The 123,069-nt window shown below is 37.9% G+C and overlaps 4 protein-coding genes and 1 long non-coding RNA gene across 7 annotated transcripts; 3 read left to right on the top strand and 2 right to left on the bottom strand.

Moving 5' to 3' along the window:
* Window positions 1-1,787: 1,787 nt before the first annotated feature.
* Window positions 1,788-84,523, bottom strand: exoc6b (exocyst complex component 6B). The gene is given in 23 exon segments (XM_055060804.1): window positions 1,788-3,313; window positions 5,237-5,349; window positions 29,843-29,916; window positions 32,922-33,063; window positions 43,210-43,398; window positions 43,980-44,114; window positions 44,786-44,804; window positions 44,806-44,895; window positions 50,413-50,522; window positions 50,606-50,711; window positions 51,325-51,422; window positions 53,069-53,140; window positions 54,122-54,242; window positions 55,917-55,963; window positions 58,099-58,182; window positions 63,691-63,759; window positions 66,042-66,215; window positions 74,594-74,798; window positions 75,837-75,882; window positions 76,313-76,403; window positions 76,489-76,536; window positions 76,603-76,768; window positions 84,339-84,523. Coding segments are annotated over 23 exon segments (2,415 nt in total). The 5' UTR covers window positions 84,428-84,523; the 3' UTR covers window positions 1,788-3,186.
* Window positions 84,524-85,092: 569 nt separating this feature from the next.
* Window positions 85,093-93,544, top strand: LOC129379938 (triokinase/FMN cyclase-like). 3 transcript variants are annotated; one of them, XM_055060894.1, is made up of 17 exons: window positions 85,093-85,152; window positions 85,653-85,842; window positions 86,667-86,771; window positions 86,864-87,051; window positions 87,503-87,581; window positions 87,737-87,826; window positions 88,602-88,636; window positions 88,727-88,811; window positions 89,079-89,168; window positions 89,930-90,046; window positions 90,306-90,425; window positions 90,652-90,789; window positions 90,856-90,962; window positions 91,373-91,479; window positions 91,552-91,585; window positions 91,692-91,784; window positions 92,430-93,544. In XM_055060894.1, exons 1-17 carry the CDS (start codon window positions 85,147-85,149, stop codon window positions 92,586-92,588), a joined length of 1,743 nt encoding a protein of 580 aa, XP_054916869.1. In that variant the 5' UTR covers window positions 85,093-85,146; the 3' UTR covers window positions 92,589-93,544. The 3 variants fall into 3 exon arrangements, 2 of the variants coding, with proteins under 2 accessions (XP_054916869.1, XP_054916870.1); XR_008608258.1 differs by lacking the exons at window positions 91,692-91,784; window positions 92,430-93,544 and having other exon boundaries at window positions 90,856-90,967; XM_055060895.1 differs by lacking the exons at window positions 85,093-85,152; window positions 86,667-86,771 and having other exon boundaries at window positions 85,792-85,842; window positions 86,811-87,051.
* LOC129379940 (uncharacterized) lies at window positions 92,498-109,919 on the bottom strand. The gene is made up of 3 exons (XR_008608259.1): window positions 109,677-109,919; window positions 97,040-97,071; window positions 92,498-92,570 (listed from the first exon to the last, which is right to left on the bottom strand). It is a non-coding gene; the product is annotated as an uncharacterized LOC129379940 (long non-coding RNA).
* LOC129379939 (circularly permutated Ras protein 1-like) lies at window positions 99,529-106,720 on the top strand. The gene is made up of 16 exons (XM_055060897.1): window positions 99,529-99,652; window positions 99,737-99,823; window positions 99,889-99,974; window positions 100,081-100,278; window positions 101,356-101,400; window positions 101,493-101,582; window positions 101,865-102,016; window positions 102,129-102,210; window positions 102,920-103,041; window positions 103,141-103,225; window positions 104,879-104,985; window positions 105,202-105,314; window positions 105,395-105,506; window positions 105,613-105,753; window positions 106,260-106,353; window positions 106,610-106,720. Exons 1-16 carry the CDS (start codon window positions 99,586-99,588, stop codon window positions 106,715-106,717), a joined length of 1,689 nt encoding a protein of 562 aa, XP_054916872.1. The 5' UTR covers window positions 99,529-99,585; the 3' UTR covers window positions 106,718-106,720.
* A 1,887-nt stretch (window positions 109,920-111,806) lies between the features above and the next one.
* LOC129379922 (E3 ubiquitin-protein ligase TRIM39-like) lies at window positions 111,807-122,268 on the top strand. The gene is given in 18 exon segments (XM_055060870.1): window positions 111,807-111,865; window positions 113,617-113,770; window positions 114,063-114,135; window positions 114,138-114,302; window positions 115,340-115,581; window positions 116,197-116,203; window positions 116,206-116,248; window positions 116,250-116,298; window positions 116,967-117,062; window positions 117,616-117,849; window positions 117,921-118,068; window positions 118,433-118,480; window positions 118,607-118,633; window positions 119,183-119,247; window positions 119,339-119,449; window positions 120,370-120,488; window positions 121,169-121,265; window positions 121,380-122,268. Coding segments are annotated over 17 exon segments (1,815 nt in total). The 5' UTR covers window positions 111,807-111,865; window positions 113,617-113,629; the 3' UTR covers window positions 121,530-122,268.
* The last annotated feature ends 801 nt before the right edge of the window (window positions 122,269-123,069 follow it).

The following is a 123,069-nucleotide window of genomic DNA, read 5'->3' as shown; positions in this document are numbered from 1 at the left end:
AAAATGACATGCTTGGAATCCTTTTTGTAATTTATTATCACTTTTTCAGGTAGAAAAATAAAATTTTTTCCAAGTAAATGTTATTTTACGTAATATTTTTGGTTGCGTAGTTAAGCCAATAAAACTTTCACAATTAGCTTTCCGTACTTTACTTGATTTTTTTTCCTGTAATTTAGTCGCTGAGCCAGAAACTAGAATCAATTAAAAAAATATCTTCAAATAAACAAAACCTGAAGAAAATATTCAACAGTTTGCACTTTTATTCCATTTTTAATCTGTAGGCATATCTCATTTATTAGTATTTTCATTAATTAGTGGTTTACTACATCAGAGTGTACAGTGTTTTTAATGTCACAAAAACAAACAGAAAGTAACATCTGCAGACAGAAGACTGGAAAAACAAATAGAAAAAGGACCAAATATTTTTTTTAACGCAAAAAATATCCAAAAACCCTCCAAGATGCGTAATGCTGTTAATCAGAAACAAGTGAAACATTGTTGCTTTACATGTGGGAAAATGTTTTTTTTTTTCAATGTAAACCATCAGTAAACAGTCCAAACACGCATTATTGCTGCTTGGTTGACTTAACAGCAACATACAGCAAAGGCACATTCAACACCCCGTTCCCTTTTGGAAAAGTAAAAAACAAACAAACAAAAACAGACTAAATATAATTAAACTTCTCGTAGAAATCCACAAAATGAGCCGCCACTTAGCAAAATCAGACAGAAAACAGAACAAAATGTTCTTCACGAAACAGAAAAACGTACATCTAGGTCTGAATCCCTTTCGAAAGCACACGCTGTTCGTTAATTCATTAAAGACGCTGCTGCATTTCCCAATAATATTGCACCCAAGTTCAACAACAACAAAAAAGGAAAAAAAGATTCTCATTAGTTTGAGAAACAATCTATCATGAAACTAAGATGTGCTTTAATTAGTGAACTGTGTGTATTCACACTTTGGCGTTATGGAAGACAGGACTGAGTGTGCTTGGCATTAGTTTAATGGTTCGACACAATGTAAAGCAGTTGCCAGGTTGGAGCATTAATAAGACCCAGTTATTTATAATTATTTATAAACAAACACCCTTTCTGTTCTGATCAAGTTTCACTGAAAGAATTGGGGGGGAAAAAGTTGCCAAGTTTGGACAACATCCCCCATTTTCTTTAGTTTTACATTTCTCAATTCTGGCACCAGTTCAAGTATTTGCAGGTTGTATGTTAGACGGTTTTCTGTGAAGTGGGGATGTTTGAGAGCCTTTTGTATAAATATCATCAGTCAAAGCAACCAAACTACAAAATTCACCAAATTTAGCAGCAATAAACAGAAACATATGTGTTTACAGAGAAATTATTCCTTCATAGAGAGCAAAAACATTTCTATTTTGTTATTTTGCTGTTGTTCTGTAAAAAGTGTAAGTTATCTAAAAGGTAGTTTTGAACATTTTGTCAGCATGAGATCACTTTTTTCAGAAGAATTTTTTTGGCTCTAATTGTGTTCCAAAGTTTTGCACATGGTTTCCCAACTTGTGTAAATTTAAGCTTCCTTCCTGTTGTCGTCCTAAAAAACCCCCAACTTTTGTAATTTACATTTCTTAAAACTGAATCTGAAGAGTAGTTTTGAACTTTTTTTTTATATCATTTTGGTTACAAATATTTTTAGAACTACTTTTTTTAAAATTTTTTATCTCCATAGAACTGGTTTCCCATATCCATAAACCAACTCCAGTATTTATACTGAAAACCTAACAAGGTAATGAGTTAATATTGAATTTTAGCTTTTTTGTACCTTTTGCTGCTATGTCAATGACCCGTTAATGCTAAAATGACAACAGTGTCAAGATTTTTTATTTTAATTTTAAAATGGTTGAATTCTACTTGGGTGTGATACTGACAGCTCATGATTGCTCCACAGAACCCCGCTTTTGAATAAATCTCTAATATCTCCAAAATTAGGTTGTTGTTCAGTCAAGATGAGATGTTGAGTGCTGATAATTGCGCCACACATTTGCTAATATTCCATAAACTAGGAAGTGTTTTCCAAACAAGGATTACTGAGACTGAATCTGGTAAGATAGTGACTGCTCATATTTAGGCCACAGAACCCAAATATTCCTTAAATTTAGATTTCCCCCCCCATTAAACTAATGTTTCTAGGCTTTTTACTGAACCCCACTTCGCAGAACCCAAACTACAGTCGTGTTAAAAAGAAAACACACCCAAAGGTGCACTTAGTTTCACAAAACGTTTCCATTTTGGTTCCATTTGTGTTTTTTTTTTAAAGTGATGTCTGCATTTGAATGTTAGACCATTTGTACATTTTGAACCAACAACCAGTGGGTGTCTTTTTTTTTATTTAATAAGACTGTATCCCTTTAAGAAAATATTGCAGTAACATTCTGTATTTACTGTGTCTTTTTTAGACTTTATCTCAGTGCTTCTCAGCAACCTAATATGACATCACAAACGGCGGAATAATCTCTCAGACGTACATTCAACTTGCTTCATCGTTGTGCTACAAGAAACGAAGACGAGCGAAGTGGAAGACGATAAAAGTCGCTTCTTAGACCGAGCTGTTCGGTCGGAAACATGGAAGCGTCTCAGGCTAAGTTTGGCGTTCATGGATCACTGGGCTCATGTGGAAGTCCTGAAAGGCCAAATGAGAATTGTTTTTTTACAACGTCTGACCAAATTTTTTGTTTTTTTATTGACCTTAAAAGTTGTAAAAGTACAACAAACAATCTAGAATGAAATATTGTCAATTGAAATTTTTTTTTCTCCAATTTGACCAAAAACAATCCATGATGAAAAAAAATCTTTGTTTTACTTTTCTCTTGACTTCTGAAGTTGAGAGAAGTCAAAAATTTGGACAGACTTTGAAAATGTTTTATTTTCTCATTTGGCCTTTCAGGACTTCCGTACATCTGGCACCATATGGAGAAATAAGTCAAACCTGACAGCATGGACGAAGTTCAGGAGCAGCACCTTTAGATTTGGCTCATAAATCTGCTGCTTCTCGACCAAAATAAAGGCTCAGCAGCTTTCTACGAGGATTTGCTAGCAGACGGCAGCTGTGTTAGCAACTATGGAGCAGGAGATCGGATGGAAATGAAAGCCAAAACGTCATGCTAGTTTTGATTTTTGGCCGAAGGAAGGCGCTCCTGACCAATCAGGAGGCTCCGTTTAGGCGTGATGCTGCGCGATGAGGTTGCGTAGCTGTTTGATGACGGTGTCGATGAGCTTCTGTCGGTCTCTGTCTGCCTTCTTGAACTGGGCGAGAACGACATTCTTCCTGCTCGTCTCCTTCATCCTGGAGGCAGAAAACGAGGACAGGAGATGGTTGGGGGGTGAAAGGTCAAAATGGGGTAAGAGGAGTGTCAGAAAATGCATCTGTAACAACTGTTCAACAGTCCTGTGAAAAACTATTTACCATTTGGGTTCCTAAAGACTTTCTGTTGTTCAAATTATGGGAAAATTATCACAGACAAATTAAAATCTTCTCGCAATAGAAGCAGGTTTTATGGTTTCTCCTGCAAGGTTTGCATCTGTCCTGTGATTTACCTCAAAAGCAGAAGCACCCAAATCTGCTTATGAGTAATTTAATAAAATTGACTAAATACAAGCCTTCAAAAAAAGATTGACTTAAACTGTGTTTCTATTGCTGAGAATAGATTAAATCGACCCTGAATTAAATTTGTAAAGTTATTAAATGAAGAAGCAATATAGGCATTTTGGAACTTCAATGATTTACTCTAACCCAATCCAACACAAGCTGAGTTCCAGCATGTTTGGTCAGCTGTTTTGTCCGTTGCATGCGCTGTACTTGACTTACCATCCAGAAACCACTTGCTACATTCTTATTATGTCGTGCAGGAGGCTCCACTTTTGCTTTTCAATGCTGTATGGTTGTATAATTTCAAATTCAATAGCGATTTTGTGCAAAAGAATGTAATGAACATGTTTTGGATTGCCTATACAGCTGTCCTAATCTGTTCAAGAAAGCATAATAGGTCAATTTTAAATTGATACAAAAACTTCTGACGCCCCTGGCAAAGGGAAAATACTTTTTGACAGTACTGTAAACCCTTTAAAAAACACACAGATATGCAATTGCATTCTGGATCTCCAGGAGGATTTGTCATACCTCATCTCTATTTGGGGTTTGCTCATTACATATTCGCGATCTTGAGCACATTTTTGGTGTAAAAACTTTCACAAACCATTAATTCACAAACTCTGATTAAAACTGTTTTCATGCAGGCTGAGTGTGAGAGAAGATGTGATTCAGATCAGTGTTACCACACAAGCTCAGATCTCTGCATCGTCAGCGATGGTTCAGATACGGAGCGATAAGGGCGGCGTTTTTGGAGAGATAAACCTCAATATCATCAACATATCGGCTGATTTTCCATTAACACAGAGAGTCCCTCAGGTGAGATTTCACACTCACGCTATTAAAACTGGTTAGGAGGGGTTCAAAGCCGCATGCCTACACTCAACATGACACACACGACCACACAGACGATACTCACGGCTTAAACAACCTGTCCGAACAGGAGGAGAAGGAACGACAGGAAACAGGAGTTCAGATGAAGATGATAAGCTGGGAATCATTTTCACATTGTGTTGTTTTTTTACATGTATGTGGGACAGAACTCACATTCCACTCTAAAACCACATTTTCTGGTTCTGGTCGGATTTCTGAATCAACAACATTTAATACATGTTTTCTTTGGCCTTTCAGCCTATTGATTACTGGGATCAGACGTCACACTGTGTGTGAAAGACAAACTGCTGTAAAGCAGGGTTGAGTGTGGAGTTAAATTATTTTTAAGGTTTTATGGATTAACATGGTTGTAGATGTCAGGCTAGTTGCCAACTTTGCTAATTGCCGTTTTAAAACAGCATTGCTATGCTAATATTGAAAAGTAGTGCTAATTTAGTTCCAACAAATGTTCACACATTTTTGGCAAAATGGATTTTATATTTTTTTAGCAAACAGAAAAAAAATGCTAGGTTGTTCCAAGCTGACTAGCAGTGCTCAGCAACTAGTTTTGAACTTTTTAGCCATCGTACATCCAGTAAATCCAGAAAATTAAAATTTTTTTTAGCAGTTTTTCTGTAAAAATGTTTTGGAAACTTGATAGCACGGCATATAGCAACAGCTATGCTAATCCTCTGCAGCAAACACAAACAGTCTGTGAAACCCAGAGTGACATGAAACATTACTCACTTCTCCAGCAGGGCCAGCGCAGTGTGTGGGTTGACTCGCAGGTATTTGCAGGTGGATTTCCCGTAGTCGGCCAGGTAAGTGGACCAATCCCACTGGGTGAAAAGATCCAGTAACTGAGCCAAAACATTGAGAAAGAGGAAGAGAGATTTAGAGACAATGACTCACAGATTCAAAGATCAGCTGAAGCCTGAGAACGTTGACACCAACGTCAACAACGCCGGCATGCGAAGGGCGACATGCTAACCAGCTTCAGGAGCAGGGAGCTATCATAACCAGAAATATAACCAGAAATATGGAAAGATTTATGGAGATTATTGAAATTAAGAGTGTTTTTATGAGAAGCTTTTCCACGAAGCAATGACAGAAAACTTCATGAATATTACAGCATCACTTAGAAACAAAAGCTTGGATCCAAACCTAATCCAACTGCTTGTTTAAAACGTCTGAATAAGGAAGAGACGGTTTGGTCTCTGACTGACCTTCCTGTTATGAGTTAACTGTGCTGCGTTTTCTCAGTGCTAAATGAGCAAAGCGCAAACAAAGCAGTCATAATCTTCCTAAGAACTTAGAGGGGACTATACAAACTGAATTAGCATTGGATTTACAAACACTGGAGCTGGATGGTTTCTTTTTCTCCAACATGACAAATACTTGACCTCCATTAAAGGCTCTGTTTTTATGACATCTCAGAGCTAAACGTCACTTAGAAAAACAAAACAAAGAGAAAATAAAGAGGCGATGAGGAGCGGTGTCATCTTCGTGTAACTGACCTACTATTCAAAGTGTTGCATAACCAGCTGCTGCCCTGCTGAACCCTGCGTAAAACACACATGCAGAAACAGGCAGGCTAACCCCTAAGCCACCTCCGTCTGTGTGTGAGCAGGGAGCCCCAGTGAACTCCACGTAACACCAAACACACACAGATCCAGAGAGAGAAACCATATGTGAGAAGGATGAGAGAGGAGGAGGTGGAGCAGAGAGATGGAGAGCAAAACCACATGTGGGGAAGATGGAGGGCACAAATGAAAGAGCAGAGATGGAAACAGACACCGAACAGCGAACGCGACAAATGGGAGGAGAGGCAGGGTGAGGAGAGAAGAGTGGAATGACAGGCTGCCGTGGAAAGGAAGTGCTCACATTTAGCCTTTTTGAATGACACCAATTTCTTTTGAACTATTTTTAGAAGGGGGTCATGTGGAAAAAATTAAAAGCATTCAGTATCCTATCTGCAATAGACAGATTTCTGTGTGATTTCAGTTTGAGGAATCATAGAAATGTTTGGATTAACGGATTCTCAGAGTTAAGATAACAGCTTTTCAAAGTTGAACTAACAGGAACTCAAACTCAAGCTAAAGTTTCAGAGTCCAGCTAACGACTTCTCAGAATTACGCTATAAAGTCAAGCTAACAAGCACTCAAACTCGAGCTGATGTCTTCTACGACAAGAGCTAAAAGCTTTTTATTTGCTAACAGGCACTCAACTTCAAGAAAACTTCAAGCTAACAGTTTCTCAGAGTTGAGCTATAAAGTCAAGCTAACAGGCACTCAAACACAGGCTAACAGCTTCTCAGTGTTGAGAAAATGGCTTCTCACAGTGGAACTAGCAGGCACGCAAACTCAAGATAACAGCCTCTTGGATTCAAGCTAAGGGCTTTATAAATCACATAGTTGAGCTAACAGGCAATCAAATCCAAGCTAGCGGCTTCTAAGAGTTCAGAAAAAAAGGCTGTTGGCAGTCTAACAGAGCTAACAGACACTCAAGTTAATGGCTTCCAAAGGTCAAGCTAACAGGTATTGAGCTAGCAGCTTCTAAAAGAAGTGTCAACTGCTTTTGAGAGTTGAGCTAACACTGTAGTTCAAGCTAATGGCTTTTGAAGCTAACAGAGTGAAGCTAACAGCTACTAGTCAAACATGGTGGTGGTGGTGGGATGATCAGGATCAGAATGGCTTGACATTATGATGGAACCATGAATTCTGCTCCCTAACACAACGTTCTGAAAGAAAATGTTGATTCAGAACATGCTAGCAAATTAGTCTGAAAGCACAAAGCAAAACTAAGACACTAAACATATTGCTGAAATAAATCAACGTTGCAAAGAAAAGTAGGTGAAGTATCTCATGAGTGATGTAAGAGTTATTAGCAGTTGTTGATGTTCCAGGGTGCAATAAGTTTTTCACATTGTTAGCTTTTCTTAGCTAATAAAGTACATCACAATTTGTTTACTCAGGTTATTGTCTGGTATCACTCGAGTTAAGAGTTTTCTTAAACGTAAACTTGAATCATTTCCTCCGTTTTTATGGCCGCTGTAAATCTAAGTGAGGAGGTCAAGGCTGCTACCAGAGTTATTCCCTAAAACAGGAAGTTTCCTGGATATTTGCTCTGTTTGGTTCAATCAGCCATCACAGGGAAGACGAATGCCTCTTTGTACTTCCTCCCCTCTCCTTGTTTTCCTCCCACCTTCATCCAACTCCCACTATCTGCTATCTGTTTTCTTCTCCTTCCCCGGTCCTCCCACTGCCTTGTTCCCCTCTCCTTGTCCTCAAGTTCACCCCGTTGTGGCCGAGGTTTGACCCGCTAATCCTCTCGCATAAACAAGTACAAACAGGCGTTCTGCGTCTGCACTCAGGAACAGGTACATGGCAGAAGACAAAAAGGAAAAAGATCGGTGTTAATCAGATACAGGAAGCTGAGCAGGACTTTTATGGCTGTGTGGATGCAGCTTCACAACAAAGAAAATGATACATTTGTGTTTATTTATTCCTAATTCATATCAATCATCCAACTGCTGCTGAATATAAAGAACAAGCTGTCAGTTTATCTTATTTTAATTATGTTTCAGGAGTATTTTACTGAGAAATGTCTCCTCAACTGGCAACCTTCCCAGCCGAGGTTGTTTGTCCAACCAGATTTTGGAGGACGTTGGCTGGTTCCCAACAGTCCAACTTTTCTCTCTTAACTCCAGTGCTTGGTTTTTACTGTTTCCAATGTCACTGTAAACCTTTTTAAATGTTTCCATTCTGTTCATCTGATTTTAATCTGTGCAATCCAGTCAAAGTTTATGGCATTAAATTAACACAGAGATAAATATTTATTCTGCTGGATGAACTGGATCGTTTGGTGGATTTGGGACCAAATTTGCAACATTTGTTACATTTTGTGGATTTCTTTCACACCAAACTCTTTTAAAAACCTGTTCCTCTCCTTGCCTGTGGTGGCGCTGCACCAGAATCCCCTGCACTTTAGTCCACTTCCTGCTTTTGGAGCGGTCTCTGGTCTGATTGCCGTTCTCACATACATTTGATTAATAACTTTCAAATACTTAAGTACTTCACAACCATAAAAATCTTGAAGTACTAATACAACTCACCTGATATCAGGTTAGGAGTTTTATATAAAGTATAATGAATGCACAACATTTCAGTAGTTTTGCCACTGGCCCAGTTTACTCCCATATTAATACAAAACTTTCTTTGTGATGAAAACCAAATCATTAAACATTGAGATAAACAGTTTGAGATTTTGCCAGTGTGAGGTCATCCAGAGGTCATCCAGAGGTCATCCAGTGATTCCCAGTTTGTCTCTAAAACTACTAGTAACCATTTGAAGCTTCTTTTTTTCTACCAGTCGGTGTGACACTACTGATGATTTAATTTAGTAATAAATCTTTGTTGCACTTCATAGTTTGGTAAATCAACTCTCTTCAGATTCATTTTATTTTAAACTAACGGTGTAATTTACTATGTAGCAAACTGAATAAGTTATCCTGACAATTACAGATGGTTTTTGGGATTTACACAAGCTGAAGGGAAGACAGATAAAAGGCATCCTGCAGTTGCTTTACAGGAAGCAACCCTGAAATGTCGTGTTAACACTCACCAGGAAAGAAGACCAACACCAAACCGCAGACTGATAAGCTGGCAGCACAGTTATAATATTTACATTTTTATCTTAAAATGTACTGCTGCCTTAACTCTGGGACACCAAATCAGTTCATCTCCTTTTGAAAACATGTGGCGTGTTGGAGCTGTTAGCGTGCTGAGCTCAAGCTAACAGGTTACAAATGCCCCATAAAGCACACATGAGAAACAGGCAACTTAATATGTCTTCAGGAGAAATAAAACACACAGCAAAGAGAGAGAAAATTAATAATTTACAGGCAGTCAAGAGCGTAACATGGTGTTGCATTCGTCACAATTAAACTGCACTAGTTCACAGTAAAATGCTAGCACTTTGCAACCATTTTCAAGGAAAGTTATCCAACTTTTGCAGCACCATACTTTGGAGATAGAAACACAAATTAGTACAATTACAGTTACAATTAAGTGCAGAGCTGGAAAATAAATCAATAACACATATTTCAACACATGATCAATATCAGTAGAATATTCAATATTTAACAGACAATATTCACTGCCCCCGATCCAAAGGGAAGACTTTAGCCGCTCAAACTGTCATGGAAAGTTGGAGAAATTACTAACTCTCTCTCTGGTTACCTAGCAACTCGCTCGTTCTGCGGTTACCTAGCAACGGCCTGCTGAGTGACTGGCACGGCAGCAGTTTCAGGTTTTCAGATTCTACACCAGGAAAAAGGTCGATTAAAATGTAACAAAATGATGTGTTCCGAATAGACTCTGCTCCAAAGCAATCCAGCAGGTCCAAACTGATCATAAAAATGACTGGTAGGATAATCGATAACTAAAATAATCAATAGTTCCAGCCCTGATTTCAACAGAAACAATTTCACCCCGAGATATTTACCAGATTCTACAAACTTAAAGTTGTGGAAACAACAAAATGTGTTTACAATTTCTAAATTCAGACAGCAGAAAAACACAAGCTCAGCATTTGGTCTAGTTTGTAGTCTAAATATCTCGGTAGACGTGAAATAAAACTAAAACTAACTTAGAAGTAGCTTTTCAGCAAAATATCCTTAATGTAAAGTACCACTGTAGGATTATTTCATATAAACCATAGGAAAAATTGTCTAGTAAATAAAATATTCTGCCAATGGAACGAGAAGCAATATTTTTATTTTAATCAAAGTACAATTATCTTATTGCACGTGAAATAAGAAAACTAGTTTACAAGTAAATTATCAGTGAGAAATAGGAACTTGTTTCCAGTTAATAACATTGATTAAAAAAGTACTGGTCATACTCATACTTTCTTTAAAGTCAATATTGAGGAATTATTGACTTAAAACAAATTCCTATCTCTTGTCAAAAGTTAGTTTTATGTATAAAACTGGTACAAATGTCTACTACACTTGAAATAAGACAAAACTAACTTACAAGTAACTTTTCAGTGAGAAATAGCAGCTTGTTTTAGGTCAGCAAATCCTTAATATTGACAAAAAAGATCTATTGTTCCACTGGCAGATTATTTCACTTATAGAAAAAAAATATTGTTAAACGTGAAATAATTGGCTAGTGGAAACAAGTTTTTGTAATCGATATTAAAGAAGTACTGACTTGAAGCAAGCTCCTATAACTTGTTGAAAAGTTATTTTTAAGTCATTTTTGGGGATAAAAAATGGAGACGAGACAACACAGACACGACTCCTGAAAATGAAAAACAAAGAAAAAAAAAAAAAAAAACTGCGTGGGCTTTTCCGAAAATATATTTAAAAAAAAGAGGCGCACGCGATCCAGCAGGTCCTGCTGGCAAACTCGCTCACACACACACACACACCTGACCCTGAATTCACCCGCAGCACACACACTCGGAGAAACCGGCAGGTCCCTTTCTTCACCTCTAGCTGAACTTTTCTCTCCGTCTCGCTCCCCCTCTCTCACCTCGCCGTGACCCCCCCTGCACTATCGCTCCACACACACACACACACACACAACAACACAGATTATTGCTTCCTCTTATTCTTCCAGGAGGGACGAGCACAAAAACAAAGTGATGTGTTACCCTCACTTTTCTTGTTTCTCCCCCTCCATCTCTCTTGTTTCACTCCTATTATTACTCTCCATCACCATATTCTCCTCCTCAGCCTCATCCATCGTCCTCCTCCTACCTTTATTTACCTTCCCCTCTCTCTCCTTCAGCTTTTTCCTTCCTCTCATTTCACTTTTCAGGGATGTTGATGCTAACTCCGGCTGTTTATTTCCCTTGTTTACACTCTGCAAATCCAAACTCTTCCGCCTCTATGAAAACTCTATAAATGGTAGAAACTTCTCCACTTTCCCCCTCCGCCTCTGTCTCCAAGCTGTCAGTCTCCCTGAACGTTTGACATGCAGAGAGGTCAGAGGTCACTAAAAGCAGTGAAAGTGGATGGGACTTTTATCAAACGCAGCAGCCATTTTGGCAGCCGTCCATCTCAGCCGTCTGGCTCCAGACTGCAGCTGTCCTCCATCAATCATCCATCAAGTCCGACGGCTCTCTTCAGCCATAAAACTCCTCGAAAAACGGCGAAAGGAAATTATGACAGCCAGAGTGAGAGGTTATTTTTTTAAATTACGGGAATAAAGTCATAAAGACATAGTGTTACCAGAAGAAAGCTGTAAAACTACCAGAAAAAAGTTATTTTATTGAGCAGAGCTTTAAGATCACAAAGTGTCTCATCAAGTTTGTGTTTCTTTGTTGTTTAAACAATCGTTTCAAAGTCATGAAACTGATGATAATGTGAAGCTGACAGATGAGTCCTTATTTATGAAACGAACACCAAACTATAACTTCACAAGATGCTCAACATGACTCATTTATTTTCATTATTTTTAGTGAAGGAGTGATTCTAAAATTACCGCCTCGTTCTCCAAATATTATGACTCTATTCTGGTAATATGAGTTTATTCTGGGATTATTTTGACCTTATTGTCACATGACTTTTTGTCAAACAATTTTATTCTCCTTATATAACTTGTTTTTATTACTACTACTATTCTTGTAATATTATGAGTTTATTCTCAAATTACGACGTGAACTTTTGTTCTCATAACTCCATTTTCAAAATATGACTGTCATATGACTATATTCTTGTATTTTTATGACTTAAAATACATAAAATATTGCAATATTTCACAGTCGTAATATGATGTAATTCTGGTACGTTTTCTCACGTTACAATTTTTTCTTGCATTGTTGCAACTTTATTTTCATAAATTAATTCACGTATGACTTTATCCTCGTATTTTTAGTTTTTTCTTTCTATTAGAACTTTATTCTCTGAATGCGTTTCTCTCATTATTACGACTTTATTCTCATATTGTTTTGATGTAATGTGGAACAAAATCAGCAATATAAAGATTACGCAATATGCTAAATATTGCACTCAAAAAATATAAATTTACTAATTTATTTGATTTATGGTGTGATATAAAAATATATTTATGATTTTCAATGGCATTAATATTACAACCATTTTCTATTTCCTGTCTTATTTCATTAATTAAGTTTTATTTTTTGCATGTCTTCTTATGTGTTAATTAAATACATTGTTTTTATTTAACTCTATATTGTAAATTCTGGCAGGACAGGCCCTCCATATTTATGGAGCAACTATTTTTAAAGGCAAAATGAAGCTGCTGCTCAACATTTATAGGCAAGGAAATGTATTTATTACTATTTACAGACTGGGTTCCTTCTTATTTAGGGGTGTCAGAGTATCGGGGGGAGGTATCCCAAAAAAAAATCCGTTTAGGATAAGCTGAAGTCATTGGCATAACGCCTCAAGTCGAGCGGAGTTCAAAGTTCACTGAAAGCAGTGAAAGTGGTTCCAACCGTCTCCAGTCATAAACGCCCGTCTGTCATCAGTCGTCTCTTCAACCTTTCCTCAACTTTATCTCTCAAACTTTGGAGGTCAGAGGTCACCATCAGCACACACGCCGACACCTGTCATCTGAGATTAAAAAGCCGGGGAGACGTCCAGGCTGAACGTGGAGATTTTTGGCGCTTGTCCGTCACACGGCTGGTGTGCGTCCTGCCCGTCCTTCATCCAGGAATTCAACTCAAAGCAAAAGAGCTTTTCAGTTTTATCAGGAAGACAAGAGCCGCCATCTTTAAGCTCATCTGTAAGACGTGGAGAAGCAGATCTTTTGGTTCTCTTTGGTCTTTTTCTCTTACTATAAGATAAAGGCCCAACGCTAAACAGACGCTGGATTTCTGTGTCGACTCAACGTTTATTACCATTTTCTAAACTGAATATTGATTTATTGATCCAGAAATTCTCCATTTACATGCTGTTCAGAAGTGGAAAAGGTGAAGAAAAACAGCTTTTTTTATATTTTATAATGTAACTCTTGTTTTCTGCCCAAAATATCCTGATTTGTTTGTTTTTTTAATGTCCCTGATGATGATACAAGATGCTTAAGCATTTTTTAGCTCTATACCAAAATAAAATAAACATCAAAATCTATCTTTAATCTCTCCGTTTTGTACAACTTGTTGATTATTCGGTTTGTATCATACAACATCCGGTCTGCTTGGCGTTCGCATATACATCCGAACCGCAGTTCATTTCACACCTCCCCAAATGAGTCAGACTTTCTAGTCAAACGAATTACGGTTTGATTAAAGCGGGCTAAACAACAATGCTCACTCAGAATATCTTTTCTTTCAAAATTAAGAACAGTATCTCAGATCCTGTGTGTCCATTAATCATAAAATTGTGCAAACTGCAATTATGAAAATAAATTTGCTTAATGAAAACAGCAATTTCAAAAAAGCTCAAGATTTTTCATACAAAGTTTTTGCTCTAGGATCAACATCCGGATGTTACTACTGGTGGAGACAACGAAGAAGACAACAGGAAGTGGTTGGAGGACGATGGTGCTGCTATTTTTTAATGACTTACTGCTCAAACAAACCTTTTCATGTGGGATTTTAAATTCTGCTTCTAATTTAATTTAAACACCAAAATTGTGCTTTTTTTATTTTTTACATTGGTGGAATATTGACAAATCTTTAACAGAAACAACTGATGTTGGGTAAAATAAAATGTTGATGAATAAAAATTTAGTTCAAACTACAATTCCTTGTGATTTCTAAAAACATAGCATCCGACATTTCATCTTTTTTTTTTTTTTTTCAATCACGTCAGCATGAATTTATTTTCGGGTCTCAGCGGTTTGATCATTTTGGAGCCACTATCCTAAATGTTGCCTCGACTGTGAAGCATCCCAGCACGGCTCACCTCATTGACTGACACGCCGCAGGAAGAGACTTCACACTTAACCCCAGAGCTGGGAGGTCAACGGTCACACTGGGAGGTTATCAGGCGACACTGGGGCAGCTACTGGTTCTCTGTCTCTGAGAGGATCCTTCTCCAGTTTAAACAAACATGACCAGCTGTCCTGGTTTCCCCAACCAGGCTGCATTTCAGGAAGATGGCTTTTGAAATTTCCTCTGCTGCAGATGAAAGAGCCTTTCCAAGCCTGCAGCTCGGGCCATATCGCTCCATCGTGAGCTATGACTGGAATGAGGTAAGCTTGGATGTTTATCGCTCTGCAGCAGGGAACTAATTTTACATTCTCACTGCAGGGCCAAGAGCTAAATTAAAACCAAAAGCGTGTATCTTTGTACATCTGCCACCACCGCAGAGCAGCGCGCCGCTGCCAGTGACCACAACACAGCGGCGCTTCAGCACTCAAGTTGAACTCGACGGCTCGTCGTGTACGAGCTGAACGCAGGGAAGACGACCTCTGTTCTCGTTCACAGAGAAGTCAGAGGTCAGCTGCAGATCCTAAACGTTTGTGGCATCATAGAGAGGTTCAACCACTGCAAGTACTCAAGTTTTTGGATTGGAGACCATTTTCTCATTGGCAGAATGAAGAAAGAGAAGCAAAGTCTAAACATGGAAATGGATTTCTACCCTGACAGACGCAAGTTTTATTGTTAAATGTTTTCAGTTTCAGCTCCTTAAAAGCAACTGACAGGCTTCAAACTCTCATCAGATCATCAGCAAAAAGATTTAAAGGGGCAGTACGACATGAAATCTATTTTTTTTAGATTTACATCACATTATAATGGCTTTTCCTGGAGTGTTGACTTGACTCTCATGCATGTTTGCTAAATCCTTTAATCTTCATGGCAACCATTCAGCTGTGCAAAACGCCTGGTTGGACCAAACTCCACCCACAAAACGCAGCTCCTCCTCTGACCTGTCAAGCTCCCGCATCACAGGGCCGCCCCGTCTCATCGTTCCCAATCAGCTCCTTCAGACTAGCCAGCAGCAATTAGCAAACATGTGTTTAAAGTTTCAATATATTCAAGGGTAATTTTGTTTATAGAGATGTCAATCCATTTCTAAACAGTTTTTTATCTACGTTTCATTTATTGTTTCTGTTTCATTTTGGATAATTAAAATATGTTCCAGTTCTTTAGAAAATTAAGTTTATTAGTCTTTATTAAAGAGTGAACCTGCTTTATTGTGTCATTGTCAACATATTACTTGAAAATGGTTTCAAAACAACAAGTTTATTGCAATAATTGTCAGAGTAGTAGTAATAGTTTTGGATTTTCTGTTATGGTTGGGTTTGATTTTGTTGTGACTTTTTGTCTAATTCAGTTAATTTGAATTAGTTTTTGAGTGTCTTTACTAACTTTTATAATTTAAGTATTGAGTTTGAGCTTTTTATAATAACATAGTTACTCTTAGGTATAGTTTTACTCCATTAATTAACATTTTTGTTTATTTCAGCTAATCAGAGCCAGGAGGCGGGTCTTAGCGTTCTCAATCAACCCCCCTTTGCTGTCTGCTGCTGCGCTACTGTAGCATCGCCTGTCATGAATGCCAATGCTAGTGAGCATAACAACCATTGATGCAGATAAATGGCTTTACTGCTAAGCTATGTCGTTTCTCTAGCATTAGCACATTTAGAAGCGAGTACATGAGTGTGATTGACAGCACTAAGACCCTCCTCTTGGCTCTGATAGGTTGTTTTTGGTTACATTTCTTCAGACGGCAATAATAGCTAAGGGAAGAGGTTGAGGAGATGGATCTTTCCACAGATTATGAGTCTCATTACTATGTAAAAAAATTTTTTAATAAAAGTTACATACTGCATCTTTAGGCAAGCTTTTAAAATATTGCTAAAAGAAAAATGTGAATCTGCCATATTTTTCCATCTACTGGTTTGGAACAAATCAAAGCAGAATAAAATTCATGTTTTAATCAACTTTTCATTTCGAGTTTCCCCAAAGTGGAAAATTTAGAAAACTATGAATTGATGAAATTAAGCTGACTCGTTTCCAGTGAAGTGAGTGAAAGTTAAACCGGAGCTGAACTCCTGGACAGGATCTAACCTCCGCTAAAGGAGCCGGGCTGACTTTCAGAGTCTAAATGGAGCTAAAAGCTGCTGTTTTCCAGCCTGTTTGTTTTGGACTATTCCGTCTTTATTTGCTTTATCAGCGCACCGTGCAGCTCTCAGCGGGCCGCCCTCGTTTATCGTCTCGCTCCCTTCTTCCTCCTCCGTAACGTCGAGTTACCCTCCGCCTGACCTCCTTTTCTCCTGCACTTTCTCCAATATTTCCACAATCACTCTTTTTTTGAGGCTTCGCTCGTCCTTCTCTTCTCTAAGTCTCTGTCCGTCTCCGCCTGCGCAGTGTCTAACTGACAAGGGAGACCCCTGGTTGAACCACCGGCGCTCTGGGATTTCCCCCCCATGCACCCCACCGTTTCTTTTCTTTAGCTCGTCACGTCGTAAGCAGGTACCAGAATTCAACCGTCGCTGCCGATAACGAACGGACAGAAGAGGAGATGTTCAATGTTTAGTATTTAATGTGAAGACAATAACATTTGAAGCAAGAATAACAAATCTTGCTGGATCAGAAATTGTCCTGGAAATTATCAGCGCTATTATAGTTAACTAAAACTAACAAAATATCAAAAACTAAAACAGAGAAAACATTTTCTGTCGCAAAAATAAATAAAAACTGTTACTAATGGGAAAAAAACCTAACCTTTCTGAAACAAAAAAAAGAAGAAAGTATGAAAAAACAAACTATTATTATAATAAAAACAAACCCAAACAATATTTCATAATAATCAATAAAACCAGCAAACACACTAAATACTAATTTGAACTAACTCAATTAGACAAAAACAACTACAGTACAAAAAACTGAAAATAAATATTTAACTAATATTAGTTATATTTATTATTACGTATATGATATTTAATATTTAACCACTAAGAACTACCAAACTAGACAAAAAGTCAAATAAATAAAATTGAAACTAACTAAATTTTAACAATTAAGGAAAACTAATCTAAAACTAAATAATAATTAACTATTTAATAAAAAGAATTAAAATATAGTTAATAATGAATAAAAACTAGCAAACACTAAAAATTAAGACTGAATTAGAGAAAAAGTCAAAACGAAATAAAACTAAACTTAAATTAAACAATATTTAACTTGTAATGAAAAAATAGCGAAAACACATCAAAATGAATTAAAACTAACTGAATTAGACAAAAAGTCAAAATTAATAACAAAACTAAACTAAAATTAAATAATGTTGAACTAAATATAACTAATAAAAACAAGCAAACTAAATAGTTTCTTTTGAACCATAATAAATGGAACATTGACTAAAATATTTTTTTATTATTTTAAAGGCGCCGCTTGATAAACTCTTATTGGTTTCACATTTGTTGATTGTTTGATGCCTTTATGTTTTTATGTTGCCTTGCTGCTGAAATTATAAACTTGATTGATTATGTTTTGGTCATTGCAGATTGATTAGTGAATAATCCCTAAACTAATCCACATTAGTGATGAATCGGCGCTTTATGAATAAAGAAGACGGCAAAACCGTAAAGACGGCATGATAAATTCCCACGTGTAAAACATTAGTGACACTTCAAACGCCCGTGTTGCTCCAGGCAAACGCTGAGAAGGATCTAATTTGCTCATCAGCACCCGGGCAGCTCCGACACCCTCATCCCCAACAGGAAGCAGATTAAAAGGTGAGAGGGCTTTGAAGGCTTTGACCATGAGATGACCGCTGACAGGAAGGGGCGTGGACGCAGGGAGACTGACTGACGGCGGGGTCGGCGCTGATAAGGCGGAACAATGACCCGGCCCGGTCAGAACGCGGTCACTCAGGTACTCTGATGATGCGTGGTGTTTGTTTACCCTCCGTGAGCCAAACGCTTTCTTTTTCATCTTGTTTATTTATATCCTATTGTGAAAGCGGCTCGTTGCTGAAACAGCTGACCTAATTCCTGACCGCTGATTGACCAGCGGTCGGAAGCGGAGACCCGGATCGGGTCGCAGCGCCGTGACCACGGCCTGACACGCTGTCACACCGATAAGGCCGGCCACAGACGGGACAGGAAGTTGAGAGCGAGGACAGAAAAACACGCTCAGCTCTCCCACACTGGCCTGCAGCCATAAATCCAGATACTGATGAACATTTCTGAGCTCTGGCTGTTATCTGTTTGCCCCATTGTGTCAGTTTGAGGCCCAAGAAGAAGAAGAAAGGCTTTAGTATTTAAAGAGACGGCAAAGAGGGCAAATATCAGATAAGAGCAGTTTGAAGATCTAGAGGGAGAGTGGTTCACAAAATAACTGCTTTAATGTTTATTTTTCAGTATTTTATAGCAATTCTAGGTGACGGATAATTGCTCTCAAAAATCTTTGCATAAAAATGATAAAACATGAACAAATATTTATAATTCTTTCCATTTTATTGCATTTCGAAAAAAAGTATTGATTAGTTTTGTAGCTGATTAAGCAATTATCCTGATGCTTAATCAGATTTTTAAAAAGTAATTGAACCATTTAAGTCTGTTTTATACATTAGAAATACGTAGAAGACGAAACTGATTCGTTGTTTGATTACTAAATTAGTTGACAATTATTTGAATAATTAATAACGACTTAACCGTTGAATTGTTTGATCTCTAAAAGGAAAGATGGATGAAAGGATGGATAAAAGGAGGGATAAAAAGAAAGGAAAGATGGACAGGTGAACTTTGTGATCAGACGATTCGGCAGTGTGAATATTTTGTGAGTAAAGTTTTCCAGTGTTGCTTCGTTTCCCATCCTTACTCCCCAATAGATCGGCAGGCGAGCATTTAGATGTCCGTCTGCCGCTCACCGTCCCTCCGCCGCCTTTCTTCTGGCTCTTTTCACCTCCTCTCCACTCCTCCATTCATCCCCCCCTCCTGTGACCGGTCACAGGGATGAAGGGAAGTGTCAGCCTCCCGAGGAGACGGCGGGGGAGCGGGACGGACCACCCTGTACGTCCGCTTTTCCCCCCCTTCGGCTCTCCGTATCACTTTCACCTGACTGCACTCTTTCACGCGCCATCCCTCGCTTTTCTTGCTCCGCTACGTCAACGCTTTCACACATTCTGGTCTCGTTCGGGTTCTGGCTGCGGTTTTCTTTCAGTCTCCTACTGTCATCTTCTGTTGGATTCATTCATCCGTCGCCTTTTTCTGTTTCCATCATGTCGGCCTCCCTCTGTTTATCTGGCTTCCTGAACTTTGCTGCTGATGCGCCTCTCGTTCGGTAACGTCTCTGCTCCCAGCGTGAAAACGCCACTCAGATATTCGACAGGAGCAGAGTTTTTCTTCCTGTCCTCTCCATCACCTCTAATCCTTCACTGTAGCTCCACTTTTGGTCGGAAAGGTCTGCATCTTTTAGAAGGACTTCTGCTATTTTAAAATTATTTTAGGAGTTTTTTAATGAGGTCTCAGTGTTGATCTGACAAGCATCAGTAGAAGTATTGATCTTCCTTTTTCCTGAGTTTCCGCGACCTGATTAAAATTCCCAGATTTCTATTTTAATTATAAATACAGATGTTCAGTATGAATTTATGGCAATTATTTCTACAATGATGATAAACTGATAAACTGATGGTTGGATGGATGGATGGATTGATAGATGGGTAAACGGATGAATGGATGGATGAACAGATGGACAGATGGATAAACTGATGGTAGGATAAACTGATGGATGGATAAACTGATGGTTGGATGAACTGATGGTTGGATGAACTGATGGTTGGATGAACTGATGGTTGGATGAACTGATGGTTGGATAAACTGATGGTTGGATAAACTGATGATTAGATAAACTAATGGATGGATAAACTGATAGTTGGATGAACTGATGGATGGATAAACTGATGATTAGATAAACTGATGGATGGAAACTGATGATAGATAACTGATGATGATAAAGTGATGGATGGATAAACTGATGATTAGATAAACTGATGGATGGATAAACTGATGGTGGATAAACTGATGGTTGGATGAACTGATGGTTGGATGAACTGATGGTTGGATAAACTGATGATTAGATAAACTGATGGATGGATAAACTGATGATTAGATAAACTGATGGATGGATAAAGTGATGGATGGATAAACTGATGGATGGATAAATTGATGGATAGAAGGACTTATACAAGAAATGGATAGATGAACAAACCAAGGATGGATAAGTGGCTGAACCTATGGATGCAAAAATGGTTAAAACTCTGGGCGGTGAAGTGATGCAACTGTCATAATAAAAATATTCAGATCTTTGTCCTGTCTGTCTGTCATCTGTTTCTGTAGAACCCAAAGACTTGCCGAGTTGGAGGTCTGTGGTCTGAATGAGTCTGGATTTCACATGCCGACAGCGTCAAACCTTCCTTAAATCAGATCAACAGCTTCATCTGACCAGGCCGCATGTCAGCCTAATTAAAACCTGTTAAAACATGAGGTAGGGTACGACCGCTCCCGCCTGGCCAGCTGAAACCAAATCTGACTTCCAGTCTAGACGAAGTGAAACGGGTTGAAGCAAACAGCGTAAGGTTTTAATGAACATGTCATGCATACGGTGCTCCATCACTCATCAGTCCAGCCTTGAAACCCCTTATTTTGTTTTACTCTGGACTAATTATGACTCTACCTCGCAAGTGTTTCAGGTCGTCTCGGCCAAAAAACAAACGCCGAACAGGAATTCCAGGAAATAAATCTACTCCACTGTTATTTCAGGGCTGAAACGAAAACCTTGGCAGGTATTTAATACTCAGGAGAAGCTGCTCAAGAATGAGACGCAGGCGTAAAACAAAGCTGTTGACAAGATTTTGAGGGATTATTTCCTGCAGGAGAGGATCGAGGTTTTTTTCAACGGCGGCCGAAAGGAAGAGAGGAGCGTTTAGCACTCAAGTCAGGAACAATGAAAGGACAAACAAGCGATGTTGGAACCAGGTGGGGTCTTCCTCTTACAGTAAAGTTTGACCTCCTTCTGCTCAAGTTGTTTGTCTCTCTGAAATGTCAAGGACCTAAAAATGATGACCAGTTTATCCTGGAAAACAAAACAAGCCAAATCTGCTCAAAAACATCTTCATTTTCTTAAGAAGTTAAATGATTTGGAGACCAGCTGACACAGCTGTTTTTTATGCTAAAAGATAAATAAAGCTAAGTATGCGACACAAAAATTATCAGATGCATGATTAAAAAAATAAATAAAAATTCTTTTAAATTCCAAAAAGAATCTAATTGAAGTTTAAAAAAAGTGAGAAAAAAGTACAAAAAATTAAAAATATTAAATGCAAACTAAACTATAAAACACATTACAAAAACTATTCCAAAAGAGAATAACCCAAAATGATCAACAAGATTTAAAAATAAATAAAATGTAACATAAAAATTAAATCATAACTGCAAATTAAATAGACAAATTGGAAAAAAAAGACAAAATCTAATTTTAAAAAATGAAAACAGTGTGGAAAAACATAAAAACAAATATAAATGACAATAAAAATAAAAGCAAAATATTTAATGTTCTGATGTTGGTCATTCTTAAAGGTTTTGTAAAAAGTTGCCTTATTTGTTCTGGATAAGAAAGAACTAATTTCAGTTCAAAATACTTTATTGATCCCAAAGGGAAATTAAAATGATTAAATGAAATTGAAGCTGATAAAAGTAACGTACTATGTTTTAACGCACGTCATTACGTATCAATATGGTAGAAGTTAGCTTCCACCATACACCATATTGGTGTTGCGCTTTAGCATCTCCACTGGGCATCTCTAATTCACATTGTGAGTTAAGTGGATATTTACATGAATATCTTAAAGGAGATTTTTGTGTAAGAGTGAATAAAATGAAGAAAAAGGCTGCAGGATGAAGCCAAAGTCAACAGAACAGAATTTAAACAAAACCTCTGATGAGGAGTCCAGATGAGTCAATCTCCAAGAATTTGTATTTTAAGGAAACTCAGACAGTTGAATGGCTTTTAAGCCTAAATATGTGTAAACATTAAAGAGTAAAGTTATTACTGACATTCTTTGAGGCTGACAGAGACACAAAGAGCCTCTGACTGGAGGGGCCCCTGGAGCTTCTCGTACAAGTCAATCAAACATCTACAGCGTGCCACAAAGGCCGCAACTATATATATGCAAATCAGAGATAAAGAACTGCAAATAGGAGGCAAAAAACCAGAGACAAATCTGAGTGAGAAGAGACACCAAAATTACCTCAAAGATGCAAAAAAAGAGGAGTGCTGAATGCCAGAAGACTGCAAAGAGACACAAACTACGACTTCAAAACTCAAATCAAACCAATGAAGACTCACAACTACAACAACGTCTCCATCATGGGAGAAACAAAATTAAAGAGGCCAAAGAGATTCCACTATTGTCGAATACAAAAAAATTTTTTTTTGCAATTGCAGCATTGCTATTAAGAAAGAAATGCAATTAAAATGATACATAATCCTGTCTCCGGTCATCATCTCTGTCGTCTCCACCAGCAGCACATAACTCAGACGATGCAAAAAAGTGTTTCCATTGCAATTTTATGCAACTCATAAATTTTAATATTTGTGAAAAACCACCTCATCCTATTGCAAAACTTTATTGAAATCCTGTTTTCCCCCCAAACTGGCACGTTTTCATTAGGCAAAGTAATTTTCATAATTACAATTTGTGTAATATGTGGCCAATGGAAACACAGCTGCTTACTCTTTGGTTACCTAGCAACAACGTCACGATAAGTCGTTACCTAGCAACCGGCAGCAGTTTACGGTTTCTACACATTATCGGTGTAAAGGGTTCGTACACCCAGTGAAATCCCAGCACTCTACAAGCATTCCTAAGTTTTCAAACTTTTCAGATAAAATACTAGAACTAACAATTGTAAGGCTGGACAGTAAATCAAAAGCAAAATATAATCGCGACGTGATCAATATCAATAAACAGCGTCTGATACGTCTAGATATTTACTAATTCCACTGAACTCCAGTCAGAACCGCATGGCATTCTGGGGGACGTAGGCAGAGGAAAGTTGCTTAACCTCTCGCTGTTAGCAATGCAGGTTGGTGGAATCAACTAACTCGCATTCTCCTTGGTTACCTAGCAACTCACTCTCCTTGGTTACCTAGCAACAACCTGCTGAGTAGCTGGCGCAGCAGCGGTTTAATGTTTCGCCTCAGACCTGCTTAAAAATAAAAAAACAATAGTGTGAAGAGAAAACTTTGGATAAAACAGGAAACATCATGCCAACAGTTAGACTGTGTTTTATATTCCTAGAACAAAACCTAATTGATGATTATCAACTTTTACTGACAGAAAACGCTTGTATTGTGGCATGTTTTTCAGTCATATTGTCCAGCACCAGGCATAAGTTCAAGTTTTCTTAGAAAAAAATAACACAGCATAAAGTTTTGATGTGATTAGCTGCAGTTTTCCATATATTCCCCTTCCTTCTCATCTTTCATTCCTCTCTTCTCTCCCTCCTTCTGCCCCTGGTTAGTCTGGGTTACGAGGAGGTGAGGTGGAGGTTTCTTGTCCCACTGGGCCTCATCTCATCCCTTAGCCTGTCTATTACCTCTGTACACACACACAGGCAGGCAGAGCGATGTGTGTGAGATGCTGTCGCAGGATAATCGCTACTGGCTATGCTGTTCACACACACACAGACACACACACACACACACACAGAGCCGGGATCAGCAGTTGTCATGCTGTGACATGTTGCCTTTGGAGCTGTGGAGGGAAGCCTTGTGAGGTAATGGCTCGGATGCGCTCTGAAAAACCGAGAGCTCGCATTACACCCTCAGCGAGCGCGGTTGGAAGGAAAAAAATAAATAAAAAACTGACTGTTGACCGCCGAAGCCCAGAAGGTGAATAGAAAGGGCACATAGAAAGGCAACAGTCGTGAAAAGATAATATGAAGATAGGAGAAAACTGATGGAAAGGAAAGTATGCAGAGGAGAGAAGGGAAGAAAGAGAAGAATCGGTAAATGTGAAAAGAAGAGAAAGTCACAAAAACTCTCTAAAATGCTGCGTGTAACAGAAAGTATACCCAGTTCGATACTTTTGTGTTTAGCAGTGTCTCTTTCATGAATAAAGCAATTGAGGAAACAGTCCCACCAATAACTATACATTGGTACATTATTTATTATTTTAGTGTTTGAAAGTTCTCCTGGCTCAGTGCTTCTAACTTTAGTTGTGTTTGTTTTCGGCAATTTATTTAAATATTTCCATCATTTGTTAGATTTACTCATTTTCTTTCCCATAGAAAGTACACCTGGTTCACTGCTTCCAAGTTTAGCTCTTTTTTGAGAGAACTAGTACTGCCATTACTTTTATATAGATATACATTTCTCTCTTACAGAAAGTACACCTAGTCTGTGTTGTTATAATTTATGTGGAAGATGCAAAGAAGTCTTTAGGTTTCAAGTAGTTTACCTTTGGAGTTTAGATGAAGTCCAACCAAGAATTTCTAAAACTGGAAATCATTCCATTTAGTTTAGTCAAAACTGAGTGTGATTCATTTAAAATGCGTAAAACTGAGTGTAAAAAGGTAAAAGAACAACAGAAGAGACAGAATGGAGGTCAGGAGAAAAAGCAGCCTTTCTAAGGAGTCCATTTGATCCACATCAGTTCTTGGAGAAGAAAAGAGATGAACAGATGGAATTGGACCGTCTGTGGTCAACCAGAGAAACAAAAACAGGATCGATCATCAACAACAACGGCTGAAGGTGGAACAATGCCTGCCTGGCAGATTAAGGGCTGGAGGAAAGGATGAGTGAAAGTCTACTGTAGCGAGCGTTTGCTTGGAGCGGCGCCACGCCACGCGAGGGCCAGCCAAAGGTCTGGAATAACCACAGACTTCTGGATGTTCTAAATTTAGGCAGATTGATAAGATCTGTGGAAAAAAAGGTGGCAGCCAGAGGCCTGAAGCAAACACAAACGGCCTCTTATGCTCAGCTAAATATTTAGAGATTTCAGAGAACAGGAGAGCGCTGCCTTGTTCTGGAGTCTGCTTTCAGAGTTAAAGTCCTGGCTTGGACGAAGCAGCCTGAAACATTTTTATTGATTATGAATCAAGACTTTTAAAGGTCAGAACGAGGATTTGACTAGACTTATCCAGAAAGAAAATATGACTGTAAAGTTTTGGAGTGTTAAACCTTTTTAAGACCAAACTGCAGATGGTAAAAATGTTAATTCACACCAAGAGTGCATTCACAGCAGACATGTTTAGTCCACTTTAATCCAAATCTACTTTGGATTAAAGTCCAGTTCATCTTGTGAGGTGTGAACGTGCCTCCAAACTCTAATGTGGACCAGAACAGCAAACTCTGGTCTGGCTGAAAACCTCGGACTCGGTTCAGATGAAGTGAACTCTGGTGTGGTTTGAATGCATATGTGAATGCGAAACAAAAGCAGGAAGTGGACTAAAGCGCAGGGCATTCTGGGTAAATACAACCAAAGCTAATGAAAGCGTCTAGAACTAGCGGGAAAAATGTTTGTAGTCTTTTTAAGAGAAACCCTGCAACCGCTAAAATCTGACGCAACTCCTTTAGATTTAAATGTTGTGAAGTTGCACTGGTCCTCTTTGAAAGCGTGTCGTTTCCTTCAGTAGTTCTTGGTGCAGCGCCCCCTCAGGCGACGGGGGGAACAGGTTTTTCTGATCAGTTTGGATTGTTTGACACAGTGGAGCGTGACAGCGAACTGCAGCAGCTGAAAATATAACAAATGTTTCAACTTTGGTCAAAATTGAACCGAGTCTATTGGACCATCAGGTTTTATTCTGATTCTTCACCGACAAACTCAGGAAACTCAAATTATTATGATGGATGCGGTGATGACTCCAAACTCAAGTTAGGAATATTCAGGGATTTTCTGTTAAGTGTGATGTGTAGCCAATCAAGAAAGCGAGGTGACGCAAACATGGAGACTAACCCAAAATATAAAACATGATGCCAGGATGCACCAGAAACGCCAGTGGATATCAGAAATGTCTTTTTGATTAGTTTTCATCAGTTAAAATAGTCCACAAATTATTCCCACTGATTCTTCTTTGTCAGCCATATTTGTTTACTCTTAACTCATGTTTGATTTTGCAAGATTTCCTCTCTGATATCCGAACATCTGCGGAGTACACTGTAAATCTTACTTTTAAAAAGTAAAAAGTAGGGATTAAACTCAGGTCCATCTCTTTATCAGAGCATCTAGATTTAGGATCATTTTATTTTTGATACATAATTGAGCTGTTCAAACTGCTAAATGCTTGTTTGTATGAGCTGCTCCATTAATCTTGTTGTACTGCTAAAAATGCTGTTCGATGGCATTAAATCTAATCTAACTTCTTATGATAAGAATTCAGATTTATTGTTGTCATAATAAATGATGTTGCAATTGTTAGTTTTGCCTTTTTCTCCACTGTTTCGTCTATGAGAGCATCAATCAATTTTAAATTAGGATTAAATGCAGTTCCTGTGAGCAGTTTAGTGACATAAATCACATTTCTTTACAAATGGGAATGTTTCTGAAGAGCAGTATTTGTGTTTCTGTGCCATGGAGTCGCAGTCATACATTAACCAAAAAAGGAGCAAAGAGTTTTCACTTTTTTTTAACAATGACATCACAAAAAAGTTGTGATAAAGCAACTTTTCAGCCCCTAATCTAAAGTAGTGTGACAAATTTATCTGGCTGATAAATTGTCCCAGAAGTCATTACAATAAATGATGTTATTTTGAGACTATTTTCAGTTAAGATAATGATAATGGTATGATAATACAAGAACACAATCAAAAATGAACGAACTTTAAAGTCTGAAGAACATTTAACACTGGAACTGGAAGACATTTTCAATATCCAAAATAAATAAACAAAACAACAGAAACAAGGAATAAAATAAACAAAACTGTCCTTTAAGAAACAGGAGATTGTTGAGACCAAAGCACCAGACCTTAGCGAAGACTTTAATCATCAGTTTTTGGTAGAAAGAGAGAAAAACGATAAATCATACAAATGGAAATTATTGAGCTTATTTAAATTTCTCGCCATTAACTGAGACGGGCCCAATCTAGAGATTAAATTATTTCTAAATCAACTGAAAACATTTTAAAACCTCCACAATAAGGCTTTAAACTTGTTGTCTCTAAAGTTAACCTGTATGGTGTCTGAGTGCTGTAGGGAAAACCTTTGAGCCTCGGCCCAGTCCCAGGACCCCAGAACCTCCCAAAACACCGGGACCCGGGCGGCCAACAAAACGGGCCCGTCAGCTTGATTTATCGACCATTCACCAACATCGACACATCGTCACAGAGTCTCCTGGCCGCGCAAACTTGGAAAACCTCTTCGGAACAAAGCGGCTCGCATCGCAAAGATGCGCTCCGGCAGATGTGCGTGCGCAACGGTTAGGTGTGAAAGCACAAATTGGGGGGTCGCAGGAATGTGCATCTTTTGATATGACAAGAATAGGCACGGAAAAAAACAATGGAGGAGAATGAAATAAAAGAGCCGAGGAGCTGAATAACTCCGATCAGCAAAAGGAAGATGCTGGAGGAAAGAGCGGCAGGCGGGGGTTTGAAGTAAACATCGATGCCAGATGAATGCAATTTTTCCTTTTCTTCTTCTCCCCATCTTTGCCCCTTCCTTCTCCTCCTCCGAGCGAGAGAACAAGAGGCACTGCATCATCCCGACAGGCGGAGAAAGAGAAGAGAAGGAGAGAGAAAGAGGGATTGTGACGGAGGGATAAAGGGCTATCCGTCTCTGTCTGTCACCTCATTCATCGTCCCCTGCTCCGTCCTGCCGGCCCATCCGTCATCCGCTGTCACAAAAAAACCCCCCAAAAAAACAGACACTCTTCTTTGACTTTCACACACTCGGCAACAACAAACACACACATCAAAGCCACACACACACACACACACACACACACACACACACACTCTGACAGCTCTCGGTTTTTAAAAACGGAGTAAACATTTCGGAAGCTGCGAGTTGGGACTCTCCGCCCCGGTTCACACATTCAGCGGCGACGGCGCAAAAAGCTCTTCATGCACGTATGCACTTCCTTCACAAAATTGAAATTTAACATGAAAATGAGACGCAAACAAAAACCTCCGCCCGGCAGCGGAGGGCTGTCCAGTTCTGGCCTGGCGCTGGCTGGTTTCGGACGAGTTCTTTCCCAGGAACCAAACAAAACCGACGGGACACAAGCAGAGCCGCTTCCTGCATTGGGAAGTTTCTGCAAATCTGGCCTCAAGGCCGTCAAGACCCCAAAGAAATACTGGTAACACAGGAAGTCATCCGATTCACTGGAGTTAAAGTTCATGGCGTTATAAAATGTCTTCACCACATTACAGAGGACAGATTTTCATCTTTTTGTCTTTGTCTAAAACCAGGAAGACGGCAAACATCTCTCCAGCTCTGCAGTCCTTAGACTGGCTCGAATTTAAAGTTTGTTGCTTCTTTTACAGCTGATGATTGTGTGATGTTTATGACGTAAATGACTTTTAACTGCCGTGTTACTGAAATGTTCAAAACGAACTCGACTTCCTTAAATGTTTTATATCACAAAACGAACCCTAATTTTATCAAAAAATTAAATTGGTTCTCAAACAATTATGTAATCTATTTTTTATTTTGTTTTTATACTGTTTCTGTCTTTTGGTAAATCATTTTTTGTGTAAATGTTTTCTTTTGCTTTTTTTAATTGAACTGTGCGTCCTGTGTTGTGTGGTTTTGTGCTTTTGTCTTAGGACTGAGGGGGAAATTTAGCTTCTGTGCTATTTACACTGACAGGAACAGTAGCAATGTTGATCGATGTGCGCTAACCTAATCAAATAAATTAAATTTGACTAAACAAAACCAAAACCATCCTAAACCATCATGAAGATTAAACACTCTTACTTGTTACATCATGAATCAACTGTACTTTTTGTGCATAAAATAATTCATAGACAATGAAATTTTAATCTTCTGCCTTCCATTATAAATAAAAGCAAAATAAACATTTTACTCCTAAAATGCAACTGCTTTTTACCGCTTGGTGATTTTCACCAAAGGATTCATCTGCAGTAATAAACAGAATAATGAGGTACTGTACCTCTAAAAATTGTGTGCAATTTTTCTTTTACCTTTTTAGCCGTTTCTTATTTAACAGCCATTTTTACAGTAAAACAAATGATATCAGAAAAAAGGCAGAAAGGAACAACACAGAATAATATAATCAGGAAATATTAAGACAGATTTATGCATTAAGGGATGAATGAAGCATGAAGACATGATGAAGGAAGAAGATGAAGACGGGGAGAGAGGGAGGGAACAATGAGGAGGAGGAGGCAGAAGAAAGACAGTGAGGAGAAGAAGAAGAAGAAAACGAAGGAGTGAGGACCACGAAGGAGACAAAGACCTACTTGTCTCAAGTCACTGAAGGCCAGAAGCAACGTGTCACCCTGGAAGCCTGCGACCGGGCCGGCTCTGGCAAAACCTGTGGGAAAATACAAACCCACCCCCCCACCAGTCCACCCCCGGAGAGAGGGAAGAGAGGAGGAGGACGAGGAGGAGGAAGAGGAAGAAAAAAAAAAAAACAGGGTGAAAAACGGGAATAATAAAAGACCTGGTCGGATTCGCTATGCATCGGGACAGATTGGCAGACGAATGACAGCGTGGGGGGGACAAAGGGGGAAACGGGTGGGGGTGGGGGGTGCTAGAGTCATGTCGCTGGCTGAAAGACAGAACGAGTGTGTGAGAAAGTGTGTGGATGTAAACAAAACTGGGGTAATAACACTGGCAGATTTCACCTGAGTGCGTTTGCTCTGTTTACGCAGCGCTTTGTTAGCATGTCTGCGATCAGATGGGGAAAGCTTGGGTCTGTAATGGCCGCCGGGCCTAAGAGTAGGGCTGAACAATACGGCTAAACAATGGATCAGGATATTTACATGACACAGAAACTAATTCATGTGTTTATTTTGATGTTTATCACTTATCACTGTTTAAAATGAATGTTTTCTTTTTTAAGAGATTAATGTCACAGCCATGTTATGACCAATATGGCTGAAAAATGTATCACGACATAAGCATTTCATATCAGTTTATATCGATAATTATTGATTAGTTTAGTTTTATTTGTCTGAAATACGTCCAAACTGGTGGTGTGACCTTTCCTGTTTGATCCAGTTATCACACTGCTTATGAGGGGAAACTTTAAACTGCTAATGCTGCTAATTAACAGGTCATTGCTAGGTAACCAAAGAGTGGGAGAGTTAGTTGATTCCAGCAACTTTATTCTGCCTACAACTCCCAGAATGCTGTGCGGTTCCAGGTCCGAGTTCAGTGAATATTCCACATATTGAATTTGTATGTACTGATTTTAATTACATTTCTATTGTCATATACGTTATTGGTTTATTGTCCAGCCCTAATAATGCAAGAATACTTTCTCAAAGATCAAAAACATTTAACACCGAAAGACAATTTGAATGTCTAAAAACAAACAAAACAGAAACAGCAAATAAAATGGATGCAGAAGTTTCTGTAAATAAAATTGTCCTTCAGAAAAGTGGCAAATGGAGACCAATGCCATCATAAAAATGGAAATTATTGAGCTTGATTTTTGCAATTCACTGAATTATTAGCTTGAGCTTAATATCTTCATCATAATTCATTTTCGTTGAAAGACTATTTTTTTCTTAATTATCCATTGTATGTATGGTTTCTGTTTTTGTTTTATTTATTGTTTTTGGTAGGGTAAAATATTAAAGAAGTTTATAGGTGCTGTTAAACAGAACAGCTTATACACATTTTTCCTGTATTTGCTTCCCTTTTTCTCATATTTTCTCTCAAATGTAGATGAATTTATTTTATTTTTTGCTGTTCTTCCAGCCGTGCCTCCATTTCTTCCCGCCCGTCACAATCCGGAGATTCTCTCATTAATTTAAGCTTTAATCCCTTTTTTGAACTTCTCATTTCCTTCCCTGTGTGAGCGTAAACTTAGTTTCCATTCTCAGTCGTCTTTTTAGCTTTTTTCCAAACTCTCCTTCTTTATGTTTCATTAAAGTCACACCTCCCTCATTTAATCCCATTTTCCTTTTGTCCAAAACTCTTTCATCCAAATCTACACCAGACATTCTTTTAAACCCTTAAAGCTTTTAGGTCTTTAATTTTCCTCTTTTTCTTTTTTAAATAACGGAGGTAATATCTTAACATTTCGCTCCATCTTTTCACTTCCTCGCTCTTTCTGTTTGGATTTTTGCTTCTCGTTTTGCCCTCTACTGTACCGTCAGCCCAACTTCCTCCAGTTTGCTTCAGAAAACCAAATCTGCAGCTCTGCACGCATGTCACTTCACATCAGGTCACAAACGCAGTGTGACCCGCTCTGTGACTCTAAGAACCTTGATCATGTACAAACCGAGCCAACGACGCCTCGCGCTCTTTCAGCTCGCCAAATCCTTTATCTGCAAAAACTCGTTTGCGTCCTAAAAGTCTCACAAATCAGAGGGACGGAAGGAGGAGGAAGATGATGTACGCTTCTAAACCTTTATTTGGTTGTTCCACAGCGCCCCCTGGGCTCTCAGACGCAAACAGACGATATTTAATAAATTACTTTTAACTTTAGGAACTTTAGTTGGTGTGGTTTGTGAATAAAGAAGAGGGAAAAAAAGAAAATGGCGGCAAAGGGAAGATGAAATATATGCACAATACATGTGGAAAGACCAACATTTGAACAAATTAAGATTCAGTTTCATGTTTGTTTTGTCTATTTTTCAAATTACAAAAATGAATTTTGTAAACTATGACTAAAAAACAAAAAAAATATTTAAAAAATATTTTGAAATTTTTTTTTGTTGAAATAAATCTTAATAAATTTAGTAAACGGAAAAATGTTTTGTTTAAAAAATTAAAAATAATTTAATAAATATATTGCTGAAATAAATTTTGAAATAATTAAAATCTTTTCAATGTACATGTATAATATACATACAATGAAAATTATAGAAATTTAAAATTGATTTATTTTCTTAAAATGCATTAAAAGTATATAACTGTACATTATCTAATGAGACATTTAATACTATGTTTATATTATATTTATTTAATTTTAACCCTACATATAGCTCAGGTTTCACATCACTATTTTTTCACCCCCAAGTTGGTTTCTTGTGACCCCCAGTGGGTCCCGACCCCTACTTTGAGAACCCCTGGTTTAAGAAAACCAAGGCAACAGCTTTAATTGGATGTGAGTTGATTCTGCTTTTGTTTCAAACTTAAATTCATGCCTGATGCTTCACTAATTGTGTATTTACTTTGTCCAAGTGGTGCACTTGGTCTTAAATGGTAGAATATTTCCAAAGGTTTATTTTTTATACTCAAATGACTCAAGAATGATAATAAAACTAAATCTCCTGGGTTACAGCAACAACATTAATTAAATATCCAGAAATTTTAGGAATAAAACTGTTTGCAACAACAACTGTTAAAAAAAGGTCAACTCACTCTCGCACTCCTTGAGGTCGACGTTGAGCTGGTGCAGAGCACCGATTGAGATCTGCCGGACCTCTGGGTCGAGCAGCAGCTGCATCAGGGAGGTGGAGATGTGCTTGCAGGCCGACATGCAGGCCGTCTGGGCGACTTTCCCCTGAAACACACGGAGAGGCAAAGGCAGGAGGAACGTTACTGGCTTTTCAAGCTGATCTTTGGTTTGTCTCTTGGCTGCAAACACAAACTAGCAGTTAGAAAGTTGGTTGTTTTCTAACTGAAATGTACAAATATCACCTAGAACTGAATGTTAATGCACCTAAATAATTAAAAGTGATGCTTCTTAAAACAAATAAATGGCTTTTCTAAATGTAAAGAGACCATCAGGCTGCACCAGTGTCCCCTAATGAACCAGGGGCTCAGGTGCAGTCAGGATGATAAAGTAGCATAACAAGAACTACAGCAGGAGATGAGGAAGTACGTGACAACGCATTAATTCAAAAAAACCAAAACATGTGTTGGTGTCTGAGCGGACAGACGCTTGTGTAATCTCAGTGATTAGCTGTGGCCTCCGTCCCGACCTCCGGGTCTGCATTCCAGCCCCGTGAAGCAAGCGGATCAAAGATGGACGGACGAACGGACGGAGGTTGGGCCGACAACCGCCAGAGAAAGTCAAGAGTCAAGCGGAGGAAATCTGCGATGAAACGTGTTTTGTTTTCTCTTAATCATTAAAAGACGATTTTCATTAGACTTCATTTCCTCTTCCTTTAATCCATTAACACAGATCTGATGAGATGTTGCGTCGTGAGCAAAGAATTAACCTTCTTGCCATCGCGAATCGCAGAGACGCAGGAGGGGAAGTGCATGTTTGTACAGAACAGGCTCATTACACAAATGAGTCCTGACGAGACTTTGATGTGTCTGGATTACACAAACAGACACAAAGCAACATGCTTCCAGGTGATTAATAAGAAACAAACGTCAGGGCTCTCATTCATGGCCTGTATTTAATTACCTTCATTAATCATGCTGGACACAGCCAATCAGACGAACACATCAGCTGTTTTAACCGTGCATCAACCTGAAGAGACACTTTCTGTCATTTCTTTCAGCTGAACTGGATCATGATGGATTATCAGCAGAAAAACGTTTTAGCATTCATTTGCTCTTACGAATAATCTTTATATGTCACATATAAAGATTAAAGTCTCTCATTTCTTGGAAATGAGAGACTCCAGTTCTTCTTGATTTTGTGAATGTGGGGTTTGTTTCTGGACAAAAAAGTCTGATCCTTTAATAAATGGAAAGTAAGAAAATTGCTTTTGAGCAAGAATAAAATCTGTTTTTAATGAGGGGATAACATCGTAACGAAAAGGCCAATTTTACAAAATAATGCCTCTTTTAATAATCAGTTGAACATTTCTTTGGATCTGCATGTACCATTTTTAATAACTACCGTATTCCAGCTTGTAGATTCTTGAACTCCTTTTTGTCTTGTAAAACTCAGACTGTGTTGTTCATGAACTGAGACACTGGGAAAGTGTCTGGACCCGGTTGAGTCCAGACGCAGCTTCCACCTCAGACCCAACACACGGCGAACACGTGCGCCGCACACATATTTGGGAAGCACAGACGTACGACCGGCCGGATATCCTCCAATCCGACGGCGGCCTCTGAACTCCCAACACACACTCCACACACACTCCGCTCGGTCCCAGAGGTCAGTTATCACAGGGGGAGATGGAGCGTGAAATGAGCTAATTCTGTTTACACGGCCTGGACCTGGACGGGCCGAGGCGCAGAAACACAAAAACACGTCTGTCTGACACAAACAGTGTCGCCTCAGAACCGATGACTGGCAACCGTTAGAGAGGAGAGGAAGAGAGGAGAGCGAAAAATAAGGTTAGAAAAGGAAGAACGTAAAGGAGAAATAAAAGGAGGGAAGAGAAAGCCTCTGAGGCCAGAGTGATTTCACACCAGGTAGTCCAGTAGAACCCGGTTCGATTTGGGACCAAAACTGCAACATTTGTTATATTTTCAGTTGGTGCTGTTCCATGATTGCCTGATTGCACAGCACCAATTACCACTGAAGGAAACAGCACAAAAACTTTCAAAGAAGAGACGCAGCACAAATTGTAAATGGAAAATGGAGAAGTGTAAGATGTTAACGGTTTGTTTTTGGTAAAAGATAAGACATTTTTACTGCTAAAGCTAGATTAGTGAGTTTTGTTTTGGTGGCATTTACCCAGAATTCCTCCCGTTCACATTTGCTTTGGAGTTCACTTTAACCAAACCGTTTAATCTAACAAGGCCGAATAATATATAAAAACTGGCTATTGTTACTCTTCCTGAACAGAGTGAAGAAAAGCAACATTTTACTGGTTTATTGCTGGTCCATGTCAGATTCTCATGGTCTGACCACTTTTATTAGTGAAAATAACAGTAGCTGCTAAATGTGGCACATTCAGTTTCACTACTGCTCATTGTCGACTTAGACTTTAAAATCAAAGACTTAGCATATAAATAGTCCTACAGCAGAAAAACGCTGAATATAGAACAATTACTCCATTAAGAGTGAACAATCAAACTGACTTTATAAGCAACTCCAGTCTTTCAAGATGTAGATTGCAGCTCAAGTTGGAGTCAGAAAAACAATGGCCTTCATACTTGACCTTTGATTGTGCCCAAAGGCCTGACTTGGACTCGTGGTCTGAGACTCGAGTCTTTGTGGCATTTTTATCATGCAGTGAAGAGTGAAAACTCGTTCTGCACGTTTTTACTGTGACAAGATGCCATTTAGTATTAACCAGTGATATGATGTTAATGACTGACACATTTCAATTATCATAAATCATAATCAATTGATCTGAAATGCTGCCAGATATTGTGTTTTAATTAACATGTTTTATAAACACATAGGTGAATTACAGGAAGACTCAGAGCTTATAAGTCCTTCCATAGTGTGCCGGTTTCCTAAGTCTTAAAGCTTCAGGTCGCAGACAGTATTTCCTCCAACTATCTCCTCAAAACATCATATAAATTTTCACTTTATGAATCCAAGTTTGTTTTGGATGATTTGCTGTCACTGCTTTAACTTTGGGTGGCTGTTGCCTTATGCCCTGATATGTGAGTTTTATCATGCTTAATATAAAACTTACACTCTTCTGTATAGTGAGTGTAAGTTTCAGGCTTGGATATTTTGACCTTTTTTGTGAATCTGTTTCACTTTATTCTATATGTAGAATATCAAAATAAATATAAATATTATGAAGTTAAAACAGAAAGTTGTAAAAATGATAAATTTGCTTAAAAACTGGATGCCTGATGAAACATGTATATATGCACAAACGTGCTTGATTTGAATTCAGCCTGATGTTGCTTTTGTTTAGTTACATGCTTTCAAATATTAGATTTTTTTTAAAAAGATGTTTTTATCCTTTTGGTTATTTTGGGTGTTGCTGCTAAATGTGGAAATTCAGAAGTACTTCTACTGGGCAGCTGTTTCAGTTCCCAAGATATTTCAGTAAAAATAGTGTACTTTTTTTAGTTTTCTAGAAATTTCCCCCATTAAGACGGAGATAAGCAGGAAACACTCAAAGCCCACTTTAGCTATGTATGCAGTTTAACTTTGATGGGAGTATTTTCTTTCCTTAACGTCTAAATCTACCCCGACTTTCAGAAACGCCTTTGAAAACATAAACCAAACTAAAGGCAGAAAGCAAATTAACGCTGAAAATACTGAGAAATCAGGCTTTACTAGGGAAACAAACAATGAATAAACTTACAATTAATACAAAAACATCTCTGTTAATGCAGTATTATTGCACATTTTAGACTTTTCATCTATTATTTTATATCCTGCAACCTAAAAGGGTTCCTATTTTTAAGTTTGTAAGTTTAATAGTGTGAGAAAACCACAATTTCTTTTGTTCATTCTGTCTGTGTTTAATGCAGTCGACACAAAATTTGTTAAAATATGCTTTCTTAAAATTCAGAATATGAAAAATGTTTCATGTTATGGAAAGGCAGTCCTCTCAATACAGGAAAAATGGACGCCTAACCGTTTGTAGTCATTAATCGATAATTTTATGCAACAAATGTAAAAAGATTTACAAGAACAAATAGAAATTAGGCCAGTAAAAATATGTAGTCTGATGAAACAATCTGCTTTAATCTGAAAGACTAAAAGCAATGATATTTTGGTGTAATCGGTGTAACTTTCCTCTCCTTTAATCTTTTCTGTAAGTTTGATTTGCACCAGATTAAATCAATAACCTTGAAGTAAAAAGATCCCAATGATAAATCAGAAAGAACAACCTGAACCTCGTGTGTAATTTAGTATAATATAATCCAATGTCACTCAGCTTTACGTGAATTTCCCATCTGAGAGAAGCAGACTTGCATTCCAGCCTTTTAATAACAGAAACAGGTCGGGGTAGAGGACCAGCTTCCCTGATCCAAGATGGGATTCGACATGGTGCGTAACTCAAGGCCAGGCAGGACAGCCAGACGTCGAGAGACAGCTTGATACTGGAGTTTTAGACCCCATCTCAGGGCTCCTAAAAATCTGGATGAAAACTCACAGCTACTGGAGCTTAAGGTGTTTTATGACTCTAATACCAACTGACCGATGAGAATGACAGTAAAAGGATTAAATGCTGCAAAGCCATAGATGATTTTTACATTAATGTCACCCAATACCCAGTAAAATATTTGCTCTAGACAGAATGTGAGCAAGCATTTTCACTTCACCATCAGGGGTGGGAATGTTTTCACATGAATACTTTCATTTCGGTTTCTCTGACTTGATTTAATCCAAAAACTAGAATAAAAATATTACCAAAAAGCGTATTTTTCAGTAACTCAATTGAGAAAGTTGAAATTATTACAAAAGGTCAATAATTCCACAAAGTTTGCTAAATTTTAAGAGTTTACTTTGATGTTTACGCCTTAAAGCCAAATACAACAAAAAGTTTAAAAAAAGTGTTAAAAATGAATGTTTTTTTAACAGATTAAAGTAAATGCCATGTTATGATCAGGATAACTGATCACACATCATATAGTACTTCGATAGATAATTGTTGACTAGTTTTTTTGTTTTGAATATCTAAAATATTGACCACTCATGGCGTGAACTTTCCTGTTTTATATCCAGTTTTCACTCCACACCACTGGTTTTTATTGTTAAGCAGTTGGTGAATGTCAGAAATAAACCCTCAGATATCATCACTCTCCATGTTAGAAGTCTGGTGAATTATTGAATTCAATTAACTTTTCAATTACTTCTAATATGCTGATGTGGAATTGAAGCAAATGTGTTAAGCATAAATCCAGTTAATTAAACTGACTTGAACACACAACATGAGCAGGTGAGCAGTTATTTCTTTCTTACTGCAGCAGAGAAACACATTTAACCACATCAAGTTCAAACATGCATTGCTGCGTTCCTCTCCCACATGCTTGCTGTTGGACCGGACCGCAGGGTTAAGCAGGTCAGTAAGGTAAACGCCACTGCATTTCTCACGCCAATACTCACCGGCAAGGTGGCGTGCTCTACAGGCATTCCCTACAGAAACATATACAGACATTACCTGCACTGAAAACATCCAAATCCCATTGCTTCATTGGGAAAATGAAAAGTTAGAGCAGTAAAAGTATCGCACAAGGACTGCGGAGGTTAAGCTAATTCACCTCAGCCACTCTGACGTGATAAAGCATCGCCACAAAAAATAAAAATGGCAATCAGGTCACAACAGAAAACAGGTCAAGTAGCTTTTGGATCTTGAAACTTGGAAGCTTGCGAGTCCAAAATTCCCTCCTAATTCTTACATGATCACTTTCACCCCCTGAGGCCTTTCCCGTCATCCTCATTCCATCCCGATAATTTGAGCCTGGCTAAATTATGAGCGCTATCCAGTGGCGTCCAACTCCGAGTGAAGCCATTAGCTCCTGGATAACGTCTGCAGAGACAGGAGGCGGCGAAGACGCGTGTTTACAGCGTCCAAAGCTGAAGAAGACACCTGATCCTGCTGAGGTTCATCTCAGTACAGAGCCGCTTCCAGCAGGATGTCCACAGACATGCAAACACTAAATAGAAACTGGCCAAAGAACTTCTGTCCTCCAAACTGTCCTCCACATCTACTGTGTTTTACTAATTAGTCATTTTGGTGCAGATGGAATAGAAATATTTTAAAATAAATCACTAATTTGTGCGTTTTAACATACAGTCATGTCCATTAGCAAAGTGGGGATAAAATGACGGCAGGGAAAAACGGCCGGCACCAAGCAACTTTGTTTTGTAGGAAATGCAGAAGGGATTCAAATAATGGGATTCAAAATGTTAAATAATGCTCTACAGCAGCCATGTTCAATGCACTTTAATTGAACTCTTTGTTTGTATTGGAAGTTCGGTTGTTTAGCGAAGGTGTGAAGACTCAATCAATCTCTAAAGCGCACCAAGAAATGCAAACGGTGGCCCATCTGAAAACCTCAGTCTTGGTTTGGTTGAACTGAACTCTGGTGCGGTTCAACAAGAGAACAACAAGCGCTCCAAAAACAGGAAGTGGACTACAGTAAAAGGCATTCTGGGTAACTACAACCAAAAGTGTTTATTGATTGTTTCGTAATTAGTTACTGCATTAAAGCTCTACATCCTCTGATCCAAACATGGAGAACCAGCATTCAGCTTCTATGCACCTCAAATCTGAAACAACCTTCTAGAAAACTGAAAAACAGCTGAAATACTGAGTTCTTTAAATCAAGGCTGAAACCCAGCTGATAAAACCAGCTGGAACTCAGACAGATATTATATTAATCACTTTCAGATTTTACCTCAGCAAAATTGTAATTTTATCAAATGTCAACAAAATTATGAACCAAAAATCTGGAACAAAGTTTGAAAAAAGACAGCAATAGCTCACAAATTACTGACACTTTATTGCACCTAATAAAGTGTCAGGTGAGTGTGGATTAGCCTCAAAACAATTCAGTATATTAAAAGAATTTATTTCTGTAGCTCTGCTTCATTCCCTCATAACTCGCCTGTTTCACACCACCAGCCTTTATCTGAGCGGGGTCATACCACCCAGCGTTTAGATCCATAGCGTCTGATCTACTTAAGAGGCCTCACGCCGCGTTTGAGTCCGCGTTGAAGCATGTGTGATGGGGTCGTGTCCGGGTCTGTGGGAGGGTGTGAAGGAAAAGCTGATTAGATGTGCTGCGAAACACTTAGCAGTGTGTGTGGCCTGTGTGTGGCCTTGTGACCCGGCTGGTCCAAATCTGGGCGCCTAATCACCTTAAAGCTGATTTCGCTGTGTGTTTGCATCATATGAATCTGTTCGTGACCTTTGATCAAAACAGACTGAAAGAAATGGTCTGTAGGTGTCTGACTCTCTAACTTTTATATGATCACCCTGCAGGAATGCAGATAAAAACAAGCTTGTAGGTTTTTGAAACCATATGATTTGGAATGCATTAATATGAAAGTTTGGGTTGATATTGATTTCTGATATTAATACTGGTCTTTGATTGGCAACTTGTCCAATCAATGCAGGTTTCAGGAGGTCAAACTGGTAAAGACTTTATTTGAACATGAAGGAATGTTCATGAATGTCTACGACCGCCTGTTAGTTTATAAATCGTGGAGTACTTAGCGATCCCAGAATCAAACATGGAGAACCAATATTTAACTTTTTTTGCTGTTACCCTAATATTTTTGTCTTTCTTTTGGTTTTGTTGTTTTGTTTGTATTTTCTTCTAATTCATGTAAAGCACTTTGAACTCTCTATGCTGCTGAAAATATGCTATATAAATAAAATGACCCATCTACCTATTAATGGACTTTTAACGCAAGTTTTAATGCAACTTTGCAATAAAAGTGTCATTATTTACCAAATGAAACTTCATAAATATATGTATATATATATATATAATATTGGAAAGAAAACATTATTCAAAGATCAATAAACCTTAAATTCTAATGAATATTTAACAAAAAGATTCCAAGACATTGTAATTATCCAAAATAAAGTAACAAAACAGACACAATGAATTATGTAAGCAAAAATGTTCTTCAAAAAAAGGGTTAGTTGAAACCAAAGCACTGGACCAAAGACTTTTGTCATCCAATTTTTCTCAGAAAGAGAGGAAAAGAGAAAAACAATAATGTAATAATAATATTCCCCATCACAAACATACCCACCCACTCAGCTCCTTCAGACTAGCCAGCAGCAATTAGCAAACACCTGGTGAAACTGAGCTCATTGTAGCAGCTACATCTCAGCTCAATGCTGGTAAAAACATTTTGAAATGGTGAATGGAGAAACTGTGATGAAGTACTGAAGGCAGCAGGTTGGATAGGGCAGACATTTCTTAAAGAGACAGAGGCCCAATTTCAAGGTGTTAAATTTCTATTTAGTCGTGTCATTAATGTAGCTTTTTATTACATCTGAAAGTAACTTCATTGTGCTACAAAGTAGCACGACTTGACTCTAAAATACATAAAAAAATAAAACATCAACCAATACTGATGTTAATTCAGATTTAATTAACTTCCTACATTTAATTAAAAATGTAAATAACTAAAAACGAATCAACTGTGTTCCCAGTTGGAGTCACATGCAGCTCATAAAGATCTTTAAAATAACACATTTACAGGAATGTTTTTTATTTTTATTTAAATGTATTGCTACATTTGGATACCTGAATAAGCTTTAAGCATACTGAATTAATAGGATTTATCAATTTTCTGGCTGCCCTGTGAAACACGCTCAACAAGCTGTAAATGTTGCACTGCGGCATCCTGACTGAGCGTAAGGCGATTCCCGCTGGGGCTTTAGTGTCAATGGCCTGCGGATAATCCTGGGCTGCTGACCCGACCCGCTCACCCTTTAACGATCCCACTAACGAACTAAAGCAGATTGTGCAGCCCTCTGACACGATGAGGCGCTTTCAAACCAAACAGCAGAAATCCTCAACGATTACAGAAATCTATATTTTTATCAGTATTATGGTACTGAAATTTAAATGGACTCTAAATGCCCGTAAAGCTCAAACCAGATGTATACCTCTAGCGGTACACTGCAAAAACACAAAGTCTTACCAAGTATTTTGGTCTAGTTTCAAGTTTCTCTTCACTTAAAATAAGATGAAACTGACTTATAAGTAACTTTACAGTAAGTTATAGGAGCTTGTTTTAAGTTAATTCCTTAAAATGGCAGAAAAATGACTATTTCACTTACATCATGGGAAAATGCCTTATTATGAGTGGAAATAATCTACCAATGGACCAATCACGTTTTCATCAATATTAATGAGTTATTGACTTAAATCAAGCTCCTATATTTTGCTGAAAAGTTACTTGTCAATTAGTTCTGTCTCATTTGAAATGCACTAAAATATTTGCACTAGAATCTGGGCCAAAATGACTTGGTAAGAGTTTGTGTTTTTGCAGAGATGCCAAACCTCAGTGGTCAGGACATTTTGGAAAGATTAAGAAAGAAAAAAATACGAGTTACTGTAATCAATACTGTCATCACAGTTTTCATCATCACAATTAAATTAGGACTATTTTGGAATATTCTGTGACGACGCGGATCCGACGGCAGAAAAGCTGCCGCACTCCAAACATCACGCCGCAAACTTCAGCAATACATATTTGCCACCAAACCCTGACAATTCGCCGTGCAGTTAGCACTTCACAACAACTCATAGGCGGAAGTAAGAGCGCTGCCCACAACACGGCGCGTTACATAAGAAAACATTATTTATCGAAGCTTCAAAACAGATGAAATTTCCTTGAGGAATTTTAATAATCGAGATACTCGAATCATTCGAGGAATCGTTCCAGACCTAAATTCATTTTGCGCAGCATGACATCGAATGCTCCAAACTGTCATATTTGAAATAATTTTTTAAAATAAATGTTCAGCTCTGAGGAGGAGCTTTGTCTTTGTGGGCGGGGCTTTGGCCACCCAGGCGTTTTGCACAGCTGAATGATTGTCATGGAAATGAAAGGATTTCTCAAACACACAAAAAAGAATCAAAGCAACAACCCAGTTGATGAGAGAATAACATTATCAAAGAAAAAAAGTCAATTTTATGTAAAACTGATTCTTTAAATGTCCTACAAACAAAGTAATATGACACAAATATAAAATAAAACAAAGAAAATGTTTATATTCTTATATTTGTATCTTATTACGGCGCTTGTAGGATCATATTGTAACAGCTTTGTCTATTCCCCCCATACTGTCTACTAATGTACTGTAAATCTACTGCAACAGTGTGTGCGTGCGTGTTTGCTAACCGGCAGGTTGGTGAAGACGCTGAACGTGCTCCTCAAAAACGTGATGAGGTCGACCAGGTAGTCGCTGGTCGTCAGACCGCCGCTGCTCTGCGCCGCAGACATCCAGTCGTAATCCGCCAGCTGCAGAAACTGGTCGATCTTGGCATTCAGGCTGGTGTAGATCTCCGCCTCGGCCGCATGGCGGGCGTCCTGTTCCAGCACAGCCGTGATCGTTTGAAGTAACAAGTAAGCCACAGGAAAGACCATTTAGAACGCAGAGAGGAAAATAGTAAGAGGAAGATTATATCTAATACATATAAACATTTAGAGATACATTTCTCTGACTGCATCTTTTTGTTTATATTCAGAAATTTTGTGCATCCATGTTTATATGACTAAGTGTATATATGTGTATCTACAGCTCTGGAATTATAAGAGCCCACTGCATTAAACCTCCTGGTTTTTCAACCAAATATTGATTTCTGAACTCTTCCTGAGTTAAAACATTAGTATTGTTGTTTCTAAATTAATTAACATATAAATAGAAAATTAAAGAAACTGATAATTTAAAGTGGCATCTTCATTTTTTCCAGAGATGTATCAAAATAAGCATATTATGTTGGATTTATGAATATGTATATTGTTAAATGAAGAATTATTTTTTAAATTAAACAACAAAGACATACAAAAAAAAAAATACAACAAAAACAAAAGTAAAAGCTTATCAGCCTACTGAAGGTGAACAAGCAGCTGGTTTGTGTGTAGAAATGAAGGCGGGAAGATAAACGGACCTTAAACGTTGCGGTCCCGTACAGTTTGGTGGCGTTGGCCGTTTCAGGCGGGACGTTTGTTATGTTGGTTATGAACTCCTCCAGGAAGTGGCAACTCTGCTCCAGGTGGGTGGTGTTGATGATCACCTGCACCAACTACAAAAACAAACACCGACACCGGGCACTTTAAATGATCCATCTGTAATCGAATACATCCGAGTTTGAGGAAAATGATAGCAAAGCAACACAATCTTAAGGCGGAATCAGGAAAATTCTCTTAACTTACAGGAAGAAACTTTGAATTTTAAGCCACATTAACACTGAAACATGGAGTTTATTTAAATCAAGGCTAAAACCCAGATGTTTAAGAATTGCTTTTGAACCATAATAAATGGATCATTGACCAACATATTTGAGGGTATTTATGATTTTGATGTTGGCGCTCATCAAAATGTAATGTCTGTTTCTGGTTTCTCAACTGTTGACTGTAAGGTGTTTTTAATAACTTTGTATTTTTAAGATGTAAAGCCCTTTGAACTGACTGATGATTGATTGATTGACTGATCTAAGGACCAAAATTAAATGAAATAATTTTGGTCCTTTTTTTCATGAAATGTAAGTATTTATATTGGACTCCAGATACTTCAAATTTGGTATATAGATAGAACAAAAAGTCCTGTCTCAAACCGACAGGAAGTCGGCCATTTTGGGTAATTTTTCAGGGATTTTAAAAAGTTTAATTTTTATGAACTCCTCCTCTCCAGTTATCTTCTTCAGTTTTGGTCAATAATAATAATAATTATGATGATTACTATGATCCTCTTTACCTCTGCCAGGCCCACGTTTCTTCTTAATGGCGTACTGAAGGCAGTTACTGAGGGTTCGGGTCAACAGCAGATTCGTCGACTTGCGGATCATGTCGTCGATCTCTGTGGAACTGAAGACAAAGAAACACGTGAGCTCACAGAGTCTTCACTTTTTCCAAATCTATCACAAACTTCAGATTTTAATGCCATACACCAAAAATAGTGCAATATTGTGAAGTGAAAGGAAAATGATTCATAGTTTCTTTTAAAAAGTAAAAATCTAGAAAGTGTGGTTGCAAGGTAAGTCCATCGAATGTGACTCAATATTTGGGACATTTTTGAAACCGCCTGTTTACCAATCACCCAAAAGACATCAATTTGTTGCCAAATAAATTGCCAAATGTTTTCAGAAACAGCAGAAACCCAAATGGAAAAATTAAAATTAACAAAAGATAAATTCTGCATTATATGTCTCCTTTAAGCATTTAGAGACTAACAGTTTTTGCACTCTTTGCAAAACCTTTTTTGCTATATTTTAAAAGTTTGCTCCACATGTGGACGGAAACATAACTACAGAAGCAGATTGCTCTGTTTAGGGGACTTTATTTCAGGGTGTGAGAGTAAAGGGGGCTGAATAGGAATGTATACTTGTCACACAAATCTTCCGATTACAGTTATATACTGTTTTGCGTTGGTGTATGAGGTAGAACTTGATAAATCAAATTAAAACCTGTGGTGGTGGTTCCAGGAAAAAAAAGTGAAAAACTTTTACATGAGCAAAGAGAAGAGCAACACACTTAACTCTGTCTTAATGCCAGCAAAAACAGTTAAAAGTGAATTTCTCCATTTGGGGGAAAAAAAAAAAAAAAAGTCTAAATGTCAACCAACCTTAACATCTTTATCATGTTTTAATCTGTCAGATTCGTTAAAAAGTTCTTCTTATATCTCCTGATGAGACCATGAAGTTTAAATAATCTGAGCCCTGTTGAAACTAAAAATGATCCAAAAAAAAAAAAAAAAAAAAAAAAAAAAAAAAAAAAAAAGCCAGTCATCCTTTTTGGAAACGTTTTCTTACATGATTTTAATGGTCGGCAAATTACCAACTCTGCACCGCCAACCAGGCAAAACCCTGAGACGAGCTCAAGTTACCTAATAAAGAAAGTCCATGTCAGCAACGCAGAGCAGCTTAGCAGAATGACTGACATGCTATCCATTTTGTTTTGCTTGAAATGGGGCTGATGTTTGGTGAGGAAACTCAGACAAATTTCTGCACAGTGTTACCAGCGAGTCCAGTAACGTTTTGCATGGCAGCAAATTCCCCTGGAAGGGAGTTTAATATCAGGTTCCTGGAAGAATCAAACTGCGCGACAAAATGCAGAAGGAGTCAGAGGGTTCCATGTAAAGGTCTGAAGAGGTGAAACGCACACAGATAATCAGCAGAAAAGAGCAGGATCGGTTTCTCCCACTGAGAAATGATGAATAATCTGTGTTTCTTTATTTTTATTTTTTTTCTGTCCTCCGTCTCTGACTCCAGAACCCTGCGGATAACACACACAGAATCATTCCAACCAAATCAGTAAATTGCGCTTGGAATTCAACCTAAACACACACAGACGCATGCAGCTCCGCCTGAGGGAGGCCGAACGCTGGAACCCAAAACCCGGTCCGCTTCCAAAGAAGCTCAAGAATCCAAAAAACGTTCCGACAACTCAGGGGGGCCTGAAAAAAAATCTAAAAGAAAAGAAAAAAAAAGAAATCCTGGAGCAGCAGAAGTGCAGAGTGGACATAAAGAATGTGTGCAGAGAGAGGCAAAAAGTCAATGCATCGTAGTGAACTCTGTGGGTGTACAAATATAGCCGCGCCGCAGGGCTCAGATCGAATTTCATTGTATTTATGCTGCCATCAGTCACAATAAACAGCCGGCGGTCGGCTCTGTCAAAGAGAGGCCAGACGACTTCAACGCAGACATGTTAACAACACGCTGAGGGATGGATGGAGGGATACCGGCTGAGGGCCATCCAACACATACAACAAGGCTGATGCTGCTATCAGCAATGCTAACTGACTGATGGAAATATCTCACACACATTTAAACAAGTGGTGGGACTTGATTGAAGTCATTAGTCGAGTTAATTACAGGGTCTGTTTTATCGAAAACAAATCGACAAAATAAGCAACATTATCAAGTCAAAAACTGGTAAATTACTGAATGAATACACAAATGAGCTCAACAACAAACATATTTATTGTTTTTAATCCGTTATTAATCCATCAGATTGGTGCAAAGTGCCAAGTTCTAGTGAAGCTTATTTGTCAGATTAAAACTTTTTATTCTGTATTAAAATGTTTTTCATTGGATTGATGTAATATTCTAATTTGAGAATGTACTGATTAACTGCGTTAAAATCTTAAACCTGTTAAGATCTATATAATTAATCAAATTAACATGTTAAAAGTCCAGACATGGTTTCCCTTATGTGACTGGAGATATTGACTGCAACATTATATTTATGTATCCTAGAAATATATTTGTTCAGGGTACAAATGTCAAAAGTTTATAGAAGGTGAATATCCTGTTATTTGCTGGTTAAGCTGCAGTTTCAGAGCTATTCTAAATAACTAGAGTGTGTCTATATTTACAGTAGAAATGTCAGTAGATGCATTTAAAAAGTTGACATATTTTCCCTTTTAGTTTTATTATATGAATATTAATTTCTACCGGAGATGCTGAGATTTTCTTTCAGTCGTCGGCACCTTTCATTTTCACTTTCTTCAATCTTTCCACAATTTTTTCAGGGGATTACACAAGAAAACCTCTGTCAAAATATTCCCCTTATTTCCGACGAGTCGCTTTCTTTCCCACGGATGTTCATGTCTTCACCACCTCATCACCGTTTTTCTTCCAGGAACAATCACAGAGCTCTATCTGCAAAGCGCCAGCCAAGCTAGCATCCAGGTCTCTGTCAAGTCGCAAAGTGATGTCTTTACCAACCATCTGTGGTTAAAAGCAGGAGGAGGGAGAGAAGTCCTCAAAATCAGAGATTACAGTCAAATATATAAACCACGGATGGATTAAACTCAGGGATGCAATAATAAAATTAAGTAAGAACATGTTTACATTTTGTAAGTCAAAGTACGGTGGCGATAAATGGTGAATATTTTGAGGAAAACTGAGGAAAATATACGACCATCTACATGCTTTACTGAACATAAGTTTTCTCTCTTCAAAGAATTTGCTAGTAAATGACTTGATTTGTGATAATCGGATTGATTTGTCTTCTCTGAGAAGAACCAGAAAATCGAGAGCTCCTTTATAGATCTAGTTCTAACACGCTAAAATTAATTTTGTTTGTTGTTTTCCGTAAATACATTATCAGCATTTACTCTCTTAAATGCTGATAATGTCACAATAGTGATGAATTTTAACATTCATATTGAGTCTTAGAAATGGATAGTCTAAATAAAGCACTTAACTTTTTAAAGGTAATCAGACTTTTGAGGAAATTTTGACTCATATTCACAGTTTCCTGTAGTATAAATACCAATGTGACACAGGAGTCCATTTCTCTCAGGCTTTCTTCAGATTAGGAAAGACAAGAGAACATGCTATTTAAAAAAAGAAGAAGGGTTTGATCTACAAGACAACAAACATCTCTTCATTTTCCAAAATTGACAGTCAGGCAAACAACTAATCAACTTAAAACAACCGAGACGTAAAAGGCTGGATGGATCCCAGGTTTTACAGCTAAGGAGTTAAAAGCGAGGCGTGGCATCACAAGTTTCCTTTAAGGCCATTGTCCTCGTCTCTACGAAGGGCACCAAAGTGCGTTGGTCGCTTCTTTCCGCCTAATTACAAACGTGAGCAGAGGTTGATCCCAGAGGTCAGGGATATCGGTGACTATAATCCGGCTCCATCATCCCGTCTGCTTCCGTTTCTGCGAGCCAGCGCATGTTTGAAGTCGACAGGAAGCCGGATAGCAGGGCGTGCGTGACGGTAGAAATCAAGGGAGCTCAAAGAGTTGGGATCATTACTCTGATTGAGGGCAGCAATTTGTCCTGCCTGGTCAGAGAGACTAGAAGGAGGTTTTCACTTGGAGATCCACTCCGTTCTGTTCAGGTTGGCTTGTGGGCTTTATAAGAGAACAGAACTGGTTCATATTCACAATATGTCAAACAAAGCAAAACGCCAAGAGCCCTGACATATTCATCTTCTAACATCTTCTAACAAGCAGCAGTTCCTTCCTTTCAGTCTTAAGCCAAAGAGTAATCACTCGTTCTCCTGTTTCTGCTCCAATCACAAATCAGTGCTTCCACCCTCTCCAATTTATTTTCTATCCATTGATTTGATTGCTTTCTTCAAGCATCGTGATTCAGGGCGAGTTGGTTTCTGTCTGCTTTCCTGCATGTGTGTGCATGTTGTTCAACGTGTGACTGGCTGAGACCCAGCTTTGTTCAACCCTTCCGGACAGGAAGGAAGCCACTTCTGGATCGCTTGTCTACTTAAAAGAAAAGTAGCTGCATAGTTTAACACTTTAATCCACCATGAACAGAAACACACTGTAGGTAACTTTGATGTGTATTGATGATTTTGATTATTTATTACTAGTTTTTGCAACTGTTGACTATATGTTGCTTTTTATGATTTTGTATTTTTGTGTTTTTATGATATAAAACACTGAACCGCCTTGCTGCTGAAATGTGCTTTGTAAATAAACCTGGTTGATTGATTGGCAACTGCATAAACAGGTTAATAATGTGAAATTTTCACAGAAGGGCTCAAGGCTTTTCCCATAAAACTCATATTATTGAAAAACATAGAATATATATGTATATTTTTTAAACATTATTATTGTCAAGATAAAATAATATTCTGCAAAGTAATTAGTCAACTGTCTGCAAGCCAGGACCTGTGTAAAACATTAAAATGTGTGAACTTAGGCTCATACTGCACAATTATTACCCATTAAAGAGTCCCAAAACAACAGCCCTGAGGAACCCCATGTGAAAATAGTTGGTATGTAATATAATATTCACAATTGGTTGATATTTTATGCAATTTTTACCCAATACATTGAATAAAAGTGGACTGACAATAAAGCCCTGAGGAACCGCACATGTGACATACAACAACCATCATATATAATTTCTATCACTGTATGATTCAATTTTTGCCAACTAAGTTGAGTAAAAATGGCCCAAAAACACAACATGATAACACATTTTTACAACTTATTGGTATTTTATTAAATTTTTACACATTAAATAACAAAAAGTAGACCGCCTTGAGAACCCCACCTGTCACGTTTGTTGGTATGTGATAATAAATGTTGCATACCAACAAACAACAATTATATACCAGGAAAGTTTTACAATTTGTTGGTATATTATGTAAGTTTTACCCATATGATATAATTTTTCCCTTGAAATTGAACAAGTGGCCCGAGCACACATACCTGAGGAACCCCACATGTGACGTTTGCTGATGTTTATTTCTATCTAAAAGTAGTGATATATGTTTTTTGTTTTCACCTGTTTTACTTGTATGCTGCAGGACTTTTCTTATGACACTAAATTGAGTGGACTCAAGCACTTGAGTTCAGTATAATACTATAATTTTTCATGAGGAATTGGACAACCAAGAAGCTCACCTGAGATGAAGATCCTCAGAGTATTTCAGGCAAGCATAGATGAACTCTTTCAGCTGGCAGTAGGCTTTTGGCACAAACTCAGAGAAGGGAAGCTTCTTGGGGAAGCTAAGCTAAAAGACAAATTGAGTTTTATGTTGGCTTTAGGATCATCTGCTGTGGGTTTTCGGCCTAGCTCAAGGTCGCAGCTCTCTACCTTTTCCAGTTCCGGGTCTTGGAGGGGAAATTGAGACGTGTACTGTCTGTATTCCTGCTCTGTAGAAACTGGGATTGGACTGAAGTTGTCCTGGTCCAGAATCTGCCTGCAGCAAAGCAAACAGAAATGTCAGGTAAATATTTTCCGATCTCCTGCTTAGATGCTATAAAACAAGAGAGAAAGACACCATGAGTCTCTGTTTTTCCTTCTCAGAAACAACCAACACGTCCCACTGGGGGTCATTCTGATGCTTGAGGTTTTCTTACCACCCTCCCTTCAGTCAACACCCCCACTTCTTCTTGGCGCTCCGGAGCTCGGACGTTCCAGCGTTCCATGGAGAGTCCATGAACCGGAGAGGGCTCTCTCCCCAACAATGCAACACAACATTCCTGTGGCTTCCCAAGTGCTTGTGTGTGAACGAGAAAGAGAGAGGAAGGAGAGAGGGAATGTGTGTGTTTGTTTGTCCGTTCTCACTGCTACGAATCCCAGTGGTGTCACGGGACAAAAGGGATGCTGGAACAATGGCACGTCGGGCCCAAACACACATTGGCCCAACCCGACTCCTGAATGCTACTACCCATTCTCTTCCGGACACAATTTAAAGCGCTTCCTCTCTCTGGCTGCTTGTAAAACTTCAAACCCCGCCTGCCCCCGTTTTGAGAAAGGCCTCAGCTTCCTCGTGACCTTCTGATAACCGCAGCGCACAACCTGATCCCTACCTGAAAGTGATGTTCCATCGCTTCAGCAGGATTTCTCCGTACTGCTCCCTCATTTCCAGTAGCATGTCAAACAGCTGGGAAACGGGGAAACCATAACCCTGCACATAAGGACGGGAAAAAACGACATCAAAAACGCCTAACAAAAACCAAAACAGGAGAGTTTCAGCCACATATTCATTGGTTTTCCAGGCATTTAACGAAAGGGCACTTTCAATACCTACTACTGAGTTTTGACATAAACATCAGTTTTTACCTTGGAGCAGGACCTTAATAGCTTTCAATAAAATGATACAGAAACTACTAATGTTTAGAATAGAATAGAAAATAAGTCTCAAGATAAATTTTGTACCAGAAGTTATTGCGATACACAAGTTTCTCTGAAAGGATGCTTGATTGTTGAAATGCAAATAAATATTTCTACACTCATTATTAAAAAGGGAAAATGAAAATTCTAGTTAAAGAGTAAATAATTTTTTTAGTTTTTCAAGTGGCACAATTTTTACTTAATTTTATTATATATGAATACCTCTAGGCCTAAAGAGGCAACATTAGGTATTATCCAGGTACATAGTGCCATTTTATGACACAATCAGGTATGTATGTTACCTTCAGTTTGTTATACAAGTCAAATATGTCAAAAGAAATTTGCGCCTTAAAATTGGGTCTTTGTCATTTAAAAAACCCTGTTCTTTCTGAAACTCCAGCTCCAGGAAGTTGTCACAACATGGCTCCTCTATTAACTCTTTAACAACATTTTTACCACAGTTGCACTGAAAAGTTGCTCCAATAATGAGCTCAGCTGATGCACACCAGGTGTTTGCTTATTGCTGCTGGCTAGTCTGAAGGAGCTGCTCTGTGAGATGGGAGCTCAGAAGCTTGGAAACTAAACTCAGAGGAGGAGCTGCTTTTTTAAAGTGAAGTTTGGTCCAACTAGGCGTTTAGTGCAGCTGAATGGTTGCCATGCAGATTAAAACATTTCTCAAACATGAATGAAAGAATCAAAGCGACACTTCAGGTACGTTTTTGATGAGGGAATAATTATTAACATGAAATCGGGCTGGAAAAACAGAATACTGTAAAAATCTTCTGCTTAACCGTTCTACTTTAGCAGAAGTAGTATATCTCTCAGGAGTGTTTATTTGTAGATTAGCAGACTTGACAACCCATATTTTTGTGTATTTGATTCAATATTTCGCATTTCCGACTAATTAGCTACTCCAGATGGAAATTAAAGACTGACTGAAAGTCTTAAATATTGAACTTTGTTCAGTATTAGAGTAAAAAGTCAGGCCTGAAATTGAGAGAAGCAATCATGAAAAGGAGCCTGGTGTTTCCTTTTCTGGAACAGAAAAGCCAATAAAAATATGAGCGCATCGATTCAGCTGCTCCTCATCACTTCACATAAACGACTGGTGGGCATCAGACCACCCATTCATCAGACTCCATGCTTTCATCCCATCCAGCTTTCACCCACACCCCTCACCATCTCTCCATCCACTCATCCATCACACTCAATCCATCGAGGGCCGCTCATAAACAGAGACGCATAAACAGTAAAACTCACATTGGATGATGAACTATTATTTCTAACATGGTTTGGCTATTAAGGAGTCTCTGGAAACTGGCAGCTGTCCACTTGGACACAGACTGAATGCTGATAAAACAAGTTTTCAGAAAAGATTCATGGTCCTCCGGGTTAAAAGAGGCAAGGATGTTTGAGGACTTCAGAGGTTCAAACACAAACCTGCAAAGTGTCGGCAAACAGGACGATGAGGTTCTTCAGATCCAGAACCAGGTCCGGGTCGTCACAGTACGACTGCAGAGACAGACCAGGACGTTATTTAGAAGATCGGCAGAAACACCAAAATTATTTACAAATGTTAAAATCAGAAAGTTGGTTTGCTTTATCTTTGTTTGATTTATTTGCGAGTACACTGCAAAAACACAAAATCTTACCAAGTAATTTTGGTCTAATTTGTAGAGGAAATATCTTAGTAAACTTGAAATGAGACAAAACTAACTAACAAGTCACTTTTCAGCGAGAAATAGAAGTTGTAAAAAAAAATCCTTTATATTGATAAACAAGTACTAGTTCTATTGGGATATAAATTAATTTATCTAAAAAATGTCATGTTATAAATGAAATAATCTGCCAATGGAACTAGAACTGTCTCATCAATTTTAAGGAATTATTTACTCAACACAACTCTCTGTATCTGGCCAAAGGTTTCTTGTAAGTTGGTGAACTTGACAAAACAAAAATAAGATATTTATTCTACAAACGAGACCAAAAATACTTGGTAAAATTGTGTTTTTGCAGTGTAGATGTTGGAAACCATCATCGACCACATCTCAGAGAAATCAAGAGCATTTTCCCTCTGGCCTGGAGGTTTGAAATTTCTCTGAGATTTGTGCCTCTGGTAACATGTTTTCATCTCCTTCAACACATTAGCTCTTTTTCAGAAAACCCAAAAACCAAATCAAGTGACCAAATCAAGTTTTTGTGATATTGGAAGTTATTTTTAAATTTGTTCTTTCCATCAGCCATTTCTAATGCAACAAAAAAAATGTATAAATCAAAACATAACACCAGTTATAAACTTCCTGTACCTAACAGGTCTGATGGTTTATGATTCTATTGCAGGATTTTCTTTATTGAATATTTTAGAAAAATCAGACAATATTGAACTGTTATTATGCAGAAGTTTACAGTAGTATAAGAAAACTCAGTCAATTGTGACTGAGTGATCAGAATAATCGATCTGATTTTTGATAATTAGTTTAGAAAACATCTTACAGAGTGCGTCCTCAAGGCAGCGACAATTTTAGACAAAGCCAACTCCCAGAGCTCCTCCACGTAGGCTTTGTTGACCAACCCCTGGGTGGTGTGAAGGATGTGGTCCTCCACGACAAAGAAGCTGGACGGAGAGAGAAACGCCAACACTTCATGAACAAGAAACAAATTTAAGTTAAATAAAATAAAAAAAACTTTTTAAATCTATTAATCGAATTTTTGGTTTTTGGAGATTAAATCTTAGCAAATCCAGATTTTTTTTTCCCCACCAATGAACTCCCTGGGTGATGTCAGCAAGTCCAAGGCAGCCATCTCGTTTGACAAGCGTATTTTTACTTATTTGGATTTTTCAATTCTGGTCAACTCCACAACAAAATATTACGCCCAGACTAAGCTGTTTATTTTTAACTAAGACAATAAAATCGTAATATTAGAAGAAAGCAGTTGTAATATTTGAATGAAGTAGTGATTTTATGTGAACTCCAACAGGAAAATACAAAAAAATAGTAATTTTGAGTGTCTTGCAAAGATGATGCTCAACTTTGATGCTCAACGTTGAGCATCATCTTTGCACTGCGTACCTAGAGGGCGCAGTGGAGTTTACAGAATAGTTCAGAGAAATGCTTAATATTTTGACACATCACCGTCAAATTATCTGTAACACAACTTATAAACGATTGTGCAACAAATGTTTCTATTTTTAAAAAATCTAGACCAACTGAGCTGTTCAAATCAAATTAACTTTTTCAAAGATTTTTCTGATTAAAACAACTTTTTTCATATCTTTTTCTGATAAAATTTTAACTTTAAGCCATATCTCCCATTCTGATGAAAACATTATGTAAATGTATTCTACTGACACATAATGAATATTTTAGAAATTAATCAAGTTTGTAACAAAAAGCTGCAACACAAACTCCTCATGACTCCTTAAGTTAGAAAAACTTCATCAATAATGATCAGGATCGATACTTTTGCAGCTTTTCTGCATTTCCAGAGCAGCAGAGATGAATCCTTGCTGTACAATCAGGCACTGAATGCAAGCGGTGCATCCATCCAGTTTCATGATGCCGACGTCCTAGTCGTTCCCGACACGAAGCCCGAATGAACGGATCAAAGCGTCTGCAGTGATTTTGGTTTATGTGCGCTGACAGAACGTCTCAATCAAATCGTCGGCCGCTCAGACTTCGCCAGACCACAACGAGCTGCAGCGAGTTTTCTCTGCTTTCAGACGACTGCGGGAAAAATGGCCACTTTTTTGACCGATTTCAAACAATTTCTCTCGTTTGTTTTTTCTTGTGTGTGTGTGAAAAAACTTGGAAAACATAACAGCAATAAACCTCAGATGTTTTCAGCAACGTCTTGATCTCTAGCTTGCAGATTATAAATTAACTCTGGTATATTACCTCCCACTCAACTCAGAAGAAGTGGGTGAACCTCAAATCAGCCGACACTTCTGGTCTGTCCTAAAGGACATCGATTTATAGCTCTTGTGGTTTATTTACATGAATCTTATCAACGAGAGACGAGACTCTGTCCTGTGATGAACTTCAATGTTTAACATGCCAACTGAGTCTTAGCTTTATGAAATTTCCAAATATATATAAATAGCTGCATAAAAAAGTCATGAAGATGACAGAAGGAAGGATAAATAGATAAACCAATCAGAAACTGCTTGTTCAAGACATTTTGAAAACCAAATATTTCAAAATATTATGTGGCCACTGGTACACGTTGTACGACTATTATTTCAGTTTATATAAATTTTAAAAAGCAAGCTATTAAAGGATGGACCTACCCGACAATCTGATTGAAGTACCTCCTGTATCCCTCCAGGGTTTCATGCTAGAAACGAGTAGAAGGAAAAGAAACAGAAGTACAGAAATACATAAAAGTTACAAATTATCACTAAAAACCAAGCTTGAATGAAGTTTAATCAACATTCAGCATTAAGTGGCTAATTTGCAAGATAAAAATGTCTGTAGGATAAATGTCTAATTCTGCCTTGGAGTGTAAAGGAAAAAAAGATGATTAAAAATAGCTTTGAGGGGCGTTTGGAGGCCTCAGTCCTCAATGCGGACGTTGTGGGTTCGACTCCCGGGCCCGGCGACCTTTACCGCATGTCTTTCCCCTTCTCCTTGTCCTCTTTCCTGTCAGTCTACTGTCAAAAAATGCGAGCCACTAGCGCTGCTAAAAGCTCTTCGGAGAAAAAAATGGAAAAGAAAAAAATAGCTTTGCAATTGCTACATAGAATTTGTTTAGAGTAGAAATAGTTTCACTATGAGTAGCTGTATTAACTAGTTATCACTTATGTTTAAACCAATTAGCTTTCAGCTAACAGATAAACTAAATAGCCTTCACCTTATGTGAAGTTAATTTATGTTTACAGTTAGCCTTTCACTTCATCCCAGTTAACCTTCAGTTTATCTGTAGCTACCTGTTAATCCAGTTAGCCATTAGCTTTATCTGAGTTAGCCTTTAGTTTATCTGAAGTTATTTGTTATGTTCAATACAAGTGGCTTTTAGCTTCACCCTAGTTAGCCTTCAGTTTATCTGTAGCTACCAGTTAATCCAGTTAGCTTTTAGCTTCATCCGAGTTAGCCTTGTGTTTATCTGTAGCTACCTGCTAAGTCAGTTAGCCATTAGCTTTATCTGAGTTAGCCTTTAGTTTATCTGAAGTTATTTGTTATGTTCAATACAAGTGGCTTTTAGCTTCACCCTAGTTAGCCTTCAGTTTATCTGTAGCTACCAGTTAATCCAGTTAGCTTTTAGCTTCATCCGAGTTAGCCTTGTGTTTATCTGTAGCTACCTGCTAAGTCAGTTAGCCATTAGCTTTATCTGAGTTAGCCCTTAGTTTATCTGAAGTTATTTGTTATGTTCAATACAAGTGGCTTTTAGCTATACCCTGGTTTGCCTGCACTTAATCCAGTGCTTCTCAAATAGTGGGCGGGCCCCCTTTGGGGGGCGCGGTGCGATACCTGGGGGGGCGTGAGATCCTGGGGAACAGCCTTAAGTCAACTTTTTGTTGACTTAACAGTGTTAAGTCAACAAAAAGCTCCGACTGCGTTCTGTCTATGACCTCCGTTATTCAACAACCCCCAACATGAAAAGTTTTTCACAGGGATGAAAAGAAACGCGGAGAGAGACAAAGATAATGAGACAACAGAAAGTCAACCGAAAGCTAAGAAGAGGAAATACGACAAAGCTTATTTAGCGCTTGGCTTCACTGTGACTACAGTTGGAGAAGAGGAAAGACCGGTGTGTTTGCTGTGTCTAAAAATGCTCGCAGCGGACAGCATGAAGCCAAATAAATTAGGGCGTCACTTAAATACGTTACATCCCAATCACGCCGATAAGCCGCTAGAGTTTTTCAGCGAAAAAATGTTATGCAGAGATGGATAGTCACGGTGGGGAATGGGGGCGCGAATAGTTTTCTTCTTGCTAGGGGGGCGTAACGGAAAATAATTGAGAAGCACTGACTTAATCTAATTTGCTTTTAGCTTCACCCTAGTTAGCCTTCAGTTTATTAGGAGTTAGCTCTAATGTTTACTCATGTTAGTTTTTAGCATCATTCTAGCTTATTGGTTTAACTTGACTATCATTGCCTTGCCAATGTACCTTGTCTGATCAACTCAAGTCAGCTGTTAGCTTAACCCTAGCTGGCTGTTTTCTTAATCCTAGATAGCCATAAATTTGCTTCCAGTTACTTGAACAAAAGTTTGATTTCTTTGTGTGATATTATAAATGGTTCTCCAAACTGAGATCACACAGACTACTGTATATTTAAGGTAATGCTAGCTAGCATTAATTCACTTTGGTAAAAGGTTTACATTTAATACAGCACATCAATGACTTTCAAAATAAAGCCCTTTTTCACATTTGTTAAGGTGTTTTTTAGGTGCATCAGTGAGTCAGGTTGGGGTTGTGTGTGGAGTTAGAAGTGTGTGGCCCTCCATGACCGTGACAGTGCGGGGTCGTACCATGTTAGAGTGCGGCTGCAGTACGAGGCGAGCTTGTTTCCTCCTCTGCTTTCTGTAGTAGTTCTCAAACACATCACGCAAACCCTAAAACGTAAATGGGGGTTAAAAACCAAAAGTGAACAAACAGAGCACAGCAAGTGTATGAGTTTGAAAGCTTCTACCAAACCTGAAATGGATAAAGGAAATTATTAGTATTTCACAGTTAAGATTACAAGTTGTACCCTGAAAGGTTAGATTTTTTCATCACCAAGTTGTTATGGTAAGCGAAATTGACCCAATTACCTCAGTGTAGCTATTTTAAATAAGTGAATAACAGACTGTGACCTCATCGGTCAGCCGTCGGTGAGGTCAACCACCGCCTTAACACACAGACAGAAGCTGCATCTGTTTTTGTAAACTTGATCACTTCATATCTATTTCTTCCATTACACAGAAGCTGTTTATCTCTTATCTCCCTGTGGTTCTGTGCGAAATCTGTTTGAGGTCTGAAACCAGGACCTACAGTCACTGCTGAGGTCAGAGATAAAAGCCTGCAGCCAGAACCCCTCAGGTCCTGACCAGACCACCATGGATAAACTCCCACATATCTGCTGCAATGGACCACCAGCTGTTACCACTGTGATAACAAATAGAGATCAGGTTATTCGCTGACATCTACATGCACCAATTTCTCACACTTACACAATAAAGCACATAAACTTCCATTTTTCTTTGGACAATCTGACCACTTTTCAACTGATTTATGCAGCCGAAGTTGCATTTGCACAGATTTTTGCCTTAACTGAGCTAAACTTAAAGTGCTACTCCTACACAATATTTAGCAGAAGCTAATGCTAAGGCGCTAACTTCACTAACTTGTACCTTACTGTCAGTTTTATTTTGTTAAGATGCTTTTTGTTTTAAATAAAGTTATTAGGAAAACAGACAGAGAACGTGAGGAGAGGAAGTGGAACTGCTGGATAAACAGCCGTCACCCCCTTCAGAATAAGAGCATGAATGTAAATATCTACTTACATGAAGAAGAAGAATATTATAAGCAAAAATTCAAACAGAAACTAATTTTATCTTGGAAAATTAAAGTATGTGAAGCTAACTGTGATAAACATTTTCAAAGTTAGCTACAGCGCTAGACAAAAAGTCAGTTTTGCAGTGAGCACATTAGCAGCTATTTACTGTTGTAAAAAAAAAAAGTTGTCAACTTCAAAATAAGAGCATGAATATAAATATTTACCAAACTTGAAAAAGAAGTCAATTAAAAGTTTACAAAACAGCGTAAATTATCGATTTAGAATTTATCTAGAAATATTAATGTAGGGGAAGCTAAAGTTAGCTTCGTTATTAGCGTTATTAGCGCATTAGCAGATTTGCAGAAATGTGCCAACCATTTTCTACTTACACAGAAAGTAAAATCTCTGTTCATCAGGAATAGTTATTTATTTGAATGTAATCTGTAAATTGTGCAGATTATTTAATTTATAGGAAACTGATCTGTCTGGAATACGTCTTACCAAAAGTACTCGTGAAATGTGAGTATCGTCAAAGAGTTGCTGTGGGCAGGAAGGATTTCTATTAATCTCAAGAAGCCTTTGTATGACCTGAAGGGACCAAAGAGTCAACATGATCGCTTTGCACTTAAAGTAAACAATATTCTTTTTTTTTAATAGCAAGTCTTGGCTGCAAGATGTCCATTGAAAGCAAGAAGTTACAAATACAACAAAGCATTTGGCAGAAAAATATGAATCTCATTGGTGGAGATCTAGATAACATCTTTGAACTCTGTTTGGTTTGATGCTGTGAGATGAAAACACGGCGTGCTTTAATTCTTTAATTCCCAGTTTGACCCTAAGCCGAACAATGAGCATTCAAACAAGCGAGCGGCATCAAACGGCCGTGAACTCTTCGTTTTACGGCGCTGGGATCCCAGAGAGGGGAGCTGAGGGGTGAAACCTGGGCTGGGATGTGGACGTGTGACCTTTGTATCGCCACAGAAACAAAGGATATGCAGAGACTGAAGCAAACTGAGAATGATAAAAACCAATAAAATGAGAGGTTAATGTAAACAGACTGAGATGTTGGAATACAACTTGCTGTTTTAAGGTTACATTACAGCAAATGTTCACTTGTTTATCGTAGAAACTTTAAGGTTAAAAATGTTAATTTATAGATAAGAAAAAAACATTTCCCTTGCTTTGTCACACTTACATGTTTTAATCTTTTGGGTTTTTTTTAAATATATGTCACGTCCAAAGATGCCTTAAATGGGGATTTTATATGTAAGCCTGTCACAATAAGCAATAAATCAATTAATCTTGTGATAAATTGAATGCAAGTGAAACCAAAACAAATATGGCGAATCAGTTTTTATTCAGCAAACCAGCAACAATATTTTCACACATGGTTTGGATGCTTTTTCCCAGAATAATTGACTAAAATAATGGGTTTTAGTATTTATTCAGGTTGTCTTTATATATTCAAAACGTGCAAACACTTTCAACAGCTCTGTGTAGCTGTTAACTTTCAGGTAACTCTCATCACATCAGAAGAAGCTTGTTAGGCGACTTGGAAAACTAGGTCTTATTTTGACCAAGCTCCTTCTCGGTGTTCATGGATTTTCCTCTTTGCTGAACATTTCCACACTGGAGGATCGTAAAAAAGCAACCTGCACCATTTCCCCGTCTCTTTAAAGACCGTAAAGTCTTGTGTGTGCTCGATTTTCCTTCGCTTTAGTCCAACCAACGATGTCTCCTCCAGAAGAAACCTCAGCAGGTCAGCTCCGATTCTGAAGAAAGCGCCTCGCTGTCAACCTCCCCTCCCTCTCTGCTTGCCGTGTTTACATCAATCATAACTCGGCCCACGTTCCCAACATGAATTACAACAAAGGCGCATTGTTCGGCCTGCACGTTGCTTAATAACTGCTGGAAAAATGTGGACTTTGGGCACGGAAAACGGCAAGGGGAGAGAGAGGAAAGAAGATTCCTCTTCCAGACTCCCCAGAAAAGTTAATGAAAGCGTTCCGTCACTTTTTACAGCCAAAATGTGAGCACGAACATCAGAGAGGCAAAATGAGTGGTGACCGAAATCAGAGAGCAAAATGAGCAGACCTTTCAACACCTTCTTCTGCTCTTCTTCTCCCACAGTAGCTGCCTCCCTCTCTCTAATCTCAACCCCTCTGTGTTGTGTTTTCTTCCTCGCTTTCCTGTTTCTGCCCTTTCAGCCTCCCTTCGACCTTCCTCCATTCCTCCCCTTCTGACCTGTCCTTATCGCTCTTTAGCTGATTCACTCTCCAGTGCTATGCCTCCAAGGGCCTTCATCCTCTCCAACCATAGCTTATTCATTGCTTAAAAGTTTTTCTTCTACTGATTTTATATCCTCCATCAATTTTTTATTCATCTTGGTTTTTTTGATACGTACATCAAATGAGTATTTATTTGCTTCCGGTAATCTTTCCGTTCGGTGTTGTGCAGCCATTCCTCTTAAGATCCTAAAAAGACAGACAAGTATCACTTCAGCCTCTTCCTGGGTCTGCACTCTGTGAAACCACCAAGTCTTTGTTGGTTTTTCACCACCAGGATTTCCTTTTGAAACATCTCAAATCTGACATTTTACAAGAAATGTATTGAGGCTAGAGATGAAGAGGCATTTGGGGACAAAGGCCAATCCTTCCAAGACCAGAACCAAGACCAAGCCTTCCAAAACTTAAAGCATTTCAAAACCAAGGCCAATCCTTCAAAGATCAAAACCAAACCTTCCAAAACCAAGGCAAATTATTCCAAGACCACACCTTCCAAAACCAAGACCAAACCTTCAAAGACCAAAAACAAACCTTCCAAAACTATGACCAAACCTTTCGAAACCAAGACCAAACTTCACAAAACCTTCCAGGACCATGTCCAAGACCTTCCAAGAAACATGAGTAACCACTCAACTTTAACTACTTGGTGTTAAACTAATTATCACATACTGATATTTAAGCTATTAAAATACAATCTGCAAACTGAATTCATCAGCTTACATTGCACAAAAGTTGGATGATCAATTTAGATTGGTCATATCAGGCATGGATTCAAGACTGGTCCTATCAAAAACACATTTCAAAACTGGTTTCAAGCCCTTCCTGATGAATACCATAAAATGCTCAAATTTTATCTGTGTTGATCCACAGATACAAATTGTAAAAATTCAAGGTGTACAAATACTTTTGCAAGATGCACCACAAAAGAAAGTACACATTGGTAACAAGTTGTTAAAACCAGCCAAAAACACCATAAAAATATGAATAGACAAAGATTAGCTTTGATAAATTCTTCTCCTTCTTCACTTTAGAAATGTTGACACCATCACCTGTCTAAACCTGGTCAAACGTCTCTTAATTGGCCGATTTTCCCAGGAGCTTCTACTCCTGCGCTCTCTCCATCATCTCTTCCTTCGTAGCCTTTCTCTCACCCTGATTCTGCTTTCCTTTACTCCCTCCATCGTTCTCCTTCCTGTCAAAGTTCATGCACTTCCTGTTAGCCCCTCTCAAAGCCCCCACCACACAAAAAACCCTCAGTGCACAGAAACACCGACCCCGTGGCCGAGCTGGCCCGGTCACAACCCCAACACACAAACACGCTCAGTCAGACCCAGAAATGTGCAGCTGACCCCACCGTGGCCCAGTCAACACCTCCACCCGTGTCGCTTTCGCTCAGACTGAGAAGAGACACGCAGCTCGGTTGGAACGAAGCCAGGCCTGAACTTGGAGGCCTCGGAGAACACAACAGAAACCTCCTGCTGGTTGCAAATACATCGTCAAACTCAATGAGTCTGATGCACTGGAGTAACACCTGGTTATGCTGACGAATCAGACACAACCAACAGTTTTTCAGCTTGTAATTAACCAGGAAAAATAACATGCAACACTCGAAGAAATAAAACAAGACTAAACCTGAAATGAAAAGCTTTTTTATATATATACCACAGACTCTAGGGATAAAAAAAGATAACAGAAAATCAAGTAGGGAGGAAGCAGTCTAAGTAATGCCTTATCAATAATAAAAAGACGACAGTGAATCCAACGTTGAATGAAAAGAGAAAATCAACAAATCCTGGAGTACATTAAAGAATAACAAATAAAAAACGTTTTAATTTGCACTGAATCTCAACTTAAACTTCCTTACCAAATTTGGAATATGCAAAGTGAAAGACCAATAAACTGATCAATGTTTATATTGAAGTATTTTCCAATATGACACTACGTCAGTTTCTGTAAGTGTAAGATAATGGACAGCTGGGGTTTTATTTTAATCAGAGAAAATATCATCAGTTTAGCTCTCTTTGAATTTAACTGCAATTTTAAAGTTGTGAAGTTATGTTCAAAAATATAAAATGTAGACTGTAGATTGGTGATTGCTTGATCTAATGTGGAACCAGAACAGCATCATCAGCATAAAGTCATTTGACTTCATTTATTCTGGAGAAATAAAGACCAGAAAAGGTGATTTAATGCAGCTGGTGAGAACGAGATGACAAGTGGATTAAGAGCAGAGGTGGAAATGCGTTCACAGTTATTTAGTTTGCAGGAAGGAAAGGAAAACATGAAGAGGAATGACTCACCAGCACAGTGTAGATATGGAGGCAGCGGTACACTGGGGAGAAATCCACCAGATCCTGAGCTCCTGGGACCTGGTTACACAAACATTTACCATCTTTAATCCTCTAAAAACAGGGAAATACTTTTGATTTAATAAATGACACCAAATTATTACAGTTGTAGCTAAATAAGCAGCAAAACATAGAAAAACTATACATTTCTAAAATAAATTTCACCAGCTGTTACATTTTTGAAGAATGAATTTTCACAGAGAATTTTACGTTAATAAATTTACTAAAATGACAATAAAAAAACATTAATGCTACATCTGTGTGCTTTCTAACATTTTCAAACCACATGAGTTGATTAAAACAAAAAAAGTAAAAGAAATAATCAGCCAAAATAAAGAAAAGTGATCCGTTTTAAAACAGTGTATGCATAATTAGGCCCCTGACTCCATTAATTCATAAATATCTTTAATGATTAACTGACAGATACAAAGAGAAACTAGTTGTTACATTTTTGAAGAATGTTTGAATATTGAAAAAATTCTGAAAGTTGATTAAAAAAGAGAGATAAATGAGTTTACTTTTAATAAATAGAACAAATTTTGAAAGCATTGTTTGATTAATTTTGCGTATATATTTATTTATTTTTCTCCAAAAACTGTCTCCCCTCAAGTACTAAAAATAATCCCATAAAGCATTTTAATGAATTTAAAGACTTTTTAAAATTATTTAAATGCTATTTTAAAACCCTTTTTTGTTGTTGTTGACATTTTAGGTCTTTCCAGTTAATTTACAGATTTTTAAAAATGCAAACAACAAATTGTGATTTAAAGTGTCCCACTTAAACAAAAGTTTAATAAAATATAATAAAAACTAAAACTAGTGGCAGTTTCACTCTATTATTTTCTGTTTCTGGACATTCACAGACTGTTTAAAATAAAATGTTCTTGTAGATTTAGCAGTTGTGTTTTCTGTAAAATACAAAGAACTGAAACAAAATTGGACAAATAATGAATTACGAGCGGATAAAAGATAAAAGAGAGACAAAAGTTAAAGGTGTTGAAAAGATGTTTTGATGTCGAATAATAAAAGCAGCTAAACAAAAAAAAAAAAGGAGTGAAACAGAAATAAGAGTCATTAAATGAAGGGAAGGGAAAGACGGGCTGGTGGTTGGCATTTTTGAAGGCCGCTGGCGCCAAAACGGTCCTAACCCTGACGACTGCGGGGTCAGGCCTTTGTTCCAAACAAGGTCTTCACACGAAGAAGGTTGAGTCGAGTTTACAGGACGTCAATAAGCCACAGAGACCTGAACATCAGTGCCAGCGCAGGGCGGGCAGGGAGGTGACAAGTTCAGCTGCATTGTACTTGGTTTTCCTCGAGTGGGAACAACAGAGGAACTCCGATCCGGCCAGGGACGGCTAACAGCAGGTCAGAACGCCGCCGTGGCAAGATGGCATTCATGGAGCCACAAATGCCATCTTTTATTGCTTAAACTTAGTTGAACATTTCTGCTCTGGCAACAGCCTGGCATACACAACAGCAACTAAATAAATAAAAATCAAAGAATGGGAAAACCTCACTGGAATGTAAATCAAATGCACAAATTATCTGCAGGTAATTTCATTCTCACTGAAAGATAAAAATGGGATCGGATCATCAGATTGACTCCAAACAGGTCAGGTTTGATGATTCTTAAGGTGGAAATGATGCGCAGACAATCAAGCAGCTGCACAGAGGTGCTTATTGCGCTTCGGCTCTGATAAAAACATCGTCGATGGAAGGATTTGGAGGGAACGTTTGATCAGAGATCGTACTTAAATCAAACAAAGCTTTCAAACTGCTTCCAACTTTAAAAACATCAAACTCATTTTGAAAGTATGTTTTTTTTTATGTTTGAGAAAAATTCTATTTTCAAAACAGCCTTTGAATAAAAGTACATATGTTGCCAAAAAGTCATAAGAAATATGTTATCTGTCTAAAAAGGTTTTTTTTTCCATCCATGAGTTTAACTTCAAATATTTGCACATTGATTTTTAATTCTAAAATTTATTCAAACAAAATTGAATTAATCAATGAACTAATTAATCAAAAATAATTTGATTAAATCAATAAAATAAACCAAACTAAAACTAATGCAAGTGATTATTTAAAATATGTTATTTACAAATTAAATTTAGGTTGATTAATCAATTAAAAAACAAATTAAATAAATAAATAGTGATGTTAAAAGAGAAGGTGGAAAATCCTTATTAATAGGTTGAGATTTTAAAAAGCTGCTTAATTATTTCATTGTTGTTAAACATGAACCTCTATCAGATCAGATCACAGCTGTAACTTGGATGTGTTTGCGGTGCTGTCATGCTCACATCTTCCTCCTCTTCATCCTCCACGTCCAGAATGCTAGAGTCCTGTTCAGACAGGGGACTGCCGCCCTCTCCGCTGCCCTCTGTTACCACCGCCGCCTCCTTCCTGCCGCGCCGGCCAATCAGAGCTCTGGGCTGCAGGGTGACGGAGCTGTCCAGCGAGCGCTGCAGCTGAGCCTGAACAGAAACACGAAGCAGAAGGTCACCAGGGTCAAACGTCGCTCTCAGAAACCGGTTCCCTCTTTCTTGTACCCTGGGACCGGCCGACCTGCATTGTTTCTGTCTGTCCTAGTTATTTCCTACATTTCCCAGAAAGCTTTTCAAGTTGTGCGGAGGAGAAGCGGGAGGCTCTTTGGCTCGACTTCAGAGCGCAGCGATGGAGGTCCTTTGATTCTCAGAGTCTGACACCAAAACCAGATGTTAGCTGATAACAATGACACACCGTCTCTGCAGAAGCTGCACCGCATCTGTTCAACAAAACTCCCCAGGAAATAAAATATGGAAACCAAACAAACCAGGATTCAGATGCTAAGAATTGTACATAACAAAGAAAAAACACAAATCTTACATAAAAATAACAAGTTTGCAGACGGAGACCAAGTGTTTTGTACTGGAAGCCTTGTTGCTCCAAACGTGAGAAAACGTCAGGGAGATAATAATGAAAATAAAAAAAAGACAGGAAGGACGATGAGTCAGTGAATAAAATTAGACTTAAAGCAGAAACGGATCACATCTTAAACCTGCGTTAATTGTTACCTTTCGCATCAGTCAGGTTATTCAGAAGAATCGCAATGTTTTAATCCATTCAAATGGAAATAATAATTGCTGGTTGTGGAGAAAAATGTGCAGAAAACTATTTTTGAGAAAAATAAAATGGGTAAAGTCCAAGTTTATTTGAGCAAAGTGCTCTAATAAACTTTATTAGTGCTTTATTAGTTTAAAGTGCTCTACTTCATAAAAAAAATCAATCACCAATTATGAAATAAGCAATAAATATTACATTTTGTCAGTTACATATTAAGAAATTATTTTAATTTTCCAAAGAAAATAATCAATAGGTGAAATTGATCATGAAAATATGGGCGTTTGGTTGGATTTTGGTTCTTTTGTTCAACTAAACTGATCTTCTAATCAGTTTAGCTCTGTGGTGCATTCAGGGTTCCTACTCAGGGGAAAACGTCATAATTTTGCAGGTTTTTTAATCAATATCTAATGTCCATCTAGATATTGAGGATTTCTACAGCGTGTCACGTCTTTATGTTTACAAATGTAACTGAGGCCTCTAGTGTTGTTCTTGGTACCTGCAATGGTCCGGCTTGAGGTTCAGTGAAGTTTGTGATTGTAAAATTAGAAGTATGAAGCAGTTTTGCCAGGCTGATAAGGAAAGATTTAATAACTTTGACTGTAAACTAGTCAGCAGTGAAGTGATTGCTGCAGTTGTGCTGATGGTAATTTCACAGATTTGATCCAAAAATGCCAGCTTGTTGGAGATTTCTCAGTGAATCCACCCATCTACCTCCTGGTTTTACCTCAATACTTGTTTGGAGAATTTGGACCACTTTATGCACCATCTCTTCTTCCTCCCAATTTACCCCCTCTGTCCCAAATGTTTCTGGTGACGCACAGTCCTGCACTTCTGCTTCAAGCACCACATAGAAAGGCTTCCCCAGAAGAAAGGCCGGCTTTAAGAGGGTTCCCCTCGCAGAACAACCCACCTTTGTGCGACCGGTTTGAACAGGAGCTCGGCGAGTGCGTCAACAGTGTACCGAACACACCTGCCGAGGAATGCAAGAGGCGAGCCGAAGCGCCAAGTGGGTCTTCTTGACGTTGATGCTGACGTCTTCAGAGATGTTCTCCCTCTCTGCCTCTTTTCACATCTGATTATGTTCATTTGCATTTGAAAGCAAAACTCAATTCAAGTCGAAGACATACTGTTTCCTCTAATTTCCCAGATTAAGTTTTTGGAAAACCTGAGTTTGTTTGACGCTTGGAAATGTTCCCCCTCCTGTTCGGAGCATTTTCCACTGATTTTCTTAGCACTTATTGTCTTTTATGACTCATTTACCTTGTGATTGTGCGACCGCCCGCATGTGGGCATCAGATCAAAGATGGCATTGTTATTCTTCCAGCATGCCGCATTCTTCCGGGTCTTGCGTGCACACCAGTTTTTCTCATCATGGCTGTCATTAGCGGCCCAAACCAAGCCGCTCCAGGTCCCTGGCGTGTCCGTCGACGTCCCCTTCGGCAGAGTGAAGCGTAGCCTACGTGTCGGCGCCGGCGAGCAAAGGAAGCCATGTTCAAAAGGAGCTGAAGCCCGTCAGGGCGTGGATGGAAAGATGCCCTCACATCTCCAAGGGTTTTCCCACAGAAACAAAAATAAAAAGAAATGTTTTGGCCACAATGAGGGAGGTCAGAAGCTCAGCGTGGGAATATAACTAATGCTGGTTCAAGACGGAAAAAAATAGCAAGAAAAATATCAAACTAATAAGTTGATTATTTGATAATATATTGCTAGTGTTTTTTCATGTTGTTTTGGATACGAGCGCTCGTTGATTCCTGACCACAGTTTCCTGTTTTTATTTATATTTTTAGAAGGCATTATTTCCGTAATGACAAAAGACAGACACATAAACCTGGATCATTGTTCTGCGGAAAATCGTTCCACTTGTACGGAAAAACGGGAGCATTTTCCTGAGACTGTTGCCTCATTGATTTAAAAAATCAAACCAATAACAAAGGATCAGACTTAAAAATAAAACGAGGATCCACCTGATTAAGACTGAGAACATCCTGATTGGGACATACATACTGTAAACATTGCGTTGTGAAGAATTAGACGTTAATTTTAATCTGAAAACATTGCAAATAACGCAAATATTGCAAATCAGTTACTTTGTCAGCTATTTTGTCTTCTCTTATATGTAAAGAAAATCTTGTTTTTCTTCTCCAGGTGATTAAATTTCTTCCTCAAACTGTCAGGAAGCTCCATCTGTTGGAAACAGAAATCTGAGACGGATGAAAAATGGTTGCTGAGGTCGTTTATGTTGTTGTTATGCCCTAGTTTAATTGGCTAATTAGCAATGTTTGTGTAGCTTAGCCAGTAAAAGTCGAGGTCAAAACTCTGTGCTGCTACTATTTAACAGATGAGGAGCTGAAACGTCAGAAATAATGCAGCCTGATGCCCCTGCTGGGCAGAGTGACACAGCAACCCACAACGGTACATTTTCTCTTTCCTTGTGATGGTTCGATACACCGACGCGCCACGCGCACACACACACACGTGTGTGTTCGGTAACTAGATACAGGTAATCCATCTTCCTCCACTTCACAGGCCCTGCAATCTGTTTCCCGTTAGGACGACGGAGCAAAAGCTCCAGACCCGTCTGTCGCTGCAGAGCAGGAAAACGGGAGGAGACGGGGAACTAAAGGAGGCAGAGAGGAGGTGGAGGAGAGACAACAGGTTCTAAGACTTGTGGAAATGTGATGAGATGAAAGACAGAAATGTTAAATGATGAGGAAAAGCTTCTGGTTTCTCTACTTCCTCTGAATATTTTTCGATTTTTGCTGCATTTCGTCATGACTTCATTCCCATCGTAGTCTCACCTCTCAGTCCCGCCTTGGGTTCTTTGATGAAAGATCACCCAAAATTACCAGTAGATTCAAATCCAGTGTTGGAGAGATTGGATAGAACTCAATGTTATGGTTTTACTCAAGAGCAAATCAACCAAAAAAGGTTGAAACTGTAGGCTTGTTTGATACTAAGAAGAGTTTGACCTTATTTATTTTAAAAGACCTTTTTTATGTTTTATTTTGCACATACAATGATCTTCTGACCCATTTTGTAGAAGATGGATTCAATTATCCACTTTTTTCACTTCCAATACCAATTCTGACATCTAACCTTTCGTATCGACCAACAATAATCCGATACAGAAAATCAGTGCTGAATTGATTTAAAACATTTCTGTTTTTAGACGCAAACATAAATGTATTGGCCTATATAACAAAAAGGTGTGGATAAAACTGCTTCAGATGATATTACTTTTCCCTTAAACTTTGCTCCGTTTTTCTTGGTTTCTCTTCCCTGAACTTTCACAGTCACATAAAGACGATTACAAAGTCGGCCTTCTATCACCTGAGGAACTTTTCTAGGATTAGAGAAATGATGTTTCAACAAGATCTAGAGAAACTCATCCATGCATTTATCTTTAGTCGAACTGATTACTGCGACAGTGTTTTCACAGACCTACAAAAGAAAAAAATATCTATTCTCCAGCTGCAGCAGATCCAGAACGCTGCTGCTGGCCTGACTAAAACCTCGTTCTAACTCAGGAAGATGGAGCACATCACCCAAGTTTTAAAGTAGTTTCTAATGTACAGACCTTCCAGACCTGTGAGGTCTTTGGTTCTGCTGTACATTCCCAGAACCAAACAAGGAGAAACGGCATTCAGCTTCTATGCACCACAAATCTGAAACAAACTTCCAGAAAACTGAAAAACAGCAGAAACACAGAGTTCCTTTAAGTCAAGATTAAAAACCCACCTGATTAGTTGCTTTTGATTACTAATAAGTGGAACATTGCTCAACATATTTTATGTATATTTGCTTCATTTGGAAGAATGTTTATCGCATGTTTCATGATAACTGTAGTATAATTTTTAATGCAAAGCACTTTGAACTGCCTTGTTGCTACACAAATAAACTTTGTCTTTCCTTTAAGGAGTAATTTCTCCTCTCCTCCAGGTGTTTGACTCCTCGTCCCATACCTGACATTTCAGTCTCTTTTTTTTCCACATTTATTCATCCCCATTTACTTTTTCCTTTCTCATCCCACTCATTAGCTCCCAAACCGTTTTTTCCTCATCATCCACTTCTTCCTTTCCTCTCTCTTCCATGGCCCCGTGGCAGCAGACAATAGCCCCATTGTAACCCGTTCACTCTCCTCTTTTTCCCCTTCTCTCCAGATCCATTTATTTTCACATCCTCGGTTGAGGGAGTCGTAACGACGGCTGGATTCAGAGAGTCGGGCTAATTTGGAACAGAGCACACCACAGAGACATGCTGTCTGAGAGAACGAGAGGAAGAGTTTGGAGAAGAAGGGCGAAACAAACGAGACGGGGAGGAGGGAGAACGTCCCCAGCACTGATTACGTGACGAGATAATCCCAGAATCGGCATCAGCTCTGTTGCTTCATAATTAGCGGTTAGCTTCCTCGGTGGCTGAGGTGAATTGTCAAGCAGCAATCCTTCATGTAAAGGTCAACATGGGGTTGGTGGTTAGCGACCAGCGCAGCATCGAGGCTCACTAACAGAATCATCATCATCAGATGGAAAATAAACACCTTTTCATCCATAAGAGGATAAACTCTGACATGAAGACCCAAAAATATATGGAGGACTGATCCTGCCAAAATTGGTAGTAACAATAAAAATGAATATAGTTTGAAAAAGTAATTCACGTGCATCCAAAACTTCAAAAGATTATTTCATTACACAGTGTGACGTAAATTTATCATTTTCAACACTATGGCAGTTGTTTATGTGTTAAAAGAATGTTAAAGCTGACTGGAAATTTTGAAAAAACCAACAAAGAAAATACAACAAATAGTCTGTATGTAGGTTGTGTATGTGTGATAAAATTCTAAACATTAATGATGTTTTATTATATATAAACCTTGCTTAACCTATCACGGTACCTGGTGTATAAAATAAATTATTTAAAATAAACCAACTATATTAGGCCTGGTCTGGGGGGCATGTAAAGCGTGGGGACCCGCCAGGCTTATAATCCACTGGGAGAAACCCCACAGTGTTAATTAAACAATTCCTCCCATTTCTAATCTTGGTGTTTTAATAATTAGTTTTTATTTGATCTAATTTCTCATTTTTTTCTATTCTGAATTAAGCTGATTCCTGTGCAGCAAAGTCGGCTTTTCTACTTATTGTAAATTGGTTATGAAAAGCTGCACTCAACTTTTTCCATTGCAAGAAAATTATCTCTGCAATAATTTTTCCCTCATTACCAATATAAAAATGTATCCACATCAAACACCTGAGCTGGACTGGTTGAATTTAAGTCAAACTTGAACTTCAGTTGGGGGCCGTACACAATCAGTAAAAGGGCAACAAATGGCCCCCGGGCCACACTTTGGATACCCATGAGCTAAACTGTGACTCAGGCTTATAAAAATGACTATAACTGGTGATGGGTGCACAATCAAGATTAAATGTTGAAATTGGATCAAAAGGAGACTAAGAAGTATCTTTCATTTCTGTAAACAGGTTGTAGCACATTTTTGTGTATGTTTCTCATCCTGGCATCTTTAGGTTTTGAATTTAATAAGTTTTGCAATTATTTACAATCTAATTTTTGACATTACAGAAGCAGAAACCTTTACTAGGGATGTGAACACTTTACAGTGCTACCGGATTAATTAAAACCAGCTTTTTAATTAATCCTCCCATGTAGAGACACAGGAGATGAAGATAGTTGCATGATAAAACTGGACCTTTAGTGACATCTAGAGGCCGTTTGAATCACACCACCAAAGTCTGGTTGATGAGTCTGGGTGGATCAACAGCAACACAGCCAGAAGGTGACCTTTAACCTCCAAGAAACTCACCAGAATCATTTTTCTAACATTAAATTGATCTGTGAGAGATGAACACTTAAATTCAGACATGATGTTTGAAGTCAATCAATCAGGAATTCGATCCAGATCAATAATTTTAAAAACAAATATTTCAGCATTTTCCTCAACTTTCAACAACAGAAATATTGTTTTCAATTTGTGGTGCAGAATTTCATTTAACTTGATAAAACCAGGACTTTTTTTGTTATTGATTATGACTGACTGTTGCTGGTAGAATAAAATAGGATTTGGTAAACTGACCTGAATCAGAACAATGTGAAACAATGTTAAATGACTTCACTTAAGATTTAAGAACAATTGGAGATCTACGCTCATCAAGAACGTCTTTAGGAGCCATTTCTTGTCAAGATCATCTGTTCAAAAATGTAATTTCTTAAGATGCGCTCATAAATCAATCGTAACATATATTGCGATAAACATGTGATTAATATCAATAGATAATATGTTTGATAGAATAATCAAAATATAGAATATTGACTGAACTGCGATTCAGAACCACACAGCATTCTGGGAAATGTAGGCAAAACGCTACTAGCTAAGCAAGTTTGTGGAATCAACTAACTCACTTATTCTTTGGTTACCTAGCAACTCATTATTTGGTTACCTAGCAACAGGCTGTTGGGTAACTGGCGCAGCAACAGTTTAAGGTTTTGCCTCCTAAATGTTTAAAATGTAAAAATAACAGCATGGAGTAAAAACTGGATAAAACAGAGAAGGTCACACTGACAGTTTGACAGAATTTCAAATACTTAAAACAAAACAACTAATCAATAATTATCAATATTAATTGGTGTGAAATATTTATATTATTATATGTTTTTCAGCCATATCATCACAATTGCTGATTCCATTTCCCTTTGTTTTATGCTACTCTATTCTCTAAACACTTAAATATGCAAGTATGAAACTCTGAACAGTTTCCATCCCGCTCTGTGGAATAAGACACAAATAAACAAACGGCCCTAACATGAGCTCTGGATACCAGACAAACACAAACAAGCAGACGCTCATATATGACTTCCTTGGCCTTGAGAAACACTCAAACAATGAGGTAAGTGGTGAAAAGCTAAAGCGCGTTATCGTCGACGCGCCTCGGAGGCTCCGGCAGCGGCGACATGTTTGTTTACTGGCAGCGGAAAACACAAACACTCTCAGAGATGGGGAGACTGATTCTGAGTTACACACAGAGTGAGGCTGAAACACTGAGGAGTCGATATTAACCCGCAGCAGGAACCGGTACTGGAGTTAGCGCCAGAAACCAGCCAGGAAACAAACAGGAACACATTCAGGAAGTCAGAAGCAGAGACAGGTCAACTTAACGTTAAATAATAATAGTAATAATAACAATAGAGATGGAAATCTGAGGAGTAAACTGTAAAGAAACAGAATGTGTTTTGTTTGTTTGTTGTTTTTATCTGTAAACCAGTCGTGTCCAAACTTGTTAAGTTGAAAGCCAGAAAAAATTATTTTGTTTTAGTGACAACTGTCACTTTCAAGTTAATAACTTTGAGCAAAAAGTTTGAACTCCAGTGGTTTAAAATATTGGTATCGGTTCAATATTAACAAATCCCCTCTTCCTTAACTTCCTTGTATTTGTTTGGTCATGTGACAGTGATGACGCAGAGCATTGTGGGATGTTTTAAGTAAAAAAGCAACATCATGGCTTGTTTTATCAAAAAGTTGAAATGGTGAGGAAATTAATAAAATATCGGTAAATATCTGACAGATATGAGATATTTGGGCCTACAGATATTGGCCAAAATTTTCAAATCGGCGCATCTTAAAGTTGAACATATCATGCTGGATTTAAACATAGAAAACGCTGTGGAACAGTGAGAGAAAGTGAAACAAAAGTGTTGATGCTGTAAATTTAAAGCAGCGATGAGTTTGCTTTCCTTCTACCTGTTTGATGGCCGTCTCTCCGATCTTGTCCGAGTGTTTGCGGATGCTCTCCAGGAAGTCTCGCAGCTGCGTCATGGCCGTGTCCCGGATGTGCGTCCTCAGCTTGGGGATGTTCTCAGCCATGATGGAGCAGAACCGGTACTGGCCGGCTCTGGGGAGACACGTGTGTTCCAGTTGCTCTAAAGTCCGTAACGCAGGGTAGTACCTGCAGCAACAGGAAGGAAAAGGACAGCAGCTTTTATCGGAAACTTCCAGGTAAGACTAAACTCACTCAGCCTGCTCTTTCTAAGAACAGCAGCCATAAGACGAGGAGAAACCCCCCCCAAACAAACAGCTAGTTTATGACCAACATGACCGTTTTACAGGTCAAGAGGGGAGAGAAAGGCTACAGATGTCTGTTTACAGCTTACTGGTGCCATCTAGTGTCTGGAAGTGGAACAATCAATGACAAAGCAGCACAAAATGTTGGACAAAAATGACTAAGAACAATAAAAATCTGATATAAAACCCAGCAAAAACAATAGTCAGGATAAATGCAAAGTAAAACAGAGCAATAATCAGAATAAGAACAATTAAATAATGAGTTATCTTTATCCTGCTGCTGAAACTGTTTTATGGGGAATTTTGTGCATTAAGAGCTTCACATGACAATCAGTTCATTAACATTTTTTTAAAAATACAAAAATAAATGAAGTCAAATCTATATGGTTTCATAAATTTGGTGGTATCAAATGTGTCAACATTACTTCTGCTCTGCATTTTAAGATATTCTGACTTGCATTATGATGAGTCAAGGCTAAAATTATTAGTAAAAAGTGAGCATGAATTCAAATGTATAAATATGCATCATTGTGAAACAATACACTGATAGTTCCTTCCACTTTAACAAGACTGAAACGACAATTAAAATGATCTGAACTGGGCTAAATCTCAACATTGTGATTTGTTTGGTTATAAACCTTCTAATGCAAAACGTCAGCTGATGTCGTAAATCAAAATTAAAAGCCGGTGTAGAAGTTTTGATTTTCAGTCACATTTTTACTGGATTTCTAATCATTACACTTATTTTACTATTTTTTTTATCTTTATTTCGTGATTATTCTGATATTTTGGAATATTATTTTTTTTTAAGTGACAGCATGACAACTCAGCGTCCCCTTCTGAATCTCGTCAAGTCTGTGTCTGTTTGCACTGGTGTCCATTTGAAACAAAAATAAATGTCAGAAGATCCTCACACACGCACCTTTTGGCTCTCATTTGCTCCTGCAGTCGGCTGTACATCTCCAGAACTGATGAAACCAAAGCCAAACAAAACACAGAGTCAGCAGGTTGTCTAGAAACGAGCTGAAAGAATCACTTAAAGCTGCCGGGCCGAAGTATAACAAACAAAAATATGTCAAATGTGAACTGCCTGGTTGACCTTTGATGACCTCTTTAAAATGATAGCAGCACAAACAAAAATTTCTGCAGCACAAATGGAAATTTTAGCAGCACAAACATTTTACACTAATTTTGATGGTTTTGTTTGATTTGGAGAAGGATCAGGGAAACTTCACTTAGCTGCTTCATGCATAGTTTGGGAGATGGGAGTGTCGGCTCATTACAAAGTTTGGTTCTGACTGAGCTCAGCTGCTTGATCCTGGTTCTAAAGCTGATTCAGAACTGGACATCCGGACCGGTACCGTGTGATGATGTTGGTCCAGCGTAGTTCTGCGTTACCTGGCAGGCAGTGAGCCAGCTTGTCTATGGTGGTGGCGATGTTCCTCTGCTGCACGCGGCACTGTTTCAGCTCCTCCATCGAACCGATGAGCTGAGAAGAAGGAAAACCGTCAGAGATTTTCACTGAAGAAGTAAAACTGATCTGAAGAGCAGAGACGATCACAAACCGCACTCACCACTTTCCCATCTTCCTGAAGTCGTACGTTGGTTTCAGTCACCTGACTCTGGAAGACAAAAACAAGTTCAAACTGTTCTATCCATCTGAAGTTCTTCCTCATTTTTCCTCTCACCTTCAGCTTCTGGGCCTCTCCTCGGACTTTGAGCAGCTCAGTAATGGAGTCGACGAAACCCTGGAAGTGATGGTTGCACATCTTCTCAATCTCTCTGTCGTGGTTCCTGATCCGAGCGTCGAGCTTCTCCATGAAGAGGCCATGTTCCTGACCGTCGTACACCGACCTGCGCCAGAGGAAGACAGAGAGAAAGAAAAATGTGATTTTAACAACATACTTATTTTTAATAAGAATACATTATGACAGTTTACCCTAACATTCACATAAATACTGAGTTATAAAACAACTGTCCATCAATCATATGTGTTTAAGAAGGAAATGGAGAAAAAAGAAAAGGAGGGAAAAAATGAAGGCAAAAAAGAAAAGAAAAAGGGAAAAACATAAAGGAAGCATGAAATAATAAATAAGTAGGAGTTAACACAAATTAGGTCTGCAAAGAAATCCCAACTATTAACAGAAAAAGTGAACAACAATGAACAAATTCAGGAATATAAACGTTCAAAATTTAAGAAAACAGCATGGTAAGAATTAAAAGAAAAGGCATATTTAAAAAAAAACATTTTACGAGTTCATGTTGGTTTGTTTCTGATTAATCTACCGTAAATACACAAAATTATTCTACATCTGCTTTCATTTCAGGACGAAATGAAAACAATAAAAACAGTTGTCTTGTTAAATGTCCACTAGGGAGCAGTATGCACATTATTTATACTGGAACCTGTTGCTGAGAGACGGGTTCTGATTTTACAGAACCGGCCAGCAGCCAAATAAAAAACAGAAACAGACAACTATTTATTTCTCAAGCTCTTATTGTGAAAGACTTCCAATGGTATTATTTATTAAGGTTCATGTCTTTTAAGCTCATTAGGCGTTTTAAACCTGCTTATTTTACCAATTTTAACTGTGATACAGAGATTTATTTTGAAGGTTTCTGTAAGCTTTGTTTTGAAACTAAATATGCACTTTTTAATGGAAATATTTGATTTTTCTCTTTTGAATTTAAAACCTGAGGTTTAATTATATTATATATTCTTAAAAATTGAGAAATTTGTGCTACTAAACAACAAAATAAGGCTGTGATGTTTTTGGCGTTTTGTCTGTCCCTCAGATTTACATCTTTCAACTTTGGCCCCTTTCATTTTCCCTGATAAGACACAAACACAACCTGAAAAACCAGATGGTTCACTATCTTTTAAAATTTGTTTCTAAATTATGGATTTACTTGTAGCACCCAAAGCCAATATCCAACTAGGGGTTTAAAATGGCAAAAAGTATAATTATTAGATATGAAACAATCAAGCTATTACTTTATGGGACCTAATATGTCTTTTAATGCCAAAATATTTTAATTTTACCATCAAGAAACCCCAAAATACTTCGTTTTCTAAGTATTTTGAAAATACTTTGCTGTTTATTGTCTAGTATGTGTTGGTTTCTTTCTTGTGTCTTCTGATATTTTCACTGGAAGAGATTTTTGGACATAAAATCTGATTTATAGGTTTAAATAAAATGCTTTTATATTGGATAAAATGATCCCAGTTGAATATGATGACTGAAAACCCAAAACAGTGACCAGAGTGAATGGAAAATCCTTTTTTAGGGAGCCTGGTGCCTGGTTCTTCCCGTGGTCTTTCCTACGCTGAAACAACACACAGACACGCATACACACCAACACACACACACACACCACACACACACACACACACACACACCTGTGTGCAGCTACGAGTCCCTCACCCTTCCTCCTGTTGACCAGGAAGTGCCTGGCTTGTACAATAGAGAGCAGGTCTGACGCCACAGCGGGGCTTTCTTTAGACACAAACAAACACGGGAGCCACCAGTGGGATGACCTCATGCACTTTCAACAGAAGCCCAACAGAAAAGTCAGTTTTGAACTTGTAAACACAATGTAAAAGAGAATCCACCAACAGAAACGTCCTGAAACTAACAAAACTCCATTCAAGAAACAAAGTTGACTAAAATCTTCTGCCCCTCCTCTATTTTTACTTCCATTTTAGCCTCTTAACTTCTCCAGTGGAGCGTTGAAGCGAAAGCTGCAATGCTCCACATATGAAAGTAAATCTGTTGGACTTCTCCGTCAGACAATAATTCTGAAAGCTACAACTGCAGACAAGGCAAAAAAAGTGAATTAAAGTGAAGTAAAACAGATTTGGGCACACCCAATGGTCAGATTTGGCGAAACACGGCACGTTTTCGAAAAATGTCCATGTTGCTGAACTAAAAACATCTGAATGATTGGAATAAACAGAAACATTGTAGAAATGTTACTGCAAATGTTGTGTCTTAATAGTGTCATATTTAATTTATGTCAACAACCACCAGAAAGAGTAAAAATGTTGCCATCACTTATTGTTATTAAAGCATAAAGACGAGAAAAATCACCACAAACTCCTTGTTTTAATAAACTTTGATCCAATCTGCAAACTGACGCTCATGTTCGTGTGAAATCTCTTCGCTGACCTGCTCAACAGCTGACTAAATAGGATCTTAACCCAGTTGGGAGATCCCCAGCAGCTGGGTGAGTGAGAGTGATGACTCAGCAAGGCGTGCTGGACCCAACAAGCTTGTGTCAAGTCGTCTCTTCTCCCTTCACAGAGTTCCTCCAGCTGGGTTTGATGTGCAGAACGGAACAGTCTGCACACTTCCAGGCTGAAGAAAAACTGGATTTGAAACCCTAAATAAAAACTTCTTGGTTACCAAACACTGGAGTTAGCTGCTGGCTACGACATCAGCACCGTTTCCATGGTGAGCCAGAGTTTTACCGCCGAGAGGACACGTCTGACTCTGAGGGATTAACAGAAACAAGCTAGAAATAAACCTAGTGCATGTCCAAACAGAGAAAACCCACAAAACGAGCCTCAACCAGCTGGCTGCCGCTAATAACGGGGTGGAGCGCCACAAAAGCACACAGCTGAGCTCCAACCGGGTCCAACTGGGTCCAACTGGGTCCAACTGGGTCCAACCGGGTCCAACTGGGTCCAGTTCACACACAGACGATGAGAGGCTCTGATGCAACTTATTTTAGCAAATCCATCATTCAGATGATGCAGATTTTGCTTTTAAACACTTCATTCTTTTTTTGTTTTCACAATATTAGAGATTATTCTGTCATGGTAACAAATCTTGCTTGATGATAAATTGTCTGAGAAGTTATTTCAATAAACAATAATATTGTTGATTTGAGACCATAGAATAATGCAAATAAAGGTATAATAATGCAAGAACACATTCTCAAAAATTAGTAAACTTGAAATTCTAATGAACATCTAACACTGGAGACATTTTAATATACAAAATAAACAAAACAACATTAATTATGATTAGGACTCATTATAAAGTTTATGTACTCAAAATTGTCCATTAAAAATGTTTAAAGAGTTTGTCATCTAAACTAAAGAGTTTGTCATCCAGTTTTTGATAGAGAAAATAAGGAAAAACAATAAATCATGCAAATGGAAGTTATTAACATTGTTTTAATTTATCATGCAAATAATTGATGTATTGCTTTTTGTGACAAGCCTAATTAAAATACACTAAAATATGCAAATAAACAAATAATTAAGTCCCTTTTTAACCATTTTTTTACCTAATATGCAATAACAGAATTGCATATTCATTTAGTGACCGCTTGATCAATTGTAGCAAAGCATGTAAAAAATACAATTCTAACTTAGATTCTTTTAATTCTACTAGAAAATATTTATGTTTTTAGTACAGTTTTGGCTTAATTACTGCTTTGAGTTCCTTGTTTCTTCAGCAAATAGCGTTTTTTTAAGTCTATCCTAAAGTTAACGATTAATCAATTACTAAAGTAGATCATTTAATAACAATCAATCTGATCAATAGTTTCACACCATGCAGAGTGAGGTTAGTTCAAATTAACATTACTGAAGCAGAAGCAAAAAGTAGTCAGTAAAAAAATTATTCAGCAGAGTAACAAAGTAATGTAAGTAAATAAGAGCTAAAGTCTGTTTTCACGATAATAGACAACAGCATAAAAAATTATGAGCAAATTCTGGTATTTATCAAGAGTAGAATAAAAAGGATATTTACAAAACTAAAAGTGAAATGACAAAAACACATGACGGCATAAAACTTTTGCAACATGTTAACACAGCAAATAAATAAACTAGATCTTTTTAGCCCATATCTGAATTTTTTATGGCAATCAGAAAAGTTTGATTCCAATCTTTTCACCAACATAAAACTGAGGGAAATTAAATATTATAAATATCGGTAAATATCAATTATCAGACATAATCTGATATCACTTACATTGTTAGCATATCAAATATTTATGTAGCATGATTCACAGCAGTGCAACATTAATATCTTTCCATACCTACATTTGTTGCCTCATAATTTTTTTGCAATTCTAAAATATGGTTCATTAAAATCAAAAAGCAACAAAATCTCTGATTTTCAAAATAAAACACCAAAGTATTTTAGTATGATAGGTGCAGCTGATATTTTTCATATCACTCAGTCCAGCAATGAACCCACGACCTAACGAATGGTTTCTGTCTGTGGTTCATCTGATGAACCTCAGGGGCCAGCAGACGGTAACCATGGTGATTAATTATAACATGTAAAGACAGAACGAGCTGCGGTGGAACCTAGAAAACCTCAACGTTTGTAACCCGAGGGAGTCCACTCTGTCAGTCAGGGAGGAATTTAGCAGCCAGTCTTGACCTGCTTGCTGTTGCTGCTCCAAGGAACCAAAACCCAAAGACACAACAGACCTGCAGTACAGAAATGGATCCTGATTAACACTATTCACTGTAGAAATGATACAGAACACCACTGCTAGACTCAGTCTGAATTTATTTGGACAACTTTACTGCTGGAACAGCTGCAGGTTGGTAAAGCCACAACAATCAAAGATCATCAATAATAAATGATGTTTTCTGCTTATAGTGGACAAAGTGCTGCTGCTGCTGCTAACGCTACAAAACACCACGGCTTGGTTTAATACAAAACAAGAAGTGATAATCAGCTGTGTGTTTCGAATCCGCATTTTATGCATGCATCAAAAAAATGCATCTCTATGTAATTTTTTTTTAAACTATCAAACTGAAAAAGCATCCATACATGTACAACTTTCCATGTGGTAGATTAGTAGTATGTAGATTGGTACATAGGTAGCATGGAGGTAGGTTGGTTAGGTGGTATGTAGGTAGGTACCACCAACCTATGTACGTAAGCTGGTGGTAGGTTACTAGGTATCTTGGTATGTAGGGAGGTTGGTAGGTAGATAGGGATTTTCCTCAGGAAATTGTAATTTCATTCTTCTACACAGCAGTCTTGCATTAACATCAAACACTAAAAACATAACATTAAAAAACATTAAGACTATGTGACTTTTACAAAAATGTGTTTTCTTTTTTTACAATTATCATAATGTCATGGCAGCATAAAAAATTACAAATACTCTGGGTAAAAATCTGATCTCCTTTGCTTCTACCAGTGCTGCCAGTGTTCCCAGTATCAACTGCAAAAATACACCACTCAGTCCAAAACAACCAGAGACAGGAGGTGGGTCTTAGAAGAGCAATTAAATCACATGACAGCTTTCCACTGCTTATGTTGATCGATTTTAAATATTAACAGACCTTTTTTAAAGAAAAAAATATTCTCTAAAAAGACTCAACAAGGAAGAAAAGTTCAAACTCTCCAGAAGCTAACTTAGTCACAATATAAACTGACCCAGAACATTTGTGGAGCTACGTAGAGCAAGAAGTGGAAAAAGGGAAACGACTGGGACAGAAAGAGGCTGGAAAAGATGAACCATCAGGGGGGAAGTCCCCAGCGTGGCACCGAGCAGCTCAGAGGAATGTGGCAGCCAGAGGTGCTGAAGCAAGATGTCAAGTTGTGTTAGAGCCTGCATGTATTTTCAGACTGCTGCGAACGCTGAATGCAAACTCTGATGTCACAGAGCAGGCTTTAAAACACTCCTGTCAGTTTATAAAGCTTCAGCTTCCATGCATCACAAATCTGCAACACATTTCAAGAAAACTGTAAAACAGCCAAAACACTGAGCTTATTTCTTCACCAAAGCGCCTTTGTGACGACCATATTTTTAGACACATTGTCTCAAAAGAGAAAAAAAAAACCATCTAATTAATTACATTGGAAAACAGAAATGACTGTTGCATTAGAATAACAGGAAAAAATCCATCTCTGAAAAGCACACAGACACCTTTGATAAGGCTTCAATAGGGCAGTTGCTCATCTGCATTTCCTCCCCTCATTCACAACTCGTTTCCTCTCTGGACAATCAGAGCAAACACTGCTGGCCAAGGGCGCCGTCCTCCTGTGTAGAACATTTCCATTCCGAAGAGCCTGAAATAAAACTAACCTGCATTGCTAATGTTCACAGATTTCGTTTCAGAAACGCAGTTCTGAGTCAGTTACATAGTGTGGAAAAATATTCAGACCACTTGTAATTTTCCACATTGTGTCATGTTAATGTCGATGTATCCCAGTGGGACTCCATTTAAAAAACTAATGCGAAATGGTCGAGTTGAAATAAAAGACGGCAAGGTTTTGAAAACATTTTTACAAATAAAAATCTGCAAAGTGTGCATTTGTGTTCAGGAGTAAACAGTCCAGTCAAAGCCTGGACTTAAATACAATTCATAATATGAGGCAACAATAAACAGATTCTATTCACAAAATAGCTGCAAAACTGTAATGAATATAGAATCAAATTTAAAAGATACTTTATTGATCCTAGAGGAAAATTCTAACTCTTCAAGTAGTTGTCATAGATGCTAATTCAAATGGGCAGGAAAGATTTTCTGTAGCAGTCAGTATTACAGCAGCTATGGAAAAGCTTCTGACTGAAGACACTATGAAACACTGAGGGTTATCCATAACCTCCTTTATTTTATTAAATACTATCTTAACGCTCTCATCTGCAGATATTCCCTAGTCGTCACCAGAACAGAACAAACCTTATTTACCCCCTTTTTTAGCATTTTTAAGTCGCTGGTTCTGATGCTGCAAACCCAATAAATGATAGCTGTAGAACCAAATAAGTAGTTTGGTACGCTTTGTTTAGCAAAACAAGAACTACTAACTGATTCAGAGTCTCTACTAAACAACAGACCTACAGCATAAGAAATTGTGCCAATCATTAACAAATATTTAGCATTTTTAATGGGCGACGGTGACAAAACAGGCAACTGCACTTGACACTCCTGATCAACTGTACAGATTACCTGCTGCTAAATCTAAGCTTAATATGTAAAGCCTTCAAAACATTTTCCCAAAAGGCTGACAGAAAAGACAGAACCCGGGGATGAGGCTTACACCAAACGGAGAGCATTAAAATTCCTATGAAAGCAGCGTTTCCAATAAGTGTGAATAGAATGACAAGTAGTTAGCTCAGGAAGCTAACGTTAGCCTAACGGTTGCTTTACCTCCTGATAAAAGTTACCAAAGTTAAAGGGCAAAAACAAGAGAACCGGGTTTTGACAGAAACATTAAGTCAGACAAGAGGTTCTGTTTAAGTTTTAACTCCAGAATGTATTACATAAAGTAGCCATATCTCATGTTTGACAGAACTGTACAAGAGGTCTGTTTAAGTTTTAACTCCAGCTATAAAGGAAAGAAGCATGTGTGTTCAAAGTTTGAAGGCGCTCTCAGGAGCCGAGCGGTGGACCGTCTTCCAGCGGGACTGACAGGCACGTAGCCGCCGCAGGCTGACTCACCGGAGTGTCGGCCCGATGCAGTTGGTGTCCGTGCTCTCGATTTCCCGCAGGATGCGTTCGTGTTCGGCTGCTGTCTCCACGCTCGCCATCCTGCATGTTGCTCTGGACGGTTCCAAGCTGCGCTGAACGGACGGACGGTACTGCGGACAGGTTGGGAAGAGGAACCACACAGTGGGTTTAGGAAAACAGACGGGGCAGCCCGGGTGGGCGGGGACTCCATGTGTTTCCAACCTGTGGTTCCGGAAGGAGGTACCGTGCGTGTTTGGTGAAAAGTAAAACAAACCAAAACATTGTTTCCTCTTGAAACAAAAATATTATATTTAAATAAGTGTTGTTTTTTTATTATTATTTTGTGTATATATAAAAAATCAAACATGAATTTAAATTAGGCTTTTTCTTTTCCATCTTTCAAATAATTAAAAAAATTACTAGTGAAAGAGTACCTTATATTTTGACATCTTTATGCCTCACCCCATATATGGTTGACTATGGAGAAACGTTAAAGAAATCCAAATGTTTAGCATTTCCAGTTTTTAAAATTAAAAGAATTTCTACAATTAAAATATTTCCAAAATAATCTTTGACTAAATTTAGTTCTTTTAGGTCACGTACAGATTTTTACACACATACAAAATATAATTTTGTAAATGAACTGTGCAAATAATTACTCAATAAATAAATAGATTTTAAAGCGATTTTATTTTTGAAAGGAACCAACATCCGGTTTTTGCCTCTAAATCTCTTCGCCTTGACGCCGATACGTCATCGTGCTGCTGCCTGTCGGGAGAAGCAACAACAGGAGCTAAACATGGAGGTAAGTGAGTGAATCTGCTGTTTTATCACCAGGACAGTCATGCACTGAGTGTTGGTGAAGCTTTATCATCATTTAGTGGAGTCTGGTTGGATGAATGGAGCGTCTTGGTAACGTGGTTTCAGCTCACCGTGCTCTGCAGAACCAGAGATCAGAGTCCATTCAGCTGCAAAGGCTCATTTCTGAGTTACAAGGGTCAAACATTTTTACTTTTCATCCTCAGACAATTTGCAAAAGTCAAAAACTAACTCAGAAATCTAAGGGTTCTTTTCAGAAAATTTCAAAAACTAATCTAAAACTTTTTTTTTTTTTTTTTTTTAGAAAATATTCCACTTTTCAATCTCAGAAGTTTCCAAGATTTCTAGAAAACTTATGAGATCAATCTTCCAATACCTGCATCTTCTCGAATCTTTCATGTCTTTTTAGTGTTTTAGTTTTGCAGAAATCCTCTGATGAGCTCCGTTTGCGTCACTTAATCATAATATTTAGTTTGACGTTCCCAGGCCCAGAGGAAGTTGATCAACTCGGTGGATTGCTGTGTTGATGAGGCCCTGTGCGGCCTGGTCAGGGCCTCCGGGGGCCTCGCTCTGCTGAAGGGCCACAGGGTCGTGCTTCGCTCTGACCTGGACAGTCTGAAGGGCAAAGTGGGCCTGCTGTCCGGAGGAGGTTCTGGACATGAGCCGGCACACGGGGGTACGACTTTTTACTATCCATGACCTTTAAATGTTGGAGAAAAGAAAGTACACCCTGATCATTTAGGGAAACTAGGAGTGCATAATTATCGCATCATTTATTATGATAAATTTCTTACCATAAGAATTTTTATTTATCCTTTTTAATATGGATTCCTTAGTTTTGGGAGATTGTTGATCAGCCGATAGCTAAATATGAAGCCTATCTTATCCACTGATAATAATTAATCACAAGATTAACTTGATCATTTCCATTTGAACTATTTATCATTTTTCTCTTTTTCTACCAAAAATTGGTTTTCAGTTTGGTGCTTCAGTCTCAACCAGCCCCGTCTTTTGAAGCACAGTTTTGTTTGAATTCATTTTATTTGTTGCTTGTGTTGTTTATATATTTAAAATGTTTTCAATTGTTAAATGTTTATTAGAATCTAAAGTTAATTGAGAAGGGTTCTTACAAGATTTAGCAAAATTTCAGACAAAAAAAGCATTGGCAAATCAGGTTTTTTAAATCAGTGCATCGCTTTTTTTATAAAGATGACCATTTTACGTCGACTCAAAGATATTCTTTTTTTTTTGCTTCATATTTTTTTAAGTCTTCTTGATGTTTTTAGTTCTCTTTAAGTTGAATTTAAATCGTTTTAGATCCTAATTTGTGGTAGTATGTAAAACCAGAGAACCAGAAGTGGGTGTACTTTTTTCTCCCCACCATTCTATAGGTTTGCAGTTAAACTGGAGTCCCAGTTTAATGTTACTGGTCCCAGTTTGATGTTGCTGGTCCAGTTTAATGTTGCTGGTCCCAGTTTAATGTTACTGGTGCGTCATCAGGTTATATTGGTGCTGGCATGCTGTCTGCAGCCGTGGCAGGAGGAGTGTTTGCCTCTCCGCCTCCTGCCAGCATCCTGGCTGCCATTCTCACCTTACACCAAGCAGGTAAATCTGCTCTTCAAATATTAACTAATTTAAATGTAGTTTTCAGATAAAACCCTAAATGTGGAGTCTGGCGCCTCTTTCTGGCTCTCCAGGAGCTTCTGGGGTTCTTCTCATCGTGAAGAACTACACCGGGGACCGGCTGAACTTTGGCCTCGCGGCAGAGCAGGCCCGTAACCAGGGAGTGGCCGTGGACATGGTGATTGTTGCAGAGGACTGCGCCTTCGACCGGCCCAGTAAAGCCGGCAGGAGAGGCCTGTGTGGCACCGTCTTCATACACAAGGTGGGTCACAAAAACAGCTGAAACCACAATCAGAAAAGGATCAGATGACGGATCAGTTAGGAAAGTGTTTTTATTTAACTTTTCTAGTTAAAATGCACAGTTGGTCGCACTGCTGCAAGGAGGTCCTGGGTTCGATTCCCAGCCCGGGGTCTTTCTGCATGGAGTTGGCATCTTCTCCCTGTGCATGCGTGGGTTTTCTCCCACACATGACTGTCAGGTTAATTGGTCTCTCTAAATTGTCCCCAGGTGTGAGTGTGTGTGCATGGTTGCTTGTCCTGTCTGTCTCTGCCCTGCGACAGACGGGCGACCTTCCAGGGTGACCCCGCCTCTCGCCCAAAAGGTCAGCTGGAGATGGGCACCGGCACCTCCTGACCCCACTGGGGGATAAGGGTGTTAGAAAGTGGACGGATGGATAAAATGAATAAAAGTGTTGCTGTTAAACTGTGTTCAGCTGGCCGGGGCGTTGGCAGAAGAAGGCTGTTCGTTGGACCAGATTGTTTCCAAGATGAAAGAAGTTTTGAAAGGGATTGGTGAGTTTTTGAGAAGTAAAAATAGTTCTAGATTTATTTTGTGGTATTAGTGCTTTTGAAAATTATGTCTTTTGGTTTGAACACCACTGTTTTGACTTGCCTGAGTTCATCTTATCTGATAATTTCACTGTTTGTGATGGATTCTTCCATCACAGGCACATTGGGAGTGAGTCTTTCTCCATGCAGCGTTCCAGGATGTCTTCCCTCTTTCGACCTGCCGCCAGGAGCCATGGAGCTGGGACTGGGTGAGAGCCGTGACAGGAGGGTCGAGAGTTTGGTAAAACGTGGAGGAAGGGTTGAGGTTGTAGACCTGATGGACGGAGGTTTAACTTTTCATTCTATCTATAAGGGATTGTTATGAAACTGCTCTAGTAGTGGTTTAAAATGCTTTAAAAACTGAAAAACTTCACTAAAACTGTTTTTATTTCTAGAGTTTTTATTTGACTCTAGACTTGTCACAATAACACACTTTGCTTACGATAAATTGCCCAAGTAATTATTGCCATAAACGACCATACTGTTGTTTTGAGACCATTTCCAAGTAATTGATAATGATATAAAAATGCAAGTTTGCTCTCAAATTCAGAAATACTTGGCTGATCCTAAAAGAACATTAAATAAAAAGAGACCAATAAACTTTAATTTGTGAAGAATGCTTAACCCTGGAACTGGAAGATATTCAAAATATCCAAACTGAAACACAACAACCAAAAACAATAAATAAACAGAAATAAAAAAACACAAAAGAAACCACAAATAAAACGGATCATGATGTTTCTATGACAAAATTGCCCTTCAGAAAATATTAACCATCAGAGTGGAAATGGTTTAAATCATTTTAATTTAAATGAATAATGGGTTATTGCTGCAGGATAAAATACCCTATTAATAATGTTTATATAATTAGCTGTTAGCATGACTCAAAAATTTATTACTGTCACTGTAAATAATATTTTGTTTGACTTATTCTCAAATAATTCAGTCTTAACTTGTACTACATATGAATCTGTTGTCCATCAGGAATCCATGGAGAGCCTGGAATTAAGAGGTCAAAGGTCAGCCAGAAATACTAACACTAACCACCCGTAGTCGTTTTTATTTTAATGTATGAACAAGCTTTGTTTCTTTGGGTTCTTGACAATCAGGTGGCGTCTGCAGATGAGGTGGTGAAGACGATGATCGATCACATGACCAACCCAGACAGCCAATCACATCTGCCTTTGAAATCAGGTCAAGGTTATGACATTCTTATTAGTTTGGTGTTTCAGTTAGCATGTACCATATTACTGTTTGTTTTTATTTAAGCTATATATCTGTATATCTCTCCTTTCTCCGGTGAGTGGGGCCCCCTAGTGCCCGACCACGACACCCCAAAACATCCTAAAATATAGTGATCAACCTCACAGCCTCTCCAGGATCAGGTGTTTTATGCCTTAGTGACTCCAGTCAAGGCATGAACTGCTTATTAAAACTTGGTTTCTAATGTTGTTATTACAGGTGACAGTGTTGTTCTGTGTGTGAACAACCTTGGCGCTTTGTCCTGCCTGGAGATGGCTGTTGTTACCCAAGCGGCCATCACCTGCCTGGGTGAGCAGAGAGCCGCTTCCATCTGTAGCCATTTAACGAAACTTAATATCAGTGTTTCAGTAGTATACTACGTTAGAACAGTAACAGCATGATTTAACACCACCTTAGCCAGGGCTGCATAAGAAATCACACATTTACCGTTATCACATTGTACACAATATTGCAAAGATTAGCTTGCACTGATATAAACTGGTTAATTATTTAAAAAATTTATATTTAGACTCTATATTTGGGGACACTTGTTTTTAAGTGCAACCAGATATTTCAGCATTAAAGGATTTAAAACAAAAGGTCGTAGATTTTTACTCCTTAAAACTGACATTTGAAGCTGTTAAAAGTCCTGTAAATTTAAGATTATTCTTTCGGGTTTGGTGAGGGCTAATGTTCATGAAAAAGATTTAGAAACGTGCCAACATTAGATTTCCGATGCAGTTTTTAAGGATGCGTTTTTTGGATACAAGGGACAAAGTGAAGCATGGAATGGACCTCAAATGAATAATCCTAAACTGAGGTAGATTATTTTGGTTAAAAATATAAAAAGTGTTTTTTAAGGCCAAAAATTTAACTGGTGATTAAGTCGATTTGTCCTTATTTTGTGTTTCACTTAAAACAGTTGAGTCGTTTTGGAAATGTTAAATATAAAAGCAACACTATTTTGTCGTCTTTATTTTGATGTTTTTGTTGGAAATTTAGGGGAACAAAATCAAGACTTTTGTTCCAACGGTTGTGCGGAGGTTTATTGACGGTCTCCATGGTTACAGAGAGCCGTGGGGTTGTGGTTGCCAGGGTGATGTCGGGGCCGTTCATGACATCACTGGAGATGGCGGGAGTTTCTCTGACCCTGATGAAGGTCAACCCAGAAACACTGAGGCTGTTTGGTAAACAGCATAAACCTTTTGTTTCACGTCATTATTTAAAAAGTAATAATATGGAAGGAAGAGTTTTAGGTTTAGGTGAAAATTTAAATTTTGTTTGATTTCATGTGCTTCTGCTTCAAGAGTTTTCAAAACTATTTAGAATTTTTTTTTCACTAATTTACTGTGTGAGACATTTTTACATTTATGTAACTAAAATTTAGTCAACTTATTAAGTTTAATCTGTTTTTGCAGTGTTAGTTAACTGCATATCTCAACTCAGATACTAAGACCAGCGCCCCCGCCTGGCCAAACCTCAGCACTGCTGCTGTGAGCGGACGCAACTGCATCACTTCAGCTCCTGTTATGATCACACGGCCACAGGATGACAAACACGCCAAAGGTCACTAAATTTTGTTAAAATCTGTTTATTTCATGTAGAAATATTGTAAATAACGCTTCCAGAGGCTGGTAATGAAATTTATACAAAGCGAACTGCAACAGGACAAAAAATTATTATTAAATTACTATTTTTTAACTTATTTGGTACTAAAAATCAAGCTAGTTAACTTAGGTTCCTATGTTAATGTATTATTTCCATGTAAATTTAATCTTTTACATTTTCCCAGGGCCTCTCAGTCCCGTTATGCACAAAGTTTTAAACAAGATCTGTTCCACCTTGCTGGAAAAGCAGGAGGAACTAAACTCTCTGGACCGGGCTTCCGGGGACGGAGATTGTGGCAACACTCACGCTCAGGCCGCTAGAGGTGAGAGAGTTTTTACAGGAGGAAAATAAAAACCAATACCAAACCATTATCATGTTGCTCCTGCAGCCGTTCAGGAGTGGCTCCGGGATCATGTGGTTCCTGGTTGCCCGGGGCGACTGCTTTCCGTCCTCGCTGGATTGGTGGAGGAGAAAATGGGCGGATCCTCGGGAGCAGTACGGCAAGCTGATTTGTTACTGTTTTCAAGAACCAAAAATGTTCATTATAGAGAGAAACAATGAAGCTGAAAACTTGACAAACATGAACAGTAAAACTGATGTTAAAGACACTTCAAATTTTAATTAATAAACATAAATGCTCTTTTTCTAAAGAATTGAGTAAATGCAATTCTTACAGTTCTTTGACATTTCTTTATTTTTTTCAAATGATAATAAAACAGCACAACTCGGACAAGAATCACTTCCTTGACAAGCTTAACACATATAACCCAAGATTGATGTAATGAAACAATTCACAGCGGTTTGATTATGTGCTAAAATGGCCTGCCATAGTTTGCTTTATGTATTTAATTATGTTCATATTTTGCCAAACAATCTGAGATCAGTTCTTATTTTCTGTTTTTCAGCTGTACAGTCTGTTTCTCACCGCTGCAGCTGGTCATGTGACCGAGGGGAAGACCAACGGCGCTGCCTGGGCTGCTGCAGTGCATGCTGGGACGCAAGCCATGAGAAGGTACCCAGATAACCTACATCACCTAAACACATCAGTCTAAAGAGATCAAAGTAAAAAAATGTCTTCCTTCAGATACGGAGGCGCTGACCCTGGAGACAGAACGATGGTGAGAAACGAGGATTCATGTTTAGATTTATCATGACATAATGTAATTTACTGTTAAGCCTGACCCTGTTTGAACTCTGACCTCTGCTGCTGTCTTCATTCTGTAGCTGGATGCTTTGTGTCCGGCTGCAGAGGAGCTCATGAAGCTAACTACAGCACCACCTGCTGGACAAATGGATGTGCTTCATGCAGCTGTGGCGGTACAGTAACTACAGACACGTTTCATATTATTGTTTCCATCCAGAACTTTCATGCATGCGCACAACAATGGAGGGTAAAAAGACTTTTCCATGAACCTGTAGAACAACTGTTAACAAAATGAAACCTGGAGATGTAGGTATTATTAATTTAGTGAATGCACCACAGCAAAAGGGAAAAATAACACAGAAAAACCATTAAACAACTCAAAGCCACTTTTTTATCTTCAGTTTTTCTGCCCTCTCAGTCAGTTTTGCTACAAACAGATCTGTTGACAATGGCAACTGAGTGACAACAGCTCTACTAATGTATCAGGATTTAACCCCAAAACACAAACATTTTCCACACAAAGAACAGAACATTAAATTTTTTTTTTTAACTGACCCGAATTCCACAGCACGTCTACATGCTAGCTTGTCAAAGTCAAGCTAGCATTACTGATGTACTTCCCTCTACCTCGATATTTCTTTTTAATTATATTTTGCCTGATCTTGTTATCTCATTGTTGCAGTGTTGACAATTAGTAGCAAAGCACTGCGTCCCTTTTTCTTTTACATATCATGCATACAGTAAAGATTTTGTGCATGATGTCGACAACTTGACGGCTAAAACCGGTCGTCTCCCCTTTATTTCCTCCGACTCCACAGAAAGCAGCTGCGGGAGCCGAGGCAACCCGTGACCTCACAGCGCGGGCCGGGCGGGCCAGCTACATCGCCGCCGAGCGGGTCACCCTGCCTGACCCCGGTGCCGTGGCCGTAGCCGCCATGTTGAGAGCCGTCGTAGAAACGCTGGCGGAGCAGAAGTGAAGCAAAACCCACAATGTTAGTAGAGATTAGTCACAAACATTGACAATTTAATCACAAAAATCAGTTTTATTACAGTCAAATGTTTGTTTTCATATTTGCTTGCATAGAGTGGTGGTTAGACCCTCTAGACTGAATCCTAGTCATTCCTATGATTTTAAGAAAATGTGAAAAAAATGCCTCAATTGTGCCTTACGATTTAGACATCAGCACCATCGTGCAGTTTTACATAAACAAAAATAGTTTTTGCATTTCTGTTGGGCTAATTATCAAAATAAATAAAAATAAAACCAATTTTTTTTATAGAAAGCCTTGAAAATGACCACCTGCTGTTAAATGTTGCTTCGAACAAATGTAAAATATGAAGTGGTGTCACATCTGAGAAAAGCAGTGCTTGCCTCAATCTTTACTGTTTTTTGTTCTGTTAAAATTAAAATCAGCTAAAAATTGGGACGTTCACGTGTTTCTTTGTGTTATTTTGTTTTCCTGTTTAGAAGACAAAGTGTTTGGATTTGCTAACCCTGCATAAACCCCAACATTCGAGCCTACATGTTGGACAAAGTTAATTTATGACATACAATTGTTTAAATTGCTGTGGTGTTTCCTTCATTTTTCAATTATTCACATTTGAAATCTGAATGTTCATTTTCCATTTGCTTTTAGATATGAAAAAGATGAACTTCCATCTGTTTACTGTGTCTTCATGGACACAGTAAACAAATAAGTCTATTATTTGAGCTACACTGTAAAAAATGTTCCTGGTTTTATTTTAGTTTAGCATCAGACTGACTGTAATTGAGTCAAACTTTCTACAAACTCTAACCTCTTCTACATTAAAAATTAAGTACTGACTCTCCATCTTACCTAGATAGTCTCTGAAATTATATGTTTTTGTCAAAAACTGTGTTGACGTTTCCCAGTTGCACTAACTAAATAAAAATATTTGCTATAAAGTGTCATTTTTGACTGTTTTTACACCAGAAAACCCTCAGTATATCACCTTGTCTGTAAACAGATTTCAAGTCTTTGCACAGTTTGTTTATGTGTGGCCTTTGACTAGGACATGTTAAACACCTTTAGATGCTTTGCTCTAATCCGAGCCAACTCAGATTGTGTGTTCAGGGACATCTTGTTTCCCTGACAGTGTCAAAGGAAAGCAGTCCCACAGCATAATGCCATCACCCCATGTTTTACCCTATGGATTACATATTCGACCTGAAGTGCAGAATGAGTTTTCTGCTAAATATCAAACGTTAAAAAGGTTCGGTTTTGTTGCCTTTTTAAGAACCAGTACAAACTTTTGCTCCACAACTATCTGCGTCTGTTTAACTTATAAAATGGCAACAAAACACACTGAGGTTGAAGATGAAACGTGTAAAAATGTGAAAAGTTCACAGCTGTTTGAGACAAGCTGAGATGCAGTGAGGTTGTTTTTTTTATATATATATATTTAGGAAATCAATCAGCTGAGGAAACAGCAGAAGCTGACAGATTAAAATTAAGCAGTTCTTTTTTCAGTAAAGATGAGATAAATTAATCTGTTTTCTGTCTTTGCTCTCCTCTTCCTTTTAACTTTCATTTCTTGGTGTTTCTCTCAACCTCCACCCGTTCACCGACTTCCTGCTCCTCTCTCTGAGCACTCCCACACTCATGCACTCCACCGACCTGCTGCATGAAAGAAAAGCTTTCAGTTTAACAAACTGCACTCGCTGCACACAGACCACGACAAAGGTGAGTCGCTCCTCGCTCTGTTTCGCTGTGGGACGATAAACCACCATTACCAAACATCTCCGCTTCATCCTCAGGTTTATGTGGACCTTTTCAGCAATTTCAGAGCCATAATGTTAATCTGGGTCTTTTAAACTAACTGCAATGTTTACAATATTTGATATTTGATTGAATGTAACAGACATAAAGAGGCTCCTCTTACTGATCGAAATCTTTTCATTGAACAAATACATAAAAGGTGAAAAAAATCCTACAAATATTGTATTTCCTCTTCTGAAACTTCATAAAATGGCTTGAGTAAGTTTTTTAAATCTAGGAGGATGACCTTTTAAATGTGTGCGATTTAAAAGGAAGGCCGGAAAACTGAGTCAGGCAATAAATCGCCAAAGGTTTAAATCACCAACAATGAGCCTAATGGTGGTTTCAAATATTTAATTAACTGTTTTTGAAAAAATTTTCTTTAATATGAATCAAGATTATTCCAGCAAATTAGAACAGAGCTGCCAACCCAAAAGAAAATAGATATTTAACGTTCAACAACGTTTTTTAGACTTCTGCAAAATAAATGACATAATTCATACAGCATGAAATGTTTTTTTTATCACCAGAAGAATATGTGTAATAGTGATAACATTTTGTTCAAATGTGAAAATTACATCATTCTAACATGAAAAATATGAGGACAAAGTTTTCATGTTAAACCGCATCACTCGGACAGCGGCGCTACACTTCCGCATGAGCAAGGAGTCAAAATGTAAAGATTTTGGCTCATTAGAAGCTTAAATTCAATGAACCAGAGCCAGATAAAACATTTTTACAGAGAAAAAACACCAGAAAGAGCCAAATCAAAGTTCTGCCACTACATCAATCAAACAAACAATCCAAAGTTTGCGATAAGATGAAGAGCCGGAAACCTGAGTCATGATTGTCTGTCTTTTTTGATACATTAATTAATTTTTTTCCTTACATCTATCATCCCTAGGAAATCGTTTATGTCTCTTAGTGTTGGTGTTAAATTTTTTATCATTACGTCCTCTTGTTACCTTTTTCTTGTTAAGAAAAAATATCAGTTTTGAAGGGCGACCGTGTTTTGGTAGGGCTGTATTTTGTCTTGCTCCCATTTCATATTGCATTTTCATTTCACAATATTGTCTCAATTTACTGGTTTATTTACTGCTAGATGGGCGCCATTATTGATAAGGTAACATTTGAAGCCACTTATATCAGGTAAAGATGAGCAAATAAAAAATTTGTAGCACCATTTCAGACTTGCATTCATAAAAAATGTAGAAAATATACATACATATTTTTCTTCTGCTTCACAATGTTTCATTCGTTGTGTTGGTCCATCACATAAAATCTCAATAAAATACATGGGTTTATTATGTGAAAAAAAGAAAAAACTTCAAAGGAGTGTAAATAGTTATAAAAGAAAACAATTATAAAATAAAACTGCTCTAAAATATATATACTTATATATCTGATAAGAACATTATTTTATTTGATAAGAGTTTTTTGAGAGAAAAATTAACTCATGATAAAATAGGAGTAATTTTTAAGCTAATGCTAGATTAGCTGCATTTGCCTAAATTTGGGTCAGCTAGCTTTCATGCTACATGTTTTAAATTAATGAGGTTAAGAGTCCAAATTATCGGTCACCTCCAAACTTGGAGAAATAAACCGAAGCTAAAAGTGGCTACTGGATTAAAAGGAAACAATTTCTGATAACATTAAATGAGTCATGCTAACGCATGCTAAGCCATGTTAGCTTGTACAAAACATTTTCACTTTAAGAATGATCAGTTTGATGATTGTGAATTATTCTTTACCCATGTGTTATCAGACATTCTCAGTAAAAACTGAAAAAGAGCCGGACATACTTGAACTGTTCTCAGTTTCTATGCTAACGTGCAGCTGCTAGCGGTTGACGACAGCGTTTCCCATGTCTAAAAATTAAACCCAAGTCTCTGATTTTCTCCACAACACTAAACACATACAGCCTGAGAAATGTTTTATTTATCATATGGTGCTTGGGAGCCTATTTCAAGTTATTTAATGTTATCATGACATTTTGTGCTAAAATACGTAAATTTGAATTATTTGGTGGCTAGCTTCCAGACTCAGGAAGTGAATGGTCAAGTGCAGCACTTCTCTGTTAAAACTTGACAAACGTGGGCGATGTGAAAATGTTTCTTTATGATAAATACTGCAGTACTGTAGGTATGTTGTGGTTTTCAGTCTCTTATTTTCCCCTCAGAAGAATTAGCGTAACAGTTGCCATAGAAATATTAAGAGGAAATAACATCCTACTACACAGATCTGAGTTGTTACACATTTTCATTTGAATACCAAGCAAACGCATATTTACAGTTGGATATTCTTCTAGCATCCAGAAAACATGAATGGATTCTTGAACCTCATCACTTTATACTGAAATAGGCACCAGATGTAACAAATGAACATAAAATAAAGATGTATTGTTAATAAATGTAATGTTTATATTATGTTTTAGCTTCCAGAAGTATTCCATCTACTTAATAAAGCAGATACATGAAAATGATTAGTGCATTGTGACATTATCTCTACATATAAACCTGAACACATTTTATTGTTGGTAAAATATGGTGGCGGCAGCATCATCCCATGAAGGTGCTTTTTCATCAATGGGAAAAAGCCAGGTCTGGGCTTAAGAGACTTTCTGGTTGTGATGGAAAGCAAATACTCACCCTATATGGAACATGGCGGTGGCAGCGTCATCCTGTGGGGATGCAAAGCAAAGCCGAACAAAAGCTGTTAGAGGCTGAAAAAAACCTGAGACTGAGGCAGCCCAAAATACAGACACAATTAGTAAATTGACCTGAAGGCCACAAAATTCATTAAATTAGAAATGGTGTCATTTTTTTTACCTACTCAAAAATAGTACTTTTATCAAAGTCTGTACATCATTAAAGATCTGAAACAAACATGTCTGTCTGGTGAGTTTTTGGTTAAAACATGTTTGTTTTTCATTCAGTGGGAAGAAAATCCAGATGTTTTATTGAAGTAAGAGTAAAAATATTTCATAATAAAATTACTCAAGTAAAAATTCTCAGAAAAGTAAACATGTTTTTAAAAAAATGACAGAAGTAACTATAACTGAGTAACTGTAACTAGTAACTGCCTGACTCTGGCTGCTGGTCACTGTGTTTATGTTGTGGTTAGCGCCGCGTGCCGCTGGTTAAATCCCGTCTGTTTCTGTGTCATGTTCTCGTTTTTGGCAGAGCAACTCGCCTCATCAATGATTTAAACCCTCGCAGAGCAGCGCCTTGTTCTCTTCACCTCACTGTTGTTCACACAGGAAGTGAGGAAGTGTTTGCTGTCATGGTTTTACTCAGCCACCTGTTAGCTTGAAAAATAACAGGATTGGCAAACCAGATGCTGTGGTGATGCTGTGAGGGCAACTCCAGGAAGCTGAGCTGTCATTTTCAGATTGCTGTTCTGACTTATTGTTGTCTCTTACAGACAACCTCTCTTCCTCTAGTTGTAATTTAAATTTTAAAGATTTCTGTCCATCTTTGTGGTTCCCAGATGGAGTTTGCTTGCAGCCATGTTGTATGTAACTGGGGCCCAGATGGAAAGCGTGAGTAGCATTGGGCAACATGGACTTAGAAATATATCACGATATTTTATAGGACTATGGTGAATAATGATAAACTATGTATTACTTCATTTTTATCTGACAGACAGATGCAGAAAAAAGGGATTTATATCACTAAACTGCACATAGATTCTTTATTTAACTGTATTTTCCATATTTACAGATATTTGTTGATGCCTTTGTGCAAAAAAAAGAAGAAAAACAATGACTGATCTAAATTCTTACAAGAATGGTATCACAATAAATGATAATCTGATAAATGCCCATCTCAGACCAGTCCATTCCCTCAAACATGAGGAATGTTTTATCAGGACTAATATTCAAACAAAGGTTTATGTCTTCGAACCTTTAGCAAGTTTTAAATAACTAAGACAAAAATGTGACCAAACTCTTTAAAGTTGATAGAACTGTTTGTTCCGTTGAATTCATCAAAGCTTTTCATATTTAGCTTTTTAATTCTCTCTCTAACAGCAGGTAATTCTCAGTTTGGACCCGAATATGAAAACAGAACGATTTTACAAACAGGTGACTTTCTCACACACTTCAGCAAAAACTCAACATTTTCCAAGTCCAGTGCTTCTTAACAGTTGTTTTTCTCTCTCAAGTGAACGTTTTTATTCTCCAGAGTATTGCAGCGAGATAACAGGAAAGCATATTAAAGAGGAACCTCCATGCCTAAGTGTGTGTATGCGTGTGTGTGTGTGTGTGTGTGTGTGTGTGTGTGTGTGTGGTGTGTGTGTGTGTGTGTGTGTGTGTGTATGTGTGTGTGTGTGTGTGTGTGTGGGCATGCCTGCAAAAGCAAGAGAAGAGAAAGACTGCATAGCTGTGCAGGTTGCAACTCAACAAGTGGAAAGTCCATGATGTCAGAGTCATTTTGATGCATGATTAAAAAGTCAGGCAAAATGTGTTTAAACAAGAAAGAAATTAAGAAGGAAACCAGAAAATACCAAAATAAATAAGAAATAATTTAACAATGCAACAAAAATACACGGAAAGAAGCAAAGATGTTGTTGCAGTGTTAAAAAACATGAGAAGGAAACAGAAAGAGTTCAAAGTTAAAAGTGATATTATAAGAAACAAGTTAAAAATACAAGTTAAAAAACCTAAGTAACAAAGAAAATCAGGACACACCTGACTTGTGCACCTACTTGTGCGTAGTTGTCAAGTTGTCAAGACTTTCTAAACGAGTGAATATCTGATCCTGCAGCTCTAACTTCAGCAGGAAAACACCAGTAATTCAGACACTCCAAAACCTCCGTACCTCTTCAACACGCTGTCAAAAAGACAGACGGCTTCCAGATTTCTCACCATTTAAAAAATATGTGAAAATAATATAACATGACCACTTGATATATAATGTTAGAAATAGAAGAAATCTCACAAGTTGTACACATTGGAAATGCTGACTGAACTTATCTGTTATGCAAACTTCTGTTTTTTTTTTCTTATTTGCACGAGATCAAATTTACTCAAGAGAAGAATCTTGTTTAAATCTGCCGTATCACGGTGTCTCTGTAGTGACATGATAAATTGAAGAATTAAGTCGTTTAATCTATTTTTGTTTCATCAGATCCACGTCCTCCGCCGCTGCCGCCACGCCGCCAGAGAAAACCTCGACCCATTTCCCTTCCCAATATGCCTTTTCTCCCCACTCAACTTCCTGTCACTCCTTTCTCTCTTCCTCCTCCGGTTCCTCCCAGACGTAAGTGACCCTCAATCAAACTCTTAAAGATTAAATATGGATGAAATGTAATTACTTTTCCAACCGATTTTTTGATTCTTCCAGTTGATTTGCTGGAAGAGGAAAATCGTTTTAAGGTCAACATCAACGTCATCTCACTTGGTCTTGGAAAACTGGCTGACATGAGCCAAGGTCAGGACACACACAAATCAAACATCATCATTTTCCCATTAGTTTATCCTATTTCTGTTTTGCAGATGCAGGCCTGGAGACCTTCCAGAACCCGGTGATTTGTGGGAAATGTAGTGCTGCGCTGTCATGTCTCAGCTCAGTGTGGAAGAAGGTAAATATTTCATGTCAATATAACCAGGTTTTTGTTTTATTTGTTAAAGACAATCCTTCCTGTAAGAACACAAATTAGCATTTTAAGTTTGTCCTCTGTTGTGCAGTTGTGGGTATGCGAGTTCTGTGGATATGAAAACGGTGTAGACGAAAGTTTGGCCCAAGTGTGCGTCGGTCAGCGTGCGGGTGTGCGTACTGACGACCTCTACCTGCCAAGAATGAGCGAAGACGACTACCAGAACCTGGAGGACACAATGGTTGTTTTCTGTGTGGACATTTCTGGCAGCATGACGGTCACTACAGAGGTTTGTATAAAACAGAAAACTTCAATGAGAAGCATTATGCAAAATTCAAGTTGAGCATGTTTTTTCCATTTGATTATCTACTACATCTTAAAACAACGCAAGAGCCAAGTGCGTAAAAAACCCAATGCAGATAGTTTCTGGCAATAAGTTAAAAGTTTTGGTGTCTGGAAAATGAGTAGTTTCAAAAACCTGCGGAACGTAACGTCAAAATCAGCAGGCACCGCGCCGTTCCCTAGCAACCTCAGTAAACCCAGCCTGTTATTTAGCAACCCCGGTGAAGCCCAGCATGTTTGGTCAGCTGGTTTTACCGCTGCATGAGCTGTACAACATACAAGTGTTTTGTTGTTGACTAAACATCCATAAGCCAATTGCTCAAAAGAGACTAAAATCTTATCTAAGAAAAAACTGCAAAACTGTCATGAACATGTTTTCTATACTTGGCCACGCCCCTCAGGGTCAATTTTTTCCAAATTTTCCAAAGATACACTTTCACAGAAATGTTAAGATATACTTTAAAATACAGTCTACCTTTCTGCTACGTCTGTATTTAGTAGCTGAACCTCAACCAACTGAATTCAGGAGCGACTTGAGAGAAAACAGCTAAAAGATCTGCATGTTCAGCATCTCCAATAAAAAAAACATGTAAACGATCTGTAGAAATACCAAGAACACAAACCACAACTGATAAAAATCTGGCGTTTTAGCTCTGATAACAACAGACTAAACGGCAGTGTGTGTCACTGATGAGAAGCACTTAAAGCACAAGAAGTCACTCACAACAAAGACTCGGCTTTCACAACAGATACGATCTCTCTGCTTTCGGTTTCACAAACACCATTAGATTCAATCAGGACGCCCTATTTGGCTTTTCTTTGCTCTCTTCTGAATTCTCCTTGTGTAGTTAAATTTGTAACTTCTGAAAGGGCATTTTAAGCATATCTCTATGTTTTATGCATTTGCAAGATGGACGTTGTGTTGTTTTACGTAAAAAGAGAAAGAGCTGCAAGTAGAAACACCTACATACGTTTGACCACAAAAAGATCATAGTACAATCACTTCTCTATGATTTCTCATTAGGTGACTTCCGATAGCGGCTCAATGCTTCACATATCCAGATTAGAGGTGAGACATTAATTTGTTGTTGATGATTAAATTAAACCCTGTGTGAAATCTATTGATTGTGGATTACTTGGTGGATTGCTGTCATCCAACAGGGAATCCAGGATGCTCTTCAGAAGACGCTAACGTTCACGCTGCAGCAGACGCCGCACCGCAGGGTGGCCCTCGTCACCTTTAATGATGAGGTAGGACTGATGTGCCGGCCATTTTTGAGCCAGATCGTTGATATGAGTTGTTTTTTAGGCTGCATTCACACCAATGCTGTTTAGTCTGTTTCAGTCAAACTGTGGTTTGTTTGGATTTCTTGGACGCCTCTGTCATATAACTAGGTCCCTTTGCAATAAGCCATTGTTGACTCAGAATGTGCGGTCAATGAAGTTCAAAGTTGAATGAAACCTTTGAAAATGAAGCATTTAAGGTTAAAATGTGATTTTGTTTGGTCACGTTTTCTGCTGCCTGTCCGTCAGGTTGTTATCTACGGGGATGGTACTCGGACTCCGCTCACCATCAAGGACTGGGCGTTGGTTGACTACGAACACATCTGGAAACAGGCTTTGGGTTACAGTGTCCCTCACTGCATCGCTGAGACATACCAACATCTCACCCAGAGAGTCAAAGAGTAAGAAATTCTGTCAAAAAAGTAAACAAAGACAACTCATTGTCCACTATAAATTTAAACGGCGTAAAAACACAGAAACGCTACTGGTGTTTTATATTTCCATGTCTTCCAGGTTAAGGGAAAATGGAGCAACAGCTCTCGGTCCGGCAGCGTTAGCTTCAGTAGCGTTAGCATCAAAATACCCCGGCTCCAAGGTAAGTGAGGAGTAACTCCTGCCAACGTTGACATTTCTAAAAATTGAGAATTCCCAGAAAATCAGCCAAAAATATAAAATAATGAATCCCCCAGCAGGGGGCAGTCAGAAGCTCTTTTTACTGTGCCCTTTTAAAGGGGCAGTATCATTTAAAATTGACTTTTTTTAAATTTACATCATGTTATTATGTTATTCCCACATCAAAAACATACCTGAAGTGCCGCCTTGAGTTTTTTATATACATTTGAGAAGGACTCGTCACCTTTAATGATGAGGTAGCACACCTTTCAGGTGTGCTAAACGGCTGGGTGGGCCGAGCTCCTGTGACACGAGCTACTTCTCAGTGAAACACTGGTAAAAAAAAACGTCAATAAAGGCTTAATAATGGAGCAATGTTGTAATGACTTCCTGAAGGTAGAGTTTTAGAAAGAGGAGGAGTTTCTTAAAGAGACAGAGGCCCAATTTCAAGTGAAATTTTCTATTTGATATACATAGAATTTTAATAATGACTGAAGGTACCATGGTTATCTCATTATCGGTATAAAACGGCACTATGAGCCTGGAAAATACATCATACTGCTCCTTTAAAACAAAATATGCATAAGTCAGATCTTATGCTAAAAATAAAAATGATCTTATACGTAATTTCATCTGAAAGGTTGAATGTTTAATTCAGTTGTGTCACAACTTTATTTCAATGTATGCTGCAGGTCATTTTGTGTACTGACGGCAGAGCCAACATCGGACTCGGAGACATGGAGCAAGTTCTGTCCTGTAATGCAGAGGCTTCATATTTCTACAGACAGTTGAGTCTGCAGGCAGTAGAGAAAGGGTCAGGAAACACACACACACTAACCTCCCCATTAACTCCACGCTAGAATGTTTTTGTTGTATTCTTAAGAATAAATAAACAATTTCTTGTTTTTTTCAGAATCATAATCTCAGTGATGTCCTTTAAAAGGACAGACTGCTGCTTGGCTGATATTGGGAGACTGGCTGATGTGACTGGAGGAAGGGTGAGACACAAAATTAAGCACATTTAACTGGTTATCTTGGCACAAATATGAATTTATTAAAATGTCTAAAGAAGAACAAAGTAACACTGTTTTACATTTAAACAGGAAGCTGGTCAGGCAGTGGTTAAGCCTTTTTACTCAGCATAACGGCAATTTTACAAATGTCTACCAAAGGTTAACTGAAACTATTGTTGTGTAGGTGTGTTCTATTTTTTTGTTTGTGAATGTGTTGGTGTTTTTTGGTGTGAGCTGTAAGCACATTTACTCAAAATATATTATATGGCAGTTACAAATGCAGAAAATCTGAGGTGTAAATATTTTTGTATTGTAGTTTTGAGCAATGCTTGAAAGCATGGAGGTCAGGCATCACAGCAGCAACATAAAAGCATGCTGAAAGAGAAAATGTTATCCTTATTGTCACTCAATTACAAGAAAAGGTTAAAAAAATACATATATTTGTATAAAATGTGATCATAAGTTGATGACAACAAAGCTTTATGTTTTAAATATTGAAATACTATCTGACTGGTGGCGTGACCTTTTCTGTTTTATCCAGAGTTGTATCCACAGTTTCCACCCCATTGTTTTTTATTTTTAAGCATTTCAAATATGGTGGCAAAACCTTAAACTGCTGCTGCCCAGTTACTCAGCAGGTAATCAAAGATTGAGTGAGTTAGTCCATGTTTCTGACCAGCAGATTGAGCGGAAAAAGCCTTTAATCTGCCTACATCCCCCAGAATGCTTTGCGGTTCTAAATCTGAGTCCTGTGAATATTGAACATTTTATCAGAGCTGTTGATATAGATTATGTTTCTATTGTGATATAAGTTATTGATTTATTGTCCAGCCCTAACATAGCTCATATACAATTTGACAGATTGCTGCCAGACATTCAATCAAAAATCAGATTTTACAAAATTCAAAGTTAGACTTTTATTTTGAAGACATTGAGTTTTATTTTGAAAGTCTATACCCATAGCATTTTTAAAGCATTATCCTATTTTAAAAACTACTACTGTCAAGAACTGGTTCCTCAATTGCTAAAATTGAACAGACAAGCTCTGATTTATACAGTGTAATTTAGCAACAAAAATTCCCTTTTGAATCAAAATTGTTGCTTATATACACTACCGTTCAAAAGTTTGGGGTCACCCTTCAGTACTGTAGCTTCTGTGAGGAGCTAAACTGTTTTCAAATGTGTGTACATGGTTGCACAAGGGTTTTCTAAACATCAATTAGCCTTCTGAGCCAATGAGCAAGCACATTGTACCATTAGAACACTGGAGTGATAGTTGCTGGAAATGGGCCTCTATACACCGATGTAGATATTGCACCAAAAACCAGACATTTTTAGCTAGAATAGTCATTTACCACATTAGCGATTTATAGAGTGTATTTCTTTAAAGTTAGGACTGGTTTAGAGTTATTTTCATTGAAAAGTACAGTGCTTTTAGTGACTTTCCAATGTAACCCCAAACTTTTGAACGGTAGTGTATATGATTTGTGATTAACAAATTATAATTAACTTGACTAAAAATTTTAATCGAGTCGCACCATTGCTCACAACTCATCCAGAGACCATAAACCCTACACTGCCATTGTGAAGACTTCATAAAAAATACATTTTAAACTCTTAATGTTTTGTCCCCCTCAGGTGAACATTGTTAGCATCGGCACCATGGCGACAGAGATCCAGTCCATTTCTGAAGACAACGTGTTAGCAACAAGTGTAACTGCAACCCTGCTTGCTCCTGACGGCGTGTGAGTGGAGACTGAAATCAAACACACACCAAAAAATATAATTTCAAGAGGAAATCTGAAACTACATGATCAATCTCAACTTGGTATCAAAATAATCAATATTTTGGACCAATCCGCTCACCTCTGTTTCTTGATAATTGGTCAAAATGTTATGGCTTATTGGTGTATTGATATATGAAATAGTTCAAACAACTAAAACATTTCTTCTCCCTGTAGATATTTCCCATATGAGGACGAGAACAATCACAAGCTGGTGAGAGAGATCGGAAACGTAACAAAGGGACTGGAGATCACCTTCCAGTTTGCTGTGAAACCAGATTACATGGAATGTGAGTTAGTCAGAAATAAAACATTTGAGCACAGAAACAAAAAGAAGTTGTGTTTTGCTAAGAGATGTTTCGGTTACAAGATTGTCTCCAGAGGAACACGCTTCCATTCCAGCTGCAGCTCAGCTTCAAGAGCAGAGACCAGCAAAAAGTCACTCGCATCATTACCGAACAACGGCCAGTAACCACCAGCAGGTTAAAAACAAAACCACAGCTTACTCCCAGTATCACCCAATAAACCAAACTGGTTTGTCTTTTAGATTCTTTGGTATTGACTTCACTTGGTCGGTTTTGTCTAAAGTAAGATTCTCCTGGGAGGACTCAACACGGCGGTGCTGGCCGTCCACTGCGCTCAGCTGTGCGCCAGTTTAACCATGGACGGCCGCGTGGCCGAAGCACAGAGGCAGCTAGCAGCTCAACAAGACCTGCTGCAACACATCAGGTACTACCAACACTGCCCGACAGGAAGTAGTGAGGAAACTACTTCCTCTCTGAGATCCGAGCATGGTCACTTTCTATCAAAACCATTGAATCTCACTGAGTGTTTTTCACATCAATCCATTAAATTTTGAATTTTTCCAAGTGCTGTCATTGCACATCTCACTACATGTTTACCAGACATCTAGTAGTCCGGTCGACTCGGTTCAATTAGGGACCAAAGCTGCAACATTTGTTATGTTTCCAGCAGCTATTACCAAGATTGCAACTTATAATTTTCATCAGTTCCAATCATGTTCAGAACTGAAGAATCCTTTTGAATTTGAGGTGAAACACCTTCAAGAAAAAAGAGAAGAAGAAGAGGACTTAGAATCCCATCAGAATGCAGGGAGACTGGTGTGGGAATGAATCCATTCATTTTAAAAGGCTAAAGTTGGGTTTTAAGACTTGGCTCATTTTAATTGCTGGGTTAAACGTGTATTGATTATTTCCTGTCTGTCTGCGTTGCAGTAGGTTGAGGCCAATCCAAAAGGAAGAGAGTATCTATGGTAACTGGATGGAAACCATGACCACAATTTGTGGCAACATGAAAGCAGATTCTCAGGTGCCTTTGCATTTACCGTAACACCAGCCAACACTTTTAGTTTCAGCCATAATAGAAAAATAAAGTTAAACTCTGAAGAAAAAACATGCCAAACATGATAAGTTTGCCTGACTGAGACATTAAATGCAGTAAAATTTAGTTGTGCCTGATTGCATTTAGATTAAGAAAACTATGAATGTAACTAAAAGCAAATGTTTTACAATCGTGCAGTTTAAATATCCCATAAATGCACATTTGTTCCCTCATTTTGGAGCAGTGTCTGTCGGACGAAGCAGCTGAGGTGGTGTACCAGATGAAGAGAGCCAGAAGCATCAGCAGCAACTACATGCCACCCGTCCGGAAAAAGGTCATGGAAGGAGTGTAAAAAAAGCTGATTCTACAGAAGAGAAACATACAATTCAAATTCATGAGCGGTTTAGTATTATTTGTCTATGTTTTACCTGTGCAAAAGCTGCCATTTTAACATAAAGCCAAAACTATTTGGTATTTTATTTTCATAGTTTTAAACTGATGTTAGAGAATGTGATGTTTAGATAACAAATTTGGGTTGAATACAGTCCAAAATGGATCATGTTCTCTGAATAAATCGGAGCAGAGCCATTAAGCCAAGGGTTATATTTCTGTTTTATAGAAAGTTTATATATAATTTCTCTCTGTTTCATGTCAAATAAAGACTTGTGTTTTTTATTGCAAAATAAAATCATGTTTCCTTCAATTACTTCTCATATTGTTGTACTCACATCAATTTACCTTATTTGATTTAAGGCCCTATCTCAACAATCCACCAAAAGTTTATAAAGCTTAAGTTGGGAAATTGTAATAACTATGTTCTGATGGATTCAAACTGATTTTTTAAAAAACATTTACCAACACTGTTTAGAAAATGTTCAGCTCAATTCAACTCAGTTTAATTGTTTTAAACTGTTTTGTAGTTAAACCCTCTTCTACTTTACTCGCTTTGATCTGATAATTAAGTTTTATTAAAGAGTTAGGGGAAATCAATCAGATACGCCATAGATACGGAAGAAAAATCTTCTGCTTGTTTTTGCTGCCAACAAGTGGCGAGAAAATGAACTGCAGTTCCTGTTTGGGTTTGCTGATTCATTTAATTAATTACTTTAATTGTCATCGTGATGCAGCGTTAGCAGAAGGAGTGATCAAACCGGTTCTGGTTGAAAACAGCCGGTCTACCAGAACGAAGAGTCATTTATCAGCAATCTGAACGGCTGATCTGCAGATAATTACATATTTTTACAGCGGCGGAAATTTACCCAAGGTCCATTCTGTCTTAGTGAGTCACTGCCAAACAATGAACTTGTTGTACTCAGGTTCATGAGGTACGTAGCCTGGGCTCTGTTGTTTTAGCTCACTCTGTTTCCAAGTCCAAATTAAAACTCTTCACTTCAACTCTGATGCCTTCTTTTGGTTCCACCCAAACACCAACCATGACACATGTTTTTTGTTTGTTAAATTAAAAATACATTACCTATTTTATTGCAAACCATTTTTTTAAAATTATGCATCATTAAAAAATAATTTAAACTAAACCTGGGATTTTAAATGAACAATAAAGTCTGTACAAATGGACTCATAACTCATTTCCGTCCTGCAGGTTTATCTTGTTAGGAAAAACAATAAGAAACAAAAACATCATGCAGTGTCCTAGATTTTTCAGCTGATGTTTTCTCTGTCTAGATTTTATGTTAGTAGTCATAAAAAAATGTGAATGTGGGTCAATTTCAAGAAAGTCCCGCATTATTTAGTTATGTTTACTAAATATGTGCACTCAGTTTAAATATGTGCAAGTCTGCTTTGAGTGAAACTCACTGGATGTTTGTAATCCTATTTGGTACAAACAAATAGGAGTATTTGTCCTGATAAAAACTGATAAAATATTCATAAAAGAGGATTATCTTGCATTTTAGTTCAAAAGTACATATTTTTAGTTTTAAACCTTTTAAAATGTAACTAAAATTTTTATCTGGATGAACCGCCCTACGTTGGACCTCCTGTTCTACATTATTAATTGCTCCCCCTTGATTAAACTGCCTTGACAAAGTTTTCAAACTCCCTGAGTGTTTTTGCATTTTGGGTCTATTCAACCACAAACTTCATTATCACATCACACCAACCACACCAAGCAGCAGCAAAACATGGCGGTGGCCGTGACATGCTCTGGGGATGCTATTCTACATCAGGAAAGGGAATCAGATCAGAGGTTTTTGTAAAATAGAAGGAGCTAACTACCAAACAATCCTGGAGAGGATAAACCTTCCAGCAGGACAACAGTAAACATACAGCCAGAACTCAAATGAAAAAAAATAAAAAATAGAATGGTCAAGTCAAAGCCTGGATATATATCCAACTTAGAATCTGTGACAAGAGTTGAGAAGTAAAGTTCAAATGAGTTCTTCTTACAGTCTGACTGAACTAGAGATATAATACAAAACAGGAAGGGAGTGGAAGACTGTTACATGGAAAACCAGAGGTGCAACTAATCAGAAACAGAATCAGGAAAACATTGGTACAGCTTGTCTGAGAGACCTTCCATGATGCGTGACGATGTCACGTCAACACCTAAAAGCAACTGTGGGAAACCCTACAAATCCACGTGCCCTTAGACAAACAACTAAAACAAAGAGAAGTGGTGAGCACATGCTCTGTAGGAGAGGTTTTGTAAAGATGGTGACCTCTCAGAGTCTGACACAAACAGATCAAAACATGAAAACCCAAGTTTTTATTAAAAGACTGAGTTTTGGTCAGTGACTCTGGTTTAATTAAACATCAGTCAACTCCAGGGCTCCAGATGTGAAACTAAACACAGCCAGGTGTAAAGATGAAGTCGAATAAAAATTGAATGCTTAACAGTTTGACCATATGGAGGTCGCCATTTTGCTGGACCATACAGAGGTCGCCATTTTGTTGGACCATACGGAGGTCGCCATTTTGTTGGACCATATGGAGGTCGCCATTTTGTTAGACCATACAGAGGTCGCCATTTTGTTGGCTCATGTAGAGGTCGCTATTTTGTCATCTGCACAATTAAAACTAAAACACAAGATGTCAAAACTGCGGCCACAAAACATCTGGATTCAGGCAAGCTACCTCAAAGTTTCCAATTGGCGTTATACACAAGACACGACAAACAAATAAATAAAAGTTACCGGTTTGTGATCAACTGTTTACTACAGTAAACAGGAGCTAACACTATTAGCACAAGCTAAGCGATATTAAATCAACTAATATAACAATGCAACATCTATAAATCTTTGCAAGACACTTTTCCAATGTATTTGAGAAAACATTTTGGTCGCGAAGCTTACCGTTAACCGCTTGATTTGGAAACCGAAGCTTTTTGCGATCTTTGCAGCAAACGAACTAATTTCCGGTTGGCATGTCCAAGCAGCAGCCGCTCAAACACTAGCACTTCCGGCCGACTTTTTTCTTTATTGGTTCGGTCCATCTCGTTTTCATTTCCTCTTGATATTTCTCTATTGCGATCTGGTTCAAATTGAAGAAGCTGAGCGTTACTTACTGCGCAAAAATGACGGTTCTGTTCTACCTGGTCGGAGCTAGCATGATGCACCTAGCATACGTCATCTACCCAGGATGCATTGCGCCGTAAACAACATGGCTACGTCCATGTGAAAATATTTTTGTTTAAATTTTGTTAAGAAAAGTAAACAGCCTGCAATTCTTTTTACTATGTTATTTTAAATACATATTTTGTAAATAAAGTCTATTGTTGCAATCCTTTTAAAGTTTTTCCTATGAAAACAATATAAAATGTTGTTAATGCACTCTCACTGCGAAATATTACACTCCTCAAACAAAAAAATAAAATAAAATAAAATTAATGAAATTCGAACAGTCCAAAGAAATACTGGGAAACTTTATTATGGTCATATTATGTCTGCAGATCGGAACATTCAAGAGTTGGCTTTCATACAGCATTCATCCTCTCTTCACAGAAACCAAGAGAGGATGAATGGAAAAAGCACCACAACATTCTTGAAAAGAATCTAATGATAATTTCTAAGTAAAACAACAGAGTACAAGAAACTCTTAATTGGTTTCAGAGAAAGAATGTCAAACTACTGGAATACTCATCTTGTTTGTTTACCCAGAACCTTCAATATTTGAAGGCAGTTGGCATGAAAGAATGTGCCAAAATCACACCTCACCAACACCGACTTCATTCAAGAGGCATGAATGAAGAAAAAAGCTTTTTCACCAAGAAATTAATAAATTTTTGTGATTTTGGCCAGTATTTAGTCCCTGGGTTATTTCATGTTTATGACTTAATTTATGGACTAAATTGACTTCTATTTTTTATTAGTTGTATTTTCATCATTACTACTGTGTTTTCAGATTATACCTCTAACAGCTTATAATCTCTTAGGCTTAGAAACAGGACCAGGTCTACAAGGACATGAGCCCTGGGACTGTTCTGTCCCCTAGAGAAAAAATATTTTGCTAATGCAATAATTAATAGAAAGTATCATACATAACTAGGTATGAACTGATAACACCAACTAATGATGGAAAAATCTGTGAAAATGGGGGCCCTGAGCTACGGCCCCCATAAGTGCCCAGGTTAAAAATAATGGCAGAGTTCATTTTTTAAAAACAATTTATATATTAAATTTTTGCATATATAAAAATATACATTCAAACACCCACAACAAACCCTCGGGGTATAACTTAAAACAAACCAAGATTGTACTAAAAAGGGACAACAAAAAAATAACAGCATTGGTAATAAGGAAAAAACCATTTAAATAAAGGAAAAAAAGTATATTTGCCTGTACAGTAACTAAATATATGTATAAGTATACAGATAAATAAAATAAAGTTTCAATCTAGTGCCTAGATAAAGTGTCACTCTCTTGATAATCTTAGGTGCTGTTCTTTTATTTATTATTTTATTTTCATTTCAGCTTGGTTGCTTTCAAAAATTGCATGAAGGTGTCCCATATTTCTTTAACTTCACTGGTCTTGTTCATTTCTCCAAAGCAATGCAGGCAGCCATTTCACAGAACCATGTTGCAGTTTTAGGACTATGCATACTTTTCCATTTCCAGCTAATCTCCATCTTAATGAGCAACTCAAACTATCTATCAAAGGGTTGTTGTAATGATGTTTGGCAAGTCTTTGTTTATGCTCGGTTCCAGGAAATACTTTACCCGTGAGAAATGCAGCTGAACATCTCCTGAAACACAGCTTCAGGATTGGATCTGTTGACTTTTGACCTACTCTGCAGCATATCTGAGTGTGTTCCTTTTAGCTTAACCAGTCCTGCCACTTTTACCTGCTAAAATGAGAGACAGGTGAGTGGGAGTGGCTTTGGAACGAAACACCACCGCCCTCAATCAGGTACGCCCACACGCAAGATTTGAGGAAGTTTAAATCCCAGACAACCTCAACTGCTGCGAGCACAGAAGGTACGGGCCTCAAGCGTCTCTGCAGGGCTTTGGACTTACAGCTTAAGGTATCTGCTTGTTATTCTGAAGTAGGTAAAATTAATATGTTTCGACAGCATATAAGTAATGTGTCACATTGTGTTATTTCGTGGGGATTATAAAAGTTTTTTTTAATTAAAAATACAAAACTTACATAAACGCAAATTCACAACAAAATTTAGGAGCTTAGAGTCAATAATTTCTTAATACTGATGAAAAATAACTTTTTCCACTGTGAGATTATTTTACCTAAAACATGCAAAAAATGTCTTTATCTGCCAATCGAACTAGAACATTTTCATCAATATTATGGATTATTGACTTAAAACAAGCCTGAAAATTTACTTAAAAGTCAGTTTTATTTCAAGTGTGCTAAAATATTTGCATTAAAAACTAGACCAGAATTCCTTGGTAAGATTTTGTGTTTTTACAGTGTAAGAAGTGAATTATCTGGACGCCCAGTTTGTGTTTAGCTCTGTTTGCCTGTATTATGGTTTATGAAAGGTTAATATTCTCTGATGTGACTACATGACTCTGTTTGGGAAAATTTGTAACATTTATTGAGTTTTATTTTTGAAACATGCTTAAGCATAATAATTTCTGTCTTTATTATTACCGACGTTATTACTAAAGTCTGAGGTTACAACGAAGCACCATAAGAACTGTTCTTCTTATGTTTTTTTTATTTGAGCTTGACAAACTTTTAACCAATTTTTTAATCCCTACTGGTGATAGAGACACAGGACTACCTCAAATAATTAGAAATGTATGGATTCTTTTCACAATACTACTTGTTTATCGCCTTCTTTAGCAAAGGAGAACATACTTTACAAGTAAAGAGAAGTTTTATTGGACATAATCAAATATCAAACACTGGAAGGAGGGTTGCTTTTGAAGTCAGTAAAGATTTGGCATTTAAATAAGAGATCTTTAGTAAGGAAGGAACATTGTCTGTCCAAAACGGAAACCTGGGTTCATTAACCAGTAATTGTCAAGAGATCTGTGCCAATGCATATGTAGGGAAAAGGTCAAACAACACTTAAGGGTTCACACCAATTGCTTCAATAACTGAGGATATAAAAAATATTTAGTTTAGAATTTGTTTTATATTGTTTTGCCCTTCAATTATGTTCAAGACTCTATGTGTGCTTCCTCCCTCTCCTTCTCCAATAGCAGTTATACATTTTAGTCCAAAACACCAAATCCGAACAGCAGATGAATCTGAAAATATTTTATGTAATAGAAAAATATTGGCAGGTTGCAGCATTCATGCCTTAATGATCTGGTACCTGTATGTGTATTTGAACTAAGTGTACGTGAAAATGAGGGAGAGAATCCAACCCCACTTCATTCCTGGAGGTTTTTTGAACATCCTAATCTGATCTGAGATAAATGTTTGGAACAAACCTCCAGTATGCCATGCTTCACTATGTTTAGATTTTTTTCTATGAACCCTTAATTTTCCCTAATCAGATTTTTAGGGATTAGGAATTGTCATAGTATAACGGCAGCTACAACGGCCCGTCTTATGCATCTGTGTCAATGTAGGGGGAAAGTCATTCAAGGCTTTAGGGTTAACATTAAGAAGTTTCTTACAGAATTGTTTCATGTTGACTTCAAAACTCCAAAGTGGTTCACAATACATGAAGTCATTCATGAAAACATTCACCTGGTGATGGTGGAAGCCACTGCTGACTTTCTGACCATCACCAGCAGACAAGGTGGTTGGAGTGTCCTAAGGTCAAAACGACTGACCTTCTGCTTTCTAGAATATTCTGTCTAATTCATGCCTGTCCTTTAGTTTTGTTTTCAGGATGTCTTTAAATGGCAGTTTTTTGACTGAAGACCAGTTCACATGCTCTATATGCCTGGATGTGTTCACCAATCCTTCATCCATACCATGTGGCCACAGTTTCTGCATGGCCTGCATCACCACATACTGGGATGGATCTCAGGTGAGTGATTGTTGAAGCTCCCTTCAATCGTCTTTTGTTTCTTCATTTTTGCTCTTTAAATTTTCTTGTCAAAGGTAGAGCTGCTTTAACTCTACCTTTGTTGAATCAAATAGTTAAATACCAGCTTCCTGCTGTCAGCCCTTCATGACTGGAGGTACAACAGTCACAAGGCTATGTTTCAACTGTACGATCTTTCTTCCATCTTCATTACCTATTCATTTGTCTGCTGGCGTTTCTGATTCGATCTCTTTCTCCTGGACATCTTTTCACCTATTCCATCGTCTTCTTCCAGGTTTTCCAGTGTCCTTTATGTAAGAAAACCTTTCAGAAGCGACCGGACCTCCAGATCAACAGGACTCTGCGAGAGATACCGATCAGTTCAAATCTATGAAAGGTGGAGGGCCAGTGAAGGACAAGAAGGGAAAAATGATGGGACACACAAATCACAACTTCATGGCAGAACTAAAAAAGAAGTTGCCAAAACCTCTGCCCAAGAACGTGGCAGCTCTGACCGGCACGGCTCAATCCCAGGGTAAGTAATCGAAAGGGTTTGCAAACATTATCACATGTTGACATCACGTACAGCTATAATAAACAAAATGTAGAGACCACACAACTTCTAAAAATTGAGTGAAGGTTTGGACTAGGACGTTTTTCAAAGTTTCATGCCTGTGGTAAGGCACAGATTAAACGGTGGATGGGAACATTTGCTACGTCAGAAATTATTTGGCAAATGCATTTCCATTTCCTTTTAGCGCATTAATAACTTTTAAGAAAAAAACCCCTAAAAGTTTAAAACCCTTTTTGAGAAACTGATAGATATTTGAATCTTAACATCTCTATCAACCTTTTCTTATGCGATATTTCAAAAAACCCATGAAAACATGGCCAGTGATTGAGAAGCTGCGGTTTCAATGTATTTACTAGAAATGCAGCATGTTGTTGAGACTCTGTTACGTCAGTTCTGATTTGTTCTAATTAACTTTTGTTCATCATGAACATCATGGTTTCAACATGGTGCAGGTGCAAAAATTTTTCCTCTTATTTTGCTACATTTAGACTATTGCCATGGTGTGTTATTCAGTTGTTTTCTTCTGTAACAACTGGGAGCAACTGACTACAATCTCAAAAGCTTAAATACTGCCTGTGACTCCAGGATGATATTAGTTACAACATTTATGAATGAACTAAAAACGCAGAGCAGAGACAATGATCTCATCACGTTAAAAATCCTGCGGTGGAAAAATGTTTAGGGACAGATATATGAGGAGAAACAAGAGAACAGCAACATGGAGGTTTCTCCTTTATACAATAACCTTGTTGCTCTGGTTGGTTTCATAACAAGCACATCTGTGAAAGCTGCCAAGTTCAGGTAATTTCACTTATGCAGGAGATACATGACTTTCCTGTCAGGGTTATGTAATCCAGCGATGATGGAGCGATGCAGGAATGTTGAAATGCCGTCCAAGAGATGAAATGTTGATTGTTAGATTCTGTTTTCTTAAATAATACAAATAAATTACATATTAAAAAGGACCTAACAGTTTTTCTGGGGTTTCTTTTTGGCAGCGCATTCTTTCCCAGGTCTGTCCACGTCAACTTTGTACCCGACTGCCACAAACACGATGGCTCTATCGGTACCGGACCACTACGGGTCTTCCAGTCTGAACCACAGCCCCGAGCATCATCATCTTCATCCTCACTTCCCTCATATGATGCCCCACTCCAACAATCGCAGGAGGTTCACTCTGAGCGGAGCGGCCAGTAGCCAGAATGTCCCTCTGTGCGAAATCCATAACAGAGGAATATTGGTAACTTTGTATTTCATTCACATATTATTGGTATTATTTTATGTATTGATATAAAAACTATAGAGGAAACATGTACTGTGTTTTAAATACTAGTCGCTTCATATGTTTTGCTTATTGTTACATCTAAATGTTTAAAATAATCAAATAGGTTTAAATATTCCTTTCTTTAGAAGTGTTTTAATTCAGCCACATCCAGGGTGTCTCTTCAGAGCATCGACTTCTAGAATTTGACTAGGCCACTTTGTGTTTTTTTATTTTTAACCATTAAGAAGCTGGACTTGCTGTGTGTTATGCATCATTTTCTTTACAGACCATTCCTTGTTTCTTCTGTTTGTAAAGCTGTAGAAATAATGTTTTAGAAACCATTTCCAGGTTTTCTAGTTCCAGAAACATCCAACGACCCAATTCTGATCTGTTCACCCCCAAAAAAGCTGATTTGTTCCACTTTCATATATTGTACTAAAAAAATCTGATTTATATCTGAACAGATGCAAATAATGACTGAAAATAATCAGAATTATGAAATTTAGAACAAAAAATACAAAAGAAAAAAAAATCTGTAATGGAGAAAATACATTTTAGCAGCACTGTAACTTTTCCTCTTTTTGCTTCCAGCTTTACTGTAATCTGACCAAATGTGCATCTGTCCTGAATGTGCGATCGAAGACCAACGATCATGACACCATCACTATTGAGGCCGAGTGGATGGAAACTAAGGTTAGAAAATAAAAGCTTCTGCTCTTGTTTGGACTGACTTAAACTGACTGAAAGAAATTAGCAGCGGTTGCTCAATAAAGTGCAGATGCCAGCAGTTTCCTCATGCTGAGTACATTTCCATTTCACAACTTACCTCTTTGTCGCTGATTGTACCAGTTTTACCCTTGTGCACTGCAAAAACATAAAATCTTACTACTTGAAATAAGACAAAACTAACTTTTTGGTAAAATATAGGAGCTGGTTTTGAGTGGATAATTCCTTAATATTGATGAAAAAGTGCTAGTTCCATTTGCAAATGATTTCACTTGTAACTATAATAATTTTTCCCACATTAGTGAAACAATATGACTGAAACCAGTATTTTATATCAATATTAAGGAATGACTGACTTAATATTGGTGGCATCATAATGTAGAGCTGAGTGTCTGTGTTCCTGTTAATAGCTAATAATATACTTATTATAATCTGAGCCAGTGGGAGCATTTAGGAATGTAGCTCATCAAAACACATCACTATTATAAACTTTTATTAATAATGTAAAGCCTCAGTTAGTAGGATGAGATGCAAAGTCTGTAATCCCAGAAATGAACTTTAAAAATAACTGTTATAGGAGAAATCAGAGCCATGATGTTGGTAGTGAGTGTAATTTATTTCTGGTGGTGTTGCAGTTTCTGCTGAGGGACTCTGAGCAGGACGTCCGGGACATGATCAGCGAGAGGAGGAGGAAGATCGAGGAGATCAGACAGTCTATGACAGAACTAGAGGTAAAACAAACACAACCTGCACAATCTAAGGTTAAAACCACATCTTCTTAAACAAATTAACCTTTTTTAAATTACACAAAAAGTTACCTCTCATAAAAAAACATGTTCTCATTAGTTTTCTAAATATTTTTAGACCTTTTAAACTTCATTAAAAAACACCTAAATTAAATTGATCTTTTGTATAGTTTCTCAAATTTTGCCTTTCTTTTTGATTTACTGTTAAATGTTATGAACTGGTTTTAACAATTGTATTTTTGCTTGTTTTTTGGTTTTTTTTTTTTACCTGTTCAGGATATTTTTGACAATCTTGTGATCTGTATCAATAATAGTGATATTTTTTATTCAGTAGTATTAATTCCTACTAATTCTCTTTCTTTGGGATTGTCCTTTTTAAAAAAAATAAATGTTTTACTAAAGTCTCTTTGTGAATATCAAATATTTTGCTATTTTAAAGTCAAATTAAGCCCTGGTTTAATTTGCTAATTGCCAACCAAATGTTACCATAATCTTCAGTTTCTAAGTGTTTCTCTAAATGACCCTTCACCCTGGTCAGATGGCGGTGGAGCGGGAGACGTCGGGCACCGTGTGCCTCTTCTCGGCGCTGGCCTCCGCCATCGAGCGGTCCCAGGCGGAGCTGATAGAGGTGATGGATAACAGCCGCAGGTCGGCGGAGCACCAGGCTGACGCCATGATCCACCAGCTGGAGAGGGAGATAGAGGAACTGGAGAGGAGAGAAGCTGCTCTCAGTGACCTGGCCACGTCAGAGGACCATGTTCACTGCGTCAGGGTCAGTCAGAACTTAAGGTTGGTTTAATTAGAAAACTCTGGATGTTTTATTAATTTGTAAATGTTCCTCAGAGTTTTTCCAGCCTGTCCACACCTCCAGTCACCAAAGACTGGACCGGAGTGTCGCTGAAGAAAGACCTGGGGACGGCCGCCATCTACAGATCTTTGGCAGCTACGGTGGAAAAGTTCCAGCGAGATCTGAGGAATATTCTAGAAAATGGTTAGTAAACGCAAAACAAGAACAAGGAGGGAAAAAGACACATAGTTTTGTACCAAAGTGCACAAAAATATGAGCACAACTCTTTTTGATCCAAAAGAGATGAACTTCTTTCATGGTAGTAAAGAGCCGGTTTGGTTAAAGTGTTGAAGCTGAAACTTCAGTTAGTACCATTAATCATTAAACACTGCCCTCTAGTGGTAAAGTTTTGGTTAACACGAAACGTCTGTCTTTTTATTCCCTTAAAAAACAGCATATTGTTGTTGCACACAGATTAAATTATGAAACTGTTGTAAAATAATTCTAATAAATTAAACTTCAGCTTTATTGATCCCAGCTCCTGAAGCAGTTTGTTGTTTTTCTCCAGGTTTTCCCTCTCCGCTATTGGAGGCCAGTGTGGCACAAACAAAGCCCAGTGAGTTTTACTCTTGGTTTGAACAAACAGGATGCAACACTTCATTTAATCACATGAATAATTTTTTTCCTCACATGAAACTTCACAATCTGTAACACGTAAATGTATTGTTTGTTTCTCCTGCAGGAGAAAAGAAGATGCAGGATTTTGCACGTATGTAAAATTAAATTAATAAAATCTGCATTTTCTTGTTTGCTGTATATTTAGCTTGAATAAGAAAAAATTAAGAAATTTTGAGGGTTTAGTTAAATTTCTTTGTTTGTGCACATATAGCTTCAAATGTTTTAGAACAACTAAAAGTTTCAGATCCATTAATGCTTAAGTAATATTTCTTGAACTACAATTGTACATATTCACTTCCCATTCAATATTTGATATAAGTATAACACTTCAGATGAATGAACAGTTAGCATAGCTTAGCCTGAGAACAAGCCAACTGGAAAACAAAATCCATATATTGTAAAATGATTTTCTCAAGTGAAAATTGATTAACCAAAAATATATTTTTACAACTTTTTAGTTAAGAGCTAATGCTTGAAGAAAATGATTTCTCAGTTTAAGTTAGTCTATTGTCAAGTAGAATTATAGAATTGTACAATTAACTAATAACTTTTCATTTTAATAGCATGAACTGGCATTGTTACGTGAGTTTAGACCAGGATTTTTAGTCATTAATTTTCATGTCATGGTTTTTCTACAAAGTGAACGTCACTCTGGATTCCAGCACTGCCCATCCCAGACTGATCCTGTCAGAAGATTTGAAAAGTGTGAGCTTCCCGTTCAGTTATCACAACATTTAACCACTAAGTTTTGTTTATAGATTTTAGAAAACCGGGCTAATAGTCCATTTTTCTGCAGGTTTGGTGTGGAGATCGATACAACCACGTTCCAGATAATCCAGAGAGGTTCAACAGGGTGGTCTGTGTCCTGGGGAGAGAAGCAATCTCCCATGGGAAACATTACTGGGAGGTAATAGGCTGAAAAGTTATCCTACTATAAAATGTTGAATGGAAAGTGAATATGTACAATTGTAGTTCAAGCCATATTACTTAAGCATTAATGGATCTGAAACTTTTAATTGTTCTAAAACATTTGAAGCTATATGTGCATAAACAAAGATTAAAAAAAAAAATTCAAGTTAAATATATATCAAACAAGGAAATGTAGCTATTATGAATTACTGACTCTTCAGTGTCACTTTCTAGAAACCAAATGGGAAAAACATCTTACTTTCTGTACACTAAAACATTTGTTAAAAAGTATGTTCTGAGTAAGAATCAATCTACAAGCTTTGAGAAAGTAACAGCTGGTGTTCTGTAAATTTTACCAGTAAACTGCGGAAAAGGCACAAATGGACCTTCAACTTTCTTCAAATAAACCTGCAAGTTCTGTGTAATTTTAGGAAACCTGGGCTGGACGATGAGCGTTTCATATCAGTCAATATCAATTATTGATGATTAGATTTTTTGGTCTAAATATCTAAAATGCTATGAAACTGGTGACATGACCTTCCCTATTTTATCCACAGTTTTCATTCAATGCTGTTGTTTTGTATCTTTAAGAAGTTATGAGGCAAAACCTGAAACTGCTGCTGCGCAGTTACTCAACAGGTCGTTGCTAGGTAACCAAAGAGAGAGTTCCACCAACAGTGATAGGCTGATCAGCTAAAGCTTTTCCTCTACCGATCTCCCAGAATGCTGTGCGGTTCTGGCTCAGAGTGAATTATCTTTTGATATATTGTTACTGATTTATTGTCCAGCTGTATTTGTAACTGTATGAAGTTTGTGACTGGATGTAAACTGTCAGCGTTACTGGCTGGACAGTTTTGTCTCAAGCTTTCAGGATCTGCTCTGTTTGACGGGGGAACATGTTGCGCTTCCTGTGAACAGGTGGAGGTGAACGGGAAAACGGACTGGGATCTGGGCGTGGCCAGACAGTCCGTCAACAGGAAGGGGAAGATCAATTACACCCCAGACAACGGCTTCTGGTTCCTCAGCTTAAGAGACAAGTGAGTTCAATCTTCTAGAAGATGGATGAAATGCAGGCTTAAAGGTTGATTTTTTACAAAAATACTTTTAATAGAGAACTAAACGGAAATGCATAGTTTCATTTTATTACTATTGTCAATAAATATTGCAGCAATAAAGCCTTTTCCAATAGAAAGACGAATAAATTTTTTTTCAAATCACAAGAATAAAGCAGAAAAATCAGCAGAAAAAAGTCATAAAAATACTAGAAAATCATTTTGATAAAATAAAAATTTGATCATTATTTGGATCTGAGGTAAAAACACTGTCCAGTAAATAATTATGTCCTTAAAATCAACCCAATTATTTCCTGAATTGTTTAAAAGTCCTGCTAATAATGATTTTATATTAATAAGTTAGAAGATTAAGTATATCATTTGTAGAACTGATACCAAAAGTTCACAATAATATTCTTTTAAAAAAAATTGTGGAGGAGTTATTACACAAGTACTACTATATTTTAGAACTATTACATTATTGTCATTCAAAATTTGTCTTGCCATGTGACAACTTTATTCTGGTAACATTATGACTTTATTTTCACATTATAACAGAAACCTCCTCACGTTAAATCCCTGTGTCTGGCTGTGTGTCCACTCTTCCCATCAAGGCTCTACAGGCAGTCATTAGAAAATTTAATTGTTTTCTTCTTTTCCCTCAGACACAATTACGCCTTTCGCTCTGAGCCGTGCACAAACGTGGAGATGAAACTTCGACCTCATAAGATTGGAATATTTGTGGACTATGAGAAAGGAGAGGTGAAAACAAAACTTTGTTTTACTTTCAGAAACTCATCAATCTAACGACTAACGGCTGGATGTGAAACCTTATTAAGTTAGTAAACTGTCCTTGTTCTTTTCTTCTTCCCACAGGTATCTTTTTACAACGTCGATTCCAAAGTCCACATTTACTCTTTCCACGACATCTTCACTGAAAACCTCTTCCCCTTCTTCAGCCCCTGCACCAACAAATCAGGAAAAAACGAAATGCCCCTGATCATCAGTCCAGTAAACATGGAGTAAAAGCTCCTCAGACACTTAAAATGAGTTGCTTCTCTTTTGTTCAGCTTTTTCCATCTTTATGAGTAGAAATATAATGTGATAATTTAATACTGGAGATCTGGAGCTGGAATCCCAGGATTGTTTTGTTTTCTGCTTCAAGAAACAACCTGAAATGTTCAGAATGTGGAAAATGACAATAATTTCTGACTGGATTTGGTTTTCAGTTCTTGTACCACATTTTATCCCTTCTATTTACTTAACACCTAATTTACTTTATTCAGGTAATATACCTTTAAATGGGACAAACAATGTGGTTTCTGAATAAACTATTGTATAATGAACATTTTTCATGATATCTAGTAAAGCAGTTTTTGTTTAAATGCCATTTTCTGTTACATTAAAAGGAGAATTTAGATGTTTTTGAAGTGGGGTTCTGTTGAGAGGTTATTAGCAGCTAACAGCTTACCTTCAGTCTCTCGTCATACAGGATGACAAGAGATTAGATGCTAAAGCTAATTGCTAGTCTGCCTTGAGACAAGGTAGTAAGAGGATATCTGCCATCTTGAAAATGTGTTAGTTTGCACACTTCCACTAAAGTGCTAGTAGCAGAGCTAATTTTTCTTATTAGAAGTTTTTGCTAACTTTGGAAATGTTCAGTGCCTTTAGCTTCCCTTAAGTTAATTTTTCCAGATGAATTTTAAAGCACTAATTTACTTTGCTGTTTTGTAAACGTGCAGTTAAATAAAATATGACGTGTCAAAGTTTTGGTTTTTTACTGTTAAGAATAATTAAATGCTTATGTTCATGCTCTTATTTTGAAGTGGGTGAAGGTTATTTACACAGCAGTTCTGTTAACTCTCCTCATTCTGTTTTTGAAATGTTATTGAGCAAGTGGCAAAAATACAGCAAATGAACAAATAAGGAAAATGTAAAAATACAAAACTCAGATAGGGAAACAACTAGAGGTGATCATCAAATATATGCAAAATATCCAAGTGTCACGATGGGTGGAGTGGCGGTGGTGAGGTAAACACTGAATAATTTTAATGCAAAAATGTCCAGAAAATACAAAGAACAGAGGTAGTCTGCGGCCATGATTTTATGTTAACACTGTCTGCCATAAAAGACACAGCGGTACCAAAGTCAGATCATGACCCACGTCAACATGTTTTTGTTTAACTAAATGTAAAAACCAAACCCACTATAACACACTGTGGAAAACACAAACACTGGAGACATTTTGAATTGTGTTTTTTACAAGTCAGAATATAAAAGCAGAAATTTTAAATTACCCGTTATATTAGTCAAAATGTAGTTGTTTCTAGTCAAAACTCGTTTTAAATATTTATAAAGACTCAGATGAACAAGGGTGTAAGAAAATGGATGGATGGAGAAAAAGATTGTATGCTAAACTGGCCTGCCATACTCTCAGGGCTCAACCTTCCGGCTTTGCATCAGAAATAGGGGAAGGTGAGTGCGCAGGTACCTACTGATAACTTGCTCACAGTAAACAAAACCTGCAAATTGAGGGACAGGAACTAAAAACACCGCACAGAACTAG

Source organism: Poeciliopsis prolifica, unplaced genomic scaffold, assembly GCF_027474105.1.
Source record: "Poeciliopsis prolifica strain line A6 unplaced genomic scaffold, Auburn_PproV2 SCAFFOLD062, whole genome shotgun sequence".
NCBI lineage: Eukaryota > Metazoa > Chordata > Actinopteri > Cyprinodontiformes > Poeciliidae > Poeciliopsis > Poeciliopsis prolifica.
Note: the sequence above shows the minus strand (reverse complement) of the source record. Positions and strands in the feature narration are given on the sequence as shown.

Bases quoted from the DNA above. Each gene is read 5' to 3' on its own strand.
- LOC129379938 (XM_055060894.1), top strand. The intron at 87,052-87,502 runs GTGGGTCACAAA...AACTGTGTTCAG, and splicing joins GCACCGTCTTCATACACAAG to CTGGCCGGGGCGTTGGCAGA. The intron at 90,963-91,372 runs GTACGGCAAGCT...TCTGTTTTTCAG, and splicing joins TGGGCGGATCCTCGGGAGCA to CTGTACAGTCTGTTTCTCAC.
- LOC129379939 (XM_055060897.1), top strand. From the start codon at position 99,586: ATGCCTTTTCTCCCCACTCAACTTCCTGTCACTCCTTTCTCTCTTCCT. The intron at 102,211-102,919 runs GTAAGTGAGGAG...TGTATGCTGCAG, and splicing joins CAAAATACCCCGGCTCCAAG to GTCATTTTGTGTACTGACGG. The intron at 103,226-104,878 runs GTGAGACACAAA...TGTCCCCCTCAG, and splicing joins CTGATGTGACTGGAGGAAGG to GTGAACATTGTTAGCATCGG.